At 57.1% G+C, this 108,154-nt stretch overlaps 1 protein-coding gene across 1 annotated transcript; it reads right to left on the bottom strand.

Annotated features, from left to right (window-relative positions):
- Nucleotides 1–16,265: 16,265 nt before the first annotated feature.
- On the bottom strand, nucleotides 16,266–90,420 carry LOC131275147 (SH2B adapter protein 1-like). Its single transcript, XM_071210914.1, is given in 13 exon segments — nucleotides 16,266–16,494; nucleotides 20,311–20,513; nucleotides 21,403–21,513; nucleotides 23,658–23,753; nucleotides 26,725–26,858; nucleotides 27,467–27,795; nucleotides 46,728–46,872; nucleotides 46,926–47,968; nucleotides 47,970–48,552; nucleotides 48,555–48,848; nucleotides 49,200–49,370; nucleotides 89,419–89,812; nucleotides 90,415–90,420. Coding segments are annotated over 13 exon segments (3,738 nt in total).
- Between the last annotated feature and the right edge of the window lie 17,734 nt (nucleotides 90,421–108,154).

Genomic DNA, 108,154 nt, shown 5'->3' with positions numbered 1-108,154 from the left:
CGCTCCCTGGTTGGCGGCTCCTCGCTCCGGCGACCGCCCTGCCTGCACGTCCGTCTGTCCTCACGCCTGCCCCTCTGCCCTCTGGCCGCCTCCTCCCTTACCAGCACCTCCGGGGTGGAATCAGCTCCACTCGGGAAATACAGGGACGTTTTCCCAGCTCGGGATCCTTGACTTCATCCCGTCTGCAAAGTCCCTTTTGCCGGGTGAGGTTGTGGGCGTCTCTGGTGACCTTCTGGGCATCTCTGGGACTTGTCCTGCCAACCACAGAGGGGGTGGAACCCCGCTGCCGTGGCCCCAGGACCTCGCACGTGGCTCTCCGGCGGAGCTCCTTCCCCGCCGGAATATGGAATTGGGTCTGAGAGCCCGAGAGGGCTGGAGGAGGGATGAGAGGCAAGAGGCGCCCAAGGTGCTTGGGGCGCGGTGGGACGGAGGAGGGGACGCCCAGGTGCCACGGGCTCCCGGCTTGGGAAGCAGAAGGGGCCACGAGGAGCTGTCTGCAGACTTTGTCCCACCAAACGGGACTCCCCCACAAAAGAGAGTAGACAGTTCAGGGATACAGGATGCCTGAAGCTTTGCAATAAAATTTCCTTCAGGCCTGACCAGGGTTAGGAGACAGGAGGTGTCTTTCTTCATTCTTAGATTTTTTTATAGTGAAAGTTCTAAAAAATACTTAAAATTGGAATAGCACAATAAACTCGCATCTGTGTAGCTCCCACACCCAACGGTTTTCAAGAACGGCCCCATTGACCTCAGCTGTTGCTGTTTTCCGTTTTCTATGCTTTGGCTGAATTATGTTCAATCCTGTAGCAGATGTAACCCTCAAAATAAGGGAAACTTTATAACATAATTTCAGCTCCATTAGCACAAGAACAAAATGAGCAGTAATTCCTTAGTATTGGCTAATGCTTGTCCATAATCAAATTTCTCTAATTGTCTCAAAAGCATCTTTTTTGTTGTTCTTCAGTTTGTTTAAATCAGGGTCCAGATAAGGTCCACACATGTTGGCTGCTGTGCCTCTTAAACCTTCTCTCTCTTTCTTTTTTTTTTTTTTTTTTAAAGATTTATTTATTTATTTTATTTCCCCCCCTCCCCTGGTTGTCTGTTCTTGGTGTCTATTTGCTGCGTCTTGTTTCTTTGTCCGCTTCTGTTGTCGTCAGCGGCACGGGAAGTGTGGGCGGCGCCATTCCTGGGCAGGCTGCTCTTTCTTTCACGCTGGGCGGCTTTCCTCACGGGTGCACTCCTTGCGCGTGGGGCTCCCCCACGCGGGGGACACCCTTGCGTGGCACGGCACTCCTTGCGCGCATCAGCACTGCGCATGGCCAGCTCCACACGGGTCAAGGAGGCCCGGGGTTTGAACCGTGGACCTCCCATGTGGTAGATGGACGCCCTAACCACTGGGCCAAAGTCCGTTTCCCTCTCTTTCTTTATTTAAGATTTTTTTTAAAGGTTTATTTATTGTATTTCTCTCCCCCTCCCCCCCCACGCCGGTTGTCTATTCTCTGTGTCTATTTGCTGCGTGTTCTTTGTCCGCTTCTGTTGTCAGCAGTACGGGAATCTGTCTTTCTTTTTGTTGTGTCATCTTGTTGTGTCAGCTCTCTGTGTGTGCAGTGCCATTCCTGGGCAGGCTGCACTTGCTTTCGCGCTGTGCGGCTCTCCTTACGGGGCGCACTCCTTGTGCATGGGGCTTCCCTGCACGGGGGACACCCCTGCGTGGCATGGCACGCCTTGCACACATCAGCACTGTGCGTGGGCCAGCTGCACATGGGTCAAGGAGGCCCAGGGTTTGAACCGCGGACCTCCCATGTGGCAGACGGACGCCCTAACCACTGGGCGAAGTCCACCGCCTAAGATTTACTTTTTATTTATTTCTCTCCCTTTCCCCTGAGTTGTCTGCTTTCTGAGTCCATTCGCTGTGTGTTCTTCTGTGACCTCTTCTATCCTTATCAGTGGCACCGGGAATCTGTGCTTCTTTTTGTTGCATCATCTTGCTGCGTCAGCTCTCGGTGTGTGCGGAGCCATTCCAGGGCAGGCTGCACTTTCTTTCGTGCTGGGCGGCTCTCCTTACGGGGCGCACTCCTTGCGTGTGGGGCTCCCCTACGTGGGGGACACCCCTGCATGACAGGGCACTCCTTGTGCACATCAGCACTGGGCATGGGCCAGCTCCACACGGATCAAGGAGTCCCGGGGTTTAAACCACGGACCTCCCATGTGGTAGGCGGACGCCCTATCCATTGGGCCAAGTCTGCTTCCCTTAAACCTCTCTTGATCTGGAACAGGCAGCACCCCTCCCCTCCCTCGCCCCTGCCGTAACTCATCGAAGAGACCAGATCAGCTGCCTTGTCGGGTGCCCCTGCACTCTGGATTTAATTGCTTCCTCATGGTATCACCTTATCTCCAGATTGCCTGCAAATGGGAGTTTGCTCTAGAAGGTTGATTAGATTCAGGCTCATCTATTTTTTTTTTTTTTTCACCAGGACACTTCGTGGGCAAGCCTTTGCGTTTCCCAGGTGCCCTGTCTGGCCCATTGCTGGTGACTGACCAGGGGGTCCAGGTGGTGGCAGCCCCCTCCCGCCTCTGTAACAGCCCGTCAGCTTTTCATGCAATGGGTCTCGTCCCTCCGTGGCTATTGCATGAAGCAGGTATTTCACAGGAGGCTGGAAGCGGCGCTCTAATGTTCTCATCCCTTCAGCTCGAGCTCTTCTGCACAACAAGAGAACCAACTTTCCTTATCAACCGGAGTTGTTGATTACCCTGCAATCCAATTCATAAAGGAAATCCTGAAGTCCTTTCCTTGAGCTGACAATTTTCAACCTAAGAAGCGATCTCCAATGAGTTCCAACCAAGTTTTTGTTGGATTTAGTTTGGTTCTCTCTTTTTATGTGTTTACATGCATCAACGTGTTTCAACTGCTTCCATTCTTTTTTAGGCTCGAGTCGTCCCCTCTTTGGCCAGTGGGAGCCTCTCTCTGCTATGCGTTCTTTCAGGGACAGCAGTCCGGGATGGGGAAGGACGCGCCACTTTGGCTCCTGCCAGCATTATGGGGTGGGGAGACCTACTGGAGGGAGGCACTTTCTCTGGGGGGTTTATTTTCTTGCCCTGCCTGAAGGGCCTGAGCTGGGCCCTCTGGTAGCCGTCCTCACTCAGGAGCTTGTCTGAGGGCTCCGATCCTCGGGGAGCCCAAGAACAGAAGTGAAGAAATCCCAAGAGCAAGAAAGAAATGCCCTTTGGCTTCCGTAGTCTCCGACACGCCCAGCAGGTGGCGCTGTCCGACCACTAATCGGGCGCCGCATGCTGCGGGCGGGGCCCCCTGGGGGGTCGTGGGCAGTGAGTGGGTGGGGGGGTAGCAGGCGGGCGCACTTGAGGCAGGGAGGGGAGAAGCAGAGTGGGTGGGGGTACAAGGCCCTGGGGCTGGCCCAGCCTCCTGCTTGGGAGAGGGGTGGAGGGGCCGGGTTGAGACTGTCCCAGGGTGCGTGCCTGTGTGCGTGTGTGGCGCGGGTGGGGCGTGGGTGCTTCTGGGCGCTGGGGAAGGGGACCACAGGTTCGGGATCCCCTGTGAGGAATGGGTGCCAGCAGGACTCTGCCATCATGCTCGGGAACGGAAGCTGCCTTTCCCGAGGGTCCTGGGGGAGGGGGGAGGGGCCCTGGGCCTGGCTGCCCGGCTGGGGAGGGGGTGGGGGCGATGGGGAGGGGCCAGAGCAGTCGAGGCTTCCTGCTCTCCCGCCCTCGAGGTCATCCCTGCTGGGTGCCGTCCTTGGAGGGGGCTTCAGGGTCGTTTGGGGAATGGGTGTGGGGGGGTCTGGCCCCGAGGGAGGGGCTAGGCCTCCCCTGCTGTGTGTGGGGTAGACCTGGGGACTGCCCTCGCTCCACGGCCCTGCCGCCCTCCTCTCCCCCTCGGTGGAATGCACGCTCCACCTGATGTGGGGGTAGGTGGGTGGGTGGGGGGCAAGGGAGACCGGGGGTCCTCATGAGGACGGGCCCCCAGGGCTGGCCTGCTGCTCCCACTCACGGCCTCATCTGACCGCCCCCGCTCATCGGAGCTGCCCGGCCTGCGGCGTCCAGGGGCCCCAGGCAGGCCCCGCCCTCTCTGGACCTGGGGTCGACTGGGGTGGACGGGACGGCTCTTGCGGCCCCGCCCCAGTCCCGCCCTCATGGCCCCGCCCCACGGCACGGCCTTGGAGGCAGACTTGGGGCTGTCCACGTTCTCCATGAGTGATGGGCTCCCAGGGTCCCAGGGAGGGGAAGGTGCTGACCAGTACCCAGAGACCCCCGAGCCAGGGCGGCACTTGCTGGGTGGGGGACGAGGGCAGCAGGTTGGGATTGTCTGGTGGAGGGGGGGGCGCTTCAGGGGGGGCGCTTCAGGACGGGCTGGTCACTCTCCCCAAGGCAGTGGGGGCGCTGCCTTCTCAGGACCCCGGGCCCCTGGCTCACCCCGTCTTGTGCTCGGCCCTTCGTTCTCCTGCCCCCTGCCCCTGCCTTGGGGGTGCCCCCTGCCCGCCGGCTCCCTGCTGGGCCTGGCCCTGCCGCAGCCCCTCCCGATGGCCCGGAGGAGCCAGAAGGCGGCCAGGCGGGCCGGGCAGGTGGTGGCCGGGAGGGGGGACTGCCAGGGCGGCTGGGCCCTGGCAGGACAGATGGTGGCCGGGCAGGGGTCCGGGGCCGCCCGATCGGCTCCAGGCCCCCGGCGGGCTTCTTCTCCGCCCGGGCTGGGCCGAGCCTCGAGGGCCTCGCCTCCCTGCCCATGCCGAGCTGGGGTCTCGCGGCCCCCTGCCAGCAGCTGGCTTCCCGTCTGCGCTTGCAGGGCCGGAGGGGTCCCTACGACAAGCAGATGAGGGGCTTGGCCAGCGCCGTGCTTCTCGGGGCCTGACGCTGGGGGCAGGGAGGCGGATGAGCCGCGTCTTTGCCCTTGAGAAGCCCCCAGCCCTGTTGCTGTGAGCGTGGGCCGGGGATAGTGGGATGAGGGGCCGGCGAGGGGGCCGCCCTGGGTGGGGGTGGAGGGGCGCCTCTTGGAGGAGGAGGTCCTTGAGCCTGGGTGGGCTTCTCCCCAGGGAGGAGGGAGGGGAAGGGGGAGGGGGGAGGGTCCTGGCCCAGCTATGGGGGTTCACCTTCTGTGACAGCAGCCCTTGCACTCTGGAGTGGGGGTGCCAGAGGTGAGCCCTGGGGGCCTGGGGGTGCTAGGGGAACTTGATTTTGGGTTCTTATGTTGGTAACAGTAACTAAAAAAATGCCCCCCGCCTTGTGTGCAGCAGATGTTTGCAGCTGGCGGTTGCTTGCACAGAGCAGTCGGTTTCTTTGGGCTCGTCTTTCCAAACTGGGGTCCAAGGACTTGAGCCCGGGGCACAGAGGGCAGCGCTTGTCACGGAGGTTGGAGGACCCGAGGCAGTGGGGGCGGAGCAGACGTGGGGGGGCGTCAGGCTGCAGTGGAGGGGCGCACGGGCATGGGGGCTTCAGGACACCCCCTTCCTTTGGGGCCCCCGCTGTCCCCGCCTCCCGTGGCCTGTCCAGCTGTCCCAAGCAGTGTCCTCTCACCGCCTGCTTGCGGGACACGAGATGTTGCTCAGGGCTGGGGCCGCAGGTCGCCTCCCACTGCCTGCCTCCTGCACCCGCCTTCCAGGACGAGGAGGAGTGAAGAGAGGAGGAAAGCAAAGGGCAGCACCGGGCAGGCGGGCAGGTCTCCTCAGGACTAACTCCCTGGGAGTCGGCCGCTGGGATAGGAACTCCAGCTCCATACACTGCTGTGCCGCCCTGGGGAAGTCCCTTAACCACTCTGAGCTTTGGTACCTGCATCTGCAAAAGGGGAAGCAAAGTACTCACAGTTACCTGTGCTGGAGCCACCAAGTCCCTGTTCTGCACATGGCTGACGCACGTGAGAGCTGCTGGCTGCTGTAACTGTTGTTTAACTTTTATTTTTTGCTTCCTTTTTCCTTTATTGAGGTGAAGTTTACATGACATAAAATTGGCCATTTTATTTTGTATATATTTTATATATTTTTAATGTATTTTTATTTTTAAAAGATACATATATCACACATTACATTAAAAAGTATATGGGGGCGGCAGACTTGGCCCAGTGGTTAGGGTGTCCGTCTACCACATGGGAGGTCCGCGGTTCAAACCCCAGGGCCTCCTTGACCCGTGTGGAGCTGGCCCATGCGCAGTGCTGATACGCGCAAGGAGTGCTGTGCCACACAGGGGTGCTCCCATGTAGGGGAGCCCCACGCGCAAGGAGTGCACCCTGTAAGGAGAGCCGCCCAGTGTGAAAGAAAGTGCAGCCTGCCCAGGAGTGGCGCCGCACACACGGAGAGCTGACATAGCGAGATGACACAACAAAAAAAGAAACACAGATTCCCATGCCGCTGACAACAACAGAAGTGGACAAAGAAGACGACGCAGTGAATGGATATAGAGAAAAAACAACCGGTGTGGGCGGGTGGGCAGGGGAAGGGGAGAGAAATAAGTAAATAAATCTTTGAGAAAATATATATAGGAGGTTCCCATATGCTCCACCTCCCACCCCCCACTCCTCCCACATCAACAACCTCTTTCATCATTGTGGCACATTCATTGCATTTGATGAATACATTTTGGAGCACTGCTGCACCGCATGGATAGTAGTTTACATTGTAGTTTACACTCTCCCCCAGTTCTTTCAGTGGGTTATGGCAGAATATATAACGTCCAGCATTTGTCTCTGCAGTATCATTTAGGACAACACTAAGTCCCGAAAATGCCCCCACATCGCATTTCTTCTTCTCTCTCCCTGCCCTCAGCAATTCCTGTGGCCACTGTCTCCACATCTATGATATAATTTCTTCCATTGCTAGAGTCCCAATAATTCTATAGTAGAATACCAGTAAGTCCACTCTAATCCATATTTTATTCCTCCATCCCGAGGACCCTGGGATGGCGATGACCACTCCACCTCTCAAATGAGAGGGGACTTCGATCCCACATGGCTGGTGGATGGGACTCTCATGCCCACAGTTGTAGACTCTCTTGGTTCCTTGGTGTGTTGGTTGTCCATCCTTACCTCCTTGTCAGCTGACATGGGTAAGTCCAATGAACAGGAGAGTAGGTGCTGCAACATCACTGAGGCACAGGGCCCAGCTGGCACATGGACAGTCCAGAGATTCAAGTCTCCTGGGCACACACCAACTCCAGCACCAACCACAGGTTCAATAAAAGAGACAGAAGAGGCGAATATAAAGAAGTTACATACGAGTCCAGCTCCATTACACTCAGGAGCACAAATTCCAAAGTAGGGCCCACTGGCAAGGCACTGAACTGCAGAGCCATCCTCCATGACTGTAGGATCTGGGTGTCTCCGTAGCCCTCAAGAGCACCACTACCTGGGTTTGTATCTACTTTGATTGTCTCTAAGATCCCGTTGAGATTTGCGTAATCGTGATTCCTCTGATGATCTCCCAATTAATTTTGAAGTCTCTTAGCCATATAAACTCACTTGCCTTTACCATTTTCCCCTTTTACTCATGATCTTTTTCCAGTTGTATCACTAGCTGGTATTTGGTAGTAGTCCCTTGGTGCCAGGGAGGCCCATCCCTGGGAGTCATGTCCCACACTGGGGGGAAGGTAATGCATTTATATACTGAGTTTGGCTTAGAAAGAGGCCACATATAAGCAACATGGAGGCTCTCAGGAGACAACTCTCAGGCACCCTGCAGCTCTAGGCTAAATTGAAATTTCAAGCACAAAAGGCTCATAAGCATAGTCATCAGTATCAAGAGCCCAGCATTGGACTATCCTTGTTCACTGGTCATTGCCATTATTTGGGGGATTAAAAGTGACCATTTTTAAAGTGAACAATTTTGTGACATTTAGTACATGCACAACATTGTGTAATTCCCACCTCTAACTAGTTCCAAAACATTTCAGGCCCCGGTGCCCCTCCCCCAGCTCCTGGTAACCTCCTGTCTACCTTATGCTCTATGAACTTGCCTATTCCAGAGACTTTCTACCAGTGGAAACATGCAGTATCTGCCTTTCCCCTCTGGCTTCTTTCACTCCCTCCATGCCTTAGCATGACCAGACCATCCTGTTCCTGGCTGAATAATATTCCATTGTGGGTATGGACCAGGTTTTGTGTATTCATTCATATGGTTATTGATATTTGGGGTGGTTCTACTTTTTACTACGTGAATAACACTATGCATGTGCATGTGAAGAAGCTTTTGTTTGAGCATCTGTTCTGTGTTTTGTTTTAAAAAAATTTTAATTTATTTTTTATTATTTGTTTCTCCCCACCCCCTTGTTGTGTGCTTGTCTTCTTTTTAGGAGGCCCGGGGAACTGAACCTGAAACCTCCCATGTGGGAGGGAGGTACCTAATTGCTTGATCCACCTCCACTCCCTGCTTTTTTTGCACCTCTTATTATGTTTTCCTCCTTGTGTCTGTTGTGTCATCTTGTGTCACCTTGCCGCACCAGCCCATCACATCAGTTTGCTGTCTTGTTCATCCTCTTTAGGAGGGACCAGGAACCAAGCCCAGGACCTCCCATGGGGTAGGTGGATCTCAATCGCGTAAGCCACATCTGCTTCCCTGTTTTAACTTTAGATCCTTTTGGGGGCCCTTCTGTGACAATGTGGTACCTTCTTAAAAAGAGTAGCAATAGTCAATAGTGCTTTCTCATGACGAGGGGCCCACCACACATTCCTGGAGCTGGAGGTGCCCCCACTTGACGAAGGGAGAAACCGAGGCACGGAGCATTTCAGCCACTTGCCTGAGGGTCTCTGCTCAGCCCTCTTCCTGGGTGCAGTCCTGTCAGCCCAGCTGGCGTTAGGCTTCCTGTCGGGCAGTCCGAGCTGACAGCCCTGTCTGCCTTGGTCGCCAAGAGCACAGCAGGCAGACACGCCTGCCTGCCCTGGGTACGGGCCTGTACCTCCTTGTCCACTCTGCTGCCCACTCCCTCCTCCTGCCTTTGCTCAGAATTCCCAGGCTTAGCTGGCAGCCCCCGTGGGGGTCGCGGGTTCTGCCATGCCACCTGGGATCTGGAGGCTGATTCTGCTTTGGGTCTGTGGCTTTCTGAGTAGCCCCAGGGCCACACCTGTTCTCCACTGGCCTGGAGAACAGGAGGAAGGGGATCCACTTGGGGACAGTTTGGGGACACTGGGTGGCACTCTGTGGTGGGGCTGTGGTTGAAGCTGCAGTGACAACCCAGGCTCCCACTTCATGGTCAGGGCAGGATGGCATTGCAGGGGGCTGGGTCCGGCCCGGGTCCGTGTGGCTTGGAGGCCAGAACCTGAAGGGGACCCGGGGGGGCCAGGGGAGGGGAGTCAGGGTCTGCGGGGGGCCTTGGCGGAGACAGGGAGAACGTGGCGGGGCCTTCAGCCCTTTCCCTGTCCCTAGCCGTGTTTGTTCCTGCCTTGCCCACAGCCCCTGACCTCTCCCCTGGAGCTGACGGAAACGCAGATGACACGTTTTTTGCTTTTCTCAGGAGATGAAGAAATGGAAGTGGGAGCTCCCCCTCGCTCCTGAGGGGCTCACAGGCCCCTGGGGACCAGATGAACTGGGCACATATGGAAGCAGCCCCCCCCCCCGCCCGCTCCTTTCCCCTAGAACCCACTCCTCTCACCATGTGACAATTGCACACATGCGTGTGCATGCCCACACCCTTGCTCAGACACACCGACTCATCGTACAAACATGTGTCCTGTGCCAGGTCTTGGGCGAGCCTGCCACACGGCCCCCTGCTCGGGTCACACGGGGACCCTGAGGGCCTGTCCAGGGGCCTGCAGGACTCCGACCCCTGGAGCTGCTCCTGTTTCCTGGAGGGCGGGGGGCTCCAGGGCCAGGGGCAGCGTGGGGGCAGAGATGCCCGCGGCCAAAGCCTCGGGTTGGGCTGACGCTGGCATGTGGCATTCGTGGCCCTTCCCGTCGGCCTGCTGGACTGGACTTCAGCCGCCTTTCTGGCCCTCGGCGCGACTGATGTTCGTGGCCCGAGGCCCTGGCTGCAGTGGGGGCACTGAGGGGGTATCTTTCTCAAGCTCCTCCCACGGCTCCCTGTGGCAGTCCCGGCCCACAGATGCCCCATCCTTCCACCACGCCTTCGCCCCCCCCCCCTCGGGTCCTGCCCCCTACCCTCCCTCCTCTGCCCTGCCCCCCCCCAGCCTGTCCCTCCCAAGGTCACCCCTCCTCTGCTCAGATTCCAGGGGGTCCTAGACAGGGTGCTGGGGCCGGGGAGCGGGGTAGCATGGGGGTGAGCAGGTTAATTGAGGGAAAGGGAAGGCGAGTCTGAGACCCTGCGGGAAACGTGGCGGGAGACACGAGCCCGGGGAAGCCCGCCTGGCAGCCCCCTGAGGGCGAGCCCACCGCACGAAGAAAGCCGGAAAGACCCCGCGGACTCCGCCCCGAAAGTCCCGTCGGGAGCGAGAGTCCCATTCAGGGTCAAGGGGGAGCCCCGGCTACCCTCAAGCGGCCTCGCCATTGGCCCCCTGAGAACTGACGGGTGGGGCGGCCAATCAGAGCGGCAGGCAGCTGGGCCCCGCCCCACACGCCGAAGCGGGAGGAGGACAGGGGGTCCGTGGGGCTGGGCCTGTGCGCCCTGGGGTCCCCGCGCGCGCTTCTCCTAGCCTGTCGCTTAGTGAACTCCCTGCTCCCTCGCCTACCCCATGGCTGTCCTTAAATTCTTTCCTGGGACAGAAGCCAAGTCCCAGAAGCCTGGAAGCCAGCGCCCTCCTCCCGGGGCTCTCCCGGCTGGGGGCAGCGCCCCTGTCCCCCCCAGCCAGCCCTCCTCCCGCGCTCCCTGCGGGGGGGCCCCCGGGCCCCCCCCCGCCTGCGGCCAGCCCCCGGCCCCCGGCCCCCCCCCCCCCCCCCCCGCCCCTCCAGGCAGAAGATGCAGCCGGGACGCTTGCTGCGTGCTTCTGGCCCAGGTGTCAGGCAGGTGTCCTTGTCCAATAACTGGCCCTCAGATCAGGAAATGGGTGGGGGAGTGGGGATACACCTTGTGAGGGAAGGAGAAAGGACACTGGGGCTGGACAGCCTGCTCACAGTTGGGACAGGGGTTGGCACCTGGTCACGCTTCAGCATCACTGGGCGAGCTAAGACCAGGGGGGCTGCGGCCCGCCCCCAGAAGGTCCGGGGTGGGGCCCGAGGATTTGCACATCTCGCCAGCTGCTGCCGCTTCTCCCCACTTTGAGAACCACTGCCCAAGAACCAAATTAACTGAACGGGTGGAAATGTTTGCTTTTTAAGTAATGACATTGGAGCTTCCTCTTCGTATTTCACCCTCTGCTGGAGCCTCAGCTGTTCCGGGGGGTGTACAGAATGGACGGAGGGGCACGCAGCCCTCCTTTCCGGGGAAGAGCTGCCGTTGCACCCTCCCAGGCTGGCTGAGGTTGGGGAGGGGTCCCCTGACCTGAAGCTCTGTTTGGTGCCTGCTGTGACCCCTGCTGCCTCCTGCAGTGCCCCTCGCTGTACAGTGCTTGCAAGCCACAGCGTTACCGGACATAGCACAGCTACGGAACTCAGCTTTTTGCAAACGTGCCTTCTGTTATTTTCCCTCTGCTGGGAGCATCCACTGCTGCCAGCCGCTCTGAAGGCCAGGTGCTAAGTGCAGTCAAAGACCTGTGGCATCTAGACCTCTCGTAGAGGCTGCCTCTGGGTCCAGGTCCCGTCACCACTCGGGCCACGGACATCCCTCCAGGTGTGCTGAAAAAAGGGGGCCTGGATGCCCGGGCCGACTCCTGGGGGTGTGTGTCGTCAGGGAGGCCCAGGACTGTTGACTGTTAAAACCACATCTGCAAACTTTCCAGTTGACTCTTCCAGAAGCAAGTCGCAGGGGCCTTTGGGAAAACAAATGAGAAAAGATAAAAAATGTATCCTCTTTTTCTGTTTGAATGCCTTTTATTGAGATGTCTTTTTTGCAGTGTCAGCGAAATGCTCTGGATTCTAGGTTCTTGGCTTCATCGCAAGAAGGAATTCAGGGATGTGCCAGTAACAAGAGTTTATTGAGAATCAAAAAAAAAAAAAAAAGTGAAAGTACCAGCCCGAGGCCCGGGTGCGGGCGCGCTGGGGGTGAGAGGCGCGGGCGGGGTGCAGGGCCTCCCCCCCCATGGTAAGGAGGGACCCCGCTGTCGGCCATCCTGCTTGGCTGCCTCTGCCTTCACCTTCAGCTTTCAGGGAACCGGGCCGGGGGGGGGGAGGGCTGGGGGGGGCCTCCTGTTGGGAGTTCCCCGGAGCTGCTTCTGCTCCCAGAGCTTTCAAACGGGACCTCGCGCCCGGGTCTTGGCGGGCTTTCGGCTGTCGGGGTTCCGCTTTGTTCTCAAGTAGCCGCCTCCCTTCGGGGTTTCCAGGGCGGGGGGTCTTGTGGCTGGGTTCTGAGCAGGGGGTCCCGGCGGCAGGGCTTCATTCTGACCAGCCTCCTGCCCTCGTTTCCCATACTAACCTGCTCAGCAGGTTTCTCTCAGCGTCTCCCCGGAACGGCAGCTCGGGGTGCCTCGTGCCTTTCCGGGGTGCCCTAAAATAGAAATCTGCTGAAATTGGCTAGGAGTGGTCTCGCTCTTTCCATGACGCTTGGGAAGTCTAGGTGGATACGTCCAAGCTGCAGCTTTGGGGGCTACAACCCTGGGAACGGGGTTTTACTTGGGGACTTTGGGAGCCGCTTTGCTCTGCTGCGGAGGACGTGTGTTCCCCTGGCAGGTGCCCGCTGGGGCAAGAGGATGGGCAGGAAGGCCTCGGGGCTTCTAGAACCAGAGGGGCTGCCTGGGGCCCAGTTGGTGCCGTTGTTTTCCTGACCATCCCGAGGAATTCCAGCCTTTGAAGGAGAAGGGGAGGAGGGAGACCGTGTGTGGGGACTGGATTGGGGGTGAGGCGGTGGGTGCCTGCAACAGGGGTCGCTGTTGTGCGCAGGGCCCAAGGCCCTCCCTGCGCCTGCCGTGAGCTCATCCCGCTTCTAGAAGGTTGAGGAGATAGCCTTATCTGGCCACGGCCAGGCCCTTTGTGGCCTGTGACTGCCCTAGGGCCACCTAACCGGGCACCACAGATGGGGTGGGTGGGGAGGGGGCTCAGAATGGCCAGAGGTTGTTCTGCAGTCCTGGAGGCTGGAAGTCCGGAACCAAGGCGTTGCGGACCCGCACTGCCTCTGAAAGCAGCGGGGGCTCCTGGCCCTGTCAGCTGCTGTGTCCTTGGCGTCCTGGCGTCCTTGGCGCTCCTTGATGTCCTTGGTGTCCTTGGCGCTCCTGTCCATGGCACTCCCGTCCTTGGTGTCCTTGGCATCCTTAGCATCTTGGCGCTCCCGTCCTTGGCGCTCCTTTGTGCTCCCATCTTTGGCACTCTTTGATGTCCTTGGTGCTCCTTGGAATCCTTGGCGTCCTGGTGTCTTTGGTATCCTTGGCACTCCTCGTGTCCTTGGAATCCTTGGCGACCCGGCGTCCTTGGTACTCTTTTGTGCTCTTTGGTGTCTTTGGCGCTTCTTGGTTCTCCTTGGTGTCCTTGGTGCTCCTTGGCATCCTTGGTGTCCTGGTGTCTTTGGTGTCCTTGGCACTCCTCGTGTCCTTGGCATTCTCGGTGTTCTGGCATCCTTGGTGCTCTTTGGTGTCTTTGGTGTCCTTGGCACTCCTTGGTGTCCTTGGTGTGTCCTTAGCATCTTGGTGCTCTTGTCCTTGGTGCTCCTTGGTGCTCCCGTCTTTGGCACTCCTTGTGTCCCTGGTGTCTTTGGCATCCTTGATGCTCCTTGGTGTCCTTGGTGCTCTTTGGTGTCTTTGGTGCTCCTTGCTTCTCCTTGGTATCCTTGGCATCCTTGGCACTCCTGGCGTCCTGGCATCCTTGGCGTCCTTGGCGTGTCCCTGCAGCCCTCCAGTCCCTGCCTCTGTCTTCATGTGGCCGTCTGCCCTGCGTGTCTCCAGGTCCAAATTTCCTCTTCTTACAAGGACCCTGGTCATGGGATCAGGGCCGCCCTACGCCAGCATGACCTCATCCCACCTGACCACATCTCCAAGACTCCATTTTCAAATCACACACCGAGGTTCGCTGGGCGTGAATTTAGGGAGTACCGTTCAACCAAATTCAGGATTGGGAGGGTCAGAGCAGGAGCCGAGCCCACCCCCCACCCGCTTGTGATGCACCCCACGAGGCACAGCCCCCCGTGGGTCGTGACCCCGCCTGGCTGCTCTGCCCGTCACACCACACGGAAGCGTCTTCCCGGGCCTCACAGCTCCCTAGGAGAGCAGCAATTGGAATCGGCCGTATCACCTGCCTCTCTGGCACCGCGGAGGGACGTCTGACAAGTGCCTGGCGTGGAAAAGCCAGGGTTGGGGCGAAAGGGTCTGAACCATCAGGACACCCCACATGCCCTGGGAGCTGCCCATGACCCTCTGAGAGGGCGCGCTCCTCTCCCTGGCCCCGTCCTCTGGTTCCAGAGACTTTCTTGGCACTCCAAAGCAGCTTGCATGGGCTTCACCTCTACCTGCTAGTAGCGCCTGAGGGGGAATATTCCAGAGAGATGAGACCACCTGGTCTGCATGCAGCCCGAGCCCTAGGAAGGGGCTCATGAGCTCAGAGGGCTCAACGGGTCCCCCGCAAACGCCAGGGGCCACCCCCGTACTGAGCTCGGGGAGTCATGGATCCAGGTTGTGGCATGGTGTGGCTTCATCGTTCCTTCATAGATCCTTGGATCTGATTCTTTGTTTTTCTAAGAGGAAAAGGCAAGTGGAGAGGAAGAGGGATCACTTTTGATAAAAGAGGGGGACATCGGCCAAACTCTGGGACCACCAGCCTGGGTGTGGTGCCTCCTGCTAGCCTGTTGGGGCTGCTCCGTCCATCTGGACGTGTCACCGACTGTGGGAGTCATTCCAGAAGGCACCTTGTTTTCCAAGAACAGGCTGGAGCTGGCTCTGCTGAGGCCTGGTGCCTGGGGCCATTTCTCGATTCCACCGCGCTCTCTACTGGAAACGGTGCCCAAGCGCATCTGACTCCAAGCCGCCTTGGCCTGCAGCTCCAGCGGGCAGCTCAGTGCCCCTCCCCGGCCGCAGAGGAGCCGGCCCGTGGCCCAGCTGGCAGGCTGTGCGGCCCTCGCCCCGCGGCCGGGACCCTCCCCGGCCCCTCTGTGCAGGAGCAGCTTGCACAGCAAGTGTCCGCTTGGCCCAAACCCCAGACTGAGGCCTTCCTTGGTCATTTGAATTGTGACCAAGTGCTTTGGGCTTTGTCCGCCTGCTCTTTTGGACAGAGGAGAAGTGGACTTGGGAGCTGCTGGCAGTGGCCGTTTCCTGCATGGTGTCCAGGAAGCAAAGAGAGCCATTTGCAGTGGATGCCAAGGACAAGACCACGTGGCCAAGATGGAGAGGGGAGAGGGGGCACTTGGCAAGCAAGCTGGTCCTGGTTTCTGGTTTCTGATTCCTGGTCCTGGCCCTGGTCCTGGTGCTGGTCCTGGTTCCTGAACCTGGTCCTGATTCCTGGTCCCTGGTCCCATTCCTGGTTCTGATCCTGGTAACTGGTCCTGATCCTGGTAACTGGTCCCTGGTCCTGGTCTTGGTCTTGATCCTGGTTTTGGTCCCTGGTGCTGTTCCTGGTTTCTGATTCTTAGTCCTGGTTCCTGGTCATGGTGCTGGTACTGATTCCTGGTCTGGTTTTCAGTCTTGGTCCTGGTAACTGGTTCCTGGTCCTGGTCTTGGTCCTGGTCCTGCTCCCTGGTCCTTTGTTCTGGTCCTTGATCCTGGTCCCAGTTTTGGTCTTGGTGCTGGTCCTGATTCCTGATCCCTAGTCCTGGGTCCTGGATTCTCTTCTCTGGTCCTGTTCCTGGTTTCTGATTCTGGTTCTGGCCCTAGTGATGGTGCTGGTCCTGGTTCCTGGTACTAATCCTGGTTCCAGGTTCTTGTCTCTGATCCCTGCTCCTTGTTTCTGGTCCTGATCCTGGTTCCTGGTCCTGACCCTGGTCATGCTGCTGGTCCTGGTTCCTGGTACTAATCCTGGTTCCAGGTTCTTGTCTCTGATCCCTGGTCCTGATTTCTGGTCCTTGGTGCTTGTACTGGTTCCTAGACCTGGTCCTGATTCCTGACCCTTTGTCCTGGTTCCTGGTCCTGGTCTCATATCTTGGTTCTAGTCCCTGGCCTTGGTTCTGTTCCTGGTCCTGGTGCAGCCTGGCACCGGCCACCTCCCCATCCCAGGGTCTGCACCTGTGAAACGTGCCCTCAAGTCACCCTGGCTGCTCCAGAGGCCTCTGCTACAGCCTGTGTGCCAGGCAGACTGCCCAAGACTCGGAGCAGTTTCTTCCTTGTGCAGTAGCAGGAGGAGCACCAGGGGTGTTGGACAAGCCAGGAGGCTCTAGCGCCGCATGTGGCCCCAGGGCTCGGGGCAGTGCCGGTCTCTGGACGGCTCAGGTGGTCCCAGGTGTGGCCCTGTGTCCGTGTCCTCCATGGGGAGGTTGCCCAGGTACCTGCCCCCTTTCTCGGGCCTCTGCAGCTCTCCAAGGTCCCATTTGGGCTCAGTCTCCCGGCCTGGTGGGGGCTCTTGTGTGCCCCAGAAAGGCCCACGTCCCGGCAGGCTCAGCCATCTGCAGAGGCCAGCCCCTTGACCGGGGAGGCGCCGGCCAGGCGGGTGGTTAAGCCAAGAGCTCACGGTGTCGCGGCCTCTGAGGGCTGCTGTGACACAGCACCACTGGGGCGGTGGAGACCCACAGAAGCTCGTTTCACCCTCCTGGGGGCCAGGGTCCAAAATCAAGCCTTGGGCAGCGCTGCGTTCCTCTGAAACCAGTCGGGGAGGAGCCTGCCTGGCCTCCAGCCGCCATCCCTGGCGCCCCGTGGCTTGAGGCTGAGTCCTCTGCTCTCACCTGCTTCCACCTGGCTATCTGCCCATGTCTCTGTGTTTCCTTGCCCCTTCTTAAAATTCTTAGGGCCGCCCTACTCCATTTTGGTTTCGTTTTCACAGAACTAATTCCATTGGAAGTGACCCTATTTCCAAATAAGGTCACATCCCAGGTACCGGGTGTTAGGACTTCAACACATCTTTTGGGGGGACACAGTTCAACCCATGACCCAAGGGCTTAGGCATCTCGCAGGCCGAGGGTCCCCAGTTTCCCGACCATCCCCTTCTCAGGCTCTGAACCTCGAGGACCCGAGGTGGGCCCAGGTCTGCTCCTGGGAGGGTCACGTGGCAGGTGGAGAATGGGAACAGCAGAGTGAGGGGAAGAGAGAAAATGGGAGGGAGCGGAAGAGGAGAGACAGGAACGGGCAGGGCAGACAGAGGCTGGAGGGGCACAGCTAAGCGTCCCCGTCCTTTCACTGACCCAGCACCCAAGCTGGTGCCACCCACCCTCTTATTTGATCGCCACCTCTGCACTTTGGCTCTTGCCCCCCACCCTCCCTTTTCTACTTTAGCCTGGTCTTTTGAGATATGCTATTTCTGTTATCAAAACCAACTCTGGAAAAAATAAGACCCCATCGTTGAACCCTGGGGCGCTGCTGGTGGGAATGTACAGTGGAGCAGCCACTGTGGGAAGCAACATGGCGGGTCCTTGAAAAGTTCAGTATAGAACTACCGTGTGAGCTGGCCACGCCACTCCTAGGCACGTACCCTAAGAAAGGGAAAACGGGGTCTTGAACAGCTCCTTGTACACCAACGTTTATTACAGCAGTGTTAGTCACAATGGCCAAAAGGTGGAAACAACCCAAGCGTCCTTCGACAGATGAGTGGATCAGCAACACGTGGCCCAGCTCTCCAATGGGCTCTTACTCAGCATCAGACAGGGTGAAATCCTGACACACTGCAGCGCAGAAGAACCTTGGAAACATTATGCCCAGTGAAGTAAGGCAGGCACATAAGGACAAACATCGCACGATGCCAATTCTAAGAGATGTCTGGAAATCCCTAGAAATAGCAAGTCTGCAGGGCTGGAAAGCAGGGTAGAGGTTCCCGGAGAGGGGGTGGGGGAAGGGAATGTGTGGTTGATGGATGCGGAGTGCATGTAGATAAAATCAGTAGTGATAAAAAGACCCCCGTGTAGCAGACCAGAGAGACTCCCCGTGCTGCCCTGGAAGAAGCAGCTGGTGCTGTGGGGTGGCCCCGTGGCAAGGAGCTCTAGTGCCTGAGAGTGACCCCCTGCTGGCAGCCAGCAAGACAATGGGGTGCGACACCCATGAAGTGATGACCTCTGCAACCACCCGAGGGTGCTCGGGAGGGTCCCTGGCCGAGCCTCCGATGAGACCGCGGCCCTGGCCGCCACTGCAGCCTGCAAACGGGGAGCCCAGCCGCGCCGCGTGGGACTTCTGGCCCCTGGAGCTGCGTGACCATAGACGTGTGCTGCTTAAAAAACCAAGCACGGCAGAACACCAACAGCTCTGCTTTCACGGCGAACGGCACCCTTCCAACCCCTTCCCAGCCTTCCTTTACTTTGACTGGACAGAAAATAGCCTGGAATTCCACCAGCCAAGAAGCAGCATGGACTCCCAAGAATAGTTTAGCTCTTTCCACGAGACACAGTGGGTTCCCCGTCCTTCTGCCTGTGGGGCTCTTTCATTTCGGGGGCTTGGGGTCCCATGCAGGACTGGGAGCCGGGGATGGGGATCGAGGCAGAAAGTTCCCGGGATTATCGATGAGTTCTTGAAGGGTGCGGGGGCTGGGGAGATGGTCAGCAGCCCCAGGGTGCATCTTTCCTGACGACGGAGGATCGCGCCTTAGCAAAGGAAGGTTTTCCCTTTACGTGAAGCAGCTGCAGCTGGGGGTTCGGAGGCTGAGAACTGGGGCACGGCCTCCTGCGGCTGTGGCTGAGCGCAGCGCTGCTTCCTCCTCTCCCCTCCATCCCTGCCCTCAGGGTGGCCCTGGGGCCAGCAGGCGGGGGCAGAGCCTGTCCCCTGGTCCTGGCCGAGGGGGCCGAGGGGGCCGCGTGGACGGGAGCTTCCGCCTCCCGCTTCCACCTTGTGGTCCTCGCCTCCAGCGGGGTCTGCAGGGGCCTCGTTAGTTAAATTGCCTCAGAGGGAGCCAAGGCAGTTTCCTGTTGCTCGTTTTCAGTGGGCGAATATCCCCCAAGACCACCGCCGTGCTGATGGGCTGGGGGCCGCCCCCGGGGCCAGCCTGGGGCAGTGCGGGAGAAGTGGCCCTCGGCCAGGCGGCTGGCCGGGCTGCAGGAGGGCCTGGGTACCAGGAGACGGTGGCCGCAGGACGGGCTAGAGCGAAACCTTGGACCCGAGGCCGGCCATGTGCGCTTGCGTGGCTGCCCCTTTCCCGCGCGCCGAGGGGCGGGCGCGTCCTGGAGCCTGGTGGAGCCCGTGGGCCCCAGGCCCGCGTGAGCGTCCCTCCAACTTCCCAGGGTAGCTGGGGGAGGAGCGCGCGGGGGGCCAGAAACACCGGCAGCCTCTGAGCCCGGGGGGATGGCTACCCCCAGTCAGGGGGCCAGGCCTGCTGACCGGGGCCCCTTGTGTGCCCGTGTGTACGAGGGTGCTGTGCTGATCCACTCACCCGGGCGTGTGCCTTGAGCCTGTGTGTGCCGGCGGGAAGGGCTGGGGGGGGCGGTGCAGCGCAGGTGCCGGGGGGGGCCGCGTGGCGGCAGGCCCACCGGGGGAACCCCGGCTCCCGGGCGCGGGCGTGTGCTGTGGGCAGGCCGTGGGGCAGCAGCGCCTGCCGGAAGGCCGTCCGGGCGGCCCTCGGCTCTTCTGCACTTTTCCCGGGGAGCCGAATCCTCCCCACTTGCTGTCACGGGAGCACTCCACGGCTCTGGCAGCCGGGCTCTTCTCTCCTCCGCCATGCGGTGCCGCTCACGGCCGCTCCTTCCCAGCCGTGCAGGGGGAGGCGGCGGCGCGGAGGCTCTGCTGGCTGGGCCGTGCCGGCACTCCTCTCCTCTCCTCTCTGCTTCTGTCCTCCTTCCTCCCTCCTCCCTCCTCCCTCCCTCGTCCCCCTCCTTCCTCCCTCCCTGCTCCCTCTTCTCTCCCTCCTCCCTCCCTCGTTCCCCTTCCTCTCTGCCTTCCCCTCCCTCCTCCCTCCCTCCCTGCTTCCTCTCCCTCCCTCCTGCCTCCCCCTCCCTCCTCCCTCTTCCCTCCTCCCTTCCTCCTCCCTCCTCTCTCCCTCCTCACCCCTTCTCTCTCTTTCCTCCCTCGTCCCCCTCCCTCGTGTTCCCCTCCCTCCTCCCTCCCTCCTCCCTCCCTCCTCCCTCCCTGCTTCCTCCCCCTCCCTCCTGCCTGTTCCCCTTCCTCTTCCCTCCTCCTCCCTCCCTCCTCCCTCCTTCTCTGTCTAGCTCTGTCTGCCTCTCTGCATCTGTCTTTCTGTCTTTCTCTGTCTTCCTGTTCCCTCCCCGTCCCCCCCTCCTGATTGGGGACCCCCGCCTGCCATCCAAGCCCCATTCTTGCCTGCGATTCTCCAGGAAGGGACCTGGCCCCACATGGTAGGAAAGGGACGGCCCAGCAGCCGGGATGGCCGGGCTCCCGCAGCCTCCAACTCGGGGCTGGGGGGTGGGGACACCAGCGCCAGCCCCTCCCCGGAATGCTGGGGCTCGTAGCGGGAGGCCACGGTGGGTGCCGCCGTCACAGCCAGCCCTGCGTGGGTCTCGGCGCAGGGCGAGGAGCGGGCGGGGTCCTTCACGTGCTGCGGCGGGGGCAGTGGGGCCGGCTGGGCTTGGGGGCTGGGAAGGGCCCTGGCACCCCCTTCCCGCCCGCGGCCCCCATGCCCGCCAAGGCGCCAGGCGTGGAACGACGGCCCTCCTTCCTGCCTGGGTCCTCACGGACGCACGCTCGCCCCCAACCTTCCCACCAGCCTACGGGGCGCCCGAGAGGGCCGAGGGTCCCGGGGACCGCGCCCCTGGCCCTGGCTGAGACGGGCCACGAGGGCTGCCGCGGGGGAGGCGGCCACGTGTGGAAGGTCTGAGGGGCACGGGGTCGGGCTCCCGCCCGGCGGGGCGGACTCAGGCTGCGTGTCCAGGCCCCCGGCCTCCGAGGCTGGGGACACCGAGGGCAGCGTCTGTGGCTTGGGGCTCCAGGCAGGTGTCACCCCAGCTGGGGAAGGGCGCCCGCCCACGTGGATGCCCTGCTCGCAGGTAGGACAGACGGACGGGGATGGGGCGGGTGCATTTGCCCAGGACCCGAGCCCTACGTGGCCCAGCAGCCAGTGGCCAGTGGCTCGAGGGCCTGGGGCGAGCGGGGGCCTCGTCCCACCTGCTGCTCGCTTCCCCCACCTTCCCCTGGCTGGGGCCTTCCTTCTCTCGTGGGTGGGCCCCCCTGCCCCCCCGCCGTGCCCCTCCTGCCGAGGGTAGCTCTGAAGAGGGTGAAGAGGCGGCGGCCGGCAGGCCCAGAGGTGACTGAGACGCGGCCTCAGGACGCCCAGGGCCTGTGGGAGCCTCGTGCCCTGCCGTGTGCTCCCGTGCCTGTGTCCATGCGTGGGCCACCGTGTGCATGTGCGTGCGTGCGTGCTCACCCGCTCATGAATGGGCAACGCCCGTGTACCCCGGTTACAAACGCCCCCCCACCCCCGCGCCCACCCTTGCACGGGCCCCGGCGTTCTTGGGGAGCAGCTGCATCGAGTTTTGCTCAGGAGCTCCGGGATCGACGTTGGGGGGCTCCCAGGGAAGCAGGGAGCACTGGCCCGAGGCCTGGGGGGACGTGGAGGAGTGGGCGGCCGCCTCAGGGGCCGAGGTGGAGGGCTGGTGTGTGCAGATGTGTGTGCAGGCATCTGCGTGTGCATATCTGTGTGTTCACACTCATGTGCGTGTGTTCATGTGTGCATGTCCACATGCGCGTGTGCGCTCCCGTGCGTGCTGTTTGCATACTGTCCGTGTGCATACGTGCGTGTGTGTGCGTGCATGGGTGTGCACATGGGCACGTGTTTGCGGGAGCCCGCAGGCCTGCAGCCTTCGTCGTAGGCTCGGGGGTGGAGCTTTAGAGCCTCCCACCGCTGGTGACCACTCGTCTTCCGGCAGGCGGCCTCCAGCTGTCTCACCGCCAGTCCCCGCGCGGCGGGTCCCTGCCAGCCCGCCCTCCGTCACTCGGGGCGCCTGCGGGCACGGCCTCCCGGGGCCTTTGCTTGGTTTCTGTCTAGTGAGAGGGCAAGTCCCTGAAAGAAGAAAAGGAGGTTTTGGAAAAGGGGGAGGAGGAGGGACGTTGATGAGACAGAGAGAGGGCATGGGGGGGCTGGCGAAAGCGGGGGGCCTCCAGACCCTGACCCTCGGTTTCTGTTAGCCTCCTGCTGCTGCTGCAGCCGCTCTAGTGGCTTAAGACAACACGGCGCTCTCCTCCGGCAGCCCTGGGGACAGTCCGGCCGGGCCTGCTGGGCAGGAGCCCCTGGGCTCGCGGGAGAGCCCGTTTCCCGCGGGGACACCGCGGGGGCCCCCGTGGGCACGGCTGGGAAGCAGACTCCGCCTGTTCTAAGTCTTCATCCATGAACCGCGACACCTCACTGGGGCCCAGAGAACCTTGTAACCATTTCAATACTGAATGGGTCATCGAGTCAGGGCCCTGCAAAATTTATTCGTCCCTGGGGTGGCCCTGTCACCATGGACTGGTGCTGCCAGTGCCTGAGCTTCACAGAAATGGAACCAGGCAGTACTTTTCCCTTCTGCGTCCGGTGTCTTTCGCTCCACGTCCTGTCTGTGCATCCAGCCATGTTCTTGTCTGGGGCAGTAAAACCTTCTTTATTGCTGAGTTGTGTTCCACTGCTTGAATAGCCACAACTTACTTACTTTTTTATTTATTAAAAAGATTTATTTCTCCCCTCATTGTGCTTGCTGTCTGCTTTCTATGTCTGTCTTCTTTTTTTAGGAGGCACCAAGAACTCAACCCGGGACCTCCCAAGTGGGAAGGAGGCACCCAATAGCTTCCCTCCCTGCTTGTTTTCTCTCTCATGTCTCCTCATTGTGTCTTCTCATTGCATCATCTTGTTGCATCCTCTTATTGCGTCAGCTCACTGTGCCAGCCCATCACATCAGCTCGCTGTCTTGCTCATCTTTTTTAGGAGACCCTGGGAACCAAACCCAGGACCTCCCATGTAGGAAGGAGGTGTCCAATAGCTTGAGCCACATCCCCTCCCTGTTTGTTGGTCTCTCGTGTCTCCTCATTGTGTCATCTCATTGTATCATCTTGTTGCATCAGCTCATTATGCCGGCCAGTTGCGTCAGCTTGCTGTCTTGCTCATCTCCTTTAGGAGGCACTGGGAACCGAACCTGGGACTTCCCATGTGGCAAGTGGGCACCAACTGCTTGAGCCTCGTCTGCTCCCCCAACCACAACTTATTTATAGCCCACCCCTGACGGGCTTTTGGACTGTTCTCAGCTTTTTGGCTGTTATGAAAATGCTGCTGAAGAACATTCCTGTGTTTGCCTTTCGGTGAACGTGAGTCTGGCACCTCTTGGGTGTGGAATTGCCAGGGAGGCCGAGGTTCAGCCTGTTTCCAGCGGGTGGGCCTGGGTGACCCCTGTCCCCCTGCCATGGCGCCGCCTTGGGCGTCTCCTCTTTCCAGAGGTCCTTGGAGAGGGCCTTTCCTCCGGAAGGGATTTGCTTGCAGGATTCAGAGCCTCTTTCTAGAGACACTGGTCTCCCCCGAGGCCCTTTCGCTGCGGCTCCCTGTGCTGGTCGGCCCTGAGGTCTGGCACGCCCGCCGCGAGGCTGGTCACTGCACCCCGGCTGGCCGGACCCCGAGCTGAGCTGCAGAGCCAGGCGAGAGTCTTATCTCTGTGATGTATTTTAAAAGCCCCTCCCCGCCGGCTCCCCGCCTCTCCCTCTCCGTCTTCCTCTTCCTCACCTGCAGCTCTGCTCCTCCTCGGAGCACGCTTGCCGTCTTCTGGGCGAGACTCGTCTTCGGCCTGGCGTTGAAGGCCGTCCAGCGGCCTCTGCGTTTCTGCTCCGTGAACAAAGTGGCCAATATGCTTCTGGCCTTTTCCCATCTCTGGGCCTTTGCTCAGGCTGCCCTCTGCCCGACCTCACCTGGCTGGCCAGAATCCAGTCTGTCTTTCCAGGCCTGGCTCAGGTGCTGCCTCCGGGAAGCCCTCCTGGATAGCCCTGGCTAGAAGCGAACTTTTCCTCCCCTGGAATCCCAGGCCACTGAATTTGCTGCGCATGGCAGGGGACCCTGGAAGTCTTCCTGGAGGTGCTTTTCCCAGTCGTTCCTGCTGCCCCCGGCCCTCCAGCTGCTGTGGGTTCTGATCACACGGCCTCTGTGGTCAGAGAAAGGACAGGCCTGTGGAGGCAGAGAGGGGGTTCGGGGCCGAAGAGCTCAGATCACTGGCCTCAGGGTCCCGCTGACACGGGGTGAGTCCAGCTGTGCCCCTCCAGCCCCTTCTCCAGGACACTCCCAGGCTGGACACACTGAGCATGCTACACTCGAGGGCACTCGAGTGGGTGGATGCTGCAGGTGCACGTGGGTGGATGCTGCAGGTGCACGCGTGTACGTGCACATGTGTATGTGCGTGTGGGCATGTGGGTGTGCGTGCAGCGCCGTGACACAGAGCCCCTGGGTGGGATCCGAGGGAACCAGGGCTGGGACCAGAGTGAAATCCAGACACTGGCGCGCCGCCTTTCTGGCACAGCTGAAGCGGGGCCTCCCATGCGTTCACCGGGTGTGGCGCATGCCCCCCTGGAGCCCCAGTTCTCCAGACACACACTGACACCTCTGTTAGACTGACCGTTCCTCGGTGGTGTGGCTCGGGTCCCTTCGCCTTTGGCTTTTTATAGGGCTGGCCACAGGGCCTGGCCCGAGATCAGCCAGGAAAATTGCTGGGAGGGCCCCGAGCCTTGGAGGGAGGGCAGAGCTGGGGGCACCACCCTCCCTCCAGGCTGGGAGGGGAGGGGGCTGTGCAGGCTGCTAGCTGGAGAGGGGCCTGGGAGCATGAGGGGCGGGGCCTGGGGAGAAATGGGGGCGGAGCCTGGGGAGCACTTGGGGTGGAGCCTGGGGGGACAGGACAGAGCCTGGCGAGCACTGAGGGGCGGGGCCTGGGGCACTGAGGGGCGGGGCCTCAGGAGCAAAGGGGCGGAGCATGGGGAACATTGAGGGATGGAGCACAGGGGTGGAGCCTGGGGAGCACAGAGAGGTGGAGCCTGGGGCACTGAGGGGTGGGGTCTGGGAGCACATGGGGTGGAGCCTGGGGCACTGAGGGGCGGAATCTGGGGAGCACTGCAGGGCAGAAAGGGAGGGATGACTTGGTCCACACCCCCTGGTCAAGTCATATTTGTTGTTGGGATAAAAATGATGAAAAGGAAGCAAATCTGCTCCTCCAAGGGAAGGAAGGGCTCAGTTTTTCCCAGGGAGGGGTGGTTAACGAAGGCCCCTTTGGGGTGTTCTGGTTGGAGGATTGCCAACTTGCTGCCTTTTTCCATCCCCGGAGGCGGAAGCAGGTGGAAGGGAGCTCCGAGCTGCCAGGGAGGGCGTGGACCCCCGGGGAGGGAGGTGCAGTGACGCCGGCTGAGAGAGGTTTCTGGCCTCCCCCTGCCCCCTGCACCCCTGCCTCAGCACCTCCGCCTGAACAAGTGTCACTCTGTCCTGGGATCCTCCAGCCCCCTCGCCACCAAGAGCCCGCTGTGTGTGGGAACAGGACACGAGTGTGTCTGCACTGGGGCCTCTGCCTGCCCGCCCAGCTCCGGACAGCCTTCGGAGTCAGTTCACGCCTCCGGCTGGCCCTAAAGCTGCTCCCAGCTGCAGGGCCCCCACGAGGGCCCCCACTCGGCCCCCAACCTCCGCTTGGGAGCCCACCCCCATGTCGGCTTCATTCCCACGGACATTATGCCACGCTGTTATACCCCACAGCACGGCACTGGCCTGACACTCAAGGGTCGTGGCATCGAATGTCCCACAAACATCTCTCTCTCTCCTGCACAATTCAGTGATAATCTTGATGAAAAAAACTCTGCATTTATCATCCACTGTACGTGCTTCTCACCCTGTGCCTCACAAATGCTAACTTCTTTAGTCATTACCACAGCCCCTAGGAGGCGCGTGCTAGCATCACTCCTATTTTTCAGATGGGGAAACTGAGGCAGAGAGTTTGTGTGTGGCTAAAGCCACAGAGCTAGGAGTATCAGGTGGGATTTGCTCTCAGCCAGCGTGTGCCGTGAGCGTGTCTCGTGTGCTCTCATTTTTTTTTCACACCCTACTCTCTCTAAGGAAGCCTCTGTGCCAGCCACCTCAGAAATGCCCCCTCAGCCCAGGGGCACTGGCCCTGCCATGGGGGCCCCCCCCCACGCGGGACTTCCTCAGGGTCTGCAGCCAACAGCGGGGGCTGCCCTCCACTCCCCCGACGGGGAAGGGGCCAAGGGTGCCAGTTCTGACACAATCGGATGCAGATTTCCCATTAAAAGGCAAATCTTTAGTACAAAAGGTTGAATAGGATGCGACTAAAAAAAGATCTCCAGCTGGCTAAGTTTAGGCCGGGGAAGGAGGCCCCACCCAAGCAGCCTCGCTGGCCGCCGGCCACCGCACAACCTTCTGATGGGGAGTTGGACACGTTTTCACTTGAAGCGCTTGCCTCTCGCTGTTTTTCTCTTTCCCTTCCGAGTTAGGCAAACAAGTGTCGGTCCCCGCGTGGGCCAGAGCTGCGCTCACTTAAAATAGCGTCTCGTCTGGGTGGTTGCCAGTGGGAGGCCTGGCCCACCCCGCCGCCTCTCGGAGCAGGACTGGGCGAGAAGCCGCCAGGCTCTCCGGCGTCGCCGTGGTCGTGGCCCTCCTGCGCATTCCACGCCACGTGTGCCCACGCATAGGAATGGGCGTGTGCCTAAATACGTGGGTACGCGCACACACGCACGCGTTTATACAAATGCCGCCCATCAGTGGCGTTTGCTCGTAACTCGGCCCCTGGTCATGAAAAGCGTTCCCTGACCGGCACCTCAGCGCCGGCAGCTGCTGGTGACTTCCTCTCTGCACTGCTTCTGCCGCCCCCGGGTCCGGCCTTCAGCCCCGGCCCCAGTGCCTGCTGCCGCCGTGGGTCCAGGCCCTCCTCCGTGCCAGGGCCACCTGGGCTGGTGGAAAGAGCCGGGCTGAGGCTTGCCTTGGGGGGCCGGAGCCCCCTGCCAGCCTGAGGGACCTCGGGCACGCCCCTGAGCCTCTCTGGACTGGACTGGCCTGGTCTGCACGTGATGGGTGGGACTGACCTCCTCCCAGGTGTGTCTGGCTCGGACGCGCTGCTGCCACCAGGGCCCACGGCCACGGCTGCCTGGAGAGCTCAACCCCGACCGGGGATTCGCTGGCTGTGAGAACGACACAGGCGGGGGCGTGTGTGCGTACACACATGCGTGTGTGTGTGAATGCGTGCACGTGCATGTGTGTGTGTCTGAATGTGTGCCTGTGTGCCTGTGTGAGCTTGTGTGTGCTTGGGTGAGTGTGATGGTGAGCATGTGTGCATGAGCGCCCATGCGAGAGTGTGGGAGCGTGCAAGTGTGCATGTGTGTGAACGTGACTGTAGTGTGTGAGTGGGCAAGGGCGAGTGTGAACACGTGTGCACCAGAGTGTGTAAGTGGGCATGTGTGTGAGTGCATGAGCATGCACGTGTGAGACGCTTGTGAGTATCCGTGTGAGTGTGTTGGAGCATTTGTGCCTGGGGTCATGGTGGAGGGGGTGGGCACGTGGGAGGCCCGTGTCCTCGAGCACCAGCAGGCGTGGCAGCGGCGTGGCCGTGACTCTGGCTGCTCCAGGGTCTCGGGAGGCTGCGGAGAAGCCGTTCTCTGCGGAGCGTGTCAGGACCAGCCGTGGTCCAGGAGGCCCCGGGCTGGGGACGCGCGGCTCCGCATCCGTCCGGGAGCCGCTGGCCCCTCCCCAACGCCCCCACGGCGTCCTCTGGGGGCCCTCCTGGGCGGCCGAGCCCCCCGCGCACTGTGGCCCGCAGCCGCCCTGCGTCGTGTCCTCGGGGTCCGTGGCCTCCGCCCAGGGCCGCCCTGGCTCCTCTCCTCGCAGCCTCATCAAGGCGGATGGACGGACGGAGGGCGATTTTAGCGCCAGAACCCAATTTCACAGCGATTTCGTGCAATACCCCCTAAAACCAACCCCACGAGTCCACACCCTTCTCCTGACCGATGCGGGCAGCCAAGCCTCCAGATTCTGGGCTTGAAGCTGAAGCATGGGACGCTGAGGGCGACGGGAAGCTGTTAGGGCGGCCGGCTTGGTGGTGGCCGTCCACCGGGCCACTCTAACTCCCAGGGCGGCCCCCGAGGGGTGGCGTGGGCCCTTCTGTCCTCTGTGCCTTGGGGAGGGGCAGGGCTGTGTGAAGTCGTGGGAGGAGGAGGTCACGGGCTTGAGGGTCAAAGGTCTTGCCCAGGGCGGTCATGGGGCCAGCAGCCCCCGCTGCTCCAGGAGAAACGGGGTCTCCCTGAGAGCGGGAGTGCTGTCCCACCCCGTGACACCTCATCCGAGATGCCGTGGCCGGCCTCAGCTTCAAAAGCAGGAGCGGGAGCCCCGTCCCAGCCCGTGGGGTTCAGAAGACGTCTCTGGGGAGACTCGGGCGGGCGTGTTATGGGAGGGGGCGTCGGCGAGGTTTTTGGAAACAGACCCAGGCTGTCATCCGCCCGCCGTTCTTTAAAAGTTTTTCCTTCGCGAGGAAAGCCCGTGGTGGGACCGTGGGGTGTGCCCGGTTTTTGGCCCTGGAGACTGGAAACCATACTGGGGGGCTGGTTCTTTAGTGAGGGGGCCTGCGGGCCAGGGGGCCACCATGTTAGGGGTGCAGGAACTTGACTGTCAAAAGCCCAAGGCAGATGCCAGCTTTAAAAATGAGCAAAAAAGCTTATCTTTGCGTGGCCCAGGCAGCATTGCTTCTCTCGTGTGCTGGCGTTCCGTCAAAGGCCGTTTGATGGAACAAGAAGATACAGAAATACGGCCCAAGTGTTGAAGGCAGAGTCTCACTCCTCATTCAGGATCCCTTTATAGTCTAAAAATGATCGAAGACCCCAAAGAGCTTTCGTTTGTCGGGCTATGTCTACAGACGTATAACACGTTAGAAATTAAACAGAGAAACTTATAAAGTGTTTGTTAATTCATTAAAAATAATAAACCCATCATATGTTCGCATACATATTTATTGTGAAACATCACAATATTTTTGAAAACAAAAAAATGAGTGCGAGGAGTGGCATCGCTTTACGCTTCTGCAAATCTTTCTTGTCTGTCTCCATAGAAGACAGCTGGATTCTCTTATCGGCGACTGCAGTCAATCTGGTGTGATATGTTCCTTTGGTTGAAGTACAAGAAGAAAATCCTGTTCACACAGACACATCGCTGGAGTATTTTAATAGTCTTTTCAGATAATCATGGCTATTCATCTTTGATATGACACCAAAGCTGCATACGTGGTAGTTCCTTACAGGTTACTTGCAAGGTGAAAACTGGAACCATATCAATGAACTTTTTGTCCTCTGTAGCATTAAAACCCTCGGTCTCTCTTGCTCTTTGACTGGATCCTTTACCCATGTGTGATTTTGTAACAGCATGCGTTAGTCTCCTGGAAAAGAATGGGTGAGATCTTTTCTACAATATCAAAAAATCACATTGGTTAATATCACCTCTGTTCTCATCAGAAAAGTCTTGAGATATTGGGAGTCTGTCAAGCTCTCCATGGTGGATGCAATTGCCCAAAATTTTACTTTTTGCTTGAAAGTGTGAATTCTATTATTGGCAGCACATACTGACAGTTGTTTTCCTTGGAGCGACAAGCTCCACTTCATTCACTTGGCGCAAACTTCTGTGAAATGCCCAAGTGTGTGTTGGATGTGGGTCTGTCTGCCAGGTGAGGGCACATGGACTTCCATGAAAAGAGTGGCTAGTTCAGCTGGTAACTCAAGCAACCGTCCATGTGCTTCACCTCACGACAGGCATCATGCAGTGCTTTTTTGTGAACTTTATGCTTGCCACCCAGAATGGTAAAAGGATGTGTCCTCAAGAGTTGAGAGTTAATAAAATTAATAGTTTTTTTTACTGCTAAATCAAGGGCATTTTTAGCTGAAACTTTTTTTTCCCCTGCAAATGCAATGAAAAATTCGATTTGTAAGCTACCCTGATTCACGATGAGTGCCTGCAGTTTACCTGCTGTGCTCTGGGGCTGACAAGATGTTATCACAAAATGGGTGGCTTAAGATGACAGAAAGTTATTCTCTCACAGATCTGGAGGCTGGAAACCCAAAGCCAAGTGGTCAGCCGGGCCAAGCTCCCCCTGAGGCTCTAGGGAGGCTCTTCCTTGCCCTTTTCAAGCTTCTGGAGCTGCTGGCAGGCCTCAGCTTGTGGCTGCACCCCTCCAGAGTCCACCTCCATCTTCACATGGCCGTCCTCATGTGTTGGACTCTCCCTCTCCATTCTCCTGTAAAGACACTGGATTTTGGGCCCATCCTAATCCATGTGGCCTCATTTAAATTAAACCAATTGCATCTGCAAAGACTCTGTTTCCAAATGAGATCACATCCTGGGGTTCTGGATGGACATGAATATTTTGGGGGACAATACACCGGTACACTCACTGTTGCCTTTGGGCCACCAGCTCCTGTGTCCACTCAGCAAGACAGGAAAATAGAGTTTTGACTCTGAGGATCCCGTGAATCCTGGGATTGGCAGAATGTACTTTGAGAACCACTGGCTTTGGGCATGGGCCTTCATGCCCTGGGCCGGTGGGCAGCGCGCACGGCAGCTCTCAGGAAGTGCAGTTTTGGGAGCCATCCTCCTGCAACCCCCTCCCACCGCCTTCATGACCCTGGAGGTCTTTGTGCCTGGTCATCGGAGACACGGCCACTCTTCCCAGGGGCCACTTCTGGCCTCACTTTGTTCAGCGCCTTCACAGCACTTGGCCTTGGTGACCGGCCTTCTCTTTGGCCTCGCCCCTGAGTCTCTTTCCCACTACCCGTCTCGGCTTCTTGGCTCCTGAGCCTCCTTCCAGGGCCCGTCTGCCCTCAGGGCTCGTGTCCACTTCTTCCTCTCTCCTGGGCCACCACCTCCTCCCTATCCAGGTCTGGCCATGCCCCCTTCCCTCCCCGCTCTCCCAGTTCCAGTTCACGTCTGTGCTACAGGCGGATCATCGTCCTCAGTCACAGCCCCCACCAGGCTGCACTCCCACTTAGAGTCCTTCACAGTTGGGAGCGGATGTGGTTCAAGCAATTGCATGCCTGCTTCCCACATGGGAGGTCCCGGGGGGTCCCCGGTGCCTCCTAAAAACAAAAACCCAAGCAGACAAATGAAAAAACCAACTCAGGGGAGCCAGTGTGGCTTTGTGGTTGAGTGCTGGCTTCCCACATATGAGGTCCCGGGTTCAATCTTCGGTTCCGATACCTTAAAAAAAAAATCCTCGCAGTGCCCCCTCGTCTGCTGAATAAAGTCCAGGCTCCTTGGCAGGGCCGGGCAGCTCTTTCTGATGCGGCCTGGAGCCTTCTCGGCCCCCTCACTGCCCCTTCTCCCCACTCCCTGCTCTGCACGCCATCTGCTCAACCTCCAGGCTCCCGTGGTGCCTTCTCAGACCCTCCTGCTCTGGCTTGCTGCTCTCCCGATGTGCACTGGCTTGTCCACCACTTCTCTTAGCAGACACCTGCCCAGCCTCCAAACCCACCTCCTCCGGGAAGTCCCCCGGGGCCTCCCACCTGGGCAGGGAGCACCCTCCACAGCTCCCCGTGCCTCCTGCTCTGCGGCCCCAAGCGCCCACCTGTCCTTTGTCTGCCTGTGGACTGCGAGCCTGGAGGGCAGGTAGGGCCTCTGTGGCCCCGAGTGCAGGAGCACCGGCCAGCTGCAGGATTGCGTGAAGCACTTAGGGGCCGGACGAATGAGTGGGTGGGCTCCTCCCGCGACGATCGGCCTGGAGATGTGGAATGGATACACGGCGCTCATCCCTCTGTCCTTGGAGTTTTTTGGGTTGGTTTTATTGAGGTAAAATTTGCATCCAGGACAATTGGTCCTGCCTAGGATTTTTAAAAATCCAGTTGTCCTCGGGGATCGACAGAGCTCTGGTCAGCCCTCGGGCGTCTGCCTGTGTCCACCCTTCGCCGGTGAGCCCTGTCTGGGTAGCGCTTCTCTGTGGGCGGCTGGTAAAATCTGCCCCTCGTTTCCCGAGAAATAGAAGCGGAACCTCTCGGGAGGCGCATGCGTGCTCTCAGCCCCTCCAGCCAGCGCTGCGCTCTGTGCTCCTCCCCAGGGCGGGTTTCTCCCGCGGGCGTCCTGGGGGCAGTGGCTCTGGGGGCTGGTCGGGAGCTCTGTCCTTGGGCCGCACTGAGGCCGGGGCTGCGGACAGAGGAGGAGCTGGAGCCCGCCCTGGCGGGACCTTGGCCATGAGTGGGGGCAGCCTGTGGCTCCGGTCTTGTCCCTTCCCGGCGGCTCGGGGTCTCATCGGGGCCCCCCCTGGGGTACCTGCAAGGCTGAGCCCGAGGGTTAGGATGGTAGGGCGGGGGGCGGGGGAAGGTGGAGCCCCCCGAGGACAAGTCCCTGCTGGGCTGATGGCTGGAGCTCTGGAGGCCACCTCGAGGAGCGGGGAAGCGGGTCTCGGGAGAGCCTGTGCCGGGGCTCGGACTGGGCATCCCCCTCTGGGCCGGAGCTCGCCGCCTGCACCTGTGCGTCTGTGGGTGACCCTCCGGGGGCACGGGGAGGGGGGCACAGACCAGGATTTGGCCAAGAGACCTGGGCTGCTCACGGCGCGCTCCTTGGCATCCTGGGGGAGAAGCGGGGTGGGGCGGGGCGCCAGGGGAGAGGACAGGCCTCCGAGGGGCGTGGGTGGGAGGAGGGGGCTGGGCCCACTCAGGACCTTGGCTGGCTCCCCCTTCCCCAGCAACCCTGGAGCTCGCTCGTGGGCCCCGTGGACAGGCAGGAAAGAGGGCAGGAGGGCAGCTGCGCCGTGCAGGGAGTCCAGGCCCCATGGGGCTGCCTGGCCCGTGAACACGCCCCCCGGGTAGCTGGACCCCCACGCGGCCGCAGCAGCCCCGGGCGACCAGGGCTCTCCGTGCCTGCGTTTATTCTGTTTCTTGTACTGTATACAGCAGGAGGCGCTGATCACACCGGGCCAGGGGCGGGAAAGACCTGCGCCTGGAGGCGGCCTGCGCGCCCCGCTTTTGCTTGGGGCCACTCTCCGCGCATGTGGCACAAGCAAACAGCAGCTGGGTTTTGGGGCATCGTGTGCAAATACTCTCTGCTTTTCCCAGAGCCCGGGGGGACACTCAGGCTCCAGGTGTACGACGCAGGGGGCACAAGTCACCGTCGGTGCCTGGCGGAGGCCACCCCAGCGCAAAGAGTGGAGGGCGCTCGTGCCCTGAGCGCTGGCCGCTCCGGTCGTGGGGTGCGGGAAGTTTCTGGGCACGGAGCGCGTCCCCGGCAGCCTGTCCCCTGCGCTCCCCTGCCCTCCCCCCTTCCTCTCCTCGTTTCATTGCATTAGCTTCTTACCTTTCTTTCTCGTTCTCTCATGAAATATGCATCTACATTTTCAGCATAAATAATAAATAAGTAAATAAGCCGAATGTGCCACTGGGCTCGGGAACAGAGGGTCCCACGTCTCCAGCCTGCTGGCCACCCCCCCCCCGCGCTAGTCCCTGCCCTGACCCCCTGCCCACCCCCCCAAAAGGAACACCACCCCGAATTTTGAGGTTTTCAGCCCCTTGCTTTTCTTGGTAGTTTTAACTCACAGGTTTCTCTATCTTAAACCATGTATCGTTGAGGCTGTGTTGTTCAGCTGTGTGTTTATTTGAATCAAATTGCACTGCGTTCTTCTCTTTCCTTTTACTTCATGTCGTTGCTGAGATGCATTTGCACCTGAGAGCGCGGCTGCGGTCCGCGGCTTCTCAGAGCTGGGGGCCCCCCCGGCGGATGGCGCCCCCACGTCTCCACTCCCGGGGTCAGGACGTGATGCAGTGTTTTGAGCGGCGCTGGATGAACATTGGGTTCATTTCTTGGGGAGCACATTTCTTGGGGAGCACAGGGGGAAGAACTTCTTTAGAGCATTTGCTAAGAAGGGGGATTGCTGGGTTTTGGGGGCGCATTTAAGCTTCACAAGCTAAGGTCAAATTTTCAACGGGGTTGTGACGTTGGCACGTGAGTTCCCATCGAGCCCCGTCCTCGCCGGCACTGGCTGCCACTGGATTAAAATTTTGATTATTTAACGCCTGTAAAATACCACCTCAGTGTGGCTTTAGTGTCTATATCCTTGAATATTGATGAGGTTGAACAGAGTTTCACCTTTTTATTGACGGTGCACACTTCCTCTTTTGACAGGCGTTTCTTTTGTCCTCTTTCCTATTGTTCCTGTGTGTTTTATTTTAAATCCTTTGCCAGTTACATGTGCGGCAAACATCTTCTCCAAGTTTGTAGCTTGTTTTCCTACTTTCTTCTTGTTGTATTTTGAATAAAAGTTAATAATTTTTTTAAAAAAGTTTAATTTATGGTACCAGGGCCAAGGATTGAGCCTGGGACCTCATCTGTGGGAAGCTGATGCTCAACCCCCAAGCCACATCGGCTCCCCTGAGTCAGGTTTTTAGTGTGTTTGCTTGTTGTTTGTTTGTTTTTACGAGGCACCAGGAGCCGAACCTGGGAACTTCCAAGCGGGAAGCAGGTGCTCAACCATTTAAGTCAAATCCGCCCCCAAAGTTCTTAATTTTTATGTTCCTTTCCTTGAAAGTTTGTAGGTTTATTTGTGTGTGTGGGGTTTTTTTTTTAAGATTTATTTTTTAAATTTATTTCTCTCCCCTTCCCTCCCCCCCCGCCCCAGTTGTCTGTTCTCTGTGTCCATTCGCTGCGTGTTCTTCTTTTTGTCCGCTTCTGCTGTTGACAGTGGCACGGGAATCTGTGTTTCTTTTTGTTGCATCATCCCGCTGTGTCAGCTCTCCGTGTGTGCGGCGCCATTCCTGGGCAGGCTGCACTTTCCTTCACACTGGGCGGCTCTCCTTACGGGGCGCACTCCTTGCGCGTGGGGCTCCCCTACATGGGGGACACCCCTGCGTGGCAGGGCACTCCTTGCGCACATCAGCACTGCTCATGGGCCAGCTCCACACGGGTCAAGGAGGCCCGGGGTTTGAACCGCGGACCTTCCATGTGGTAGGTGGACGCCCTAACCACTGGGCCAGGTCCGCTTCCCATTTGTGTGTGTTTTAAAAGACCCTCTCACTGACCACAAGGTCAACAATCTTTTGCACCTTCTGTGAGACGTTTTAAAGTTGGAGCATTCGCGCTTGTGATGTGAGGTAGGGGACCCACTCCCCTTTTTGAAATCTGGATAACCAGGGGTCCAGGTGCCCTGCCCTAAAGAGCCCACTCTCGTGGGTGCTGTGCCCCCGCCTGGGGCTTCTTGGGGCTCCGTCTGTTCCAGGGGTCTGTCTGTCCATCCTGTGCTTTGGAACCCGTCTTCGAGGCTGGGGGGGCCAGCTCCCCGTGCCCTGCTCCGGCAGGCTCCCGTTCTTGGACCTTGGTGCGTCCCGGGTCGAGCACTTCCTTTCCTGTTGCACAGGCATGCGACGCTGGCTTTGGGGAGCTGAGGGCTGGTGCACCCCCTGTTCTGCGGGGGGAGATGTGATTTGACCCCGGGTGCCGCTGAGCTGCCTGACAACCCCCTGGCACCCAGGGCGTGTTTTCCCAGTGGGTGACTGTCGTCGTGAGAGAGGTCACGTGCGTTTCCCCTCTTCGGAGCTGTCTTCCCAGGCTTTCCTTCCTCTCAGCGTCTCTCACTCTGCTGCAACCCCTGCTCGGTTCAGCTCTCCCCTCCCCGACCCGCCTTGATCCTCTCTCACTCACGTGTTCAGATTCCAGCTCAAACGCAGAAACGCTGGCAGCTCCGGATCCTGGCCGTGGAAGCCCCGGCAAAGCTGGGAGCCGAGCTCGGGGCCAGTGCCTTGCGGAGCTGCTGCATGGCAGGGGTCCCCTGCTTCACTCCCTGGGCCCACGGCCTTGCGTGGCAGGGCCTCCGGCTTCACGCCCCAGGGACACCTTCCTCGCCTACAGCCAGTGGCCTCAGACCGGGCACGCCAGGCAGATGCTGCTCCTTTCAGGGACGAATTCTGGCCAGCAGGTCCCGAGGGCGCCTGGAGGAGCCAGTCAGTGACCGCTGAAGGACCACGGCTGGCCTGCGAAGGGCTGGCCGGGGCGGAAGCAACCCCCAGGTCTCCGTGTTTCTGCGCCCCCAGAAATGAGGGTACCCCCTTCTCGGGGCAGGCATCTCTAGCAGACAAGAAGCCTGCCGTTACTCGGGAGACAGCTGTCCACGGACAGCGATGCTGCTCACCTGCCGGCCCCGGGGGAGCTGAGCGCCCCTCCCTCGCCCCCCGGGGGCTCCCACTCTCTCTCTTTGTGGCATCAGCAGGAATCCCGAGATGGCATGGCCCTTCCCTCTGGGAGCTCGCCCTCCCTCCACCACGGGTGCTTTCATTGGGGTGGGGGCGAGCCTCAGGGGTGCCTGCCGCTCTCAGAGCTCCGAGGGCTGCCATCCCACCCAAGGCCTGACACGGGACCGCCCGGAAGGGCCGGTGCTGGCCTGGCTCCTGGAGCTGACCGGCGCGTCACGGGCTGCCAGGACTTTCCAGCTGTAACACGGCAAGTCCTGCATCTGGGAGCCCCCCGGTCCTGGCAAAGTGAGACGGCTGGTCACCTGGTTCCCCTCCGTAGAGTGCACGAGAGCAAGGCCCCATTCGTTCATTCATTCACTTATTCATTCACTCATTCACTCATCAAATGTCTATTTGGTGTGACCTGTGGGCCAACAAGATGTGCACTAGACTTTCACCCACTTCTTTGAATTCTATAGACCACGGTCACCCTCCCTGCTCTCAGCGTACACTTCCTGCGGCCACCGCGGAGTCTGACAAACCTTCACGTCCGGCCCCAGCACCTGCGTGGTCATACAGTGGCCGGGACTTCTTTCCAGCTCGCCTCGGAGGACAGGAGCAAAGCTGCGTTCTCGCCGGCAGAAGAGCTGCCAGGGCCTGTCCTACCCATGAGTCTTAATCAGGACTTAAAACATTTCAATCTTTTGTCCCCTTTTGGAACACATGGGTCAGCTTCTGTGTTAGGAAAGTCCCGGCAGCAGGTGGCCTGCGGAGATGATCGAGCGGCCGTGGGGATGGGCTGGCACAGTCTCTGCAGAGGGCCACCTTGTCCCCGCCGTTAGGGTTGTGCAGGGAGTTTGCAATCTAGAGGAGGGCCATATGACATGCCTCAGCACATTGAGACGAGACCAAATACCATCATGAGGTACCAGATTCAGAGGCGGGAGAGGAGCTTGTCTGGTCGGGAGAGCCCGGGAAAGCTTCCTGGGGAAGTGGCATTTTAGCTGGGTATGATAGCGTGTTTAGCAAATGCTCACTCCCTCTTGCTCCCACTGTAGACAGAGTCGGTTTTCCCTTCTGCGGGGATGCCAGGCTTGATCGTGTGACTTGCCTTGCCCACTGGGGATGATAACGGCCTGTTGTGAGCAGTTGTTTCCTGTGCTCCAGTGCTGAGTCACGAGAAAAGCAGCTCCAAGGCAGCTGTCACCACTTCACCCTGGGCCCCAGAACAAACATACGTGGCACAGACTTGAGTCTAACCCAAGCCACCCCGCTGAGCCCGTCTTAGACCAGCAGAGCGGAGAGCTCCCTGCAGGCATATTAGAGTTAGAATAAGAACTTTCGTAAGCCACTGAGTTTTAGGATAGTTCGTTATGCAGCATTATGTGAACAGTAGCTGCCCGAGGCCCTTGATCTAGAAGAGGAGTTGATTTTCAAGAAGCTGATGTGGACGAGAAGGATGAGGTCATTTTGAGGAGGTGGAGGGGGCGGGTGTATGCAGAGATGCACAAGTGAGAAGATAGGAACTCTGAGTGTGAAGGGTGAGTAGTAGGTGGGCTGGAGTGGGTTCAAGGAGCGGTGGAAATAGACTGGAAGGTGCATGGGCACCAGGCCTAGGACCCCGTGGTGGCTTCAGAGCGGCCACCTGGGTGTTTCAGGACGCAGTCCTCTTCTTGTCACCGGCCTTTCCATCTGGGCTTGCTCCTGAGTTGCAGTGTTATTTGGGAATTCCTATTTCCTGAGGGGAGGCTGCACATGCCGGCTGTCCCTCCCCAGAGCATCAGGAATGTGTCAATCTGAGCAGTTCCGGCCTCCAGTCTTCAGCCTGGTCCCACGTGTCTTGGCATTTAGCCTCTCTCCACGGAACCCCATCCAAGCGAGTCCTCAGCGCACCTCCTTCCCAGATCCCAGGGGACACAGAGGCACTCGCCAGAATCACCGAATCACTTGGAAGAAAGCAGGATGGACGTGGAATTTGACCTGTGATCCCCGGGCGGTTGGTGACGAGCGGTGGGGATGCCGTTGGATCACGGTGGGACAAGCGTCTGGGGTCAGCGGGCTGGCAGAGGGTGGACAGCTGGGGGCTGCCCTGCAGTGACGACACGGACAGGGAGGAACCGGCCGCCAGCGATCGCTTCTTCGGCTGCTGGTTTCCTTTAAGATGCTTGAGCACCCCCAGCCCAACACAAGCAGCAACTGACACGGTAAAAGTTTCCAAAGATAAACAGCGCACATCCCATCGGCATGTTAATTAGGGCTCATTAGCTGCGAACAAGCCCCGCGGCAGCCCGAGCTGGCAGCCGCCGCCGGGAAGACCTCTCTCCGGAACCTTCTGTCTGCCCCTGCCGTCTTGGCGAGCGCCCATCTGCCGTGACCCGCAGGTGGCCCGGCCTTCTGCCGCAGCGCGCTCGGAGGCCCTGCACTGCCCCCTCCACTGCGGGGTCTCTGCTTCATTTCTGGAAGTGCGGGGTCTGTCGCGCACGTCGTGAACATAAAGTCCCTGAGGGTGTCTGCGAAAGGGGCAGGAATGAACTGGAGGACCTGCAAGCCACTTCCGGCCGCCCCGGGTCCCAGCAGGCCTGTAACCCAAGCTCCTTGCCCGGCTCGTGTCACCCGGTGAGGGTGAAATCTATTTAGAGGGAAAAAAAAGGGATGCGATTCCTTTCTGCCCTATCCACTGAAATAAATTAGCTCTAGGATGAACTGCACTTAAAGCAAAACAAAACAAGAAATCCGTGCAGGCTGGACCGGCTGCCTTTTAATTGTGATTACTGTTATTTTTGCACCCTTCAGCCTGTGATTACCAAGGGTGGCCTGCAAGGGTTTCGCGCAGCCCAGGAGTTGGTGACGATGCCATCGATTTGTTTTGCCACAAAGGGGTGCCCTCCGGGGATCAGGACCGGCTCTTGGATGGGGGAGAGGATCCCCTCGACTGCGCTCCGGCTCTCCAGGCCGTCGGGCGGCAGCGCCAGGTGGGGGAGGGAGAGAGCGTGAGCCAGCAGGGTCTGTGCTGTGGGGGTGCTGCTGGTACCCCCCAGATTCGCTCCGCCGTCAGCGTACCCACCCCCGGCTCTGCCCACTCCCAGCGGCCCCCTCTCCTGAAAGCCACCTCTTCTCCTCTTCCCTCTCGCCCTCCCTCGCCCCCTGCTCTCATGTGATTTGTCTGGGAGCTTTCCCAGGCGGCCAGGCTGAGACCTCCACCCCAAGCCCCTCCGCCCCCTCACTCGCTCTTCTCCTGGGAGCACCCCCTTGCAGCTGCCGCCCACATGAACCCCAGCTCAGGTGCTGCTTCTGGGGCACCCCGTAAGCCCTGCAGGTGCCTCTCTCTGACGTTGCTCTCTGGAGCTCCGTTACTTCGGAAGCTTCCAAGCTGCCCATCTCAGTCCCGCCAAGGGCCAGCGGTGGCTTCTGAAGGAGGAGGGCTCTGCAGGGTCCCCCCGGGACGCAAGGAGCCGTGGGCGAGGTCGCAGAGCCCTGGCTCCCCGGGGTGCCTGCCGCCACCCTCGGCTCGCTCGGGGACGGCTCTTTCTGCTCCACGGATTCACCCCAGTGCAGTTTATTTTCATAATAATGAAAGCATTGAAGTCAACATCATTTTAAAAGGCACATCCAGAAAGATGTATTTAAGGGCAGTGTATGATGGATTTTTTTGTCGAGGTCCACCATGGAACACGGCGTTTTAGAGGGTGCTGCTCAGTGGCTGCTGGTGCATTTACATTTTTCATCTGTTCCTAGAGTGTCTCGTCACCCCAAAGGAGACCTGGAGCCACGACGCAGCGCTCCCCGTTCTCTCCCCTCGGCGCCCGGCGGCCCCGGGCCTCCCTCCGGCCTCTGGATTTGCCTCTTCTGGGCATTCCTAGAACGGACTCACGCCCCGGGGGCCTGTCGTGTCGGCTTCTGACTCGGCCTCTGGTTTTGAGGTTCTTCCGTATGGCGGCGTGGAACAGAATTTATGCCTTTTTTTTTCCAAATAAACCAATAGGAACTATTATTATTTTACCATAGGAAATAAAGAGAAATAGATCATGAAGATATACAAAAACTTATAAAATGTATAAATTTATGTACCTATAAATACATATACCTAATATATATGATACATACATAACTATATGTGTCTTGGTTTGTCTGAGCGTCTACCAAATGAAGAACGGATTATTTTATTATTTTTTAAAAATCAAAGTTAAGAGATCACAAGGAATGTTACATTAAAAAACAAAAAAAAACAAAAAAAACATAAGAGGTTCTCATATAACTCACTCCCCACCCCCAACGCCATCATTTTTGTAAATTGTATTTTTTTGAAGATATATATATCACACAAAAAAATGTTACATTGAAAAATACAAGGGAAGTGGACTTGGCCCAGTGGTTAGGGCGTCCGTCTACCACATGGGAGGTCTGCGGTTCAAACCCCAGGCCTCCTTGACCCGTGTGGAATTGGCCCATGTGCAGTGCTGATGCGTACAAGGAGTGCCGTGCCACGCAGGGGTGTCTCCCGTGTAGGGGAGCCCCACGTGCAAGGAGTATGCCCCATAAGGAGAGCTGCTCAGCACGAAAGAAAGTGCAGCCTGCCCAAGAATGGTGCCGCACATACGGAGAGCTGACACGACAAGATGATGCAACAAAAAGAAACACAGATTCCCGTGCTGCTGACAACAATAGAAGTGGACAAAGAAGAAGAGGCAGCAAATAGACACAGAGAACAGACAACTGGGGCAGGGCAGGGGGGGGCGGGGAGGGAGAGGAGAGAAATAAATAAATAAATAAATCTTTAAAAAAAAATACAAGAGTTCATAGCAGCATTGTTCACTATTGCCAAAAGTTGGAATCAACCCAAATGCCCATCAACAGATGGTAAGATGTGGAATATACATACAATGGAATACTACTCAACTTTAAGAATGAATACACTACAAACACATGTGGTAACATGGATGACTCTTAAGAACCTTATGTTGAGTGAAGCAACCCAGGCATTGAAGGACAAATACTGCATGACCTCAATGACATGAAATAAGTAAACCAAGCTGCCGCAGAGAGCTAGAGACTGGATGATAGGCTTACAGGAAATTGGGGGATAGAGGAAGGTTGTGAGCTGACACCTACCTGAGTGAAATCTATGATAAGCTGGAGGTAAGTATTTGTACAAGGAAGGGATAAAATGGGGGAGTAGGGTTACCTTTGAGTGGGGCTTTGTGGGCTTGAGGGGCCTAGGGATGGGAGGATGGGTAATATGGCCCAAGAAATTGGGGGGAGTGTGGGGGAACATATGAACATAGGAGATTGTCAGGTATGTGGTTGAGAGTACAATGTTGAGAAAACTTTTTAAAAAATATAATAAGGAAGGTTACTTGTTTAAGATGCTTAAAGGGGAGAATCTGACATAGGACAGGCTTCTAGGGAGTGTGTGAGTGCTCATTTTGTCATAGTGGGTTATATCATCGGATAGAGACCCATATAGTGAGTGAAGGTATACCCACATCCTGGGGGGGACTGATGTTCTCAAATAGAGGGAACTGTATCTCTCGAGAGAAATGGTGGCTCCCAATGCGTTAGGGCAGTCGAGCGTGTCAAGCCCTCAGCATTGTTGTAAGTATCTCTGAACATGACCCTTCAAGCAATGAAGAGTGATTGTCACTGTGGGCCCTGAGGGGAGGGGGAAAGAGGTATTGAATACGTGGAATCAGTGTAAATGTGGGGCAATGGAAGTGTTCCACAAGATTACGCAAGGATGGATATAGGACGTGTTAAATTACACCAAAAATGTATAGGTGCCTATAGGCTAAAATGTAAACCATAATGTAAAACATAAGATACCTAAAAATTTAGAAAAGTGTATAGTCTAAAATATAAACCACAATGTAAACCCAAGTATAACCTTGTTTGAAAACTATTGTCTCAATATCTGTACATCAGTTGCAGTAAATATAGTATGAACATGTAAAAAGATTATTGCTGGGGAAGGGACAAAGTATCTGATGTTGAATATGTGAAAGTACTGTATATTGTATATATGAATTACTGTGGTCTAAAACTTTTGTTAAGACAAGCTTAATAATTAGAAAAAAAGAAAAAGAAAGGATGTAGACACTGAGGAAGAGATGGAAGAAGTTGCCTTGCCAGTGTGCATACAGGGCAACACTTATTTCAGTGATAGAAGGCAAAATGTCAAAAACAAAGCTTTTCTTTTTTTGATGTTTATTTATTTATTTGCCTTTATTCATTTTTAAAATATTACATTAAAAAAATATGAGGTCCCCATATACCCCCCACCCTCCTCCCCCCACTCCTCCCCCCATAGCAACATTTTCCTCCATCATCATGAGACATTCATTACATTTGGTGAATACATCTCTGAGCACCGCTGCACCTCATGGTCAATGGTCCACATCATAGCCCACACTCTCCCACGATCCATCCAGTGGGCCATGGGAGGACATACAATGTCCAGTAATTGTCCCTGCAGCACCACCCAGGACAACTCCAAGTCCCGAAAACACCTCCACATCTCATCTCTTCCTCCCATTCCCCACACCCAGCAGCCACCATGGCCACTTTCTCCACGCCAATGCCACATTTTCTTCGATTACTAATCACAATACTTTATGAATAGAATATCAGTAAGTCCACTCTAATCCATACTCTATTCCTCCATCCTGTGGACCTTGGATTGGTTGTGTCCACTCCACATCTATATTAAGAGGGGGCTTAGATTCCCCATGGAAGCTGGATGCAATCCTCCTGCTTTCAGTTGTAGGTACTCTTGGCTCCCTGGTGTGGTGGTTGACTTTCTTCACCTCCATGTTAGCTGAGTGGGGTAAGTTCAATAAACCATAGTGTAGGAGCTGAAATCTGTTGAGGCTCAGGGCCTGGCTATCATATGGTCAGTCCAGAGATTCAGATCCCCTGGGTATATATTAAACCCCAGCACCAACTACAGTTCTGGTAAAAGTAGCATTAGTAACCTGTGGGTCTCTGTACCCCTCAGAAGAATCAATACCTGTGGTTGTATCTGCTTCATCTGTCTCTGGAACTCTGCTGAGGTGTGTGTAAGGTGACCCCTCTGATGACCTCCCAGCTCTTTTTTGGAGACTCATAGCCATATAAACTCATTTGTCCTTTCCATTTCCCCCTTTCATTCAAGGTCAAAAAGCATTTTTAATCCTGATATTACATGTAGGCTGAGATATTCTGCTGGTCTGAGTTGACCCTTTTATTCAAGGTCGTTCTCCAGCCACATCATCAGCGGGTAGTTGATAGTAATCCCTTGGCACCAGGGAGGCTCATCCCTGGGAGTCATGTCCCATGCTGGGGGGGAAGGCAATGCATTTACATGCTGAGTTTGGCTTTGAGACTGGCCACATTTGAGCAACACGGAGGCTCTCAGGAGGTAACTCTTAGGCACCCTGTAGCTCTAGGCTTAGTTCTTATTTCAGGCACACAGGCTTACAAGCATAGTCATTAGCATCAAGGGCTCATTGTTGAACCATCCTTCCTTATTGGGCTTAGCCATTGCACTCAGGGGATTGTTGCTATTCCATTTGGGAATGCAACAGAGCTCTCCCGGTCAGGAATTCAGCACTCCCCCAGCCGTCATTCCCAACTGTAATCACTATGAAAATATCCAAACATTATTATGCACCCTGCACATATGCCCTGGAGAACTCCCTCCCAACCATGTGCCCCCTGCCAATAATACACCACACCGGTATTCCTCCCCCACCACCGTCAAACCCCTCTGTGGTCCAAAACCTCCCCAAAAATGAAGCCCAATATATTGCTAGGTTCCATTAATAGTAAAATGGAATATAGTGATGGGTTTAGAGGTTAGATATAGAATACATACTAATTTAGAAAAATTAAAGTAAAATAAATTGGGATATCAAAAAATTTAAAAATTTAAAAGCTTTGTTTTTATCCCCCAAGTGCAACGGCAAAGACCAAAAAAGAATGAAGGTCCAACAATGAGCCCTTGATACTAATGACTGCTTGGGAGCCTGTGCACCTGAAATAAGAACAAGGCCTAGAGCTGCAGTGTGCCTAAGAGTTACCTCCTGAGAGCCTCCGTGTTGCTCAAATATGGCCAGTCTCAAAGTCAAACTCAGCATGTAAATGCGTTGCCTTCCCCCCAGTGTGGGACATGACTCCCAGGGATCAGCCTCCCTGGCGCTGAGGGATTACTACCAAGTTCCAGCTGATGATGTAACTAGAAAAGGACCTTGACTAAAAGGTTCAACTCGGACCAGCAGAATATCTCAGTCTACATATAATAACAGGAGTTAAAATGCTTTTTGACCTGAATCAAGGGGGGAAATGGAAAGGACAAATGAGTTTATATGGCTATGAGTCTCCAAAAAAGAGCTGGGAGGTCATCAGAGGGGTCACCCTTACACACACCTCAGCAGAGTTCCAGAGACAGATGAAGCAGATACAACCACAGGTATTGATTCTTCTGAGGGGTACAGAGACCCACAGGTTCTATGGTAATGGCAGATGGACTTCAGTGCCATGTCAATTGGCCCTACTTTGGAGTTTGTGTTCCTGAGTGTGATGTAGTTGGACTCAGATGTGATCTTTGTTCACAAGCTTCTCCTGTCACTTTTACCAAACCTGTGGTTGGTGCTGGGGTTTGGTGTATACTCAGGGGACCTGAATCTCTGGACTGTCCATGTGATAGCCAGGCCCTGAGCCTCAACAGACTTGCAACTCCTACCCTCTGGTTTATTGGACTTACCCCAGCCAGCTAACAGGGAGGTGAAGAAGGTCAACCACCACACCAGGGAGCCAAGAGTGCCTACAACTGCAAACAGGAGAATTGCGCCCATCATTCAAGTGGAATCTAAGCCCCCTCTCGATACAGAGGTGGAGTGGACATAACCATCCCAGGGTCCACAGAATGGAGGAATAGAGTATGGATTAGAGTGGACTTACTGATACTCTATTCTGGAACTAATGTGATTAGTAATGGAAGTAAATATAGCATTGAGATGGAGAAAGTGGCCATGGTAGCTGCTGAGGGTGGGGAGTAGGAAGAAGAGATATGATGTGGGGACATTTTCAGGACTTGCAGTTGTCCTGGGTGGTACTGCAGGGACAGTTACTGGACATTGTATGTCCTTCATGGTGGACTGGGGGAAAGTGTAAACTATAATGTGGACCATTGACCTTGTGGTGCAGCGGTGCTCAGAGATGTATTCACCAAGTGCAATGAATGTCCCATGATGATGGAGGAGGTTGTGGTTATGGGAGGAGTAGGGTGAGGGGGGTGGGGGGTATATGGGGACCTCATATTTTTTTAATGTAACATTAAAAAATAAATAAAGGCAGAGAAATTAAAAGAAAAATACAAGAGGTTCCTATGTGCTCCCCACCTCCCCACGCCGCTCCTCCCACACCAACCACCTTCCCCATCATTGCGGCACACTCATTGCACTTGGTATGGCTGAGCGATACCCCATTCAGGGATGGGTCCTGTCCTTTTGATAGGTCATCTGCTGGTGGACATTTGGGTCATGTCTACCTTCTGGTGATTGTGAAGCATGCTGCTGTGAACCTGTGTGCGCAGGGATTTGTGTGTATGGGGATATGTGTGTACGAGGATATGTGTGTATGGGGATTTGCATGTACAAGGATTTGCGTGTACAAGGATTTGCGTGTACAGGGATTTGCATGTATAGGGATATGTGTGTATGCGGATATGTGTGTATGGGGATTTGCGTGTACAGGGATTTGTGTGTATGGGGATTCGCATGTGCAGGGATTGCCTGCTTTCTCAGAGGTTTTCTTGTAACTTGTATGTTAACATGGACTTTGGAATCATTGGACAAGCCTGGCTGGGGTATCCCAGGAGGGACTCCAGTCCGAGTCCCCAAAGACGTGTCACCTCGAGCACTGTGAGCCCCTGAGCGTGCCCCTGGGAGGCCGGGCCCCGTCCTCTGGTCCCCCAAGGCCCCTCGCCGTCTGCCCGGCCTGCTTCCAGGTGTGGACCCCCTGTGGGAGTGTTGGCCAATGTGTGACCTCTCTGCCTCCTCATCTATGAAAAGGAAGGATGGCAACCCCAGGCAGAGAGGGGCCAGGCCAAGGTTGCCTCGGCGGCAAGGTTGCCACTCAGGTGGCTGGGTGCGGTGGGCAGCCTTGCAGCGCCGCCTGGGGCGGGTGAGTGGCGGGACCGGGTCTTTGGATGGCTGAGAAGAGGAGTGAGGTCGAGACAGGAGGAAGCTCCGCAGAAGTATGGGGAGGCAAAAGCAGAAACGTTATTAGATGCTAGAACGTTATTAGATGCTAGAAAGCAGGCCGCGGGCCGGGGAAAGCGGGTTGCGGGCCGTTTAGCGGGGCTGGAGCTGCTTGAGAGCGATGGCGGCATGGGGGGCCGTGGTTACAGAAGACTTGGGGCACCTGCGGGAAGAGTGAGCAGGAAGAGGTCGGGTAGGAGGAGGCCGAGAAGATGAAGTGGGGGGGTGTCCAATTGAAGGGCTGGTGCGAGGGGTTAGCTTGGCCAGAGGTGGCGAGGGAGAGCCTAAGGAGAAGGAGAGAGACTATGTTAATTGGCTCGCCAGCATGGTGAGGGTTGTGGCGTCTGCACTGATGGTAGAGTGCGAGCAGCGAATGGACTTCAGGGTTGGATGGTTGCCTCTCGGGGTGGAGGGTGAGCTGGCTCAGTTGGTGCTGGATCACTCGCATTTGGTGCCGTTCCCTGCGGGACATCCGCTGCAGAGGTGGCGGGTTTGACGCATCTCCCTCGCACACCTCTGCAGGGCTCTTGGCCTGCTCTCGGCCTCACTTCCTGGGTGTACGGGCACCTCCTCCCCTGCAGACCTGCTCTGCTCACCCTGCTGCCGCTGGGAGGACACGACATAGTTGACAAGGACAACATCACTGGAGCCTCCAGACTCCAGAGGGATGGGGTGCACCCGGAAATGCTCGAGCATATCGAAAATGGACTGGAACCACAGGTGCTGGACTCGGCACTGGCCCTCCTCATTCAGTGACAAACGCAGGTGCTTGGCCTTGCCCTGGAAGTTGAAAGTGAGGACATATTCGCCCTGCCTCGTCTCACTCTGACGTACCAGGAAAACGCCGTGGGAGCCAGTACCTCCTGCCAGCACTAACTGGGCAGCCTTGAGTCGAGAGAGCATCCCATGGAACCAAGGATATCCTGAGAGGGGTTGGTCCCCCTCACCTCTTTCTGACTCTCCCTGGAACAGAAATGATCCTGTGGCCGTTTCTGGAGTGTCCAGGGGAGGGGAGGGAGCTGAGAGGGGATGAACTGTCTCTGCTGGAGGTCTCTCTTCAATGGGGATGCGAGGGGGTAATTCTGGGGGAAGCAGTTCCATTGAGTCAAAATGGAAGGCAGCAATGGAGGCAGAACTGGGGGAGATGGATGCGGAGGGACAGTCTGAGAGGCTTCCATATGGCCCCTGTGTCAGGCGGTTATTGCTCTCGCTGGGTCCCAGCGGCAGATCCTGGCTGGGCAGACTCTCTGAGTGATTCAGGCAGGGCAGCTCCAGGCTGTCTGTGTTCTCCCTTGCAAGGAATGAGGTCCCAGGGGCCAGAGGGAGGGTCATGGGGTGGGGGCTGGTGGCAGGGCAAGGTCCTGGGCTCAGGCATTCCTGGATATCAGACACCCAGGCCTTCACATGTAGTGCATCGGCTGTCTCCAGGATATACTCTGAGGGGCCTTCCACCTTAGCCACGAATGTGTTCTCCCGGTCAGGCATCTCCAGGGCTGTGGTCGTTCGGACGTCTGTTATAGTGGAGCAGGGAATGCTGAGTCGGGGCCGAGAAGCCTTGGGTGGTACAAAGAACTCCAGGCGACTTCCTCCTCCTCCTCCTTTTCCTTCACTCCGAAGCAGTAAGCGGCACTTCTGCCAGAGGTTGCCCTCCTCCCCCTGAGGTAGGCCCGGTTGCCCCTCCTCTCCAGCTCACTCCAGCTGGGTCAGGGGCTGCCTCTTCAGCCCCCATGAAACTCAGCAGCTCTTCCCTCTGCACCATCCCTGTTCCATCTTTCAAGGCCCCCCCTCTCCGACTTAGTCTCAGCCTCTCAAAACGGTGAGTCCATCTTTCCCCAGGGGACGTCTCGTCACCAACCAGTCCCCTACCAATGGTCCCAGCCCCACCAGAGGAGTTGGAGTTGCTGTTTCCTCCTAAGACTGGGGGGCCTGAGGAGGTCTCCAGGGGCCCAGCTGGAGAGGGTGGGTCAACGGTCCCCCGCCACTGCAGGAGTCCACGGACTGAACTGCGGATGGAGCGACCCACTGAGCGGAGGGAGAAGCGTTTCTTTAGCTTCGGCTTTGAGGAGGTCGTAGAAGAGGAAGAGACTGAGGAAGGGAGGGGGCTGGCCAGGTCCTCAGATGACCGAGAAGGGCCCAGCACAGCCAGGGGCCCACCCACCCTGCAGCTCTCAAGGGACAGGTCATGTGGTGGGATCTCCGCTCCAGGACTCAGGGGAGGACTCAGGGTGGTGAGAGAGAGCCAGAGGCCCGGGCCACCTCAGCTTCAAAGTGCTGCAGGAAGAGCTCAGCAAAATGGCGGGAGAAGGCAGCCTCAGCCCCCGGCCCCTCATATTGGGGGTGGGAGGCCAGGTAGAGGTGGAAACGGCGGGCAAAGTCCAGGGCAGCAGCCCGGGCATGGGACTCACAGAACTCGCGCTTGGCAGGGGAGGAATACGGGTCCAAAAATAGGCTAGAGGGGGCCACGCGTGCGGCAGCTTGCCACGGATCGGATGGAGGGGCCTGCCAGGGGGAGGCGGAGCCTGGGGGGGCCGCTGGTGCGGAGGGCGCAAGAGGAGCCATTGCCCATGCGGTGTTACAAAATGGCTGTGGGCCGTCCCCAGCGGTACTACAAAATGGCGGCGGGCCACAAAATGGCCGTGGGCTACAAGATGGCCGCGGACCACCGTGCGCGGAGGGGTAAAATGGTGGGGAGGGAGCTTCCCACCCACCCAGGCAGGAAGTCGTCGGGGGGAGGGAGGGGTAAAGGGACCTCCCCTTTTCGAGCGAGGAAGAAGGCGGAAGTCCACCATCTTGAGAGTGCCTCTCCTTTTCAAGTGAGGAAGAAGGCGGAAGTTCGCCATCTTCACTGGCGTTCGGCACTGCAAGATTACACTGTTTAGGGGGACAATTTTCGAGCGCGTTATTAAGGCGCTCGACAAGCGACTCAGAGTCGGAGTCGGAGCTGGCATCAGGATCCCGATCAGGATCCCGGTTAAAGTCGCCGTCCTGACAATCACGGCGGCAGCGGTGGCGCGGCTGGAGGGATTCGATGGTAGGGGCGCCTTGAAGGCAGGAGCGGATGGTAAAAAGCGCCGGTAATAAGCCAGGAGGGAATCTTTTACCTTCCTGCTCCACAGCAGAAGTGACCCTATCTATAAGGTGAGTGTAGGTATCCGGGTCCCAGAGCTGACATGTGGTAAGCCACGGATTAAAGGGGAGAAGAAGGTCCCAATATGCTTGGAACTGTTTCAAAGAGATCTTACACCGGTGAGTGTCTAGGAGACCGGTGAGGGCCCGAACTTGCGGGGCTTGCTTAGCAGAAAGGATGTTACCCATTGCTAATGGCCTTTTGGAGCCGATAAGAAAAGGGGCCCTTACCTTGAGAGCGCAGCGATGGGAGCTGAGGTGCGCGGTGAGACGAGGGGTCGGAGCCGACCGGACTCCGACGGTGGTCGCGGGCCAAAGGAAGGCCCCGACGAGGAGAAGGCGGAACGACGAGCAGTGGAGCAAGGCAAAGGGGAGCAAGCGCAGAGGGGAGGAGGCAGGGGTGAAGGCAGGGGTGGAGGTGCTCAGGCACGTGCTCCTGAGAGTTTTATTGGCGCCTCTTAATCATAGCGGGTCGGTATAAGCCCCCGACATGGAAGGAGAAAGCCATCCAGCGATTCTCCCAGACCGCCGTGGATCGTATGAGGTCACCAAAGTTCAGGAGCAGCAATGCAGAGCGAAAAGATAGGGGTGAGAAGAGAGGAGGGCGTAGGGCTGTGGTAGGGTTACTTCAGACGTGCAAGCATGCGCTCCCGAGAAATCCAAGGCTCCTCTTAATCATAGCGGGTCGGTATAAGCTCCCGACACGGAAGGAGAAAGCCATCCAGCGATTCTCCCAGACCGCTGTGGATCATATGAGGTAGCCAAGGCTCAGGTAGCAGCAATGTTGCACGAGAGAAGCCCCACGGTGAGAAGAGAGGGGGGGGGGGGCCGCCAGGTTATGGAGTGAGGCTGTGGTGGGGTTGCACTGCCCCACGTTGGGCGCCAGCTGCGACGGTTTGCTTGGTCGGTAGAGGTGGGGTCTGGCTGCGGACGAGGGGTCGGTCCAGCTTGGGACGAGGGGTCGGTCCCGCTTGGGACGAGGGGTCGGTCCCACTTGGGACGAGGGGTCAGTCCGGCAGCAGACGAGGTATTGGTCTCACAGGGGTTGCACGGTTCGGCTGACGGGGTCGCCCGGTGAAGCCGGCGACGAGGGGGTCGCCCGGAGAAGCAGGCGACGAACTGGGGACAAGGGAGGCCAGGCCCTTGTCGGGGGCTCTCAGGACTGGAGGGCGCACGGCAGAACTACTGCGGAGACAAGGTAAACACGCAAGTCCAACTTTATTGAGGGAGAGGCAATAGTTTTATAGGGGCTGGGGAAGGCTGATTGGTCGAAGCCACGCCCTGTTCTGATTGGTTGCCGGAGAAAGGTCAGTGGGAGGTACTGGACGGGGGAGGGGTGGTGATTAGGGATTGGCTGTTGCTGTTGCTGGGGGAAGTGGCAGGGTTTAGTGATTGGTGGCTGCTGTTGCTGGGGTAGAGGGCAGACTTGAGTTTCCCGCCTTGTGCCTGGCTGTTGCTGCTGTCGGGGGGGGGGGGAAGGGCAGACTGGAATTTTCCGCCCTGCGCCTACGCAGGGAGAAAGAAGAAGAAGGGTGTTGCCTCATAAGGCATCGTGCGGTGCTATCCGGGAGGAGGGGCGGCCGCGGAGGCATGGCTGCCGAGAAGGGGAGACCCGAGGGCACTCTGCGCCCATGCCGAGCTCCCTTCAGGGGTGGCGGTGAGTCTGACCAGCCACCCTATTATGGGGGCAGCGGCCTACCGCGGCTGCTCCCCTGCCAGGCCAGCAAACCACACTTCAGCCGGAATTAGGCCTACTGCGGCTGCTCCCCCGCCAGGCCAGCAAACCACACTTCAGCCCGAGGGGTGACCGCACGCTGCCTTCAAATCCAGCGATTTCCAGGGCACAGTTCACTTAGGAGCAAATAAGAGCTCTGGTTTTATTGTTACTATTTCAAACCCGGCCTTAGTGAGGGGTCTGGCCAGCTAGGGCTCCAGGCGTGACAACCCGAAGTCAGCGTTGGAATGCATTTGTCACGGCCCAGCCTCGGAACCACGGGGACGCCTGGGTGACAGATGAGTTTGTCACTGTGGCTTGTTGGGGTTTCATTCCTCAAAGACGAGGTCCAACGTGTGACGCTGAGGCTGTGTCTTTAGCGAGGAATTAAGATTTAATCCAGGCTCGAGGACAGGCGCGGGGCAAATCAATTCTCGGTCAGCCCGCAGAGTTGGCTCTCCTGGCAAAGGCCCGCAGTCAGCACGGTGACAACAGCCCTTGCGACGTCTTCCCGCCAGGGCTTTGCCTGACAGCATTTCACCAAGGAAGAGACCCAGACTTGGCGGGCTGCCTTAGCTTCCGGAGCTGCTGTAACAAACACGCCCACACCGGTGGTCTGAAACAACAGGAGTCCATTCTCTGGCACTTCTGGAGGCCACGAGGTCGAAGCCGAGGCCGTGCTCTCTCCGGGGGCTCCGTGCCTGCCCCGTCCAGCTCCTGGCGGCCCCGGGCGCTCCTGGCTTGGGGCTGCCTTTCTCCCACCCCTGCCTGCGTCTCCAGGTGCCTTTCTCTGGGACACTGTGTCTTTCTTTTAGGACATTTGTCATTGGATTTAGGGCACCCCTGGGTAACCTAAGATGATATCATCTTGAGACTTTCCTGCAAAGACCCTTTTTCCAAGGCTCCGGGTGGACGTGTTTTTTTGGGGCTACCATTCAGCAGGGCTTAAGTAACTTGCTGAGGGACACCGGTGGCCACCAGGTCGTGAGGTGCCCCAGGGGAGCGGATGTGGCTGGGGGGCCTGCGCCCGGGGCCCTCGGCGCCCTCTGCTTCTCTAGGATAGCACCTTCTCAGAGAACACGCAGCCGCACCCCCGAGACTCCCAGGCCCCCTGGGGAGGAGGGGAGGGCCGCCTCTTCTTCGGGGGCCGCAGAGTGAGCAGAGAGCCTGGCCATCGCGCGCTGCCGGGAGATCCGGGTCTCTGCCGCGTGCTCTGTGATGGCAGCATAGTGTGTTCCTGGGTCAAAAGAGCCACTTTGCAAATCCTGGAGGAGCAGGTCAGAGGGACCTCATGGACCCACCTGGGGACGTTTTGGTCCTCGAGTGGGGGATGTCCCCATAAAGCTACAAAGCCAGACGCTGGGATGGAAGCCAGCTTTCCTGAGCACCCCCTGTTCCCTGGTACGGCAGCCACGAGGTGGGCTCACAGAGCCCCCAGGAGCACACAGGGGGGGTGGGCAAAGTCAGGGAGGAGAGAAGGGGCCTGGCCAGGGCCCACCTAAGGGGGAGGCCCAAGGGAGCTGGGGACCAAGAGGAGGGGCCAGTGTCCTTGTGGTTTGAGCGCAGGAAATGGAGGGCTGGGGGGACGAGCAGGGGGCCCCAGTGAGCATGGGGGCTGGGGGGCAGGTCGAGAGCCCCAGTGAATGTGGGGGGCTGGGGAAGGCCAGACCACTGGTCCTCGGGTGAGTGGGGGGGTGGGGGAGCAGGCAGCGAGGCCCCAGCGAGTCTGGAGGGCCGGGGTGGGTGGGCCGGGGGTCCCGTGGCACAGGTGGAGCTGGGGCGTGCTGGAGTGGGCTGGTTCTTCCAGCTTCCCCAGGTGAGGGTGCACCTGGCTGTGGCCGCGTCAAAGGCCCTGGAGGCGTGAGCACTGGGTACCGCACGTCCCTTGCCTGTCGCCTGCCCTCATACCCACCAGCAGGGCCACGTCCCTGCCTCATAGATGACCATCAGATTCCAGAAGGATCAGAAGTGTGCAGAGGGTAGAAAGCCCACACAGGGTGGGCCCGGGGTTCCAGCCCATGTTTTAATTTGTATTCTGGTTTATTTTTGGGGGTTGCCCGTGCCCCTTCTGCATCCCAGGACTCTGTAGGTTAGGCTGCGGGACAACTGCGAGGGAGAGAAGGACGAAATCCACCCAAGCATTCCTAGACCTTGGTGCGTCGTGTGGAGGGTGCCGGGCTGGAGGAGGGCACGTGGGCCACCTCGGGGATGCCGTGTGTCCCTGCCTTTGCACATCTCACCACGTGCGCGGCAGGCTCCGGGGTCCTGGGGGCGGCAGCGTGGCCCTGACCTGGCAGCCGGGGAGTTGAGCGGTGCAGGCAGGGGCCCTGCTTGGAAGGTCGCTTGTCATCTCTGGACCTTGGGGTCAGTTCTTGCACTGTGGGGCTGTCCTTGGATGTGCTTCTGAGTCCGATTTCTAGGATCTATGCACGGTCTCAGAAGGTGCCACTGAGTCACGGGGAGACGGGACCCAGCACCGTCTGCCCTGGAAGGACTCAGGCTCCCTGCACAGACGGTTGGCGGCTCCCTGAACCGCAGCCCGGGGTCAAATCCCTGTAACGAATCCCTTTATGTGTGTGTGAGTCTATGTATACATTTGTGCATATCTATTTATACATGCATTGTAAATCTATGTGCATGTACGTGGATATTTATGTATATTGTGCATCTATGTGTATACGCATGCGTGAGTGTATACTACGTGTATGTATATATCTATGGTATACACATGTATCTGTATATCTTTGTGCATATGCATGTCTATATCTTTGTGTGTGTATTTGCGTATGTGTATGAATGCCTATGTGTATGTATAGTGTGTATGTATGTTTATGTGTGCATGTATATGTGCATGCATGTGTATGTATAGGCTCGTGTACATGTATAGTATGTGCAGCACATGCATGTTTATGAAGGGGCATATATGCACACGCACATGTGCAATGCATGTGTACATACGTGCATGTGTGCGCGCACACATGCATGTGGATTTGTATGTGCATGTGTGTGCATGTGCACATGTAAATGTATGTGATCTCCCAGTGGCTCTGCTCTCCGGCTGACCCATTGGCTCCCCCTTCCCATCATTGAAGTCTCCCCCAAATGCCCCCCCCAGAGTGTCCCCACGCCTCGGCCGGCCCTTCCCCTGGCTCCCCCTTGCCTTCTTCCCAGCACCCTCAGTGCCTACGACGGTGCCGTTGTCACGCTTGCACTGTCGGTGTGTGTCTCGTGCGTCTCGTTAGGAGAAGACCAGTTCCGGTCCCTGCTGGGAGGCCAGCGCCTCACGGGGGCCCGAGGCTCGCCCACTGCAGCGCCTCCCTTCTCACCTGAGGGGTCGGGACACCCTGAGCGGTGGGGGGCTCGCGCAGGGCCGCCGACCCTTGCAGGGCAGGCAGCGTGGAGCCTGTCTGCCGACGTGCGGCCCAGCGCCCCCACGACCTGTGCTGCCATCAGACCCTGGGTCGTCCTTGGACTGGTGACCCCCCCAACCGGAGAAGGATGCACAGCCTGCCAGTCCTGGTCCCTGGAAATGGCTCTCCAGATGCCACCAAGACAAGCAATTCCAGGCACCCTACTGGGCTGCCCAGTCTCAGCTGGGAAAACTTCCCTTTGTGTTACTTTATTCCCTGGGGTCCTCTGAGGCTGGATGGGAGAGGGGAGCCTGGGGGAGCTGCCTTCTGCTGAGGGTGCCCTGCTCTGCCCTGCTGCAGCCAGCTGTGCCCGGGGCCTGTGCCTTCGAGGTGGACCCTGCTGCAGGTGGCTGGAGCCGCAGGCGAGAGCCAGCGGTGCCTGTCCTTCCCTCCCCTCCGTGCCAGGGGGGCCGCCTGCTCCTGAAACGGATGAGCATGTAGGGCCCTCTGGGCTCTGAGAAGGTGCCAATCTGCCCGGGGAAGACATGCAGAAGCACCAGGGGCAGCCGACTTTGCAGAGAAGCAGGAGAGTCCCGGAAAAGGCAGCCGACTTTGCAGAGAAGCAGGAGAGTCCCGGAAAAGGAGCTGGCTTCGCCCTGCTGCCAGCGGATCTGAGCTGGTGCAGCAGCAGCATGTTGTGTGTGTGCACGGGTGTGTGCACGTGTGTACATGGGTGTGAGTGCACATGTGGGTGAGTGTGGCTGTGAGTGTGCGCGCGCGCACAGATGTGTATGTGTGTGGGCGTGTGCACGCACAGGCATGTGTGTGTCCAGGTGAGCATGCATGCATGTAAGCCCATGCGTGCACATGCGTGTGAATGCATGGGTGCGTGGGCGTGTGTACTGGTGTGCACATGCAGGTATACGTGTGGGTGTGCATGTGTGTGTGGGTTTGTGCACGTGTGTATGTGTGTGTGCGAGTGCAGGTGTGCATGCACATGCGGGTGTGCGTGCATGTGCGGGTGTGTGCATGTGAATGTGTGTGTGCGTGCGTGTGTGGTGTGCATGCGTGCATGTGCACGTGCCTCTGGCTGTTCCAGGACTGAAGTGGTTTTTTTCAGGGCTGGGGCTCCCGGGGTCCAAAGCCCCGGCTTTAGTCCTCGTCTCCCTTGGTTTGTGTCTCTGGAACTGCCCGGGGTCTTTTAAATCACAGGGATGGCTGGACGTGTCCACAAGCCAGCGCTGGAGGTGGCATGTGCCCGCTGCGACCTCTCCAGAGCAGGCCGTGGTGAATGGTGGGCCGCAGCAGGGAGCGGCCTCTTCTCCCCCCACGAAGAGGTTAAGGTCCCGGCATGGGTTCCGGCCGTCGGGGCAGGAGCACTCCCTTCCCAGGCCCCTGCTGGGCGGGAGGCTACATCCCCCAACCTGACCCCATCGATCCCCCCAGTGTGCACCTGCTGAGGTGCACGCGGTGGTAAGCCCACCTGCAGGCCTGGTGAGTCGGCACACGGGAGGCGTCGGGCGGCGGAGGCCCAGACCCGAGCTGACCCACAGGCTGCGGCGGGCACCTGAGCCGGCCCGGCCCGCCCGCGGGAAAGCTGAGCCCCTCGGCTGGAGCCTGCGTCCCCGAGGCAGACGGCGAGGACCCGAGCCTGGCGTGGCTGGGGAGCAGGAGCCCGGCCAGACCCAAGACGCACCCCGCCAGCCATTCGGGTAGGCAGGGCGCCTGCCTGGAGCCCCCAGCCCCGGCCCCGAGCTCACCTTGGCCTTGGGCGGGCAGGTCTGGAGGCGCACTGGGGGCTGGGGGTGCAGCATGCTCCTGGGGAGCCATGAGCTGAGCCGAGAGTGGCCGCCTCGCCCGGGGCACAGCGGGAGCATGTCCGGCCCCTGTCCAGGGACCCCACAGCTGCTCTCCTCAGTCTGGCTTTGACCTTCCAGCCCTGGATGCTTCCCGCCCTGGATGCTCCCCGCCCCACCCCCACCCCTGCTGGTCATGCTGTCTTGTCACCTTCCTGGCTCCTTCGGGTTTGCAGCCTCAGGGCCTCGGGCTGAGTGCCAGCAGCCAGTAAACACTCGTCAACCGGTGGCTTCTGGCAGGACCCCTTCTGGGCAACCCAGCCCCATCTGTGTCTTGCCACCATCTGGGCCACTGCTTCGGCCAGGACCACTGCGGGTGTGTGTTCCCAGTTATTCCACCTTTTGGAAATCCTTCAGAACCCCGTTCGAAGGCCACCTCCTCCAGGAAGCCTTCCAGGTCCCTCCAGCTGGGAGGGCTGCTCCCTTCCCTGAGCTCCCTCCTGGCCTTCTGGGGGCGAGGGGCTCCTCCCTCCAGCCTGGGCTGCCCCTATGCTGCCTGTGGCCCTTTTGTCAGTGACTCATCAAAGCAACGCCCAAGGGGTGGCCCTGTGCCCCAAGGCCCTGCCTCAGGGTTCAGGGTACCGGGTCTCACCTGGGGCAGGTGTGCCTGCGGCCTTGGGGCCAGAGAAGCACACCCACTGCACCTGTAGCGCCAGGGTCCCCGGCCTCTGAGACTCTCCTCGAGGGGGTCCTGGCCCCCCCGGGGCTCCAGCCTGAGCCTGATCCCGTGCCCCCACTCCACGCCCCTTGAGAAGTGAAGAGCAGCTCCCGGGGTCCTGCCCCCGGCCGAGCCCGCGCAGGCCAGCCCTCCCATTAGCCTGGAAAGGAACTTTCCAGGGCAGGTTAGAGGACGAGTGAGCTTGGGGCGGCTGGTGAGATGACAGGATGGCTCAAAGGGGCAACAGCTGGCCAGGGGCGGGGCGGGGCTGAAGCAGTCTTGGGGGGCCTGATGGTTTGAACCGTGTCCCCCAAAAGATGAGTCCATGTCCTAACTCCTCATCCCACAGTGGGCTCTCACTTGGCAATCGGGCAGCCACGGGGACTTAGTGAAGATGGGGTCGGCTGGGTTGGGGCAGCTGTGTGCCCGTCGACGGGCGTCTCACAGGAAGGGACACTGGAGACGGACACCGGGAGAAGGGCTGCCACGGAGGGCCACGGCCACTGAAGAGGCCACGGAGCCGGTGTCGGGGCACGCTGCCCTGCCAGCGCCAGCAGGCCAGTGTCCCTTGTTCTCGGCCCAGCACGTGGTGGCTGCTGGCAGGAGGCTCAGCGGAACGAGGGGCGAACCTGCCTCGCGCCTTTGCTGAGTCGGCGGGAGCGCGCTCGGGCCCTGGGAAGCCGTGGGAGGGGGCACTCCCCGCAGGAGGGGTGGCCTGGGAGCACGGGAGCGGCCTGGCCAGTCGCCGCCTGCTCCCCCGTCTCCAGGCGGCGGGTGGCGTGGCCGGGGTGGGGGGCGCTCGGCGGCTGCGGAGGTGCCCCCCGAGCCATGCGGGCTGCCTCGCTCTCGCTCTAAACAGAAGTCAGCCGGCAGCTGAGCGGGTGGCAGGCCTCCTCGCCTCGTCTGGGGACCCTTGGAGAGGAAGATGGATTGTGAATGTCTCAATTTCTCTGCCTCAGGTGACAGGTGACAATTTGCAATCATGTTGCTGTGTGGATGTTTTGAAGCTCAGTCTCAAATCTGACCTCATCCCCTTTTCCCCCGCTTTGGGCACCTGCTGCTGGTCTTTGCCTGAGGCCATTCCTTCAAGAGGTGGCACTTTCCGTGGTGTCTGGACCCAAGGGAGACGACCTGGCCTCCCCGCCTCCAGCCAGGCCCCTCAACCAGTGTTCCCCTTGCTGCGAAGCTGTGTGGGACGGGGACCTGCTCACCGCCCACCTGGGGGAAAACCAGCCCTGGGTGCTCTGGGTGGCCAGGGAGCCGTCTGTGCCCCTGCAGGAGCTGTGGGTGCGGGGCCCACCTGCTCTTTGTCCACCAGCGCTGGTTCGGCTATGCCCCCCGCCTTTGGCTGGGCCCGCCCTTCTGCCTCCAACGCTCTCCCCACTTTTTCTGCCCCCGCCTCCATGCACGTGCCCTTTAGGACCAAGCAGAGGAGTCAGGCTGACCCCCTGCCCCTGGGGACCCCAACCAGGCCAGAGGCTGCCCCTGGGGCTGGGGACACGACTAGGTCTAGAGGTGTATCAGTCAGGCCTGTTAACTGCGTAACAAACAAGCCTCAAACCCCACTGACTCAATAAGTAGCACATTTGTTCTCAGTTACGTGAAATCCAGTGCGGATGCCCCTGGTCAGGTGGCCCTTCCCCAAGAGGGACTCAGGACCAGCTCCCTCTACCGGTGACACTGCCGTCTTCAACACGGGCCTCCAGGGAAGGGACAAGAGCACGGGACAGTCCACTGGAACATGAGAGCACATCCTTTCCAGGCCATTCTTCTGGCCTGAGCCGGAGGTTTGCCCCCTCCCCCCCCCGCCGTCCTTGGAGGAGGTGGGGTGGGAAAGGTGGTCTCCGGCTGGACAGCCGCTTCTCGGGTGCAACTCTAGGGCCAGGGAGCCCCAGGCTTCGTGTCAGCTCTGTCTCTGCCACGGGCGCGGGGTCAGCTGTGTGACCTCGGGCACATCACAGGACAGTCTGTGCCTCCAGTTCCCTGACGAGGCCCCTTGGGCGGCGCCTGCGAGGCTGTCACCGGGCGCCCCTCGCCGGGCCGCGGTACGCGGCCTCTGCGGGTCACCAGGTTGAGCCCGGCAGCGGTCAAAGCGCCTGGAGGCACAGTTCAGAAAACGCAGCTGACCGGGGACGGTGACAGCCTGGACCCTCTCCGCCGCCCTGCCGAGCCCTGTTCCACCTTGTGCTTCCGTGCCCTCTTGTTTCTGGGATCCGGGGTCGAAGGCCGGGAAGTCCATGGAAGCCGCAGGTGGGCTCGGGTGGGCGCAGGCGGGGGCCGCGCCGGGCAGTGAGCCCTGCGGGCGCTGGGCAGCGACCTCTCGCGCACCTCTGCGGGGGCCGCAGGAAGCCTCCTGGGGCGTGCCAGAGCTGGAAGGGCCGGCGCCGTTTACAGGTGAGCCAAGCGAGGCCCAATCGCCCGGGTCAGAGGCCCAGCGGGGGGCTTGGACCCCGGTTTCTCGACTCCTAGACTCTTCTGGTCTGCTCCGCCCCAGGGAAGGGGCCACGCAGAGCCGGCTCAGGCCACGGCGCACGGAGACGGGACGGTGTGCGCAGCGACAGCCGCCTGCGCAGGTCTGTCTGGTGGATGCTACTGGAAAGTGAAAGTAAAAGCAACAAAAGCATGATGTAAAGGGGACACAACAATTCTGATCGCGTCTCAGGAGCTCTAACCAATTGGGCGTGTCCTGGATGGTTGAAACTGGAGGCAGGGGCTTGGGGGAGGTGGGGGCTGCTTGCACAGGGGGCCCCTCCAGCCCGATCCTTTTAAACCTTAAGACTCACGACGAAATTTGCATGCATGCTCCTGAAGTAAGAGCATTTCCAGTTGTTTCCAAGCCTTCCAATGCTTTCTCTTGCCCCAGCTGGGGTGTCCCTGGTAGCTTCAGACACCCCCAAAAACAAAATCAGAGGAGCCTTTGGACTGGCAGCAGCCTCGCTTGTCTGAACCCGGCTCCCTCTTACGCAGCACCCCCAGGCCCCGTCTCCTCCCAAGCACCAGCTCACAGAACTGGGCGAAGGACTGACGGCCACATGTTATTTTGTCCCCTCCTGAGCCTGATTGTGGAGCTAACTTGAAACAGGGGGTCCTTGATGCCGTTTCCCATGAACTGGGTCTGGGGACAGCAACCAGCCTTTCTTTTTTCTACTGGGGTGGGGCAAGGCGACGAATGCTTCCCTAACTGGGAGCAAGTTGCACGTGAATGCATGCCATTCGTGAATTTGTACCATTTTGGAATCAAAACTAAAGCTGTACCAGCCTTTGAAAGTGGTAAAAACGAGGAAAGGGTGGAATGGGGCGCTAGGCGTTTGCAAAGTCTTCTCTGGGCAAAAAGCCCCCGCTCTGCCCACCCCTCAGAAGTCCTTGGCAAGGTGGGAGCGCCCATGGAAGGATTTTGGGGGAGAGCAACCTCAGCCCAGGAGGACTTCATCGTGGAGGCCGGAACGGATTCCACTCTGAGGGGGAAAGGGCTCTTTACAGCATTAAGAGGCTGAAATCTGATGAAAAGGCGAATAAACTCAATCTCCCCTGCATCGTTCATCTGGGACTTCATCAGACTCAAACCCATTAGAAAAATTCACATTGAAAGCATCATTTATAATGGACCAAAATAAGAGGAAACCCTGGTTCTGGTGGGAGGTAGATAGCACTTCCACCTTCGCGGAGATCTTTCATTATCCCCACCCCTCCTCCTCTGCAGGCTTTGACAGCCCTGCCTCCTCCCCAAGACTAATCATTAGACTAATTAGTGGCTAATCAATGTTTAATGAAAATGTAGCCTTTAATTACAGGAAGTGCCATGGCAACTTGGGAATAGAAGGTGGTGGCAAGAGGGATGGGAATTTCTGAAGCTTGCCTTGGGGACCCAAGCAGAAAGGTTTCTTCCTTGGATTTCTTCCCTTCTTTGCCCTTTGGCTTGGGAGGATCTGGAGAGCTGGAGAGGGGAGAAAAGCGAGGGAGTGGAGAGCGGAATGGGTCGCTCTGGTGTCTTGCTTCTGGCTTGCTACCCGGCTCTCCCACCTCCTCATGGAAGCTGGCCCCATGGTTCTACCTCAGCTTTACTCTATTTTTCCTCTAATAAGCCTTTATTGAGTATATAGATACTTGCATTTAGACTAGAACCCAAACTTCTTATGATGACTTGTAAGAGCCTTGGTTCGTGGTTCTCTACCTTAGCTGTGTGCTCAGATCTCTGAGAGATTATAAAATTCTGAGACAAGGATAGACAAATCTGAGAAACCAGAAATGGATCCAGCACATATGAACACTCGCTGTATGCTGCAGGTGGCACTGCAGAGGAGGGGGACAGGATGACCTTCCCAGAGAGGGCACTGGGTCAGCCAGATAGCTGTGTGAGAGAAAAGAGCGAAGCTTGACTCCTACCTCACACCGTACTTCAAAATCAACTCCCCCTTTTAGAAGATAACATAGACTATCTCGAATATTCTCATGATACAATGAGAGCACTGTCAACAAGGAAAGGATTGGAAAATTGGACTACATTAAGGTGAAAAACTTCTGTTCATCATTAAGAGAGTGAGAAGGCAAACACAGAGCTGGTTAAGATACTTGTAATCTATGTGATCACAGGAAAGGGCTCATAGAAAAATGGGAAAAAGAGCAAGCGCTGGGGTTTAGTGTATACCCAGGGGACATGAATCTCTGGACTGCTCATGTAATAGCCAGGCCCTGAGCCTCAACAGACTAGCAACTCCTACACTCTGGTATATTGGACTTACCCCACTCAGCTAACATGGAGGTGAAGAATGTCAACCACCACACCAGGGAGCCAAGAGTGCCTACAACTGGAAGCAGGAGAATTGCATCCAGCATCCATGTGGAATCTAAGCCCCCTCTTTATAGATGTGGAGTGGACACAACCAATCCAGGGTCCACAGGATGGAGGAATAGAATATGGATTAGAGTGGATTTACTGATATTTTGTTCATTAACTATTGTGATTAGTAATCAAAGAAAATGTAGCCTTGATGTGGAGAAAGTGGCCATGGTGGCTGATGGGGGTAGGGAGTGGGAAGAAGAGATGTGATGTGGGGGCATTTTCAGGACTTTGTCCTGGGTGGTGGTGCAGGGACAGTTACTGGACATTGTATGTCCTCCCATGGCCCACTGGGTGGACTGGGGGAGAGTGTAAACTATAATGTGGACCATTGACCATGTGGTGCAGCAGTGCTCAGAGATGTATTCACCAAGCGCAATCAATGTCCCATGATGATGGAGGAGGTTGCTATGGGAGGAGTGGGGTGAGGGGAGTGGGGGGGTATATGGGGACCTCATTTTTTTTAATGTAACATTTAAAAAATAAAGACAAAAAAAAAGAAAAAGAGCAAGGGGGCGCTGATGCAAAATACCAGAAACCCATTGTCTTTTTTTTTTTTTTTAGATTTATTAACCCCTCCTACCCTCTGCTGTTTTTGCTGTCTGTGTCTATTTGCTATGTGATTTTCTGTATCTATTTCTCTCTCTCTTTTTGGTCTTCTCCTCTTTCTCCTCTAGGATTCAGAGGGATTTGATCCTGGGGACCTCTGATGTGGAGAGAGGTTCCCTGTCGATTGTGCCACCTCAGTTCCTGGCCTCTGCTGTGCTTCACTTTGACTCTCCCCTTTGTCTCTCTTCTGTTGTGTCATCATCTTGCTGCGTGACTCACTTGCATTGCATTGCTGGCTCCCTGTGCGGGCACTGGCTCACCGCGTGGGCAGTGACGTGGGCACTGGCTCACCGCGTGGGCAGTGACGTGGGTACCTGGCTCACCATGCAGGCACGCTTTCTCTTCTTTTTCACCAGGCGGTCCCAGGGGATGAACCCGGGTCCTCCCATATGGTAGGTGGAGGCCTTATCACTTGAGCCACATCCACTTCCCCCCACTGGCTTTTATAAAGGGTATTTATTTGGGGTAGAAGCTTACAGTTACCAGGCCATAAAGCATAAGTTACTTCCCTCACCAGTCTCTTGCCACATGTTGGGGTAAGATGGCTGCCGACGTCTGCCAGGGTTCAGGCTTCCTGGGTTCCTCTCTTCCTGGGGCTCCATTTCTCTCCAGGCTCAGCTGCTCCCTCCACAAGGCCAGCTGTAGACTATCAGGTAGAATGGCTCATCTCTCTCCCCGGGGCTTCTGCTGTGTCTAAGGAACCGTTTCTATTCCTCTCTGTTCTTCTCCTGTGTGTTCATTCCCGGGCTCCAACTTGAAAAACTCCCAACTCTGTCTTCTGCCATGTCTTTTATCTGTGAGTCCCCACCCACTGGTGGGGACTCCATGCCCTGCTGATGTGGCCCAATCAAAGCCCTAATCATAATTTAATTAAGTAAAAGTGAAACTTCAGACCGACCAGTTTACAAACATAATCCATTATCTATTTTTGGAATTCATAAACCATGCCAAACTGCCACAGTAAGTACTTCACAAAGTGCTTTACCAGCCATTAGGGAAATGCAAACTGAGATACTGCTCTGTACCCACTGGAATGGCTGAAACGAAAAGCTGGGCAATCCCAAGGGTTGGTAAAGGTGGAGAACAATTGGGACTCTCAGACATGGCTGGCAGGAGTGTGACTGGATCGACCACTCTGGAAAACTGTTCAGGAGACTCCGCGGGAGCCCAGCACATGCCTGCCCGGGGCCCAGCCTTGCCATTTCTAGCTCTCTGCCAGGGAAGGTGTGTGCACACCTGCTCCTGAATCCAGGTAAGCACGAGCACAGCAGCGCTGTCTCTCACAGCCCCAGGCGGGAAGCAGCCCAGATGCCTTTCAACTGGAGAAATAGATTTGGGGTCCGTACAGTGAGATACAAAACAGAACATTTACACTCAACAAACCTCCCCAAAATACCATTGAAGGAAAGAATCCAGGCACATGGAGCTCAGGAGCAGGCGAGGCTGAGCTCTGGATGATGCTTCTCCTTGGGGAGGAGGAACGGGTAGTGCTGGGGGGGCCTCCTGGGGATCTGGTAATAGTTTCTTTCTTGATGCAGGTCATGGCTGCGTGGACGGTCCGCTTTGTGACAATTCATTGGGCATACACTTGGGATTTTGGGACTTTTGGGCATATGCACTATTTTGTTAAAACAATGAAACACAATCCCTAATATAAAGCCTGGGCCCAGGCCAGAGTCTGTGGGGGGTGGGGAGGCTCGGGAAGGGGTTTGTAACATCTCAGGGGAGTCTGATGCGTAGGGTTCGGGTTAGATTGGGATGAGGTTAGGGTTAGCGTTAGGTTAGGCTGGGGCCAGGTTTAGGTTCAAGAGGGCCCTGCTGGCCTGGCCTGCCTTGCTGACCTTCTTCTTACCCCTCCTCTTCTCTTCTGTTTCTCTAACATACCGATGCCTTTTTGGCCCCAGCGCTTTGTGCTTGCTGCCTCCTGAGCTTGGAACGCCATTTTCAGGTTGACTCCTTCACGTCACCTCCTAGCGTTGCCTGCTCTGAGGCTCTCATCTAAATGGGGCCCTACTCTAGATACCGTCACCTCTTCTTGCTTATTTCCTCTCTATTCTAGTGGTAGAGTCAAGGCCCCGAGCCCCCAGTTCTCACTTCATTGTCCTCTTCTTGGATTTAAAGGAAGACAATATCTTCTACTTACGTTTGAGGACAGGCTGTGGACAGAAACGGCACACACCACCTCCAGAATTTGCCACAGAACCTCTGGTATATCTATCCACATGCTCTACTCTTTTTCCACAATGATTTTGGGGACAGACTGTGTTCGATGGAAGAGTCCTGGCTTGCAAGGAGCTTGGAACCATGAGTCACCCCCAGGATGACAACTGTCGGGAAGAGCTGCCCGGACCACGTGTCCACGAGGGGAGCCTTCGGTGAAGCCACTGAGCTCTCGGTTTACCTGTTACGCAGCAGAGCTGAACTCTCCTGACTCACGCAGCACTTTCTGGCATCTGGGATTGTCTTCTTCGATCATTTGCTCTGGGCTCCTTTTCTGTCTCTCCCTCCGGGATATAAACTCCTGTTGATGACGGTATACCAGGGTCCCCTTAGCACAGCGCCTGGCACAGAGTTGGCGCTCAGTGAGTCTATGGGGATGATGGCAGATGCAGTGCTAGATGACACACCGCCAGGATGCTGGAGACAGAGCTCAGGGGCGCAGGGGGTGGAGAACAGAAACAGCACAGACCCCTGGCTTGGGCCCAGCTCTGCACGACCCAGCTTCCCTCCCTGAGCTCGGCTCCCTCCTCTGTAAATAGGACTTTCTTTCTGGGCTTGCAGGGCGGATTAGAGGAGCTCCTGCTCAGCCACCTCCCAGCACAGGGCGTGACAAGTAGTGGGCATGCAATGGTTTCTAGTTCTCTCTTCCAAGAGGAACTAAAAGCTCTGAGCCCAGAGTGAACGGCCAGGCGTTTCATTTGCGTTCTGCGAGGCTGGAGGGAGGGGTGGAGAGGGGAGAGCTGGGGAGGGCCCTCTGCACCCCACCTGGGTAGGGGACGGGACTCGCAGCTGCAGGGAGCAGCCTGATGGGCGCACTTGCCAAGTTCACCACGGCGGCTTTGGCGCACTCTGTCCTCCATCACCCTCCCCTTTCCATTCCGTGTCTTCCGCCCCTGAAGCTCTGTCTTCCTTTCTCCCACCTGAGCCGCCCTCACCTGTCTGTAAACTCTTCCGGGTCACACCGCTGGCTTCTACCCTGGCCCCGGACATCTTTCTTCCAAGGGATGACTCCCCAAAACTGGAGAGCTCTCGGCAGCAACTGAACGACTGCAAACGCAGGGGGTGGCGGTTGTGCCTGTCTACTCGCGGGCTCCGACCTCGCCGGCCATGGAAGGGCATCCTCCCACCTGCGTGAGAAGCAGCCTGCGCCCTGGTCCTGTCCCCACCGGCGCGGGCAGCGCTGGTTCACGGGCTGCTTCCTCCTGGACTAACCTGCCGGCTTCTCTACCCCGTGCCCGGATGGGCCGGTGGGGGCCAGCTGACTGCTCCTCTCCAAGTACAAGCAGGTGTGGAGGGTGGGCCTTGGGGACCATCTGGTCCAGGGCACCCCGACTTTTTGTACTATGGAACTCTTTGGTATTTAGTGAAGCCAGTGGGCTCCTTCTTAGAATAATTTTTTAAAAAGATCTATTTATTTATTTATTTCTCTCCCCTTCCTCCCCACTTCCCCGCCCTGATTGTTTGTTCTCTGTGTCTATTTGCTACGGCGTCTTCTTGTCCACTTCTGTTGTTGTCAGCGGCATGGGAATCTGTGTTTCTTTTTGTTGCGTCATCTTGTTGTGTCAGCTCTCCGTGTGGGCGGCGCCATTCCTGGGCAGGCTGCACTTTCCTTCGTGCTGGGCGGCTCTCCTTACGGGGCGCACTCCTTGCACGTGGGGCTCCCCTATGCGGGGACACCCCTGCGTGGCAGGGCACTCCTTGCGCGCATCAGCACTGCGCATGGGCCAGCTGCACACGGGTCAAGGAGGTCTGGGGTTTGAACCGCGGACCTCCCATGTGGTAGGCGGACGCCCTAACCACTGGACCAAGTCCGCTTCCCTTATGCACAAAACCCAAGTTTCTAGCATTATTGTATTGAAATACAATGATCAAAATATTTTAAAACGGGATATAATAGATATGCTTTTCAGTGCATTAAAGAACATGCTCGGGAGGCAGGTGTCATCAGGGGAAACCGAATTTCAGGATGGCGGCCACTCCCGGCGCAGCTGCAGACGCTGCAGACTCCACTCTGCTTGGCACCGTCACGCACGATGGAAGGGACTGTCACACGGGGGGCAGCAGGAAGGCTTGGCCGTCGCAGTCACAGTCCCCCCGTCGCCCCGGGTGAGGAAGCCCTGTCTCGAGCCCCGCGCCCCGGCCTCGGCCTCGTGGGAGGGAAGCTGCGCCCTGAGCCCAGCCCGTCCGGGCAGGTTTCCCGGCCCCCAGGCTGCTGGCCTCCCCGATTCAGCAGGTCCAGGGTTCTAGGCGGCAGGTTGGCGTGGCTGTCAGCAACCCCCCCCCCCCCCAGGAGAAGGAGCCCCCCTGGCTCTTCCTTCTCACTGGCAATGCCCATCCCTTCAGGCCGAGCTCCCCGCCCCTTGCGGGGACAGTGTGGGGCCGGGCAGGGCCAGGCTGCGGCCTTCAGAGGAACCACGGCCGCGTCTCCTCGTGCCACCTGCTCTCACGGGGCCGCGCAGTGCCGAGGTCCCCTCGCCTGCGGCCGCCGGCTCAAGCCCCTCTCCCCACCGCCCGCCCCTCCCCCTGGCCTCCAGGGTGGTCCTGCTGCTCTGGGGGCGGCAGGCGTGGAGGTGGCGGGGCAGGACGGGGCGCTGAGCTGGGCTGAGCTGTGCCCGGGCGCTTTGTAGAGAGCTGTGAGTGTGGAAGGAGGCGCCCGAGACGCCGGCCAGGCTTTCCCTCGGCTGCTCGAGACGCGCCAGGCGCACGCGTTTTCAGGGTTAGAGGACCCCAGCGCCCCCTCTGCTCTGCAATGCGGGGCAGGGGCCTCAGCCGCAGTTCCTCGTGCTGCCTGCTCCTGCTGCGGGCGGGGCCCGCTCCCCACTTCCCGCACCTCCCGGGGTCCCAGCTCGGCGCCTTGTCCTGCTGCTGTGCCCTGCTGTGGCCTGGTCCTGGATGGTGCCCGTCGAGCCGGTGCCGTCGCCATGCACAGCCCATTGGAGAGAGGGGGGCGGGAGGCCGTGGGGAAGCTGGAGGGGCATGGGGCGCCTCCTCGGAGGTCGTGGGCTCCCGGGACCCTGCCTCGGGTGCCACCTTGGGCTGGTCACACTGGGCCTGGGGCTGCCTGGGCCCCTCCCTGCGCCTGCCCATGATGGCCTCTGGGTGCGCCCCGATGCTGAGGGACGTCGAGGCTGAGTGCGCTGGGCAAGCTGATCGGAAAAATTATCCAAGGGAGTGGCATGGTGGAGCATGGGGGACAGGCGGGAGGAGTGGGAGAGGGAAAGGGGGAGGGGGAAGAGGAGAAAGAGAAAAAGAGGAGAAACGGAGGGCAGGAGGAGAGAGAGAGGAGAGGTAGGGAGGAGGGAGGAGGGGAGGGGGAGGAGGGAGGAGGGAGGGGGAAGGGGAGGAGGGGAGGAGGGAGGAGGGAGGGGGAGGGGGAAGGGGAGGAGGGAGGGGGAGGGGGAAGGAGGAGGAACAGGGGAGGAAGAGGGAGGGTGGGAGGGGGAGGGGGAAGGAGGAGGAACAGGGGAGGAAGAGGGAGGGTGGGAGGGGGAGGGGAGGAGGAAGGAGGAGCAGGGGGAGGAGGGAGGAAGAAGGGGAAGAGGAGGAGGAAGGGAGGAGGGGGAGGAGCAGGGGAGGAGGAGGAAGGGAGGAGGGGGAGGGGGAGGAGGAACAGGGGGAGGAGGGGGAGGAAGGAGGGAGAAGGAGGAAAGAAGGAGGGGGAAGGAGGGAGGAGGGAGAGCAGGGGAGGAGCGGGGAGCGGTTCTCGGTGTGTAAATTCGCAGGTGGCAAGGAGCTTCCCAGGTTTTCCTTCTTCGGGAGCACGGCGAGCCCTTCCCTTTCGCGGCGGCGCATTCCTGACCTTTGAACACCTTTGCACAGCGAGTCCTCCAGGGCCGCTGGTCTTGGGACCCCTGCGACCAAAGGGTCTCAGTTGCCATCGTTATAAGATAACCCCTCGTTCTCCGCCCGCCCTCTCGCCGGCGCAGGCTGGCCCGTGAGGTCGCCGTCCGTGTCGCCGGCCGCGGCGCACCCCCGAGGGCGGCGCAGGCCTGTCAGTGGACGGGGACAGCCTGCCGGTGCCCGGCCGCCTCCTTGGGGCCCCAGGACGACCTTCTGGGCCCTCTCCCTGCAGCTGAAGGCCGGCGGCTCCGAAGCGTCCCGCGGCGGGGTGGGGCCTGGCCGCCCCCCGGGGAGCTGGCGCAGGGGCAGGAGCGCGCACAGCGCGCGCAGGGCTTGTGGGGGCTGGGGTAGGGGGCTCGGTGGCCAAGACTCGCGTGTGGGACCAGGCGTCGGTGCGTACACGTGGGAACGCGCAGGCTGGAGGCCTCCAGCGTGGCACGGACTCGGGGCTTCCGGAGCGAAGGCCGGGCGGGACCCGGCCGGGGTGCTGGAGCGCGCCGCCCTTGCCGCGCCCGGGCCGGGCTTTTGCCGGGAGGCTCCTCTGTCCCGCGCCCCCGGACCCTCAGAGGGCGGAAGTCGCTGTCAGGCCTGCGCATGCTCAGATGCCTCGCGCCCCAGCGCATCCCCAGCCCCGCAGCGCCCGCGAGGTCCGCCCAGAGGGCTTGGGGGTGTGGAGGGGAGAGGCGCCTGGCCCCGCGGGCAGACACGCCTGGCCCATCTGTCTACACCACCCCAGCGGGCCTAGCCCGGGGTCAGCTGCATTTTTGTGTCATCTGTCCCTTTGGGTGGGCAAAGAACCCGAGGCGTGGCAGCTGGCGGGAGCTCCAAGCCCGGCATCTCCAGCTGACCGAGGGGCTCCGCACGCTCCCTTCACGTTCTGTCTCCTCCGCGCGCTTCCCCTGCTCACCTCACTGGAAGGACCAATTACCTCTTGCCTGAACCACTGCCAAGGCTTCTCTCCTCCACCCACCCCCTCACAGCCTATACACTCCACTGTGCTCCAGAAGCAGAGCTATTTCCACGGCATGCCACAGCTCAAGAACATTCAGTGGCTCCTTGTTACCCTAGAAGAAATTCCAGACTCAGCGTGGCATTGGAGCCCCTCGATTTAGCCCTGGGTTGACCTCGGACCACGTCCCGCCCACCTCACGTTCTCCTGGACTCTGGACCAAACAAGGTGACCTGTTTGCAACCCTCACAGTCCCATCTGCGTCCACCCAACACGGGTGGGGTGCTGGCAAGTTCTGTGCAGGAGAGGAAATCCCGGATGACTTCCCGTCCCACGCTGTCTTCTCCTTTCTCTCAACTCTGAACAGCTGTGGTCTGGCTCACTGCGTGGAAATGCATTTATTCAATAAACACTCTTTGTGGCGTTTGGGCTCAGCGTCATCCTCCCGAGCTCCTAAAGTGCCCGGAGGGGTCCTTCTCCAGCAACCTCCCTCCTCACGTCCCAAATCGTACGGCCTTTTCCACTCGCCTTTGCAATGCCTTTGCAATTTTTGCATTTTCAAAATGCTATCGGGAGCTCGCGGCTTTCTCGCCTTGCTCTCCTTTCCTTCGCCGCCACCACCACGTTCTCGGCAGGCTCTTGTCTTGGTGTGCTGGACCCTGAGGGTGCCCGGGGCAAGGCAGGCCCCGTTTTGGCTCCTGGTTTTTGTTGCATCGGGCGAGGCAGGTGCGGGAATACTCTGTTATGTGGTAAGTATTAAAACGATGCAGCGGCGCGAGGAGAGCAGATGCTGGAGCGCCGATGCTGTCCTGGGGGTGTCAGGGTGACATGAAGCTGGGGTCTGGGGCAGGCGCTCGCAGGGCAGAGGAGATGTGGGGAAGGGGCAGGGCGCCCCTGGGGGACTAGAAGCCGGGGAGGGGGTGCAGGCTGAGATAAAGGCAGAGAAACAGGCCGAAAGGCATGGCTGGCCAAGGCAGGGGCCTTGGCTTCCATCTGGGGCAATGGGGAGCCATGGAGGGGATCTGGGCAGGGGAGTGATGTGATCAGGTTGCCTTTTGGGGAGATCACCTTCGGCGTGCTTTGTGGAGACTCTATTAGAAGGTGGGGGAGAAGGGGGGCCACGGTCTGGGCCTGTCCACGGCCCGCTCCGCAGCCGGGCTCGTCTCGGAACAGCCAGTTGCTTACGTGTCGTGTCTGCAGCGGGCGGCGCGGCCTGTGGAGCCCTGGGTGTTCACTCTCCGGCCCTTCCCAGGGCTCTGCGGCCCCCGGGCTGGAAGGTGACCCCTGGAGCCCGAGGCGAGGATGGGGTGCAGCGAGGCTACCTGGGAGGCGATGGCAGGAGGCTGGGGTGAGGGGGTGGGGCCGAGAGGAAGGGGAGGAAGGCCGGGTACAAGGGGAGGGTGGAGGGCGGCGAGACAATGGGGCCGGCTCCGCGGGGCCCTCAAGGGGGGTAGAGGAGGTGCCCTTCCCGGTGCGGGCGCCGTCAGGGGCTTCCCTCCCCCAGGGGCCGAGGCTTCCCCCGGGGGCACCGACTCCCCTGCGCGACCGCGGGGCTCACGAGGGGACCCCTGGGGGGCTGGCGGCTTTGGGAGGTGGACGTGGTCAGAACCGACGGCAGGGCTGGGCCAGGGGTCTGTGACGTCACGGGGGGGCGCATGCCTCGCTGGCGACGGGGCCCCCGCTGACGTCCAGGGTGGACGGCGGTGGTGGACGGGAGGGGGAAGTTCAGAGAGGGAGGGGGCCGGCAGGACTCGGGCTGGACGGGGTGAGGAGGCGCCGTGGTACCCTCGAGCGAGGTGCGTCCATGGAAGCCCCTGCCCTGCTGGACGGAGTGGGGTTCAGGTGTGGAAAGCTCGCGGCCGCCTCGACAGCGCTAGCACCTGCGTGCCTGCCCGCCCCGAGCCTTGCCCGGGATTCGGGAACGAAATGGGAAAGGCTTCCCCCACTCCCTGCACACGGCTGGGGACGGTGAGCCCGGGCCGCCCCGGGAGCGGCCGGCCAGCCTCTGTCCCCGTCGGGAGGACGCTGTCTGTGGAACTCCTCATTCTCCCCCGGGCTGGTGTGGTGGGTGGCCAGCGGTGGCTCCTGAGCCTGCGCTGCGTTTGTGGGGGCAGAGCTGGCCGCAGGGAACGTGCACCCCCACCTGGAGATCAGAGGGGAGAGGGAGCTGTAGGGGAAGGGGGTCTTCCCTGGGGCACGGGCTGGGATCTGGGGCCCCTCCCTCCCGAGCGGCGTGTCCCGAAGCTTAGAGGGTGAGCGGGCAGCCGTGCCATCCCGGGCCGGAGGGGACCTGGAGAGATCTGTGCCGCATCCTAGGACCTGGGGTCCAGGCATCCTCCACTTCTGCTCTTAAACCAATAGCCTTATCGAGATCCACTTTGCACACCGCACATCTCGCCCATTGAAAGTGCTCAGTTTGATGTTTTTAGTACGTTTACTGAGCTGTGCAGCCATCACCTTTTCATCAGCCCCCGAAAGGAGCCCCATCCCCTTTAGCTGTCTCCCTGCAACACCTCGTACTCCCCCACCCCAAGCAACTACTTTCTGCCTTGATGGATTTGCCTGTTCTAGGCATTCCTGTAAATGGGGTCGTTCGGCATGTGACCCGTTGAGCCTCACGTTTTCAGGGTTCCCCCGCGTCACAGCATGGAGCTTGCATGTGGCCCTTTCGATGGCTGAGTCCTGGTCCACCGCACGGGTCTCTCCACGTCCAGGGACTTCCATGGACTACTTTGGGACCATCAGTTGCCTAAGACAGGGATTGGCAAACTTCTGTACAGGGTCAGCTAGGAAACACGTCCTGCTTTGTGGGCTGCTCCGTCTCTGTGACAGCTTCCTGGCTCTGGCACTTAGCACCAAGGCAGCTGTGGGCAACACATACTTGAGCGGCGTGGCCGTGTGCCAACGAGACTTTGTTTACGAGGGCGGGGTGGGGGGGAGTGGACTTGGCCCAGTGGTTAGGGCGTCTGTCTACCACATGGGAGGTCCACAGTTCAAACCCCGGGCCTCCTTGACCCATGTGGACTGGCCCATGCGCAGTGCTGATGCATGCAAGGAGTGCCCTGCCACGCAGGGGTGTTCCCCACGTAGGGGAGCCCCACGTGCAAGGAGTGCGCCCCGTAAGGAGAGCTGCCCAGCGCGAAGGAAAGTGCAGCCTACCCAGGAGTAGCGCCGCACACATGGAGAGCTGACACAAGATGACACAATAAAAAGAAACACAGATTCCCGTGCCGCTGACAACAACAGAAGCGGACAAAGAAGACGCAGCAAATAGACACAGAGAACAGACAATCGGGGTCGGGGGGTGGGGGGGAAGGGGAGAGAAATAAATAAATAAATAAATCTTTGGGGGAAAAAAAAGAGGGCCGGGGGCTTCCAGGTCCGGCCCGTGGCCTGGAGCTTGTGGACACGTGGCTTCAAGGAGTCTCAAAACGCTTTGAGTCCTGGGCGTCCGCAGTGAGCGCCACCCTGGTTCCAGCTTCTCCGGCAGCCTGGGCTCCGGATCTCCTGTCCCGCTTGCTGTGGTTTCGGGGCAGGGTGTCCTCTCCCAGGATGAGCCTCCTGGGTCTTCTCTGCACTCGCGCAGCGCAGGGTGCCGTGGCCCGCCCAGCTCTGCCTGGGGGATGAAGGTGGCGTCTACCCGCCCGCGCTTACGCCTTCAGTTTCTGGGACAAGCTCTTGCTCCCTGGACTCCTTGATCACGAAACCACCACCGAACGGCTCTGAGCACGGGCACTTAGGACTGCCTCCTGCCCCGCGCAGCAGGCTCAGATGAGAGCGCGGATAGCTCAGACGAGAGCGCGGGTGGCTCAGCCAAGGCCACGCGGTGCATGTGGGACGGGAGCGGGGTCTCATCCTGGTCTCCCACACCAGGCTCTTTCCTTGGCACCGAGCCAGCTTTTCTTTAAAAAGAATTTTTTTGGATAATGAACTTCATTTAGAGAGAGTTTTAAAATTACAGAAAAATAGTTGAGGAAGCGCAGATCTTTGCCTGCCCCTCCCCACAGTTTCCTCCACGACTGACTGACGTCCCTCTCAGGGCCCTGAGGCTGATGAACGGATATCGCTGCCTCATTGGGGGCCCTGGACTTGGACCCGCCTCTCTCCGCTGTGTGTCCTGTGGGTTCTGACGTCAGGTCAGCACTACGGGGTCACCCAGGGTGGCCTCACTGTCCAGGACATGCCCTGGCGGTCATGCCCCCCCAGCCCCAGCTATCTCCCAGACCCCCTCCTTTCCCCGGGTCCAGAGCCAGTTAGGGAGAAGCGGGGGGCAGAGGCCCCTGACTCTGATGGGCCTGTGAGAGGCCGAGGAAGGCTCCCCAAAAGGCTCCATGTCTAACGCCGGCACCATGAGTGCCGAGCTGGAAAGTGGACCTTTGCGGATATGACGACGTTAAGGGTCTTGAGATGGGGAGGTGGCCCGGATTACACGGGGGGCTCCCCGTGCCGTCACGCATGTCCTCGGAAGGGAGGGGCAGAGGCAGGTTCTGCACACGGCGCAGAGGCTTCGGGAAAGGCTGGCGGTGGAGGTGGAGGGGCGCGGCGGCCAGCCGGGGAAGGCCAGCAGCCCGGTGGCTGCAGGGGCGAGGAAGGGGTGCCCCCCCACGCCTCTGGAGGGACCCCGGCCCTGCCCACACTTGGACTTCAGCCGCCGCCTCCAGACGGGAGAGAATAAACATGTGCTGTTGCCAGCTCCTGGCTCTGGGCCTCAGTGACAGCTGCCCTGGAAGCTCGGGCGAGGTCACTGGGCCTGAGGCCACTTTCCGAGCAATCTGTGGCCCGGCATGAGGCGGAGCCGGCCGGACGCGAGTGTCCGTAGGTGCGGAAGGGAAGGCGGCAGCAGGGGACGCGTGCTACGCCCAGGAGCCCACGAGTGCACCGTCAGGGCCAGCCTGGGCCAGCTCCCGTGACTCTCACCCCGTTGAACGGGTCTGATTTTCACGCCCCCTCTGCCACGTCCTGCTGGTGAGGAGGGGACGGTTATTACTGTGCAAATGCACGGACCCAAGTCCCCCGGCTGGGAGGCGAGCAGGAGCAGGGACGGCTGTCTGGGGGTCAGGCTGCCCGCGGATCTGCTGCTTCTCGGCCGTTCTGCCCCTGCAGACGAGGGATAGCCCCTGCCACGCCTTTCCTGATCCAAGTGCGGGCCTTGTCTGTGGTACCCCGAGGGGCAGCATGGGGCGCGGTGGCTGGCACTGAGCCGTGCCCAGCGAGCCTCTGGCCAGCACTGGGCGTCCCTCCGGCCCAGGACCGCCCTGCTGGGACGCAGCGCTCAGGCTCGTGTGAATGCCACAGTTAGGATTGCTTTGGAACTGGTTTCAGGATCCCGTCCGGATTCTAAAGCTTCTCCTCCTTTGCAGTCTTCCGCGGAGTCAGACGCTGGTCCTATGAGGGTAGGCTGGCTCTGTGGAAACAGCCAAAAGGCATTTGAATAACATGGCTCCAGAGAGAAGGGGAGGTGCAGACGAAACTCGAGACCCATTTTCTTGCTGCGCAGCTGTTAACTAGACTCAGCAAGCATCGGAAAGAGATGTCCCCAGATGTGTTAACTAAGGGAGCATTAGAAATTGTGGTCCTGGGAAACGGACTTGGATCAAAGGATAGAGCGTCCACCTGCCACATGGGAGGTCCACGGTTCAAACCCCAGGTCTCCTTGACCCGTGTGGAGCTGGCCCACACTCAGTGCTGATGCGCACAAGGAGTGCCGTGCCACGCAGCGGTGTCCCCCGCGTAGGGGAGCCCCACACGCAAGGAGTGCACCCCGTAAGGAGAACCGCCTAGCGCGAAAGAAAGTGCAGCCTGCCCAGGAATGGCGCCGCACACACGGAGAGCTGACACAGCAAGATGACACAACAAAGAGACACAAATTCCCAGTGCCACTGACAAGAATACAAGTGGACAAAGAAGAACACGCAGTGAATGGACACAGAGAGCAGAAAACTGGGGGGGGGAGAAAAATAAATAAAAATAAACCTTAAAAAAAAAAAAGGTGGTCCCCCCCCCCCCCCCCGGTGACAGCACTATTCCAAAGGGTAGACTTCTGCTCCATGTGCGGTGCAGGTGCTTTTGCTTGGAAATCAGTTCCCTTCACTCTGGGGGGTGCTCCTGTGATGAGATGGAGCCCACCCCCTTAGACTAAGATGCTGTGTCTAGGGCTGGTGCCACAAGACCACGTTTATTTGAACTAGAAGCCAGGCCATGGGTTTCTGGGCTAGATCGGTAAAGTTCTCAATTTCGTCAAAAAAAAGAAAGATCGGGCACAGGGGCCGAATGTGCCAAAGTCGACGCAAGCTTTCCTGACACGTCGCTCTCATTTCCCATTGTTTACCTTTTCTATCCCCCACCCCTCTAACGCCAGGCCACTCATTCTAGAAGAGTCTTCCCAAGTGTGCTGGTAACGGCCGAGTGCCTTCAGGTAAACATTGCCTCCTGGGCCCAAGTTCAGATGTTTTACTCATGTATACACATGCATGAATTGTGTACACTGCTGAGACTTTCCTGTCGAGGTACCCCAAAGCTCATTTTTTTCCTTCAAGACTCTAAATTAGCTTTTTTTTATCCCCCGCCTTGCGGCTTTTTATGTGCTGTCTGCTCTGTGTCTATTCGCTGTACGTTCTTCCGTGTCTGTATTTGTTTATTTCCCCTCCACCCCTCGCGGCTTGCTCGCGGTCTGCTTTCTCTGTTCACTCGCTGCGTGTTCTTCTGTTCTCCCTTCTTTCTGTTGCGTCACCTTGCCAAGTAGGCTCTCCGCGGTGCCTGCGGGCCAGGCGGCACTCCACAGGGTGCAGGCGAGGCTGCCTTCGCAAGGAGGCCCTGGGACATGAACCGAGGGCCTCCCGTGTGGTCGACGGGAGCTCATCTGATTGAGCCGCAGCCGCTTCCCTAAATTAACTTTTAAATACCAACATATAACATGCACATGGTTTTAAAATCCCAATAGTGCTGCAAGTTTATAACAAACACCAGCAGTCCCCCTCCCCTCCCCAACCCTGCTTTGTCTCCTTTCTACTCTTAGTTGTTTTTTCTGGAATTTATCTCCACATTTTTAAACATGGTTCTTCATTCTTTTTTAAAAAAATTTTAAAAAGATTTATTTATTTATTTTTCTCCCCCACCCCTTGCCCTGGTTGTCTGCTCTCTGCGTCCATCTGCTGCGCCCTCCTCTTTGTCCGCCTCTGTCACTGTCAGCGGCACGGAAATCTGTGTTTCCTTTGGTCCCGTCATCCCGTTGTGTCAGCTCTCCGTGTGGGCGGCACCATTCTTAGGCAGGCTGCACCTTCCTTTGCGCTGGGCAGCTCTCCCCATGGTGCTCACTCCCTGTGCGTGGGGCTCCTTATGCGGGGGACACCCCTGCGTGGCAGGGCACTCCCGGCGCGCATCAGCACTGCGCATGGGCCAGCTCCACACGGGTCAAGGAGGCCTGGGGTTTGAACCGCGGACCTCACATGTGGTAGACGGACGCCCTGACCACTGGGCCAAGTCCGCTTCCCTGGTTCTTCATTCTTAGGCGTCATCTATGTGCTTTCTTTTATGGCAGGTCAGGTTGTGAGTTCACTTACAACCCTTCTTCCCCTCCCTCTGTCCTCCCCAAATAATCACATCTCATATTTTGATTAAATCTACCTTCAGATTTTCTTTATGATGACTATTGTCATTATAAGTTTTTTCTTGTCATAATTGTAACATTTTTTTTCTTGTATGACTTTTTGTTTATCCTGGCGTTAATAATTGCTTGGGTTTTCACACAGCTTCTGCCCAGCCTCTCCATACAGCCTTCCATGTGGTCAGACCTGACGTGGAGTTTATCAGCTCCTGTTTTCCAAAGAGAAGTAGCTCTGGAGCCCTCTGGCACATGCCCACTCAGTGTGGGCTGCTCTCAGGCCACCGCGTGGCTCCTCCCGGGATTTTCCTTTGCTGCTGTGATGCAGCTCATGCTTCCCAGACTGTGTCTCTTTGTTTTCCAGGGGTCTTAGTGGCATACATTCTCGTAGCATCCTGAGGAGCTTTATTCTGTTCTCATATTCAGCTGACAGTCAGGGTGAATATAGATTCCTGGGTTAAAATTATTTTTATTCAGAATTTTGAAAGCATTTTTTCCCCTACTGAATTCTGGTTTCCATGCCATTTTCTGAGTCATTCAGATTTTTGATCTATGTCAAGGACCCCCTTTTCTTTTCTTTGGAAGACTGTAGGTTCTTCTCATTATCCTTGTTGTTCTGAAGTGTCAGAGAGGTGTGATTTGTTCTTTTTTTTTTTAAAGATTTATTTTATTTATTTTTCTCCCCTGCCCCCGTGTTGTCTGCTCTCTGTGTCCATTCACTGTGTTCTACTGTGTCTGCTTGCATTCTTGTCATGCAGCACTGGGAAACCGTGTCACTTTTTTTGTTGCGTCATCTTGCTGTGTCAGTTCTTCGTGTGTGTGGCGCCACTCCTGGGCAGGCTGTGCTTTTTTTTGCACGGGGCCGCATTCCTTGCACGTGGGCCAGCTCACCACACGGGTCAGGAGGCCCTGGGTTTGAACCCTGGACCCTCCATATGGTAGGCGGACGCTCTATCTGTTGAGCCACAACCGCTTCCCTGCTTTGTTGTTTTACTGTTTGGACACTTGATGCTCTGGGTTAAATCATGCCCCCCCCAAAAGACGGCCAAGCCCTGATCCCTGGCTCCGTGAACATGACTCTTTTAGGAAACAGGATCCTTGAAGAGGTTCTTAGTCAAGATGAGGCAAAACTGGCCTCGGGTGGGCCCTGGTCCCGTCTGACAGGTGTCCCCAAAAGGCAAGGAAGTCTGGGCAGACGTTGGCCCACACTGCCACCAGCCAAGGAGCGCCGGCCACCGGCCAGAAGCCAGGGAGGGGCCGGGGCGGATTGTCCCCTTCAGAGGGCGTGGGGGTCCGGCCGCCAGAGCCGCGAGACGACTGACTCCAGCTGCGTAAGCCCACGGGTCTGTGGGCTTTGTTCCAACCGCCCGGCAGGCTGGAAGCTTCTGGAACCTGGACGTAGGGAATGGGGGGCGGCTGAAAGAATTTGGCCGCAAAGGCCTCGACTGCCTTGAGGGGCCACTGGCAGAAAGAGGAGCGCACGTCGCGCGTCGCTGAGGCTTGAGAAGGAGATGAGAACGTGCGGGGGACCTCGAGGAGAGCGATCGCGTCACCCCGCGGAATTGGGTTGATGTCGGATGGAAGGCGGAGTCGGAGGAGATGCACTGGGCTCTCGCTGAGCTGGGGCCTGCTTCCCTCGCCGTGGACAGAAAAAAGCGAGGGGAAAGGAGAGCTGAGCCGCGAGCCGCTTAGAGCCCCAGCCCAGAGGCCGAGCTCCCCCACTGCTGCGGGGTGCATCTGCCATGGGTCCAGCCTGCCTCAATCAATGGGGGGGGTGGCCCATGGGTGCGTAAACGCCAGGAATAGCGGCCATGCTGAGTGGTAATTTGGGAGAGGGTGAGTTCACGGTGCACGAAGCCACCACGCTCTCCCGCTCCTCTTCCTGGCCCGGGGCCCTTTCCTTCCTGCTCCCCGCCTTTTGGGTCTGCCTGGGATTTCCCTGTCCTGAGTCCCCGTAGAAGGAGATGGTGTTCAGAGCTGGGGAGGGGCCCCCGGGCCTTTCCAGGGGTGGGGAGGGTCTTTGCTGCTACAACAAGGGGACGGTGGACACGAGGGAGAACTCCTTCTTGTGCCTCTTTCCCAGTGTCCCCGTATGTGGGAAGGGGGTGGGTCTTCCCAGGGCATAATCCGCAGGCCACTCTGCTTCCCGCTGGGAGTGTGCGGGCAGTGGTTTCTAGCGTACTCAGAGTTGTGCTGCTGTCACCGCCCTCGAGTTTAGAACATTTTCATCAGTCCCCAAGAAACCCTGCACCCCTCAGCTGTCAGGCTCCTCCCCCCGCCCTGAGCAACCGCTGATGAACTTGGGGTGCCTGCGGCTGCCTGTTCTGGACGTTTCCTATGAAGGGGAGCGGCCCCGACCTGGCCTCAGTGTCCTGGTGGGAGGGCGGAAAGGGGGCCGTCCTCCCTTTGCCCGCGCCCCTGCCGGACCAGCCCTGGGGGAGGGGAGGGGGGTGGGAGCTGGGTGGGGGCAGGGTCCCCAGGGGCTTGGCGAGAGCGGGGAGGGTGGGGCAGGATCTGTGCCAGGGTGGAAGCGCTCCGGGTCCCTGGTGGGGGGGCCAGTTCGGTTAGGGTGGCAAGGGCAGCGGGTGGGGGGTGGTCTGGGGACCTGGGCTTCCTTGGTATACCCCGTGGAAGATCTGGGTGTCTGGGGGCTCAAGGCTGGGGGACGTGGGGGCTGACGTGGGGCCAGAGGCCTGCCAGCGTCTGATGGTGACAGTGTGGGGAACGGGGGCGGACGGTCAAGGTCATGGCACTGCCCCGGGCAGAGGTTGTCACGGGCTCCCGGCAGGCATGCGGATTAGCTGGGGGCACCCCAACTCTGAGGCGGGGCTCAGCCTGCACCGGAGACCTGGGCTGCGTCCAGGCAGGGGGAGGGAAAAGGACGTCGGGGGCTGGCTCAGGCTGGAGCACCCTCTGCACGGGGCGCGCTCCGCAGGGGGATGCAACGGGGGGCCGCGGGGGGCCGCTCCTTGGACAGTGGTTTAGGGAGGGCCGCCGGGCCAGGTGTGGTTCCAGCGCTGGGGCTGTGGCTCCGCCGCGGGAGGACAGAGCCTCGCTCCCATCCAGGTGGAGGGAGATGAGCATGTGCACTCACGTGTGTGCACACAGCCCATGTGCAGCACACACGTGCACAGCGTGCAACAATGCTACACATGTACACGTGCGTGCACACACAACACACACATGCCTACACATGGAACCCATGTACACATATAAGAAATACGGTGCACGTGTACATGCACACAGATCCACGTGCACACACACAGCACACATGTACCCAGATGTGTAACCCATACATACAAACAGCTACATATGCACGTGTGCACACAGAGGCCCGTTTGCACACTAACACACAGCATACATGTACACAATGCACAGCACACACTCACACGCACATATGCACATGATTCATGTACACACGTGCACACAAACGGCACATGTACACTTACATGCACACACATATACTCACATGCACACACAGACACACATAGACACATACAGTGACATAAATGTAGCAGATGAAAGTGCCCAGCAGGAAAACAAAGTTGAGAAGAGGGAGCTGGATTGGCCCGGCCCCCCAGCTCCCTCTGGGGTCCTCTCTGCTAAGGCAGAGCCTGTGCAAAGACCTGCCTGAGGCAAACCAGGGAGCTGTGGACAGCGGTGTAGAGCTCAGCAGGTGTTCCAGGCAGACAGGCCGGTGGTGCAGAGGCCCCGTGGCCAGCAGTGCAAAGGCCCTGTGGCAGGAGCGCCCCTGGCAGGGCGGAGGAATGGTGAGGGGGCCTGAGGGGCTGGAGCAGAGGTGAGAGAAGACGCCAAGGGGACCCGCCTTCATGGCTCAGACTTGTCCTCTTCGGGCTTTTTCTGAGTTATGATTTTGTTCGGTGAAATGCACAGATCTTAGGTGCACAGCTGAGGAGTGTGGACGTAGACACAGAGGTGCATGAGCTTCGCTTCCGTCACGGCCCACAAGTTTCCCGTGTCCCGGGCACGGCCCTGGTGCCCTTTTGTGAGCAGCCCCCCGCCCAGCCCCACCAGGCCGCCGTGGCCCTGAGTCCTGGCACCCAGGTCGCGTTTCCCTGTTCCAGAACCTCCTACAGACACAAGCGCGCGGGGCCTAGCTGCTCCAGCTGCGCGGGACGCGCCTGAGATCCCTGCGTGTGACCTGCGAGCCCGCCGGCGACTCTTCCTGCTGCGCGGTCCCCGTGGGGCGGGACGCGGCTCGTGCGCCCAGCTTCCCGCCCGTGGTCGCTGGCGTGGGCCCCAGCTTGGGGCGTTGAGCCGTAAAGCTGCTCTGAGCGCTTCCGTGCCCGCCTGTGGTCTTGCTGGGCGAGGCGGGCACCGCTGCAGGGTCTCACCCGTGGAGGGAGGGCGGCCCACCAGGCTGGACCCTGGTGCCGAGTGGAGAGGAGGGGGGCCGGGGGCAGCGGGCCGGCCGGGGCGTGCCCACGCGGTAGGACGCAGCCTGGCGCCCCATCCGCGGTGGGCTCGGGCCTCCCTCTCCGCGTGGGCCCCGGGCTGCTGGCGCGGGCTGCAGCAGGGGCCGTGCCCCTCGCCTGCGCCATGGGGCGGGGTCCTCCGTTTACTTCTGGAGCGGGCATGAATTCCCTCCTAGCCCAAATCACAGCCTGGGCAGAGGGTCCAAACTGAGACCCTGGCCGGCAGGGCCCCGGGTCTTCTCTGGTGGGCTCCAGGGTGAGGCGGGGGCCACGGCACACAGGTCAGCCCAGGCTTGTGCCCGGACCCGCCGCGTGCCAGCCCACGGCGGGTGCCCTCGGGCCGAAGCCGTTCCCGAGTTCGCATTTGAGGTGCGGTTCCTTGCCGCGCTGCCTTCTGGGCAGGGGGACCGGAGGGTGGGCTGCCGCCCCGCCCTGGAGATGGTGGCCACTGGAGCAGCGGGCGGAAGGCGAAACCCCAGCGCCCCCGGGGCTGCGGGGAGGGCCTCCCTCTCGAGGCCCCTTGGAGCCGGGGACGGGCTTGGGTGGGAGGAAGCCCCTGGCTCTGCCCCGGTGGCATCCTCAGGGGACCACAGCCCTGGGGCCTGCGGCCGGGGGACCAGTGGAGACGCAGCGCGGGGCGCCTCGGAGGGGCCGCCAGGGGAGGAGATCCGCCTCCCGCCGCCTCCCTGGTTGTGGCTTCGTCTCCTCCCACGGAGTTTTTCTCGGACTCAGTTTCCGGCTCCTCTTCGGGGGGGCCCCTGGCAGGTGGGAGCTTGGGGTCTGGCAAGACCTCAGGCGCCGCGGAGGGGAAGTGTCGGGCTTTTCAGCGCTGGGTTTTCTGACGCTCTTCCTTGGAGCTGGTGGACAAAAGCCGGGACGTGCGGGCTGTTTCCAGGTGCAGCCTGGGTCCCGGGGTCCGCGGCGAAGGATGGGAGGTGGGTTTCGTAAGAAAAGTATCAAGTGTGCCTTTGGGGCACGTCAGAGACGCCTGGAGGCTGCTCTGCGGGGGAAGAGCGTGGCAGGGGACACCCCAAGCCGTGAAGGGTGGAGAGGGGTGAAGGAGACGGTGGGCGCAGGCGGAGCCGCCTGTCCGAAGTGGCAGGTGTCGGGCCACCCTGCGTTTCCGGCGGAGGAGCTGAGTGCCTGCCCCAGGGCTGCGGCCTGACCGAGGCCGCGTCTGCGCCTCCCGCGTTCGCCTCGGACGGGGCCCACGTGCCCGGCCCACTTGCCTGCGGCTTGGGGAGGCTTGGGGGGCTGCCCTCATTCCTGGCTGGTGGCCTTGACTCCTTAACAGGAAGGATGGTGGAGGAGAGACCCCTGGCCCTGCGGCCCCGCAGGTCTGTAGGGACGAAGGTGCCCGGGGGAGAAGGGTGGGGTGGGGGCTCCCGCCACCCTTGCGCTGTACTCCCCGGTCAGCTTGCCACTGGGAAGGCCTTCCCCAGCCCCGAGGCTAAGCTGACTGTCCCGCCGTGGCCGAGGCGGGGAAGAGCAGGAGGTGAGTGGAGGGGCAGTGAGACGGCAGGGGATTCCCCGAGGAGGTCCTGGCCGCCTCTGAGCTGGAGCGAGGGGTCCGTGGCTGGCGTGTCCCGGCCTCAGCCACTGGGCGCTTGGCCAGGGGTGGCTTGGAGGTGACGGTGGGGCGGGCCTCCCCGGTGTTTTACCCCAGGCTCAGGACACTCCTGGGGCCTTTACCTACCAGTGCCGCGGTTTGCACCTCGGGCACGGGGCGCTCAGTAGCTCTCTCTGGCCGCTTCAGTTCCCGTTTTCTCCTGCACATGGGTGTGCTGATTTGGGAGCATGAAGGGCCTTTCCTGGGAAGTGGACGTGGCTCAATGGATAGAGCATCTGCCTACCACATGGAAGGTCCATGGTTCAAACCCAGGGCCTCCTGACCTGTGTGCTGAGCTGGCCCATGCACAGTGCTGATGCGTGCAAGGAGTGCCCTGCCACGCAGGGGTGTCCTCTGTATAGGGGAGCCCCACGCACAAGGAGTGCGCCCCGAAAGGAGAGATGTCCCAAGCGAAAAGAGCGCAGCCTGCCCAGAGTGGCGCCGCACACACAGAGAGCTGACGCAGCAAGATGACGCAACAAAAAGAGACACAGATTCCTGGTGCTGCTGACAAGAACATAAGCAGACACAGAAGAACACACAGAGAATGGACACAGAGAGCAGACAACTGGGGGGGGGGGGCGGGGAGAGGGGAGAGAAATAAAAAATAAATCTTAAAAAAAAAAGAGCCTTTTCTTTCCTTAATGCTCATCCCCTGAGAAATGACGGCTCGGCTGCTTCCTGGGAACGGCCTCAGCGTTCACGTGTTTCTCTCTCTCTGCTGTGGCGATTGGAGAGGGTTCCTTTTTTTTTTTCACTGACCTGAAGCTAGATCCCCCTCTACACAAAACCCACTGACCATGGGACGCACTGCCTGGTGGTACCCGCTTGCCCCCTGCCCCCACCGGGGCTGCAGACTCCTCGATGCCCTTCAGGGGCTCCCTGCCCCTACCAGAGTGTGACAGCAGTGGATGTTTTCTTAAGAAAAATCCAGAAGAACTGCCCTGGAGCTGGGTTCTTCATCTCCTTCCACACCTTGTTGAGCAAAGGCCACCCGGCTTAGAAAGTCAGACTCGAGGAACCTGGCGCTGCTGGGAATGCCCCAGTTCCCGCCACACCTGGCCTTTGAGAGCTCTGCGTGGCCGCCCAGGTCCTCTCCCCGGCCCCCCCTCGCCTGCAGCTGCAGAGAGCCGCTGCAACGTAAGTCCTTCCAGGCTGCCCTGCGGGAACCCTCCACTGGGCTGCACTTGGCAAGGACCCTGAAGGCCTTTCCACGGGCTCAACTCAGACATTAGCAGGCTTCTGCTGGCCTCTCTCCAGCCTCACCGGCCCCCCACTCCAGCACCCAGCCCCTTTGGTTTGTAGAAACACCTGAGCTCTTTCCTGCGTGAGAGCCTGCCCGTGCTAGCCTCTTGGGCTTCTTCTCCCACTTTCTTTAAAAACCGTTTTCCCCCGTCCCCTCCCTCTCCCCCTCCCCACTGTTTTTGCTGTCTGTATCCATTTGCTGTGTGATCTTCTGTATCTATTTCTCTCTTTTTTGGTCTTCTTTTCTTACCTTTCTCCTCTAGGATTCACCCAGATTTTTATTTTATTTTATTTTATTTTATTTTATTTATTTTTTCTCTCCCTTCCCCTGCCCTTCCCCCTCGGTTGTCTGTTCTGTGTCCATTTGCTGCATGTTCTTTTGTCCACTTCTGTTGTCAGTGGCACGGGAATCTGTGTTTCTTTTTGTTGAGTCATCTTCTCTGTCAGCTCTCAGTGTGTGCGGCGCCATTCCTGGGCAGGCTGAAATTTCTTTTGCACTGGGCGGCTCTCCTTACGGGGCGCACCCCTTGCGCATGGGGTTCCCCTACGTAGGGGACATCCTTGCGTGGCAGGGCACTCCTTGCCCGCATCAGCACTGCGCGTGGGCCAGCTCCACACGGGTCAAGGAGGTCCAGGGTTTGAACCACGGACCGCCCATGTGGTGGACGGATGCCCTATCCACTGGGCCAAATCTGCTTCCTTTACCCAGATTTGATCCTGGGGACCCTCTGATGTGGAGACAGGTTCCCTGTCCTTTGTGCCACCTCAGTTCCTGGTCTCTGCTGCACTTCACCATGACTCTCCCCTTCGTCTCTCTTTTGTTGCTTCATCATCTTGCTGCGTGACTCACTTGCATGGGCACTGGCTCACTGCACAGGCACTCGGCTCGCCATGCAGGCGCTCACATGGGCATTTGGCTCACCATGCAGGCGCTCACATGGGCATTTGGCTCACCATGCAGGCACTCACATGGGCATTCGGCTTGCCACGTGGGCACTGGCTTGCTGCACAGGCTAGTTTTCTCTTCTTCTTTTTCACCAGGAGGCCTCAGGGATTGAACCTGGGTCCTCCCACAAGGTAGGCGGAGGCCCTATCACTTGAACCACATCTGTTTCCCTTCTCTCACTTTCAATGGCACCCTCCCTGGGAAGGCTTAGGGAGGTTCAGAGTGGTCTCTGCTCATTCGCCATCCCAGCATCTGTTTTAACCATATTATTCTTTTTCATTTTTATTGTTTGCTCTTTTCACTTGGGATGCTCCTGGAAGACAGGGGCCTCTTGGGTGTTATGTGCAACTGTAACCTTGTGCCTTGGACAGCTCCTGTCCTTATGGCTGGTGACCTCCCCTGCCACTGCTGGGGTTGACCTTCATGCCCTACTTGTGCTTATTGCTTATTTGTATATCTTGCAACCTCTGTCTTTTTCATGGAGGGTATAGTCCATTTACATTTAATGCAATTATTGATATGGTCGGAATTAAGTCTGTCATTCTACTATTTGTTTTCCATTTGTTTCTTGTTCCTTTGTACCTCCTTTTCTGGTTTCTTTTGGGTTCATTGAATATGCTGTAGTGTTCCATTTTAATTTAATAGTAGCTTTGTACCCTTATCTATTTGTACTTTTTAAGAGGTTGCTCTAGGGATTATTACAATGGTCTTTAAAGCTGTGAACCTGAACGTGAGAAGTGACACATTTCCTAAATCGAGGGGAAGCTTTCCCAGGATGAGCCCTCGAGCACTTCAGAGACTGGAGTTTGGGGAGATGAAGAGAAACAAGCAAAGGTCGTGGTACATGTACTTGGGGATGGTAAGGAGGTGCCCAAGGGAGAAAGTGGTATCCCAGGGTCCGGGTGGAGAAAGTCTTTCAAGGAGGAAGTAGACTAATGCTGTAACGTTGCCAGGAGAGGAGTAAGGGATCTGACCCCTGGGGTTAGCCGTGGAGCAGTCGTGGCCTTGGCAAAAGACTTTTCCAAGAAACAGTGAGGCAGACCTTGTGTAGAGTAGGCTCAGGAGAGAATAGGAAGCGATGAGGTGGAAATAGTATGAAAAGAGAGCTCTTTGAGAAATTTTCCTGCAAAGGGGAGCAAAGAAATGGGGCAACAGTTGAAGGGAGACTTGTGTCAGGAGAGGCTTGTTGTTGGGAGATATTACAGCATATTTATTCACCATCGAGAACACTCAGGGTTTGTGCATACAAATATACAAATCACATTTGTACATAAATACATACACATATACATGCACAGAACTAGGCTTGGAGGGATAAAATCTCAGATATTGACAGTGATTATATCTTGATTTTGGGATTATGAATGATTTTTACTATTTTTTTCCTCTGAAAAGTTGTACTTTGTACTCCCTCCTCTACAATAAACTTGTATAACATTAGCAATAAAAGAGTGGGAGAGAGAACTAAATTCACCAAGAAAATCAGAGCATGGCTTTCTCAACTCCCTTGAAACATTTTTTTAAATGGAAAAAAGATTTGTGCTAATTGTGAAAACATGAAAACAATAGAAAAGTTAAAAAGTTAAAATTAAAACTGTCTTAACCTCCCATTTTCATATCCCAGAAGGAAGGTTGGTTACGCATTTTTCCTGGAAACTTATATATATACTATCATTGTCCCCTCTCCGTACACAGGAGTCTCTGTATATTGCTCTGGAACACATCTTAGATGTGACATCCATGAGCACAGATGATTCTCCTTGTTTTTAAAAAAGATGCTGTGGGAAGTGGACGTGGCCCAACTGATAGAGCGTCCGTCCACCACACGGGAGGTCCAGGGTTCAAACGCAGGCCCTCCTTGACCCGTGTGGAGCTGGCCCACACACAGTGCTGATGCGTGCAAGGAGTGCCGTGCCACACAGGGGTGTCCCCCGCATAGGGGAGCCCCACGTGCAATGAGTGCACCCCATAAGAAGAGCCGCCCAGCACGAAAAAAAAAGCGCAGCCTGCCCAGAAGTGGTGCCGCACACACGGAGAGCTGATGCAGCAAGATGACGCAATAAAACAAGACGCAGATTCCAGGTGCCACCGACAAGAATACAAGCAGACACAGAAGAACACACAGAGAATGGACACAGAGAGCAGACAATGGGGGGGGAAATGGGGAGAAATAAAATAAAATTAAAAAAATGGTGTAGGAAAGCGAATGTGGCTCAACCGATTGGGCTCCTGTCTACCATAGGGGATCCCTGGGTTCGCTTCCCAGGGCTTCCTTGTGAAGGCAAGCTGGCCCGTGCCCGTGGAGAGCTGACAGCTCGCGCCCACGCCCGCGGAGAGCTGGTGCAGCAAGATGATGCAACAAAGGGAGACAAGCAGACACAGAAGAATGCAGTGAATGGACACAGAGAGCAGACAGCAAGTAAGTGGCAAGGGGGGGATAAATAAATGAAATAAACCTTGGGAAGCAGGCTTGGCCCAGCGCTTAGGGCATCCATCTACCACATGGGAGGTCTGCGGTTCAAACCCCGGGCCTCCTTGACCCGTGTGCAGCTGGAACACACTCAGTGCTGATGCGCACAAGGAGTGCCGTGCCACGCAGGGGTGTCCCCCGCGTAGGGGAGCCTCACGTGCAAGGAGTGCACCCCGTAAGGAGAGCCGCCCAGCGTGAAAGAAAGTGCAGCCTGCCCAGGAATGATGCCACACACATGGAGAGCTGATGCAACAAGATGACACAACAAAAAGAAACAGATTCCCGGTGTCGCTGATAAGGATGGAAGTGGTCACAGAAGAACACACAGTGAATGGACACAGACAACAGACAACTTGGGGGAGGGGGAAAATAAATAAAAAATAAATCTTAAAAAAAAAAGAAAAAATAAACCTTAAAAAAAATGATGGTGTAACATGAACATGCATGGAATGGGTGTGCCACAACTTCCCTCCCACCCCCATGTATGGTCTGCTAAACAACATCGCAGTTAGCTTGTGCGTGCATCTTGGTTTACTTGTGAAAGTGAAGCAGTGGGATAGAGTCTTAGAAGTGGAAGTGCTAGATCAAAAGCATGCCATGTTTAAAAAACAGTAGATAGCACTAAACAGTCCTTCCAAAACATTTGACCAATTTCTAGTTCCGTCTTCCGTGTATAAGAATATGTCTGTTTACTCCTACCCTGTCCAATTTTGGGTATTACTAGATATTTTTGCCAGTTTGGCTTTAATAACGATATCTGGCTATTACTTGGTTCTCTTTAATTATGAGGAGATGGAGCATCTTTTGCTGTGTTTCGTGGCCATTAGTTTTTTTCTGGGATATACTCACATACCATACAATCCATCCAAAGTGTACAGTCAATGGCTGTTAGTATAATCACAGTGTTGTGTATTCATCATCACAGAAATTTTCAGAACAATTTCATTACTCCAAAAAGAAAAACTCCACATCCCTTAGCAGTCACCTCTCAATCCCTCCACCTGTTTATTTTTTAGTCAAATCTTTTCTAATTTTTTGGCTTCTATATTTTATGTAGCATTTAATCACTGTCCGCTGTCTGCAAATATTTCATCCTGTTCTTGCTGCGTGAAAGTGACTTTTTCTCACCCTCCCTAGACTCATGCTCTGTTTCCAGGGAAGGGATTTGGGAGGAGGCGGGGGGGTGGCCCGGCCTAGGGACCCCCCGCCTGCCGGGCCCCTCGCGGCCTTCCTGGGAGGCTTCACGGCCGCCCCGCAGCCCACAGGTTGCCTCGTGTGCCTTGTTCAAATGCCCCCCCGTGCCAGGGCCTGCGGGTGCAGGGGGTCCTGGCAACGCCAGGCAGCCTTTCCCACCCTCCCCACCCCAGCCCTCGTCCAGGAGTCCCTGCCCACCTCTGGACCTGACTCTCCATAACTCCCACTTTAGACGTAATTACAGAAGCAGCTCAGTTTAGAGCCTGGAGAAAGCGTAGCGGTCTTCTCCTTTTCCAGGTGAGGGAACAAGGATGCTCAGGAACGTTTAGACAGTAGGGGCGCAGCGCACATCTGGGAGCCGGGCCGCTTACGCCAGCAGCGAACGCCCCTCACCGCTTGCGCCCCGCTCTGTGCCGAGCTGCCCAGTTACCCAGAAGGTGCCCGTGCCCCGAGTGGGGGACCTGCTCCCGCATGGCAGGCCCTGCGCGGAGCTGAAGGCCCCGTGGGCGCTTCGTGAACTCCTGCAGGTGGTCGTCGTGGACCCTGGGCCCGGCACGGCTCTGGGGTCCCAGGAGGCCTGGCGGCCCGAGCGCCTCGTCCAGACCCAGGGAGCCTGGGAAGTCCGCCTTGGACCGGGGTTCAAACCCGTCTTGGGGATCGGGGGGTGGGAGCCTCCGGGGCCTCCGGAGCGGAAGGCAGGGGTGGGGCTGGGTCCCTCTTGCTCCCACGGCCCCTGCGGTCTCGAGGAGCTCCCCCTCCTGCTCATCGGCCGAGCCCACAGTGCGACGGGCAGGGTGCCTGCAGCTCTCGCCCTCCTCCCCTGCCTGCAGGGGTGTGGGTGTGGAGGCACCTTAGGAGAGCACAGCGGGGCACAGAGTGGCTTTCACTCCGGGCATCTGCCTGTGGCCGCTGCCCGCCTCTGCGGGATGCGCGAACCAGGAGAGCCCCGGGAGCTTGGTGACGAAGCCGACAAACCATCGAAGACCCCTGGAGACACACGGTTAGGAGCGACGGGCAGAGGGGAGTGGGCTTTAGAGGGCTTAGTGCTTCAATGGGGCTTACAGACGTGCACGGGAGCCTCTTTGCGTGGGAAATGAAGGACAGACAATTAAAGAAAGCAAAATACGACTTCATCTCAAGCTTTTGCTCTTCCGAGGACGGCGCGTGAGGGTTTGCTGGCTCTGAGAAAGTCACATGGTGAGGCAGAGAGCTGGGCAGGGCGGGAGGCAGCAAGCCGGGCGCGTTCTACCATCTTGCGTGGCGGCCGGTGCCTGCCTTTTGACTGCTATTGTAGAGCGTGCCTGCCCTCCAGGTCCCCCCATCCACTTACGGGTAAGAGAGGAAAGAGCCCCTGGACTCTGACACCATGCCACGCCAGAGCTGGCCATCAGGAGGTCTGTGTATCATCGGCGAATCCCTGGCTCGCCACCATCGCGGGATTAGCCTCCAAAGCGTTTGAGGCCCCTGCTTGCTGTGCCCTCGCCCGGGGACCGGGCACAAGGAGGCTCATCTGGAAATCCAGATATGCTGGGCCCCAGAGGCAGGTGCTTCTGTGGTTCCCGTGGCCCTCCTCCCCATCCGCGGGGTTCTGGTGGAGAGGCCTATCTCCCTCAGGTGGGGCCGGCTCAGGGCGATGGGTACAGGGTGGGCCTAAGACCGAAGCCAGGCCCATTGTCTAACCCTGGTGGCAGATGCTCTCTGGGTGTCCTGGGACTGTGGGCTGGGGGCTGGGGGCCTGGACTCTGGGAGCTGGTGTCCTGCCTGCCAGCGCCCACCCATCCCCAGCTTGGTTTGAGTCTTTTGTGGACCCCAGGAAGTTATGCTCTTATTTTTTATTTTTTTAAATATTTATTTATTTATTTATTTCTCTCCCTTTCCCCACCTAGTTGTCTGTTCTCTGTGTCCATTTGCTGCATATTCTTCTTTGTCCACTTCTGTTGTTGTAAGTGGCATGGGAATCTGTTTCTTTTTGTTGCGTCATCTTGTTGTGTCAGCTCTCCGTGTGTGTGGAGCCATTCCTGGGCAGGCTGCACTTTCTTACGCGCTGGGCGGCTCTCCTTATGGGGCACACTCCTTGCGCGTGGGGCTCCCCTACGCAGGGGACACCCCTGCTTGGCAGGGCACTCCTTGCGCACATCAGCACTGCGCATGGGCCAGCTCTACACGGGTCAAGGGGGCCCGGGGTTTGAACCGCAAACCTCCCACGTGGTAGACGGACGCCCTAACCACTGGGCCAAGTCTGCTTCCCAGAAAGTTATGTTCTTGAATTGATTGTGTTTGATTAGCTTGGGTCCCGCTCAGGGCCGTTTGATTGGATGGCTTCAGTAGGGCATAGCCCAGGGTAGATCTGAATCCTCTCATTGGAGTCCTTTATAAATGGGAGAATAAAAAAATGCCTGAGACACAGGAAGAAAGCCACAGAGATGGAGAGAAGGAGCCCGGGAACTTGGACGGGAACCCGGGGGAGAGAATAGTGCCAGATGAGCAGCCCTGAGAACTAGCCACGAGGCCCGGGGGAGACGAGTGGACAGGCCGAGTGCCTGCTGTCCCATGCCTGAGCTCGGGAAGCGGGCGAGCCTGGAGGTGAGGACAGAGGCTAGCGCCACCGTGCCTTGTCGCAGCAGGAGTCTGGGTCACCAGCAGCCAACCTTCAGTGAGACGGCTGCTCTGATGATGCCGTGATCGGGGCATTTTCACAGCCTCTGAGCTGAAAGCGTCTAACCTAGCACGTTCCTATTGGAAAAGCCAACCCGTTTCTGGCACATGGCTTTGTCAGCCTTTAGCAAACTAGGACACCAGGGGAAGCACACAAGCAGGGGAGAGAATTGGTAAACCAAACGGGAGAATCAGAAGTGGGAGAGAGAGGGAGAGGGAGGGAGAGAGAGGGAAAGAGAAAGAGAGGGGGAAGAAAGAGGGGAGAGAAGGGGGGGGAGAGGAAACATGGGGGAACGGGGGCAAGGAGAGACACAGGGGAGGGGAGCTCACGGGGTCTCTAAGAGCCTGCTCTGCCCCTGGACTTCGCACTCATGGGGCCGATGGACCATCTTTCTGACCCGGCTGGGAGGTGGCGCCTGCCCCTTGCCCTAAGCACCCACCCCTGCAGGTATCTGGAGGCCGGCCTGGCCCTTGGCCCCAAGCTCCTGGCCCCCTCCGCTAGCGAACGGCTCGCCCAGCGTTTCTGGACAAGAAACCTCCCACCACACTGGTTTCCTTGGGGAAATTGTTTTCTCTCCCTGTGGAGGAGTGAACTGTGCTCAGCGCCCCCTTCCCAGGGGGATCTCGAGGGTCCTGCGCGGCTCGCCAGGGGCGGCGGAGGTCCCGGGTCCTGCTGGCTGCCTGGTCCTACCTGCCTGGGTGGACAGACAACGTAGGCCCCTCTGGTCCTGTGGCTTCAGGGCGCCTGGAGAGGGCAGGCACGGGAGCGTCTGTGGAGGCGCGCCGCGGCCGAGAGCCTGACAGTGCGTGAGCTCGCGGTCTCTCGGGCTGCGACTTGGGGGGCCCCGCTGGGGGTCCAGGTGGAGCGAGCAGAGGGCCCCCCAGGGAGCAGCTCCTCAGAGGAGCTCCAGGCGGCAGGAGGGAAACCAACCATGGCACGCGCAGTTGCACGGAGACGGGGACAGCGGCGCATCATGGCCATCGCCCTACGAGACGCAGAGGCGCTGAGACGCCTTGGCCGCAAGGACCAGCATCGGCTCCCCGCTCCTCTCACCTGGCACCGTGAGTGAGGCGATGGGGAGGGTCCAAGGGGAGGGCCTCGGCGGGCAGGCAGCCGGGCCAACGGGACCTCCGCCCTCCCGGTGCGCACGGGCCGGGCCTCGGGGCCAGGTCTGCGGACGTGGGCTCCTGCTCCGCACTCTGGTGTCCGGCCAGAGCCTCGCCCGGTAAGGCCACCCCCGACGGGCCCGTGGCTCCTGCTCCACGTGAACCCAGGGGCAGAGAGGCCGTCCACGGTGGAGCAAGTCCATTCATGCTTCCAGATATTAAATTCTGCTCAGAATATTAAATAATTTCCTCTTCAATGATCCCAGTAAATTTAATTAGCTCTTGTTCTCCCAACAGAGTTGTCTCTGGGTTTCTGAAACGGAGCATGCGCGGGGACGCGGGCTCCGGGCCCCGGCTGTGGGTGGCTGGCCTGCCCCCTTGGCCGCCCCGGGCTGCAGACTCCCCGTCTCCTCGGGGCCGGGGCCCCCTGTGCCCGGCGGGAGGGGCCGGGGCAGAGCTGCACCCTCCGTGAGCCACCCGTTCTCAGGGAGGTCGGCAAGAGTCTCCATCTGGGTGCCGTTTGTAGGGGTGCAAGGCAAGGGGAAGTTGGCAAGGGGCGCCCCTGGGGCCCCAAAGAGCTGGCATGTCCCCCCAGCACAAGTACTTTCTTGGCAGAGGGAGAGAGCATGCTCCTCTCTATGTTCTGGACCTCCACCAGGCACGGGGGTCCCGCTCGTTTCACCGGCTCTGCCTGATCTAGGGAAGCAGCCCCCTGAGGAGGTCCCAGGCAGGCAGCTCTCACCCCGAGATGGGGGACGACTCGCCGGCGCGGGCGCTGAGGTGTGCTCAGGGACCCCACCTGCCGAGGCGCGGCCGGGCTCTGGGACCCGCCAGTCCACCGGCCAGGTACGTCCACATGGCGCAGGAAGGGCCTGGCTTCCCCAGCTCCGCAGGGCCAGCCTCGGGCTCTTACCTCGCCTGCCCCAGTGTGGGAGGGCCTGGACAGACAGGCGGACAGGCGGAGGAACCCGGAATGTCCCTGGTGTCAGCTACGCGTTTAAAAGTTCACGTCCGAGTCCCGAGGAAGTCTCCAAATCAGGCCCCCGTGGCTTTTTAAAAAAACAGTTATTGGGGGAAGCAGATTTAGCTCAATGGGTAGAGCAGCTGCCTACCACACGGGAGGTCCAGGGTTCACTACCCAGGGACTCCTGACCTGTGAGGTGAGCTGGCCCACGCGCAGTGCTGTCGTGCACAAGGAGTGCCATGCCATACAGGGGTGTCCCTGCGTAGGGAGCCCCATGCGAAAGGACTGAACCCTGCAAGGAGAGTCACCCTGCATGAAAAAAGCGCAGCCTGCTCTGGAGAGGCGCCGCACACACGGAGAGCTGACGCAGCAAGATGATGCAACAAAAAAGAGACACAGATTCCCGGTGCCTTTGACAAGAATGCAAGTGGACACAGAAGAACACACAGTGAATGGACACAGAGAGCAGACAATGAGGTGGAGGGGAGAGAAATAAATTAAAAAAAACAACAGTTATTGTGATAACATATATACAACCTAAAATTAATCATTTTAACCTCTTTCGGGTACATAGTGCAGTGGGTTCGTCACACTCCCCACCATCCCTGAGCAAACCTTTTCCCTGCCCCAAGCGGGAGCCCTGCGCCCATTCCCCACCCCCAGCCCGGCCGCGGTGACCTGTACTCTAATTTCTGACTCTACACATTTGCATATTCTAATTAGCTCAGTTACATGCGCTAATACAATACCTGTTCTTTTGTGTCTGGTTTAGCTCATCAACATGATGTCGTCAAGGGTCACCCGTTTTGCGGCATGTGGCAGAACTTCATCCCTTTTCAGGGATGAACCGTGTTCTATCGTCAATCTGCTCATCAGTTGGGGGACACCCGGGCAGTTTCCGTCTTTCGGCAGTTGTGAATAATGCCGCTATGAACATCGGCATGCAAACGTCTGTTCCAGCCCCTGCTTTCAGCCCTTTGGGCACACCCCTGGCAGAGGGCTTGCCGGCTCACGGGGCAGTCCCACACCTAACTTTCCCAGGAACCGCCAGCGGCCGGCTCTGGGGGAAGCCAGCTGCCCTGCACGGGGCAGCCCTGGGGGCTGGTTCACTGTTTCCCCCCGAAAGTCCTACTACCCCCGTACCTGAGAATGCAAACTTATCTGGAATAGGGTCGTGATAGACGGAACTAGCTAAGTTAAATCGCGGTCAAATTCAGGGAGGGTGGACCATCAGTCTGACACGACTGGTGTCCAGAAGAAGGGACATTTGAACACAGATACACAAGGACAGAGAGCTAGAAGGTGGCCCGTGATGACAGAGGTGGACGCTGAGTCCTGCCGTGAGCCAAGGTGGGCTGGGACTGCCCTGACCGGAAGCCAGGAGGGACCCAGAGGCAGACCCCCCTGCAGGGAGCACGGCCTGAGACCCCTTCCTTCTGGATCTCTGCTCTCCAGAGCTGGGCGGGGATAAACGTCTGTCCTTCGAGGTCCCCGGCTTGCAGTGCCCTGTTAAGGTGGCCCCAGGGAATCCAAGACACGACGACACTTGTTTCCTTGGTGGTGATGTATCTCATGGTGCTACTTCGACAGCTAAATGAGAAAATTCAAGACACATGTTGGGCATCCAGGGCATAGTAAGGGTCCAATCACTATTATTTATTTCCCTCTACTCCTCTAATGAACCGCAAACCTGAAAAATATTTATTTCGCAACGATGGAAACTTCCAGAAGCTCAGTTCAAATGGTAATAAAACCTGGGCCCGGGGTGGGGGTGGCGGAGAAGCAGAGCTGATGGGAGGTTGCGGCCGTGCTGCTGCAATGGCCCATTAGGTCCAAGGACATGTCGAGAGCTCCTGACGGTATGATACCAGCAAATCAATTTAGAACTTAATCTGAAAAGGGACGTTAAGAGGTTGCATCATGTGCCACGTTCCTGGCTATTCCTTTCTAGAATAAAAAAGCTTCCTCCTGGTCTCTTTGATGCAACACTTTTTCAGTCTGGCCATTGAGTAAAAAAATTAAAACAACTGCAACAACAAATCTCCCTGATTAGCCAGTGATTTATTTGCATAATTAGTGTAGTGTCAGGTCCGTGCATGCAGGAGCTGCACGCTTGGCCGAGCATGCTGTCCTAAGGTGCTCCGCGGGCTCCTTGGTCAAAGCAGGAGAAGGCAGCCAAGAGCCCTACAATGAATGTCCACATGCAACAGAACCTTCTCCCTTTTTCCCCTTGCAGACTCGTACCTTGGAGGGTAAACTGCAGGTAAAACCCTAATTGAAGGTAAAACGTCATCCTCATATTTTCCTGACTACAACTGTAATTCGGGGTCAATGTAGGAAATTTAGAATAGACAATGAAATTCAAAAAGGAACATTGAAAAAAATCTCCCATTGTCCACCCACACACAGCGAAGTCACGGCCCACCCCAGAGAAGGCGCTCTTGCAGCTGGCTTGAGAGCCCAGTGGAGAATAATTGGGAAGGTTTTGTACATTCTGTTCTATAAACCTTTGCGTCTGATGGTTTATAAACACTTTGCAGTGGCATCCGATATTCTTCCACAATGGGATTTTTAATGAGTGCACAAATTATTTACCAAGCACCGTGGAGTAGGACATTTAGTTTGTTTTCCATCTTTTGATATTATAAGCAAGGCTGCAAATATTCTAGGACATACATCTTTTAAGATAAATCTTTGTGTCTGCTCCTGAGTTCCTCCTAAGGGTAAATTCCGACAAGTGGAATTGCCAAGTTAAAGGTTAAGCACATTTTGAAAGCTCTTGATCCAAGTGCCGATCTGCCCTACGGAAAGATGATGCGGACTCTGAATCCCACCCGCGCATGTTCGAGAGGCTTATCCCCCAGCCCTCCCGGAAACACTGGGTGAAATCAGCTTTATCAGAATCTGGCAGGTGCAGGGAAGTAGAAGCGTGTTTTTGTTTTGATTTGTGTTGCTTTGGAACCTGGTGGGATTAGATGCCTCGCCGCCTTGGGGGTCGGTGGAAAGTCTTCTGTTGGGAGCTGCCTTTTCCTGCCCCTGCCTGCTGCAGGCGCCTCTGGCATATGTGTCTTTATTTAAAAACGGCGTTGGGGGTGAGGCTGACCACGTGAGCGTGCGGGGCGGCGGATGGAAATACTGACGGGGGCGGCCAGCCTCTCTGGGAGTGGAATCTACTTCACGGTTTTCTCCAAGCACTTGGCGGCTGGCGCTGTCATTTGGCTGTTTCCCCACCTGCTTCCCCAGCTCCACGCCCCACGGCGGATGACAGGACCACGGGGTGTGGACTCAGGGCGGAGCCTGGAGGGCACCCCAAGTCTAGGGGTGACCAAGGGAGGGAAGGAAGACCCCGCGGGAGCGTGCGCTTTCTTTGGGCGGATGGTGGCATGAGATAGGGCCCTGCTCTTCATGGGACGCTCTTACAGGGTCCTCCGTGTGGCCGAGGGCACATGTGCGGCCAGGAAGCCAAGGACGGTGTGACAGTCCTATCGAAGGGCTGGTGCTTTGGAGCAAGAAGAGTAGGAGATGCCTGAGTTTTAGTCCCTTCACATCCAAAAGCAAAGGACCGGAGGAGGGGACGGCGACTGCCCGGTGAGCGTGAGGTCCACTCTGGGAGGGTGGACGATGTGGAGCTAGGTGGCGGTGATGGGGCGTGACGTGGCGAATGCGTTGAATGACGCCGAATTGTACCCTGCAAAAGGGCCAGTTTTATGTTATGGGAGTTTTAGGTCGTGAATAAAAGGGAAGCACAGGGCTCCTGGCTGCTTCATTCTCCACCAAAGGAGGAAGCCGAGGGGGAAGGAGAGGAGCGAGAGGAGGGAGGTGGTGAGGGGCACGACCCCGGATGGCAGGATGTTCCCTTTGATCCCATTGGCCTGATGGAGTCATGTGATCTCGCCTAGCTGCAAGGGAGCCTGGGAGGTGCTCTCTTCTTCTTGGACAACCACAAGCTCAGCTAAAGATCAGCAGCTCTCTTTTTTTTTTTTCCTTTTTTCTCCCAGTTTCTTTCTGTTTATTTTTTTATTTTTTATTTTTTTCATTTTTTTTCTTTTAAATGTTACATTCAAAAAATATGAGGTCCCCATGTAACCCTCAGCAGCTCTCTTATGGTGAAGAAGGAGGATGACGGGGGGCCGTGAGCAGCCCCTGCCACAGGTGGGAGATGCTTCGGCAACTCTGTGGGGTGCCAATGCCTGTGAAGGATGGCCGCTGCCAGGGACACGAGCTCTGGGGACCAGGGGAGGCTGTGCCCACCCGGTGGAAGGACGAGGGTCCCTCCTGCTCGCCAGCTGGCCGGCCGGGGCGGGGGAGTGAGGTGCTGAGGCCGGAGCTTCGCCCTGCGTGGGAGGGGGCGCTTCCCCTCTTTCATTTGAGAACAAGCAACGGAGACGGAGACGGAGATGGGACAGGGAGTGGGGGAGGGGGTGGGTGTGAGGCGAGGGGCCCATTAGAAGACCCTCCATCCCAGAGGATGGCTCCAGGGCAGCGTCTCGCTCGGAGGCGCTCTCTGCACCTCCCCTTCTCTGCCCCCCTGTCCCCAAAGACTCTTCCACGTTCTTTTGTTTTCATCCAAACGCTGAAAAAAATGGGATGCCGTGTATCCCGCAGAAGGACTGTGACAATTGTAACGTGCTGCTCTGCTCGCGTCAACGAGCTGATTTCCTGCTCACAACGCATCACCTTGCCTTTCCCTGGAAGAAGCTTAAAAATGCGAACAGCTCTTTGCTCCCCAAAGAGGGTGTTCTGCCGGCAGTATGGGATGCTTTCCCCAACACCCCGGAGACCACGACTGCCAGGCCTGTGGCCTCACCTGGGGGGACGTGAGGGTGAGGCCCACGCCTGACTCTACCCAACTCGTTCAGTTTTCAAAATGGAAGCGTTTTCTCAGGTGGGGAAAAACTCAGGCATCCACCAACAAAGCGGAGTGAATTGCCGCCCACCCCTGCCCTGGTTACGTCCTCCACCCCGGAAAGGAATGAACTACGGCACACGGCAGCACGGATGGGCCTGCGGGAGTGACGCTGAGCGAAGGAAGCCAGAGGGAAAAAGAGTAGGTACTGAATATCTCATTTATATAAAATTCCAGAAAATGCACACTAATTCTACGGTGACTGAGAGCAGATCAGCGGCTGCCTGGGGGTTTGGGGGTGCATGGAGGGGCGGGAGGAAGCGGATACAATGAGGGCTGAGGACCCTCGGGTGCTGGACACGTGCCCTCTCATGCCAGGGGCGAGGGTTCCATGGCGCAGTTGTGCGTCAGACTGGTGAGTCGTACGCTGTGAACAGCGTTTGCTGTATTTCTATCACGCCTCGATAGGGCTGGTTCGAGTTACGCTGCCTTCCCTAAGTCCACAGAGCAGGGTCCCTGCCCCCTGCTGGGACCTGCCCGGGGAGCGCCCGATAGTTCTCCCTGAGGGCTGAGAAGGGGGAAGCACGCCCCCCCTCCACCCCAGCCCCAGGAGGGGAAGACGGAGCGGCCGGAACAGTGGCTCTCTGCGCGCGTCGGACGTGCAGGCCCCTTACATCCAGAAGGGACTTGAGGCATCTTCACCGTGGTGAAGGCAGAAGAGGGTAAGTCAGGGGTTGACTCAAACGCTCACCTAGATGTTGTCGTGCGGGTGTGCTGTAGGTGTGGTGAACGCCGACTACGAACTGGTTTTAAGCAGAGGAGATTGCCTCCGAAAACGTCGGCGATGAGCTTCAGCTGATCGGTTGAAGGCCTGAAGAGCAAAAACTGAGGTTTCCTGGAGAAGAAGACATCCTGCCTCAAGCCTGCAGCTTGTGCCTGAGTTCCCAGCCTGTCCTCTGGAATTTGGATTTGCCAGCCCCCACAACCGTGTGAGCCAATGTCTCAATCCTTTCTCTGTATCTAGCTGTATTTCATGTACCCCCTTGGTTGAGTCTTTGGAGAACGTGCCTGGCACAGGACCACGCAGCGCAGCCAAGGGGGCAGCAGGCACCCCGAGTGAGTTTGTGGCCACAGCTCGCTTCAGCGCTGACCCTCGCGGCAGGGAACGGGTGGTCCCGCACGGCTCCTGGGAGCACGCGCGGCTGCCCCTGGCCGCTTGGACAAGGCCCTTGCCTCTCTCATCATGTACTCTGCATTCTCCAGATGCCCCTGGGGTGGTTTGGAGCTCAGCACCCAGGAAAACACGTTCTTGAACTTCACCCATCCCTGCGGCTGTGGACCCGTTGTAACCAAGAGCTTCTCGAGACGGCACATTGGCGAAGGCGTGGCCCAAACGAGCGAGGCTGGGCTTTCGTCCAGTTATGGGATCCTTTAGGAGCAGGGCGAAGGTCAGACCGGACAGCCAGAGCGAGCGCCAGAAGCTGACGGTCACGGAACCCGGAGGAAAAGGGATGGGCAGGGAGGGGCCGCCACGGGCGCGGCAGAGGATCCAGGACCGAGGATGCCGGCAGCCAGTCCCAGAAAGCCGCAGTTTTGGGGATGAAAGCACCGCCTTGATGACGCCTTGATTTGACTTCTCCTGGCCTCAAAACCATGGAGCCAATAAATACCCATCGTTTGTCAACCCAGTGCTCGGCATTTGTTTTAGCGACGAGGAAATGAAAACCACCTAAAACTTTCTCTGGGAGCTCCCAGCCCTTCTTTCTGACTGCTTAGCAACTGGAGGCCTTTCTGTGATTACGGAATCTCCCACCCCGGGAGCCTCGGTGCAGGCAGAGGTGACTTCCCTAACAGGAGCTGGAAGAGCTGGACTCTCGCTCTCCCCGCAGCTAGGGTCAGGCATGTGGCATGGCTTTGCCGAACAGGTATGTCCAGGGCAGGCTTTGACCCACAGGAAAGAGGAGAGGCAACTCTCTGTATCAGTCAGGGTTCTCTAGGGAAACAGAACCCACAGGAGGTATCTGGAAATAGTAGGAGATTTTACAAAATTGTCTCATGTAACTGTGTCCAAATTCGGTAGGGCAGGCTGCAAAACCAGGGGCTCTGATGAAGGTCCTGGATGAGGTCCCAGGAGACGCTGGCTGTCTGAAGTAGAGATGGCGATTCTCTCTCTCTGAATGCTGAAATCCCTTCCTCTTTTAAGGCCTTCCACCGATTGGATGAGGTGTCACCCATTGCTGACGGCGAGCTCCTCCGTTGATTGTAGATGTAACCAGCATCTATGCGACCAGCTCACTGATGGCTAAAGTCCAGGAGACACCTTGTCGTACAATGAGCCCAGTGCTTGCTGGGCACCACTACCTGGCCGAGTGGCCACATTAGCCTGACCATCAACTCCCCCCACCGCCCCGGGGCAGCCGCGGGAGGGCTGGGTGAAGGGCCTCACACATGATGTAGAAGCGGTGATTACGTTTTCTGGTGCCACCAACAAACCTCGTGACTTGAAAGAACACACATTAATTATCTCACTCTGGCCCTCCCTCCCGGACGGAGCGTGAGCGGGAGCCTCCCCTGGGCAGGAGCGAAGAAGGGCCTCGAAGGTGTCCTGCACTCGAGAGAGGGTGCGCCAGGGCAGGAAAGCCGCGCTATGCCGCGACTCGGTGAGCGCAGTCCGGCAACGCGGGTGCCCGGCTGCCCAGCACTCACTCAAGAAAACACAGAAGAGGACGATGCAGGAAGAGGAGAGAGCTCCATAGACACAACAGAGGAGAAAACTTTGATCCTGCGGCCCAGGGAAGAGAGATGAGCCATTCACCTGATCGTTTGCCGCTGAGCCTGGAAAGAGACAAGCCCTATGCCAGCCTGTAGGAGAGAGGCAGGAAGGCTGAACCCTTGCAGAGATTGGCAACCATCTTTGGTGAGAAAGCAACCTTGAGTTGGACTCTTTAGGGCCCTGTAACTGTAAGCGTCTAACCCTATATAAAAAAAATACCCTTTATAAAAGCCAACAGGCGGCGAGCGGGAGAGCTGAGCCGAGCCGCGCTGCGCCGCGCCGGGCGGCGGGCGGGAAAGCCGAGCCCAGCCGAGCCCAGCCGAGCCACGGCGGGCAGCGGGCGGGGGACCGGAGCCCAGCTGAGCCCAGCCGAGCCTGGCGGCGGGGTTTCTGATCTTTGGTTTATTTTTTTATTTTTTTATTTTTTTATTTGTTGTTGTTGTTGTTGTTCTTGTTGTTCTTTCTTTTTTTTTTTTCAATCCTCTCTTTCTTGTCCCCAATATTCTTCTTATACTATTTCACCTTAACAATACAATAGGTCCTACAGGAAATACCTCACATTTGCTGGGTTTCCTCACCCTCCACTGCCTCATTTCTCTGTGACTAGATTTAGCCTATCTACACTATCCCCTTTCCCCTACAACTTGATATCCTCCACCATCTGCTATCTCTCCTATATTCCATCTCCCTTTCTTTGATCCACAAAGTGTCTAACTCTTAATTTCTAATACCTTTGTTTAGTTTTCCATCTGGTATTCGTCCCTGAAACTATTATCTTTCTTTTCTCTTTCCCTCTCTCACGAAAACAATAGCCTCTTAGTACGTACCACATTCCTCCCATATTCAGTCGTCTACCTCATTATAGGTACTTTCCTACTACTATAACTCTACACAATTTACATGATCTAACCTCCATCCTCCCAGAACTCATATTGTTGCTTTGTAAACATATATCACCAATACTACTTCACACTTTTTCCTTCCTTACACAATTGACTTTCCCCAGCACTAATACTTTCCTTTAAAGTGAGCTTAACTAGCAATAAGAAATTGGAATAAGAAGAACAAAGTGAGAAAGAGAAGATATAACACTTACGCAAAAACAACAGCTAATTAATCTCCAAGACTAGACAAAGAAGCTAAGGAACTGATTAAACCCGTCAAGAAAAAATGTTGACAAGACAGCAACAAAAATCTACAAACCAAACCAGTAATCAGGAAAACATGGCTGAATCCAATCAACAAACTGAAAATCAGGAAGGGGGGCAGGACTTCGCACAAGCAATGAAAGATCTCAGAACATTTATCACCGACAAATTTGATGAAGTAATGAAAGAGGTTAACAGCGTGAAGACAACACTTGGAGGGGAAATTGCAGACATGCGCAAAAAAATAACAGATATGATGGAAATGAACACCACAATTCAAGAAATCAAAAATACACTTGCAGCAAATATCAGCAGACTAGAAGAGGCAGAGCAGAGAATTAGTGATGTGGAAGACAGTGCATTGGAAATCAAACAGATAGTAGAAGTGGTCAATAAAAAGGTAGAAAAAATCCAGATAGGACTTAGGGACCTGAATGATAACGCAAAACGCTCAAACATACGTATTATAGGCATTCCAGAAGGAGAAGAGAAGGGAAAGGGGTCAGAAGGAGTGTTGCAGGAAATAATGAATGAAAACTTCCCAAATCTACTGAAAGAGACAGATGTACATATCCAAGAAGCACAGCGCACTCCACTGGTCATAAACCCCAACAGGCCCACCCCGAGACATATACTTGTCAAATTATCCAATGCTCAAGACAAAGAAAAAATTCTAAAAGCAGCAAGAGAAAAGAAAACCATCACATACAAGGGAAACTCCATAAGATTAAGTGCTGATTTCTCATCTGAAACGATGGAGGCAAGAAGGCAGTGGTATGATATAGTCAAGGTACTAAAGGAAAAAAATCTCCAACCAAGAATACTCTATCCAGCTAAACTAGCATTCAAAAATGATGGAGAGTTCAAAATATTCACAGATAAACAGAAACTGAAAGAGTATATCAACAAGAAACCTCCCCTTCAAGAAATTCTTAAGGGAATTCTGCAGGAAGAAAGGAAAAAACAGGACAGTCAGAGATGGAGGACAGTGTAAAAGCAACAAGAAAGACAAAAATAGAAGGGGAAAATAAAATAATACAAACAAAATATAACAAACACAAATCCAACCAAAATATGGCTACCATAAATAACTCTCTAAACGTAATAACACTGAATGTCAACGGATTAAACTCACCTATCAAAAGATTCAGACTGGGACACTGGATAAGGAAATACGACCCATCTATATGCTGCCTACAAGAGACACATCTTAGACCCAGAGACTCATGGAGGTTGAAAGTGAATGGCTGGAAAACAATCATACAAGCAAACAACAACCAAAAAAAGGCAGGAGTAGCTAGCTATATTAATATCAGACAAAATAGACTTTAAATGCGAAACAATGGTGAGAGACAAAGAAGGATACTATATTTTAGTGAAAGGGACAATTTGTCAAGAAGATCGAACAATCATAAATATCTATGCTCCTAACAAGGGCGCCTCTAAATATGTGAGGCAAACGCTCGAAAAACTAAGTGAAAGAATAGATGCATCTACAATTATAGTGGGGGATTTTAATACACCACTATCAACTCTGGACAGAACATCTCAAAAGAGAATCACTAAAGAAACAAAACATTTGAACAGTATATGAGAAGAGCTGGATCTAATAGACATATATAGATCATTACACCCAAACACAGCAGGATATACATTTTTCTCAAGCGCACATGGAACATTCTCCAAGATTGACCATATGCTAGGCCACAAAGAAAGGCTTAATGAATTCAGAAAGATCGAAATCATACAAAACAATATCTCTGACCACAGTGGAGTCAAGCTGGAAATTTGCAAGGGACAGAGACCCAGACTTCACACGACAATTTGGAAATTAAACAGCACACTCTTAGAAAAACAGTGGGTCAAAGAGGAAATCTCAAAAGAAATCAATGACTACCTTGAAACAAATGATAATGATAACACAACATACCAAAATTTATGGGATGCAGCAAAAGCGGTACTGAGAGGGAAATTTATAGCCATAAATTCATATATCAAAAAAGAAGAAAGAGCAGAAATTGAAGAATTAACTGCACATTTGAAGGAATTAGAAAAACAACAACAAAGTAACCCAACAGGAAGAAGAAGAAAGGAAATAACAAAGATAAGAGCAGAACTAAATGAAATAGAAAATAAGAAAGCACTTGAAAAAATAAACAAGACCAAGAGCTGGTTTTTTGAGAAGATCAACAAAATTGACAAACCTTTAGCGAGACTAACAAAGAAAAAAAGAGGAAAGATGCAAATACACAAAATAAGAAATGAGAAAGGTGAAATCACCACTGACCCCACAGAAATAAAGACTATCATAAGAGGATACTTTGAGAAACTATATTCCAACAAAAATGACAATTTAGAGGAAATGGACAAATTCCTAGAAATACATAAGCAGCCCATACTGACGAAAGAAGAAATTGATGATCTTAACAAACCAATCACAAGCAAAGAGATAGAATCAGTCATTAAAAATCTCCCAACTAAGAAGAGCCCAGGGCCAGACGGCTTCACAGGTGAATTCTACAAAACATTCCGTAAAGAACTAACACCAATCCTGTTGAAACTATTCCAAAAAATCGAAACAGAAGGAACACTGCCTAATTTCTTCTATGATGCCAACATTACCCTAGTACCAAAGCCAAACAAAGACACCACAAGAAAGGAAAATTACAGACCAATTTCTCTAATGAACCTAGACGCAAAATTACTTAACAAAATACTTGCTAATCGTATTCAACAACACATTAAACGAATTATACACCATGACCAAGTGGGATTTATTCCAGGTATGCAAGGATGGTTCAACATAAGAAAATCAATCAATGTAATACACCATATAAACAGATTGAGAGAAAAAAACCACATGATTATATCTATAGATGCAGAAAAGGCATTTGACAAAATACAGCACCCCTTCCTGATAAAAACACTCCAAAAGATCGGAATACAAGGAAACTTTTTGAACATGATAAAGAGTATATATGAAAAACCTAAAGCCAACATTGTTTACAATGGCGAAATCCTGAAATCCTTCCCTCTAAAATCAGGAACAAGACAAGGATGCCCATTGTCTCCGCTCCTATTTAACATTGTCTTGGAAGTACTGGCTCGAGCACTGAGACAAGAACCAGATATAAAAGGCATTCAAATTGGAAGGGAAGAAGTCAAAATTTCATTATTTGCAGATGACATGATCCTATACATAGAAAACCCTGAGAGATCTTCAACAAAGTTCCTAGAACTCATAAATGAGTTTAGCAAAGTCACAGGTTATAAGATCAATGCGCAAAAATCAGTAGCATTTCTATACACCAATAATGAGCAAGATCAGGAGGAAATCAAGAAACAAATACCATTCACAATAGTAAATAAAAAAATCAAATACTTAGGAATAAATTTAACTAAAGAGGTAAAAAACTTATACATCGAGAACTATACAAGATTGTTCAAGGAAATCAAAGAAGACCTAAATAAATGGAAGAATATTCCCTGTTCATGGATAGGAAGACTGAATATTATTAAGATGTCTATTCTACCAAAACTGATCTACACATTCAATGCAATCCCAATAAAAATCAACACAGCCTTCTTTAAGGAACTAGAAAAACTAACTATGAAATTTATTTGGAATAAAAAGAGGCCCCGAATAGCCAAAGACATATTGAAAAAGAAAAACGAAATAGGAGGAATCACACTTCCTGACTTCAAAACATACTACAAAGCTACAGTAGTGAAAACAGCATGGTACTGGCATAGGGAGAGACACACAGACCAATGGAATCGAATTGAAAGTTCAGATATAGAACCTCATGTATATAGCCATATAATATTCGATAAAGCCACCAGACCCTCTCAACTGGGAGAGAATGGCCTATTCAACAAATGGTGCCTGGAGAACTGGATAGCCATATGTAGAAGAATGAAAGAGGATTACCATCTCACACCTTATACAAAGATCAACTCAAGATGGATCAAAGACCTAAATATAAGAGCCAAGACCATAAAGACCTTAGAAAGCAGTGTAGGGAAACATCTACAGGAACTTGTAATAGGAAATGGCTTCATGAATATCACACCAAAGGCACGAGCAGCAAAAGAACAAATAGATAAATGGGACTACCTCAAAATTAAAGCCTTCTGCACCTCAAAGGAGTTTGTCAAGAAAGTAAAAAGGGAACCCACACAATGGGAGAAAATATTTGGCAACCATATATCTGATAAGAGACTTATAACTTGCATATACAAAGAACTCATATATCTTGAAAACAAAAAGATAAACAACCCATTTAAAAAATGGGAAAAAGATTTAAACAGACACTTCTCCAAAGAAGAAATACAAATGGCTAAAAAGCACATGAAAAAATGCTCCAAATCCCTAGCTATCAGGGAAATGCAAATCAAAACTACAATGAGATACCATCTTACTCCCATAAGATTGGCAGCCATGAAAAAAACAGTAGAATACAAATGCTGGAGAGGATGTGAAGAAAGGGGAACACTCATCCATTGCTGGTGGGAATGCAGAAGGATCCAACCATTCTGGAGGACAGTTTGGCAGTTTCTCAAAAAATTATCCATAGATTTGCCATATGACCCAGCAATACCACTGCTGGGTATATACCCATCAGATCTGAAAACAAGGACACAAACCGATATATGTACACCAATGTTCATAGCAGCATTGTTCACCATCGCCAAAAGTTGGAATCAATCCAAAAGTCCATCAACAGATGAGTGGATCAATAAAATGTGGTATATACACACAATGGAATACTACTCAGCTGTAAGAACCAATACACTACAATCGCACGTGATAACATGGATGAACCTTGAGAATCTTATGTTGAGTGAAGCAACCCAGGCATTGAAGGACAAATACTATATGACCTCAATGATATGAAATAAGTTAACTGCCTCAGAGAGCTAGAGTCTGGAAAAGTGGCTTACTGGAAATCGGGGGGTGGAGGAAGGCTGTGAGTTAATGTCTGTAGGGGTGGAATCTGTGATGAGCTGGGGGTAAGTATGAGCACAAAGAAGGGACAAAATGGGGGCAAGGGGTTACCTTCGGGTGGGGTTTTCTGGGTTTGAGGGGGGCTGGGGATGGGAAGAGGGGTAATATGGTCCAAGAAATAGGTGGGAGGGAGGGGCAACATACAAACATGGGAGAGTGCCAGAAGTTCGTTGAGAACTAAATGTTGAGTAAAACATATCAAAGTATAAGTAGGAGGGTCACCTGGTTAGGACGCTCAGGGGGTATGGTCTGATGCGGGACGGACTCCGGAGGGAATAGCTGAAGGCTCAATTTGCCAAGGTGGGTTCTACCATTGGGTGGGGTGGACCCATATCCTGGGGAAGACTAATGCCGTCGAATAGAGAGAACTGTATCTCTCGTGAGAAAGGACGGCTCCCAGGGCATTAGATTGGCAGGCGTTGTGGGCCCTAAGGGGAGGGGAAAATGGACGTGCAATGGATAGAACAAAGGTAAATAAGGGGGCAAAAGAGGAGTTATGTGAGAGTACACGAGGATGAATATAAAACAGCTAATATTACACCAAAAACATATAGGGGACGACAGACTAATAATGAAAACCATAAGACAAAACATAGGATAACTAAAAAATTTAGAAAACTGTACAACCTAACGTATGGACCACATAGTAAGCACAAATGTTACCT

This window comes from Dasypus novemcinctus, chromosome 21 (assembly GCF_030445035.2).
Source record: "Dasypus novemcinctus isolate mDasNov1 chromosome 21, mDasNov1.1.hap2, whole genome shotgun sequence".
In the NCBI taxonomy this organism is placed as follows: Eukaryota; Metazoa; Chordata; class Mammalia; order Cingulata; family Dasypodidae; genus Dasypus; species Dasypus novemcinctus.
The sequence above is the reverse complement of the archived record's forward strand: the minus strand, read 5'-3'. Positions and strand labels throughout refer to the sequence as shown.